This window comes from Ailuropoda melanoleuca, chromosome 14 (genome assembly GCF_002007445.2).
Source record: "Ailuropoda melanoleuca isolate Jingjing chromosome 14, ASM200744v2, whole genome shotgun sequence".
Taxonomy (NCBI): domain Eukaryota; kingdom Metazoa; phylum Chordata; class Mammalia; order Carnivora; family Ursidae; genus Ailuropoda; species Ailuropoda melanoleuca.
Genome location: NC_048231.1, coordinates 5,644,922 through 5,789,100, shown reverse-complemented (window position 1 = coordinate 5,789,100; position 144,179 = coordinate 5,644,922). Strand labels below are relative to the sequence as shown.

General features: G+C 42.4%; 2 protein-coding genes and 1 long non-coding RNA gene across 3 annotated transcripts; 2 read left to right on the top strand and 1 right to left on the bottom strand.

The window, feature by feature from the left end:
* The first annotated feature begins 15,208 nt into the window (after nucleotides 1-15,208).
* GPHB5 (glycoprotein hormone subunit beta 5) lies at nucleotides 15,209-30,576 on the top strand. Its single transcript, XM_002914149.4, has 4 exons — nucleotides 15,209-15,391; nucleotides 22,703-22,805; nucleotides 25,466-25,676; nucleotides 30,364-30,576. The coding sequence occupies exons 3-4, from the start codon at nucleotides 25,473-25,475 to the stop codon at nucleotides 30,550-30,552; spliced, it is 393 nt and encodes a 130-aa protein (XP_002914195.1). The 5' UTR covers nucleotides 15,209-15,391; nucleotides 22,703-22,805; nucleotides 25,466-25,472; the 3' UTR covers nucleotides 30,553-30,576.
* A 12,216-nt stretch (nucleotides 30,577-42,792) lies between these two features.
* RHOJ (ras homolog family member J) lies at nucleotides 42,793-123,466 on the bottom strand. The gene is made up of 5 exons (XM_002914165.4): nucleotides 122,808-123,466; nucleotides 65,455-65,513; nucleotides 54,990-55,154; nucleotides 52,988-53,083; nucleotides 42,793-44,773 (listed from the first exon to the last, which is right to left on the bottom strand). The coding sequence occupies exons 1-5, from the start codon at nucleotides 123,049-123,051 to the stop codon at nucleotides 44,627-44,629; spliced, it is 711 nt and encodes a 236-aa protein (XP_002914211.2). The 5' UTR covers nucleotides 123,052-123,466; the 3' UTR covers nucleotides 42,793-44,626.
* LOC109488732 lies at nucleotides 80,370-125,627 on the top strand. The gene is made up of 3 exons (XR_002141634.2): nucleotides 80,370-80,447; nucleotides 124,789-124,896; nucleotides 125,457-125,627. It is a non-coding gene; the product is annotated as an uncharacterized LOC109488732 (long non-coding RNA).
* Nucleotides 125,628-144,179: the final 18,552 nt, after the last annotated feature.

The following is a 144,179-nucleotide window of genomic DNA, read 5'->3' as shown; positions in this document are numbered from 1 at the left end:
TATTGCTGGAATGAGGCTTAGATTTTCTCTCTGTTTCCATCAATCTCTCCCGAGTTATCTGGTCAGAAATATTATCAACAATGCATTCAAGCGGTGCCTGGGTGGCTCAGTTGTTAAGCATATGCCTTTGGCTCAGGTCATGATCCCAGGGTCCTGGCATCGAGCCCTGCGTCGGGCTCCCTGTTCAGCGGGAAGCCTGCTTGTCCCTCTCCCACTCCCCCTGTTTGTGTTCCCTCTCTCGCTGCCTCTCCCTCTGTCAAATAAATAAATAAAATCTTTAAGAAAAAAACAAACAGGGGCGCCTGGGTGGCACAGCGGTTGGGCGTCTGCCTTCGGCTCAGGGCGTGATCCCGGCGTTACGGGATCGAGCCCCACGTCAGGCTCCTCCGCTATGAGCCTGCTTCTTCCTTTCCCACTCCCCCTGCTTGTGTTCCCTCTCTCGCTGGCTGTCTCTATCTCTGTCAAATAAATAAATAAAATCTTAAAAAAAAAAAAACCCACAATGTATTCAAGAACCCACTCAAGTAATGGTGCTTCTGAACTTCCTGATCTAAATGCATGAATATTTCAATTTAAGTGAATTCAATGCTACCTCCCCACCATGACAGGCTTTTGTGTTTTACAGCCTGAAGGTGAGGGATTCTACTCTGTTGGTCTCATTGTATGTATCAGGTGGGATGGAGCTGCAACTAACAAAAACCAGACTAACAGTGGCTTAAATAATGAAAATATTTATAAATTGACATCATTAGAAGTCTGAAGATTGGTTAGTTTAGTGGAACAATGGGCCCCAGGGACTTCCATCTTATCGCTCTGCTGTCCTCATCACATTGGCTTTGGTTCTCAGGCTTGTCTCCTGATTGCTAGATGGCTGCCACAGCCTAAATAATTAATCTTGTACTTTCTATGGAAATGGTGTGGGGCTATCGTCGACTACATCACATACTTAGTAAGGAGTGATGGGAGAAAGTTCTCTCATATCTCAGAACCAGCAATAGCTATGATTTTTTTTTTATTATTACGTTCAGTTAGCCACTGGATAGCACATCATTAGTTTGTGATGTAGTGTTCAATGATTCATCAGTTACGTACAACACCCAGTGCTCATCACAACACGTGCCCTCCTTAATACCCATCACCCTGTTACCCTCTCCCCTCTGAAACCCCCAGTCTGTTTCCCTGGGTCCATAGTCTCTCATGGTTTGTCTCCCTCTCTGATTTCTCCCCCTTCAGATTTCCCTCCCCTCCCCTATGGTCTTCTGTGCTATTGCTTATGTTCCACATATGAGTAAAACCGTATGATAATTGTCTTTCTCTGCTTGACTTACTTCACTTAGCATAATCCCCTCCAGTTCCATTCATGTCAGTACAAATGGGGGGTATTCATCCTTTCTGATGGCTGAGTAATATTCCATTGTATATGTGGACCACATCTTCTTTATCCATTCATCTGTTGAAGAGCATCTCGGCTCCTTCCACAGTTTGGCTATTGTGGACTTTGCTGCTATAAACATTGGGGTGCATGTGCCCCTTCTTTTCACTACATCTGTATCTTTGGGGTAAATACCTAGTAGTGCAATTGCTTGGGTTGTAGGGTAACTCTATTTTTAACATCTTGAGGAAACTCCATAATGTTTTCCAGAGTGGATGTACCAGCTTGCATTCCCACCAACAGTGTAAGAGGGTTCCCCTTTCTCCACATCCTCGCCAACATTTTTGTTTCCTGTTTTGTTAATTTTTGCCATTCTAATCGCTGTAAAGTCATATCTCATTGTGGTTTTGATTTGTATTTCCCTGAGGGCTAGTGATGTTGAGCATTTTTTCATGTGTCTGTTAGCCATTTGTATGTCTTCTTTGGAGAAGTGTCTGTTCATGTCTTCTGCCCATTTTTTGACTCGGTTATTTGTTTTTTGACTTGAGTTTGAGAAGTTCTTTATATATCTTGGATATCAGCCCTTTATCTGTAATGTCATTTGCAAATATCTTCTCCCATTCCGTGGACTGCCTCTTAGTTTTGTTGACTGTTTCCTTTGCTGTGCAGAAGCTTTTTATCTCGATGAAGTCCCAAAAGTTTATTTTTGCTTTTGTTTCACTTGCCTTTGGAGACGTGTCTTGAAAGAACTTACTGTGGCCAATGTTGAAGAGGTCATTACCTATGTTCTCCTCTAGGATTCTGATGGATTCCTGTCTCACATTGAAGTCTTTCACCCATTTTGAGTTTATCTTTGTGTATGCTGTGATTCTTTCAAGAAACTTAAAAACATTTTTTTAAAGATTATTTATTTTAGAGGGAGAGAGCGAGAGAGAGAACACGTGAGTGGAGGTGGGGGCAGAGGGAGAGAGAGAATCCTCAAGCAGACTCCCCGCTGAGCAGAGAGCCTGACACAACGCTTGATCCCAGGACCCCTGGGATCCATGAGATCATGACCTGAGCCAAAATCAAGAGTCAGCTGCTCAAATGGCTGAGCCACCCAGGAGTCCCTCCAAAAATATTTTTTATCTGAATATAGTTGACACACAATGTTGCCATAGTTTCAGGTGTACAGCATAGTGATTAAACTTCTTTATAGGTTATACTGTGGTCATCACAAATATGGCTGCCATCTGTCACCATACAACATGATTATAGTATTTTTGACTATATTCTCATTTGAGCAGCTTTGTTTTGGGTATGTCTATGTATATCCTTATGGATGTGCACGTATAGGTTCTTATGGATATTTAAATCTTCACTAGACTTTTGTTTTGGATGAAAGAAAATGCAGAGCTGAATTTGTGCTTTGCTATTGCACATGACCAGGAGCTTACTGTTTGTAAAGCAAGACGCACCAGAAAGGGACCTGGCTGCCTGGCTGAGGGGGAGTCTTTCTACGGTAGGAGCACTGTTGGAGCAGAGGAGCCCTGGGTCGGGGAGCAGTCATCCTAGAGTCTGCTTTTAGCTCTGTCACTTGCTGGTTGTGTGTTCTGGGGTAACTTGTATATACTTTCCTGGCCATTAATGTAACATTGTACATCTTTAAATCTTGTAAATTTTCCTTTCATTCATTGCAAAATCTGTAGATGTTTTTCATGAAAGAACTTATAAATGCTGGATAATGTTAGGGCTCATGTCATGTGAGTAAACAGAAACCCTTTTGAAGAAGACACCGTTTCGGGACAATTAGAAAGAAGCAAGAAAGTCTTGTCTTTTCCATGTTAGAAACAAAATACTTGTCTTTGTTATGCGTTGTTTGCAGCCTTGAGCATTGGGAGTGGGGGAAGGAGGCCAATTTATAATAGTATTGTTGGATCTAATGTTGAGAAAACAGCATTTTCAAGGCATGTGAAATAGTCACCCCCCAGTTTTTTGGTAGAGTAACGAACAACCCAATAGGTAATTAAAAAGAAAATAATTATATGGGATGTAAAGCTTCTACACTGGGAAGGAGTCACAGTGTAAAAAAATGATCGAATATCTTTCAGGGGTGATCTATTAGAAGTTAGTTTGTGCTTTTGCAGTAGGTGAAATAGGATATTGTAATATTGTTCAAAGGACAGACAATACTTTAGTATTGTCCAGTGATTTCCAATGTCTCCTTGCAGCTCTATTCCCTAGTAAATCACCCAGATGCAAGAGCTGTGCCCTGAACAACTTTGTAGTCAAACTATTTGATGACCAGTTCACAATATCAGGCTAGTGATATGTTCTCAGTAATTTATAGCATTGCTCCTTTTGAAGACAAAATATTTTCTCCTGTGCTGAATTGCTGTCTCTATTCATGTTCCCTAAATATAAATTAAATGACCTTTAATTTCTGTGGACAAATATTGTGTTTTGTATATGCTACATATTTTGATACCTATTTGCAAGAAATGCTTCCCCTGTGAAATGTTTTGCACTGCTGTTCCCATCTCCTTTTCTTTCCCATGAAAGGGATGTATTTGGTTCTCTTTCTCCCAGTGTTCAGGTTCTTCTGGGAGGAAAACTTTTGAGGCAGCTCCCTGATCTAAGAATGCTATTTAACTCAAGAAATATCCCAAGGAAATGATTGTGTTTCAAGATCCCAAGAGACCAATTACTCTGGAAAGGTTTCCAGGGGCTTGAGGAGTTCCCCTGAAGTCAGAGATTGTAGTGATCCCGGCTGATTGTCTATCTAGGGCAAGCATCCATCCACACCTTCCTCATGCCCATGGGAGGCAGTGGAGGCTGACTCCAACTCTTCTCCAGTGGTGGGTCCTAATTCACGTGAGCCAACCTTGGAGTTCAAGCCTCCTTTTCAGGGACTGGGTTGGGGTGGGCACGTCAACTAAAGAGGCTCAATCAGACTGAAGGGAATGGCTTTTATTCTATGATGGGGGTGTAATGGTTAATTTTATGTGTCATCTTGAGATAATTCTGGCGAACACAGGGGAGAGAGCCTCGTTCTCTCTCAAATGGACGTGAGCGAGAAAGCACATTGCTCCGGTTACTGCTGCAGCCATCTTGTGACCATGAGGGCAGCCTCAGAATGAGGACAAGGCTGACAGTCAAAAGACGGGAGAGCCCAGAGAACAGAAGAGAGAGAAAAAGCCTTGGGGATTCAGCCTTGTGAGATAACAAATTCCCTAATTGCTTAAATCTGTATGAGTCCATTTCTCTTGCTCTAGCAACATACCTACCCTATTTTGACTTAACAATTACCACATGCCAGGCACTGTCCTAGGTACTGGCCGCATAGCCGTGAACGATCTGGTCAAAGTGCCTTCCCTCATGAAACGTCCTTTCTGGTAGCAGAGAAAACAATACCATGTGAATATGTAATGTGATGTCAGGTAATCAAGCAGAGTGTGAGATAGGGAGTGTTGTTGGGTAGTCATGGGTCTGAGAGGCATGCTATTTGGCCAGGGAAGTGAATAACGTGAGGGAGCCAGCCATTCAAACATCTGAGGAAAGAACTTTCCAGGCAGAGGGAGTTGCACGTTCAAAGGTCCCGAGGCAGGAAAGTGCTTGGTGTGCTTTAGAAAAAACCGGGAGGTTGGTACGGCTGAGTGCGGTGGAGCTTGGTGGTAAGAGGGAGACTGGGTTCCTAGAGGCTGCAGGAGGGACCTGGAATTGCCTGTCTACGTGATGGGAAGCTATTGGGGAATAAAGAAAAAGGGGGTTATTTGCAGCTCAAAGCATCCTAATGGTTACAGGAGTAAAGTCACTTGGACCTGAAGAAGCAATTCACAAAGCCCCCCCCCCCCGACCCCGCCCGCACTGTGACACCAGGGCTTGTTTTTGAGCCTTTGAAATGTCATTGCACCCACTGAATCTTCAAGGAACTCATCAGATCAAATAATTGTTGCTGCATCTCTTTTCTTTCTTTCTTTCTAAAGTCAGCTCCATGCCCAGCATGGAGCCCAGTGCAGGGCTTGAACTCACGACCCTGAGATCAAGACCTGAGCTGAGATGGAGAATTGGACACTTAACTTACTGAGCCACACAGGGGTCCCTGTTGCTGCATTTTTATGGTTCTGAATGACCCATAACTATATACATATGGGAAAAACTACACATGGAAATATACATATGATATTGAGAAAGTGCCCATTTTCCTATTTTACTAAGAATTAAAATATTATTTTATTTTTTATTTTTTAAAGATTTAAAAGAAATTCATGTGAGATAGAGAGCGAGAGTGAACAAGAGCACAAGCAGGGAGGAAGGTCACAGGGAGAGGGAGAAGTGGACTCCTTGCTGAGAGGGGAGGCTGACATGGGGATCGATCCCAGGACCATGACCCGAGCCAAAGGCGGATGCCCAATTGACTGAGCCACCAGGCACTCTTATTTAAGTTTTAAATCAGGAATAACTCTCATGTTTATTTTATCACATGCTTTGGCAGCCTCCCTTGAGATGATATCATGTGCTTTTCCTCATTTGACCTATTAATATGGAGAATTACATGAACAGATTTCCTGTTACTGAATCATCCTTGCATTTCGGGAATTGACCCAAGTTGGCTGTAGTATTTGCTTAATATATTGCTGGATTTAATTTGCTAATATTTTATTTATCATTTTTACATCAGTGTTCATAAGAGAAATAAGATTAGCTTTCTTTTCTAGCGCTCTCTTGTTCTGGTTTTAGTATTAGTGCTTTTGTAAAGAGAATTGGGATGTTTTTCTTCTCTCTGGGATTGTTTAAGTGGTGTCAGAATTTTCTTTCTTTGAAGCTTTGGAATCATTCAGGTTTTTTTTTTTTAAATTTTTTTTTAAAGATTTTCTTTATTTATTCGACAGAGATAGAGACAGCCAGTGAGAGAGGGAACACAAGCAGGGGGAGTGGGAGAGGAAGAAGCAGGCTCATAGCGGAGGAGCCTGATGTGGGGCTCGATCCCATAACGCTGGGATCACGCCCTGAGCCGAAGGCAGACGCTTAACCGCTGTGCCACCCAGGCGCCCCAGGTTTTTTTTTGTTTTTTTTAAGAATTTATTTATTTATTTGAAAGAGAGAGAACGAGAGAGGGGAGAGTCAAAAGGAGTAGCAGTCTCCCCGCTGAGTGGGGAGCCCCATGCGGCCTCAGTCCTGGGACTCTGGGATCATGACCTGAGCCGAAGGCAGACGCTTAACTGACTGAGTCATCCAGGTGCCCCTGAAATCATTCAGTTTTTACAATGAACACAATCTACTCATCTTACTAAATTATCTTTCATATGATGATCCAATTTTTATCTATAGGCTTGCGTAATTGTTTAACAGATGTAGTCATACCATATATTTTTGTATTCTGATTTTTCTCCTTAACCATATTTCAAATGCTTTTCTACATGCTACAGCATGTATAATAATTGTAATTGGTAAATATCATTCCATTGTGTGGATGGACCATAATTTAATACCTCACTGTCCTTGTGTGAGTAGGATAGCTCTTGTTGCTATTTTTGTAAAATAATGCTGCAATAAATGCATTTTACATAAGTTTTATTCTCATTTTAGATTTTTTTTTTCCTTAGGACAAATTCCCAGGAACAGAAGAGTAGAAAACTTTCTATGACTTTGAGACCTACGGACAGACTGTTTTCCGAAAGGTTTGTATGAATTTATGAGGTCTCCAGAATCTTGGTGTGTTATTCGCACAGCATCCTTGCCGGGATTGGGTGCTATTTATATAGCTATTTTTCTGCTATTAGGTATGAGATGGCACCATCAGCATCTAGACTCTGGTCTTAGAGGCGGGAGAATGAGGAGAACACTTTCCAGTAAAAGTTGACACTGAGATTCCAGAGTTGATTTAGTTGCTGATGTTTCCCAGGTGCAGATTCCCAGGTGCAGTTAGTCCTCAGCTTTGTCTCGACCCCTGGACCCCGACTTTTGTCTACATTGGGCTAACTGAAGCCAAGGCCCAGAACTCAAACCTTGTCACCTAACCTGGTCACCTTTTTGTTTTTTGTTTGCTTGTTTTGGTTTATAATATGCCAGGCACAAAGGCTTAACTTGCATTTGCTTAGTTAGTTACAATCAGGACACAGTGGTTGGGGGACACGAAGACTTCCACAGGCAGATGGAGCAGGAGCCTGCCTCTGGTGGCCTCTTCTCAAAGACAAAATGCCTTCTATCTTTTCTGTCTTTCAAACTCACTAATTTAGCAACTATAAATACAACTCCTTATCTTCTGAATAGGCTGGGAGCTGGCTCAGGGAGGGGAGAGAAATCTTGGCTCTTTGACACTGAACTTGTGGTTCTTCTCTAGTTAATCCGGATAAACCAAAACACTACTTGCCACCTTAGCAAAGAAGACCTCTTATTTTTGTGAAATCAAAGTACTTTGTAACCATGACGAATTTCCAATGTCGGTAAACTGTCCCAGAGAGAGGTTTTGATTATAAAAGCCTCACACAGAATGATCATGCTAGCTTTTTCTCGAGCTGGAATTGTCACATACGTAGTGTCTCCAGGAGGAAGGCTGATCTCACCCTGCCCACCAGGGGCTCAGAGGATGATTAACGGAGAGCAGAAGCCAATCAAGACTATTTGTATGGTTTTTAAATTTAGTTTTAAAAGTGAACTAAGGCAAGCCAGAAAAATAAAATACTCCTGTTTTCATGGCGAGGAAAGGAAGCAAATGGTAGAGTTTAGAAACCACGTTTCTGTTCTTGAGTAAAGAGAACGAGGGGGCAGAGAGAAGATGTGTGTTGTTAGATTACAATTCATCTTGAGTGACGTGCTACGCCTCATGCTTTCCTGAATTTGAAGCACATCAGACTTGCTGTTTTTGTCTCTTCCATAAACTCAATGAGTATAGAATCATGTTTAATAAATATTTATTGAACATATAGAACATTCTTAGTTGTGTACTTGATCCCAAGGATACTAAATCAAATCAGATTTTGTCCCTACTTTCAAGTGCATTGTGTCTAATGCAGAGAAAAAAGGACATGGCTATAAAAATGATGGAGGTTAGATCAAGGTGTGAGAATCCTGAGGAGATAAGCACTTTGGTCCAAATGAGCTGAGTATTAAGCTATGAGCTTCCTTATTTGCTTTGTGTCCCTTTTCTTTACTACACATCTTTCCTGGGAAATCTCATTCATCCCCACGGGCTTCCACCACTCCTGTGTATAGTTGACTCAGTTGTTTTCTCTTACTTGGACCTTTCTTTGGACTGCAGACCTACGTGTTTACCTGTGAGGAGACATCTCCACTCGAATGTCTGGCAAGCATTTTAAAATCAACACAAAGAGAACTCACCTGACCCCAAACCTACTCCAGCAGAGTCCCCTGCTCAACAAATCCAGGTGCTTGTGCCATCTGAGGTGCCTCCCCTCCTTCATCCTTTATAGCTAGATCTGGTTGGGTTAACCTTCCAGATAGATTTCAGTTGCCCTCTCTTCTCTTTTATCCACACTTCCATTGTCTTCGTCCACACTCTCAGGATTTCTCTCCTTGGTACCTTAATGGTCTCACGTCTGCTCAGAGTCTCCTTTCCCCAGTCTCTCCCTCCACCTCTTACAACACGCACACTCGAGTCCTCTGGTCAGCAGGATCTGTTAGAAACTCATATCGAATCACATCACTGAATAAAATCCTTCAATGTCTGCCCAGCAGAACGTGCCCTTGCTTTTCTCTGAATGGGCCCTCCATCTCCTTCCTATGCCCAAATGACTTTTGATTCCCTGACCCTTCCGAGATCTCTCTAACTTCTGAGATTTTTGTGCTCGTTCCTCTACCCAGAATGCCCTTTTCCTTTCTCTCAACACGTTCATTCCTAAGTCCTTCATGTGCTTAAAAGATGCCTCATCCCAGGAAGCCTTTCCTTCCTCCTCCGGGCTGCCTCAAGTGCCCTTCCTAACCCATAGTCTCCATGCGTATCTCTCTCATAACTCATAACCACTGATGAAATTATTGACTTAATTTTCAGCCTATTGCTCTAGACTAAGAGTTCCTCAATGGCAATAAGGATTACTACATTTCTCGTTCCACCCCCCATACCTTGAGTGGTGCTCAATAGATGACTGCAGGGTGAATGTTGTTGAAGAGGCAACTGAGATGCCCCCACATTCAAAAATGTGGTCAAGCATTTAGGATTGAGCAAATAACATTCTCATCAGTCTTATAGAACTGACACTAGAACCATTATTAGTTAATTTTTGGAAGTATGGAGGGCAGCAAGAGAGCCAAGAAATGGACAAATGTTGCCTAATTTTTTTTAAAAAAGATGAATAATTGAAATTACACAGGAAAGTTTGATAGGTGTACAAACCCTTAGGAAGCCAATACTTATGGGGATCAACACGAACTCATGTTCATGTCATGTCAAACTAAAAAAATTTTAAGAGGTTTATGAAGCCAGAAAATGAAGACAATGTAGAGCATACTGATTTCAGAAAAAAATGCCTAAAATGTCTTATTTGACCTTTTTTTGGCAAGATGGAGGATAGGCCCAACATAGGTGGTGGCCACTGGTGATATTCCGGGGGCTCTGTTCATGGTCCCATCTGTTGTTTCCAGTCATTTCCCCTCTTTCCTTGAACTATTCATGAAGGTGGGGCCATCGACCAGTATTTTTTTATAATAATTTTTTATTATGTTATGTTAGTCACCATACAGTATATCCTTAGTTTTTGATGCAATGTTCCATGATTCATTATTTGCATATAACACCCAGTGCACCATGCAATACGTGCCCTCCTTAATACCCATCACTAGTCTATCCCAATCCCCCACCCCCCTCCCCCCTGAAGCCCTCAGTTTGTTTCCCAGAGTCCACAGTCTCTCATGGTTCATTGGCCAGTATTTTTAAAAAGAATTGGATGAAAGAGAAAATACTCTGCTTGGGGTTTAAAGAAGGTGTCCTATCTGTGCACATTTGCCCTGTCCTTTTATTCCCTCCTTGGCATACTGAGGCCATCATAGGGTCTTTGGTGGGATCTTTGGATAGGACGAAGGAGCAGATTATGAAAACCTCTTTCTCCTTCTTCTCTTTATTTAAAAAGTATGCAGGGGCGCCTGGGTGGCACAGCGGTTAAGCGTCTGCCTTCGGCTCAGGGCGTGATCCCGGTGTTATGGGATCGAGCCCCACATCAGGCTCCTCTGCTAGGAGCCTGCTTCTTCCTTTCCCACTCCCCCTGCTTGTGTTCCCTCTCTAGCTGGCTGTCTCTAATAAATAAATAAAATCTTTAAAAAAAATAAAAATAAAAAGTATGCAAAATTTTTGGCAAAGAAATGGTTAAAAACTCAAATATTCTACCAAGAGCTATCATGAAAAATGGCATTCTCTTGTGGTATCCCACCTTACCTCCCAGTTCAGTATCCTGGAACAACCACTTGAGCTGTTTCTTTTGTAATCTACTCCTTTTCCAAGTAATATGTCTATACTACTATTTCTAGATTTATAACTTTTAGATATTATCTGTTGACTGCATACTACAGCCGATGAGGGAGCAGGATAAACCAGGGCATGGTGGTATAACAGAGCACACTCATCTCACCAGCTCCCTTCCCTTTTCCACATTCTTTGAATGCAGGTACTTATCCTTTTTTGCTCCATTGTGTTGCTCTCTAGGTCTTCTATGATTTCTGGACTTCAATTCTCTCCTGCATTGGATCCTTGATTCCTGGATTTGATGTTCTCTTCTTCCTTTATTTTCTTCCTTGTTTACATTCTTTGGTAGCTTCCTGAGAAAGGGGACACAAGGTGTACATACTTTCTGCAATCTTGCATGTCTGAATATTTCTTTATTGTACTTTTATTCTTGATTGAAAATTGGTTTGGGTATAGAATTTCCTAAGATAAGAATAATTTTCATTAGCATTTTGAAGCCATTTTTCGATATCACTGTGAAGAAGCTGTGGTGAGAGCAATATCACGTACTCACCAAATCTCTTTCCTCGTCCTTTTTGGCACACAGAACAATCTTGCTCCTCAGAGTTATTTAGAGTTAGGTCATGGCCCTACGACTGAGTTATGACCAATGGTTGTAGATAAGAGTGGTGCACCTGCTTCAGGTTCACACAGTCCTGCAGGCTCTCTCTTCCCCTTGCAGGGTGTTCTCTAAGCCACATCTTGAAGATGGTGGTATCACAAGATGGGTCTTCTGTCCCTTAATGATTGAAGAACCCTGCCCTCTGCTTCTGCTGACTGTGATTTGCTGATTGATTGATTGAAGTATAGTTGACCTATAATGTTATATTAGTTTCAGGTGTACAACATAGTGATTTAACAGTTCTGTATAGACATTATTCAACGCTCACCACAATAAGTATAGTCACCAACTGTCATCAAACGTTATTACAATATTCCTGGCTATATTCCCTTTGCTGTACTTTTCATCTCTGTGACTTCTTTATTTTTTAACTGGAAATTTGCCCCTCATTCTATTGTGAGTAATTGAGATTCGGCAGCTGTCGTTAGTTGACCCTGATTAATAAGTAAATCATATGCCATTCTGATTCTAGTTCCTTCTTATGTGACTTGTTTTCCATGTGACCTATTTTTCTCTTTGGAAGATGGTGGGGAAGAACGGAGCAAGGATATGACATTTAAACCCGTTCCTGAAGGAAGAGTAGGAGTCTGCTGGATAGAAGGAGAAGTATAAGCTATAACATGGGGGTGTAATAGAGTAGAGTGTGTTTGCAGAAGACTGAAAAGTCTGCAAAGGAAGTCATTCATTCATGCATGCATTCTTTAAATATTTATGGGTGTGTCTACTAGTTGTCAGATACAAAACTAGGGGATGAAGAGAAAATACCCCTTATGTGTTAGTGGTAGAAATAGAAATGGGAGCACCTGGGTGGCTCAGTCAGTTGAGCTTCCAGCTCTTGATTTCAGCTCAGGTCATGATCTCAGGGTCGTGAGATCCAGCCCTTTGTCAGACTCAGTGCTGAGCATGGATTGCTTAAGATTCTCTCTCTTTGTCTCTCCCTGCCTCTCCCCCACTGTTTGCATGCTCTCTCTCTCTCAAAAAAAAAAAAAAAAAAAGAAAGAAAGAAAGAGAAAGAAAAGAAATGTAAACAACTTAAAAAATATTTAAATATTGTCAGAGATAAATAACATAGTGGTTCAGGGCATGGGCTCTGGGCATAGTCTGCCTAAATTTGAATTCTGGCTCTACCACCTGTAACTATGTGGCCTTGAGCAAATTACTTAATTCCAGTTTAGTCATATGTAAAATGAAGATGATATATTATAACAATATTCTTATTGTAAGGGTTAAAAGAAACAATGAAATGTAAAGTGCTTCATATGTATTGGGCACAGAGTAAGACTTTAAAAATATTAGCTGTTATTATTAGTGTGCTCAATGTGTGGATGTAGGATGATCATAGGCAGGGAAGGACCTTTCATAAATTACGTTAAGGTTTTTGGACTGTACCCTGTAGACATTAGAGGTTATTTCAATACGGAGATGAAGGAGAGATCCATTTTTAGTGCCTTGTCATTCTGCTAGCCTTATGAGACTCAATCTCAAGGGAACAGCGATTTTCCTAAACTCTTGTAAGCCCATTACATGGCTACTCTCACTCACATGCCTGGGGCGTGGTCACAAGTTCCTCGTCTTATTAAACTGACACTGGCTTCAAAGTTCATCATTTTATTCACTAGTTTTGATTCCCCAAGGCTAATGCGAGTCAATGTGAGTCAAATTTCTTCCTCTTATAACATTTCTTAGGCTACTCGTGATTTGATTCACTGCTTGGAGACATTTGAATGCACAGTCAGGGAACCAGAGCCTGTCAGGGCTGGAAGGGGCTTTGGAGATGCACTCATCCAAATTCTTTGCTTTCCTGATAAAGAAGCTGAGATCCAAAGAGGTGGCGGTGGTTAATTTTCCTGGAGTCAACAATGTGCCTGGCAGTAATTATTAGCATTTGGGGGTGATAAGTAATCATGACCCTCTCCTTGCTCTGAGCTTGGCACTAATAGAAAAATAAGACATAGGGATCTGACAGGAGGAGGTAAAAATATTGGCTTTCTTACTGAATGAATTTAAATTAGAGAGTACAACTTGATATGTAGTCAAATGGCCTTAGCTCTGAATATCAATACATTTGACAGGCGCTGGTGGTTGTTTACTCTACAGATATTCTTTGCCCTTCTCCCTTGCCAGCAGAGCTGGTCTTCCACATAGATGCTGAAAGTACTTCTATTCCAAGACTTCCTTATAGCTAGGAAATGATTATGGGGCCTGATTCTGGAAACTTCTGTGTGACCTTTCTTCTCTTAAAGAGAAATGCTTGTGACAGGTGCTTTCCTCTCCTTATTCCCTTTCTTCTTCTCCTCCTTCTCCTCCTTCTCAGCCTTCTCCTTTTTCTCTTCCTCCTTCTCCTCCTCCTCCTCCTTCTCCTTCTCCTTCTTCTTCTTCTTTTGTTTTTGGACATTGTTGCTGGAGGGCACTCATTTTGGAGCTGGAGCCCGTCATGAAGGGAGGCATGTCAACATGCTCAGATAGCAGATCAGAAAAATGCAAAACACCAGGGTCCTTGATGACATTGCCGAGCAGCCACACCAAGGCCCATGTCCTTGATTCTGGACTTCTCCCTACTTAAACTTACACAGTGCTTTGTACTTGGTACTTGCAGCCAGCACCAGCCTCACTGCTAAGTCTACCTGAACTCTGACTCTCCAGGATGTTGAGTCCCCACGTTTGTTTATTCCCCAGTCTCACCAAATGACCAGGTAAGAGACTCATGGTGGGAGTGTTGAGGAGAGAGACAGAAGCCTGAAGTGTTCTATGCACACTCTTCTTTCTTGCCCACTATGGAAAGTGGGAATGGGAGATAAGCACCCCCTCTTCCCCACCAACCCTAATCAGTACATTGGAAGAAAAAGATTAGACTGGAGTCTAAAAATAAAAGGTCTTGTCATTCTTTAAATTGAAGAATTAGACCCATAATTTTAGGTGACAAACGGAGTTGAACTGAGTGTGTGTATGCATGTGTGGACTCTGATGGTTCTTCTAAAGCTTCATTCTTCTGGCTCTGTCTGCTTCAGGCCTCATCAACCTTCAGGGCAGCTCCTAGAGCAGAGCATTAACGACAGTGTTGGACATGCCTGAAATATGCATCTTGTTTCCAGAGTGCTGGACATGAACAATGCAAAGAGGGTGAATCTGGTGACTACATCTTTGAGGCACAGTAATTCCATTGTGAAATTTTTTTCTTTAATTTTGCCTAGAAGAGGAGAGGATTATTAAAATTATGTCATTGCCCATCAGGCTGTCAGAAAAACCTGAAATCTTTTTTTTGAGAGCTACAGAACAGAAGTGATGGAAGCAAAGAGCTGGCTGCCAATCAAATCCAATTTCCATACTCTCCGCATTTCTTTGATGAGATATTACAAGCTGCAAAAAGGGAAATTGTTTTTCTGCTTCCAAGAAATTGAAGTTAGTCATGAAACCCAACCAAACAGACCAAGGTGCCAAGCAGTGCCAAGAAGCATATGTATGCCCTGCCTGACCACTCACATGGAGGGATCTATTAAGACTGGGAGAGGGGCGGAGTGGAAGCCACCAGGTTCAGTGTCCTGCGGTCAGAAAGATGATAGCGTGGGAGGTGGGCACAGACTCTGCTCCCTGGGCCCAATGCTTCCAAGATTGCTTGTTGCCCGGGTAAGTCCACACCCTCACGTGTGGGCCTCATACTGCACTAACGTGAAGCTGTGCCTTTCATGATGAACACCTGCACTGACCCACTGGATTCTTAATCAGATATGAGAGACAACTCTTGTTGGATTGACTATTTGCTGTCCTGGAAATACTTGCCAAACTTTAACGAAGACTGAGTTGGGGGAAAGGGGGCATAAGTGATATTTGGTATTCCCCACAGTCATTCAATCATTTACTCGTTTACTTGTTTATTGCCTACTATGTGCAAGCATTGGGAGTGTAAGTGTGAACAAGAGAGTCATAGAGCAGCTACTTGGAGCTGAGGATCTAGCAGGGGTTGGAGGTGAGTTAACAGTACTGATGGAATTCTGGGGGTACGTGTGCTGGGGAGTGGGAGGGTTTGGGACAGGGAGGTGCCTAGAATTAATCTCAAGGGGTTTCATTTGCAGAGATGGGAAATGCCAGATGAAGGAGAGGGAAGGAGCCTGGAGAGAGAGAGAGATAAAACGACTTTGGGACATCATGAGGTTGGGGTATTTCTGTGACATCCAAATAAAGAGGTCATGTAGATAGCGAGGAAATCAACCAATAGTATTAAATGTTTATGTACATATTCAGCCAGTTTCAACTTTATGTTCTGGGACTAGTTTGTTTCTATCTATGGCTTGTTAACTCAGAATCACGGATTTGAGACTTTTACTTTGCTCGGTTCTTCAAGGCTCAAACTACATGGTGGTCAAACTACATACTACTAATCCTGGCCTAACATTTTGCCAAGGTGGGTTACTGGTACCAAGAGACACCCAGGACCCAGGGGCCATGGTTACAGAGAGAAATGGGTCTTTGGTCAGCCTTAAAAATATTGCTGCTCACTGTAACCGCAGCTGTCGTGGCTTTGAGATCTTATATGGTCTTTCTTCCCCTCAGCCTTTGCTTGTCCAGCTAACCTATAGGCTGATGATTCCACCCCAGCCCCCCTTGCCCCAAGCCTATCCTTTACTATGAAATTCCTCCATCTCCTTGATTATTTTAGTTTCCCTTCTCTGAACCTGATCACCACTGTCTTCATCATTCAATAAATGTCAGGGTGGGCCATCTGCACTTAGGAGAGAATTCTCGCCGTAATTTATTTTGAGGTAGGCTCTTCAGTAATGTTAGATAAGAAAAGGATTGAGTCTTTCAGATCATGTAATCAGGCTCAGCAGATCAGAAATCTGAAAAAATAAACATTGTGATAAATTTCACTCCCCATCATGTTTTTAATAAACTCCTCACTGCTCTAAGCTTTGGAAGTTCACATGCATCACCTGCACAGGCTCAGCTGGCAAGGACTCAGATATTCCCAGAAGATTGAGCTTGTGAGGCCCTCACTGTAGTTCGAGGTAGCTCCCTGGAACAGCATAACTCCGTGGCTACAGCAGCCGGATGTAGTAAAAATCAGTCAAAGCTGAATTTGAATCTTAGCTCCGTCATTGAGTACCTGGAAAGCCATGGTCAATTTAACTTCTTTTGACCTCAGTTTCTTCATCAGAAAAGGTAGATAATAATACTTCATAGGATTATTGTTGTGAGAATTAATAGATATGACATATGAAAAGAGTCTAACAGCTCAAATAAATACTCCTTGCCAGCGTGCAGCACGTCTATGGGTCTGACCGAGGCTGTGCAATATGGTGGCCACTCCACGGAGCTCCTGAGCACCTGAAATGTGGCAGATTTGAATTGAGATGTGCTGTCAATTGGTATCAATACAAATCAGAGTCCAAAGTCTTCCTATAAGAAAAAGATGCAAAAAGAGTGTGACATACTTAATTAACAATGGTTTTTATCTATTACATGTTGAAATGTAGACATTTTGGATGATATTGGGTTAAATACAATCTTATTTCTTGCACTTAACATTGTGGGATTAATCACTAAAATTAATTTCACCTTTTTTCTTTTCTTTTCTTTATATGGCTACCAGAAAATTAAAAATTGCGTCCGTGTCTTGAAGTCTATTTTTAGCAGACACCTCTGCTTTGGGCATAGGACTTACCCTGAAGGACTTCCAACGTTTGAGGTTGTGAGCAGAATAGTCACCTGGGTTACCACGGCATCCTCCCCAGCCGGCATCCTAACTTCAACCTATCTCCTCACTGTGCCCACAGGATCTTTCTAAAACACAAACTTGTCTCCTATTTTATGTTGGAATGAAGGTTGAGTGCTTCAGAGGACCTGGCCCGGAGCCCATATGCTGCTACCGTCCTCATCCCTGTCTCTCTTCACGAACACACTTCTGTGCTCAACTGTGATGACTCCTTATACCTTTTCACACTCACCATACCCTCCTCCAAGCTTCAGTTATTCACTCAACAGTTTTTGATAATTAACTGTGAGCCTGGCAGTATTGTAGGCATTGAGGAAGTATGGTGAGCAAGACAGACAGACATTCTGCTCTCAATTTCAGTGGTGGAGTCAATGTCTCTGCCTGGGATGTATTTTCTCTTTACTCACTGGAGTCACCACTCTAGGAAGTCTCTCTTGGCAATATCCCGTAGTCCAAGCTCTCATAGCTTTCCAACTCCATTTTTATCATAGCATTTATCCCATTTAATGATATGTTGATTGATTTATTTTTTAAGCAACTAGTTGTTTTAATTCAAATTCTTAACAGTACTACTTAAAAATGAACAACTTTGTTGTGCTATTTTTAATGCAGTGTCATTACTTTTTCTTTAAAAAATTGAGATGTAGGGGTGCCTGGGTAGCGCAGTCGTTAGGTGTCTGCCTTCGGCTCAGGGCGTGATCCCTGTGTTACGGGATCGAGTCCCACATCGGGCTTCTCCGCTATGAGCCTGCTTCTTCCTCTCCCACTCCCCCTGCTTGTGTTCCCTCTCTCGCTGGCTGTCTATCTCTGTCAAATAAATAAATAAAAAATCTTAAAAAAAATTGAGATGTAATTGGCACATAACACTGTCCTAGTTTTAAGTATACAACCTAATGATTTTATATATGTATGTGTTGCGAAATAACTACCACATTAAATTTTGTTAACATCCATCACCACACATAGTTACACATTTTTTCTTATGATGAGACCTGTTAAGGTCAGATCTCTTAGCAACTTCCAAATATACAATACAGTATTGTTAACGATTGTGACTATGCTGTAGAGTCCATTCCCAGGACTGACTTATCTTATAACTGGAAGTTTGTACTTGTTGACCACCCGTTTTGCCCAGCCCCTAAATAACATGTTGATTTATTTTTCGATTTTGAGATAATTGTAGATTCACATGCAGTTGTAAGAAAATTTAATACAGAGAAATCCTGTGCACCTTCTATTGTTTTCCACAATGTATTTTATACTTAAAACACAACAGTACGATATCAGGGCCTGGGTATTGACATTGGTAGAGTCACCCGCCCTGCTTCGATTTACCCAGTTGTACTTATTTTGTGAATGTGTGTGTATATTTAGTTCTTTTTTTTTTTTTAAGATTTTATTTATTTATTTGACAGAGATAGAGACAGCCAGTGAGAGAGGGAACACAAGCAGGAGGAGTGGGAGAGGAAGAAGCAGGCTCATAGCGGAGGAGCCTGATGCGGGGCTGGACCACGCCCTGAGCCGAAGGCAGATGCTTAACAACTTAGGGCACCCAGGCGCCCTGTGTATATTTAGTTCTAAGCAATTTTGTTACATGTTTTGTTCTTGTATCCACCACCCCAGTCAAGAGACAGAACATTTCCATCATCAGAAAAATCCTACATGTTGACCCTTTATAACCACACCCACTTCCCTCCTTCCCCGAGTCTCCTTGACCCCTGGCAGCCACTAGCCTGTTCACCATCTCTATTATTTTGTCATTTCTAGAATGTTATGTAAATGGAATTATACAGTACAGAAATTTTCACGATTGGCTTTTTTCAGCCAGTGTGATTTTCCAGAGTTCCACGCCAGTCGTTACGTGGTGGTTCCCTGTAGCGTTGAGGGGTACTCTGTGCTAGGGCTGTGCCGCAGTTTAAATAAACCTTCCCCTGGTGAAGGACACCTGAGTTCTTTCCGATTTGGAGCTATTGTGAATAAAGCGGCCGTGAACATCGGTGTACAGGTTTTTGTGTGAAGACACGTTGCCATTTCCCTGGGATGAACGCCCAAGGGGGCGATTTCTGGCTCACATGCACGTTGGCTTATTTATCATCTTCACTAGACCGTTGGCTGAGGACAGGTGCGTGGGTCCATTCATATTTGCCTCAGGTGCACTCAGCATGTGTGCGACACATGGTCATCCGCTCTAACACCGGAAGGCCAGAAAGGAGGAAAGAAAAGATAAAGTAAGGGAAGCAGGAGGGAAAGCTCTCATTACCTTCAGCTGTCCGCTATTCCTCCATGTCTCCCTACATCAGCATTTTGTTTTTTTAATGAACCCAGTGACTGCAGGGCCGGGCAGGGGCTGGCACAGAGTAGCTGCTTACTATGTGCTCTGTTATGCAGTGAATTCTCTCTAGAGTAGAGCGGCCCTCCTCCTCTCTTTCCCCAGCCCCCCTTCACTCCAGCCTCAGCCCCGGCTCACAAAGACACATGCGCGCACTCTGGAGCCGGGATCCTCGGAATCTTTTTCTGGGCTAAAGCCAGCAGCGAACAAATGAGGCGCTGTGGCTTCGAAGCTTAGCTAACAGCAACTTTGGCCTTGTCCGTGCAACTGCCTAGGGAATTGCAAATGCGGGATTTGGGGACCCAGCAGCTTTGTGGACTCGTTCCAGTGAGAATACAGGATGCACTTGAAATAAAGAATGCTTCTTCGTGACTCATTAAGCTCCTCTCGTTCCTCTCTATTAGGCATGTGTCTGCCCTGCCAGGCAAAGCTACGACCTTCAAAAGTGGAAGAGTCAGGCGGAAATAAAAACATTCCACTTCAGCGCCTAAACCATGTGCCCCTTAATCTGAAATAAATCTGTGACAACTGACAGATACTTCTTTCAGACAGTTGTGGAGAAAGGCTTGACTCGTCCTAGTAAATCAGACACAGGCTTCATTATTTTTAGTCTCGTTAAAAAAAAAGTTCCCATAGCAACCACACCATCATCTAGGGCAAATATTATCTCTTTAAGTCAATAAAATGAGGCGCGGTCCCACAAATACCCAGTGCTTTGAAAGGAAGAAATGTCTTTTCAGTAAAATTAATTTCTTCCAAGACTTCACCGTTTGCCTTCATTTGTAAACCCAGATTTTGTTTTCCCCTGTAAATAAGGGATATTCAAAGCAACATACAGCTTTGTACAGTCTAAGACTGACCTTCCTTGGATCTGTTTGCAGAAAATCACTGATTCTATTAATTCCTTGAAACACAAAGCTTCATTTGTGGCTTTTTTGTTCACCCACAGGAGGCATGATGCTAATTAATTGGACCCTTGGAGAGAACACTGTGTATTCTGAGAGGACAATGGGGAAAAACGTCTCAGAGCATGCACGTTTCTTCTCAGCTCTTACGAGATCATCGTTTAAGTTACAGAGCAAACAGCTTTGCTCCTGTGGGCCCTCAGTTACACCCGTAGAAAGAGTGGGTTACTCGCTACGCGTTGCTTGGGTCAGTTAATTTGACTCTGTTCTTGGTCAGCGCTGAAATTGTTTGAGGTATTCATGAAGATTTATTCATGTACTGAATTTTGGAATCACGATAAAGTGTATACCCCCAAAGTGTGAGATTTGGATCTTCAAAACTAAATCTCACACTCCAGACCTTCTTCATACTGAAAAATGTGTTGTTAATTTTAGCATCAGGTCAAAACCCCACAGGCTGGCTGGGGAAGCAAGCTTGGGGCCACCCCACGTCTCCTGGTTTCAGGATGCTGGTAGGGTCTCATAGTCCCCAAAGACTACTTCCTCTATTCTCAGGCTCACATTCCCCCCCACGTTTAGTACCTTTGAAATCAGGGTATGTCTAACAATTAATGGTGTGCCATAACTTCTTATCGACAGCTTTTTATTTCTTAGATGTACACGATGACGATGGGAAAGAAAGAGAAGCGACATTTGTTGCCCGCTTATCATGTATCAAGCATTAAGATAAGCAATTTATAGATGTTACTATTTTTAAAAAGATTTTATTTATTTATTTGAGAGAGAGAGAGTGCGCACAAGAGAAAGTGAGCACAAGCGGGTGGGGGGCGGGTAGGGGCAGAGGGAAAAGGAGAAGCGGGCTCCCTACTGAGCAGGGAGCCAGACACAGGACTTGATCCCAGGACCCCGGGATCATGACCTCAGCTGAAGGCAGCCCCTAACCGACAGAGCCACTCAGGCGCCCCTATAGATGTTACTTTGTAGGCTCCTCACACGAACCCTGAGAAGGGGGCATTTTTAGTTTTGCGGAAGGCTGAGACCCAGGGGGTTACGAGACTCATCCAAGTTCACAAGGTGGCACGTGTCAGAGTCGAGAATTGAACACTAATCTGGAAGACTTTATTGTAATATGAACCTTTGGATTCTCCATCTGACCTGCCCTCAGCTGGTTCTGTTCATAAAAGAGTTGCCAACCTTTAAATTCTGGTGCGAGGAAGGGCCTTGTGAGTCATAGGGTACGACCCCACCATGTTACAGATGACGAATCGAGGCTGAGGGAAGTGACCTGCCCGAGTCGGTCACAGAGGAAGCTGTGTCACTGACAGTGTGGCTGAACCAGGGAAGGAGTTGCCGGCTCCTGAGATGCCTTCCTCGCCTGCACACGTCGCCCGCCCCCGGGCCCTCCCTGCCCCGGGCCTCAGTCGCTCAGGCTCCTCTTCAAGGCACCCACCCTCGGCTCCTTCCTTCTCTGTCGTCACGCTCCCCCAGACGTCTCTCTGCCCCTCTCCCCTGTCCTTCCTTAGCCCTAGTGAAGCCGTGTCTTGTGACTTCTCCTCCAAGGTGACAGCGAATCCATACGAGTATGAAAATAGAGCAAGATGAGGGAAGAGTCTCCAGGGCCTGCACTTGGAGAGACATCACCCACAGCTTTGTTTGCTACCTCAGGAGAGTGACTTCAGTGGTGGGAACGTCCACGGAGACGGAAGGGAAGGTGGCAGAGGCACGGCCTTCGGTAGCCGTTGAAATCCCACGGCAACTCTCGCTCTGCATGGAGAGAGGCAAGTGGCAGCGCATAGGGCAAGGATGGCAAAAAAGTGGCATCTCTACATCATTTCCCTTTCCCACACCCATGATGAAGCCGAGGAGCTACTGTGCCCACCCACGCTCTGCACTGTGCCCACTCAGAGGTCCTCCGAACGCGGTGTCCCAGACAGCACCTTCCAACGCTTGGTTGTAGAGAAGAAACCAACTTACTTACCATCCCCAGTACTGTTGAAGGCTTTGGAGGGGGGCAGATTGCAAAATAACCGAGCCTCTATTTCTCCCAATGGAAAAAGGAGAAAAAATCATTGATTTACAGACGGGGCGTAAGATTGGGAGAGAACATATGTGAGAAGGAAGCAGATTCCGTGCGGCCTCACACACTGTAGGTGCTCCGTGACGATAAATTGTCACTGGTCAATGATGTCACCAGGTTAATGATGATGGGGGTAGGCGTGAAGCTCGTCTCCGTGGTAGAAGGACATTGGCGATTGTAAAAGAAAAGCAGCTTTGGCTTCTCCTTGTTGTCTTTATCTTGTGACATTACAGACACAAGTATGTATGTTTCAGGTCTAATGCAAAACGGCTGAAGAGTTCTCTTCAGAAACACAGCTCAGGATGGCAGCTTACCACTAACCAGCGAACTCCAAGCAAGTTATGGAGATCACACCAGGTAAGCAGTCTGTCCTGCGGGAGCCCCATTCCGGTGATGCTACTCCCAGGCTCAGGGCTGGAGAAAGTCCTTTATTCTGAGCTCCCTTAAATTTTCTATAAAACACATATCATCCCTGAATCTAGAGGTGGGTATACTGATGGTCTAGTGATGGATTCACTGAGGGTTGTTACCCGTTTTGAAAAAACCAAGCCCTGAACGAGTAGCACACTATTTAAAGAATACTTCTCTTTGCAGGAAACAGGAAGGTTTTAACTTCTTTATGTAGTTTTTTTTGTGTAATGTGCATCTTAAATGTCTTGGGCTATGTCGTTATATGCTGTGATATGTAAACTCCTAAGGGCAGGGATGATGTCTGCTTCATTTATTTTTTAGAGCACCCGGAATAATGCCGTGACCAACGAAGTCTTAAATCCGTTTGTATGCTACTGTTGTAGATTGGAATATAAACTCTGTCCCACGCTCATAAAGAATACTATTGCATTCTTAGTTTAGACTTTCCAAGAACCTGAAGTCTAATGAGACATTTCTGTTAGAACAGCATTGAATATCATTATGTGCAGCACCAATGTATACTTATTAGTTTATTTTAATTCTTAAAGTGTCAATATCAATTGATTTTCTGTTCTAAAAGCCTGCCCAATGTAGGAAATGTGAAAACTGCTGAAAAACATACAGAAGAAATAAAAAGTCCCCTTTAATTCCCATGCCAGAAGAGAATCTCTTTGAACATCTTGGTGTTTGTTATTTTTTTTTCCTGTAAAACTCATTTTAAAGTGTTATTAATATTAGCTAATCCTTAACTAATTTTAAGACTTTCAAAAGGTTTCTTCTTACTGGGAGTTCCATCCTTTTAGTTTGTGATCCTGGGTCCTTTCCAGAAAGAATTATTACTGTTTTGTTATTTTCAATGTATTGAAACGTGTTGTGAGTTAAGGGAAAGAGTTTGCTGTGAGCTGCTAGTGACTGATGCCTTTTTTGAAGGAAAGCTGTGGTTACCATGAAGCAAAATTAATCCATCTTGCCCCAGTGCATTTGTTCCCAGGTGAACTACTTTTGACTGTTTCCCTAGGATTATGTCACCCACCAAGGTAACTTTCTGTTTCAGTAGGTGATGTTAAGAAACAAAACAACACCCTTTCAGTTAATCAGTTTTGGAAAAGAGAGGCTGGCTTTATATCCCAAGGCTTTGATGTGTTTAGTGGTTCCTGTACGGATCTGCCTCTCTTTTGTTTTGATTGACAAGACCCTTATATATATTTGAGCAGTCAAACAGCCCAGTAACGGAGGGTAGAGACATTTACCCAGAGCAAACTTCTATCACTCATTGTGATTTTCTCACATCTTGGGTGCAAGTGTGAGCTCTAAAAGGAGTTAGCCCCAGCAAGATCAGGTAAGTGCTTCTCCATATTTGTACCTTCATTCACTGGAAGGGAAGTCCAAAGAGCCCTGCTAAGGTGACAGATCAGAGGTAGATCAGAAGTAGATGAGACCGAGAGATCTGATTTGAAAAGAAATAATTTTGCAGCAATAATGAATCATTTGAAGCAATAATGAATGGAGGGCATTCCATAAATGCAGTGTCCGCTCTCACTTTAACATTCAGGTATGTTCTGTCCCCTGGGCCAAGGGTGCAGGGAATGATTCTGGCTCCCGGAAAAGCACAGAAAATGACCATGACCCAGATAGAATAGACCTGACAGTAGATTGGGGTTAGGTTTTAAATACTTCCAATGCTTTCCAATATGTGGATTTAAATGGAATCACAACCAGGTGCCTATTGCAGCAGAGGCCTAGAGAAGAGGCAGTTTGTGGTGAATAGGACACATTGTTATGAATGCTACCAAGTCAGGCGCCAGGATTCATAATATCTTATGCATATCCGTGTTTTGTGGTGGGCTGTGTTAGAAATGATACATCTGGGCATAGAGTTTTTATTTACTGATATCCCTCCCATTCCCCATCCATGACACTGAAAACATAATTTTGAGCAGGCGGGGAACCCATATAGCACCAAATACCCTAGATCTGAACAAAAATAATTTGGGTGTGTTCATGGAGTATGTTAGGATATGCATTACTTTTGGTGTGACTCATACTTTGTATTTATTTTGGAGAGGCCATTGGAACAAACCTCTCTAATATGTGAGTCAAGTCCAGTAGTTGGGTAGCAATAAGGAAAACCCGAGGATGCCCTGGGAGAGTTAAGTGTCTAGTGAGTACGATAGGTCCATTGAAACCATGCTGGAGTCAGAGGAAAATTTGGGCACCTATGTTGGTGTTTGTGGGCATTTACACTTTCTTGACTCATTTCTTTTGACATGCTAAGAGCAAAATGCCTTTGATGGTGATCATTATATCATTGGTCACCCCCTGGAAGGAAGCTGGCTCTCTTTTCAAATTTTTAAAAAATTTTTAAAAAGATTTATTTATTTATTTCAGAAAGAGGGAGAGTGAGCCCAAGTAGAGGGGCAGAGGGGAGAGATTCTTAAGCAGACTCTGTGCTGAGCATGGAGCCCAATGCGGGGGCCCCCAATCTCATGACCCTGAGATCACGACCTGAGCTGAAACCAAGAGTCCGTCGTCTGACTGACTGAGCCACCAGGTGCCCTGGGAAGCTGGCTCCCTCAATAAACTGTCTTTCCTTTCCCTCTCTGGAGGAACACCATGAAGCTGGCATACCTTTTCCTTGGTCCCATGGCCCTCTTCTTCCTGGCCGGCTGCAGCTGTGTCCTCAGCACCTCCGGTGGGGACCTGCTCACCTTTGTGGGCTGTGCCGTGAGGGAGTTTACTTTCCTGGCCAAAAAGCCGGGCTGCAGGGGTCTTCGGATCACTACGGATGCCTGCTGGGGCCGCTGTGAAACCTGGGAGGTGAGTCTCAAGGCAGGTGCAGGTGGCAAAGCCTTCGGGGCCAGCCACCTAGGTTGATTCCTGTGTTCACTTTTTAAATAAAATGAGGGAGAGTGGGGCATTCTTGTGGATTTTTTTTAATGACAATTACTTGGCCTTCTCCAAAAATAATGTGAAAGAAGCATGATCCTAACCTTCTAACAAAGCGTTGATAAAATTAATGTTTGTACTTACGTAGTGTCTGTATATTTGGGAATCATCTCTGGGAGGTTAAGATGTGCTATTGTCCACCCAATTTACAGATGACATGGAGGAATTCAAGGAGTGAGTTATGTAGACAGTTATGTAGACAGTCAGTAGAAAGTTGGGAATAAATTGTTGGTTCAAGCATGTCACCAAAATTGCTCTATATTCCTCTCCCTGTGATATAGCCAGCCGATTAACACGTGATAGGCTTTAAACTGTCTAGCAGGGGAGGGTGGGTCCTCAGTTCTTCCCTCAATGGCTCAGGCACAGCTTTGCCCTGCCCCAGCTCCCCACTGCAATTTGTGAGGCCCTCAGGGATTGCCACAGACATATCCATAAAGTCCCTTTGCATTCTATGATACCCAGCCTTTCAAGAAGCATCACATTTAATATGATGTTAGACATCTCAGACAAAGTTAGAACCCTGCCGGGCTGAGGTCAGGAGATGTTTGCAAGGTGAGAAGAAAAGAGGCACATTCAGCATAGAGCGTCCCATCACCCCGTGGAGTGACCGTTGACTCTTTGTACTGAGGCCCGAGTTGGTTACTAATGAAACTCCAGCTCTGATTTGTCACCTGGGTTCAAAAACCTTTAGTGAGCACCCACTATTGCAAATTCCAAAGCCAACGTCCAAGGTCCTTAGCAACGTGAAGTTTGCCTGTTTTCCCAATGTCTACCCATATCCCGAGCTCTGGTCTTGTCAGACTGATTTTGAAAAGTTTTATTAAACACCCCTCATGAAATCTCCCATTTGGTCTTTTTCTCATATGGTTTCTCATTTCCATCTGTCATTATTAAATATATTCTTTGATGTTTGTGTCCAGAGCCAGCTCCTTCCCTAGAGGTTTTCTGCCTCCCTGGTCAGCCCTAACTCTAGATTATCTTTTGTCTTACTTTTCCCCACCACACAACACTAGATTCTAATTTTTTTTAGGAGAGGAGTTTCATTCTTGTGCCTTCGATAGCTTTGTTGAAGTGTCATGTATGAACGAGACATTCAATAAATATTTGTTGAGTTGTATGGGATGGACCTCTATCTGGAGTCATACATCTTTTAGTCTAATTGATGCCAACTTAGAAGTCCATGAGCACCACAAGAGGATGCTGTCATCAGAAAAAATAGCCGTCTATTCAGGGATTCAGGGAGCAACCTGCCATCACTTAGATAAAATTATGGCCCCATGAATGGGTTGGATTATGGTGGTGAAATCTCCAAGTTAAATAAAACTACTCTACCTAATCGCTGTATTTTTGGCACCATCCAGGGGCGTAAGACCTAATAGTCAAATGAAAATTTAGCTGCTAAGGATACCATGGCTGTGACTTGACATCAAACTTACTTGGGGAACTTTGGCATCTTCTCGTCTTCGGGTCTTGGCCTGGCCGTGCCTACCCCTACTCAAAGTTCATCTCTCAGCTCTTTGGAGCTCTTTCTGGGCCCGGATTTCAAACTGTGTTTCCTTCAATTCAGCTCATTTTCCTCTTCTCTTTAAAAATTGATGAATATCTCTAACTGGATCTTGGTCACCCACAGGAGATCGGGGAATATGTTCCCACTGGAGAAATGGAAGCACCAAGACTATAAGAGAACAAGGGTCCCCTTCATGTTAGCCAGCTTTTATTTACGCCTCTACTGTACTATCTGTACAGGGAGCTTACTTACAGAAAATAAATAAAAGAATGAGATTTATTTCCCCAGTAATCTGAAAGTTTCCGAGATACAAAGCACTTATTTTGGGGAACTTAACTGGAGAGCATGTCTAGAATGAGGACGTCTGCGACAACAAAACAGTTGGATTTACTTCAAAGGTGGAACCATTGCTGAAAATAGCCTTTGGTCATGGCCTGGGTTTAGGGTTGCCAGATTTATTCAAACAAAACAAAACAAAACAAAACAAAATAAAACAACAGAAACCCCCCCCCCCCAGCAAATCAGACCATGATGCCAGTCAAATGTGAATGAGAGATAAACAACAATTATTTTTTTGGTGAAGTCTGCCCCATGCAATATTTGGGACATACTTGGCACTAAAAAATTTTGCTGTTTATTTGACATTCAAATATTAGTGAGTGTCTTAGATTTTGTTGGCAGCTCTGCTTGAGATTCTGGATTACTGAGGGTAAGAGGACATGAAGCAAACTGAGGCGGGTGCAGTGCTGCCTGAAACGGAGGAGGAAGCAGTGATATTAAGTCGAGCTCTTCCATGTAGTCCTTATCCAAGGCAAAGCCATCATCTTCCTGATGTTCATGGAAGAACTTCACCCTGGGCCTCCATTACACATACTTTATGCTCCCAATACAAGTGAAGGTGTGGACTTTATTTTTTTTTTTTTAAAGATTTTATTTATTTATTCGACAGAGATAGAGACAGCCAGCGAGAGAGGGAACACAAGCCAGGGGGAGTGGGAGAGGAAGAAGCACGCTCATAGCGGAGGAGCCTGATGTGGGGCTCGATCCCATAACGCCGGGATCACGCCCTGAGTCGAAGGCAGAGCTTAACCGCTGTGCCACCCAGGCGCCCCAGGGCGTGGACTTTTGAAAGCTTGGAAGTTGCTACTTTTATTATTACTTCCTTACTCTGACTACAGCTGTGATAAGAACAAGAGATGACATTTACCGGACACTTACTTGGCACTGGGCGTCGCGCATTACATATGTCATCTACCTTAGCTCCACAACGAGGCTGTGAGGTGGAGATTTTGTTTTAGAGATGAGGAATCCGAGGCTTCGAGAAGCCAAGTGGACTTTCCAAAATCTTCAGCCAGTGGCACTACAGGAGCCCGAGGTTAAGGGTCTGACTCCAGGATTTGAGATTTTTTTACACAGTCTTGCAGTCTTTCATTTTTTTTACACTTATCCTGCCATGATTTCATAGGGAATGGGTTCCAGCAGCTCAGGCTCCTTTCTCTGGTTCTCCCAAAGTGTGCTTCTCCGGGTGGAACAGGCTGGCACTTCAGTTCATTTCTCTTTGGCTTCCTTCTTTTCTGATCATTTTCCTTCACATGCTTCAGGAAGCTGTCTAGGCTCTTTGAGCGCTTAACCCGCTCAGTATGTACATTCATTCTCTTGGCAAGAATCTTGCGCTTAACCTGTTTGTTTATAACAAAGGCAACAGCAAGCTGGGTACCACTGTAGACTCTTTCAGATTTGCCATGCTAACATTTGGGGGGGCATTCCTTTTTGAACAGTGCCCAGTCCCTGGTGGTCTGCGGGATCACCTTTCTTGTGGATTTGCCAGTATGTGACCAAGGGAACAACTCCATGTTTTCTGAAAGGCCTAGAGAACATAGAACGAGTGCCTCTCATTTGTGTTGTTCATTTTGGCGAATTACCGGAAGATGGGGGTTCCACTCCAGGGCTTGAGATTTTAACTACTATTTTGTGCTGATTTCCTGATCTCTATGCTCTTTATAAAATTATCTATGAGGTTAAAGATTTATAAAAGGTGAAGGCAGGAAGTGAATCCTTTGGCTATCAGAACAGCGCTCAGGTCATTCTGGAACCTGCCTTGCTCTGTTTTCTGTCATTGATTCAACTATAGCGATTGAGAACCTCCTGGGTGACAGGGTCTACTCCAGGTAAAAGAAGCGCAGCAGTGAGTAAAATGGGCAAAAATCCCTGTCCTAACGGAGGCTCCTTTCTAGAGTGGGAGAAACACGGCACAAATAAATACAATATATAATGTGTCACATGGTCCTGACAAGTGCTATGGAGAAAAGGATAAAGCAGGAAGAGGGCCGGGACGTGGTAGGGTGTGGAGGTGGGATGTCGCAATTTTAAAGAAGAGGGTCAGGAAAGGTTTCTGTGAGAAGGTGATGTTTGAACAAAATGGCAGGCTGGCGAAAGAGTTAGTCATACGGGAGAATGTTCTGGGCACTGGGATTAACAGGGCAAGGACTCCGGAGTGGGACTGTTCATGGTGAGTTTGAGGAACAATCAGGAGACTACTGTGGCCAGAGCAGAGTGAGGAAACCAGCAAGAAAGGGGGCCGGAGACACAGCAGACGGTGCGGGTGCAGGGAAGATGATGGAGGGTCTCAACGGTGAACGTCTTTGACGTATACTCTGAGTGAGATGGGAAATCACTGGGGCTTTGAGCAGAGAAGAGATAGGATCTGACTTAATTTTAGGAGAATCACTTGGGGCTGCTGTGTTGTAAAGAGACAGTAGGGGGTGATGGTAGAAGAGAGACCAGTTAGAAGACTTTTTCAAAGATCAGGATTATTCATTTGCTAAATATTTATTGAGCACTTGCTATGTGCCATGGGCTCTTGTGGGAGCTCAGGATATGGTACTGAAAGCGGGTAGCTGCTTTCAGGAATTTGTCTTCTACTGGGAGGAGAGAGATTTACAAGTAAACAAATGACTAGTGAATTAATTTCTGATAGTGATAATAGTACCGAGAACAAGAAACAAGATGGTATGTTCTAATGGGTTCCCTGTTTTCTACTTGTGGGGACAGAAGCCCATTCTGGAACCCCCCTACATTGAAGCCCATCATCGAGTCTGTACCTACAACGAGACCAGACAAGTGACGGTCAAGCTGCCCAACTGTGCACCTGGAGTGGACCCCTTCTACACCTACCCCGTGGCTGTCCGCTGTGACTGCGGGGCCTGCTCCACGGCCACCACGGAGTGCGAGACCATCTGAACCTGGTGTGGCCGGCAGAACACCACTGGTGGCCTTGAGCTTCACGGACGCACCCTCACGGACAGCACGAGCAGCTCAACCCCTGGATTCGAGGACTGTCTACTTTAGGCCAGCCCTGTGGAGGAGACTACCTGTCTCCGTCAGGTCCAACTCAGGCACAAGGCCCAGAGGCAGCCTACCCATGCTAAAAATGCGAAACAGTATCTGTGTTTTCACCGCAATAAATTTCTCTTCACACACTTGCAAATCATTTTGTCTTTACCTTGAATCTCAGAACATAATTTGCATATATCACAATCCTCCTCCAATTTGCGTTTATAATATGCCAGTGGTTTAAACGCAGTGGGCATAATTAGGAAATGGGTCTAGAAAGTCTTTACATTCTCATGTCTTATTTAACAGTTGGTCTCCGACTAGATGTATGATCAAAGGGCCAGCAATTAATAAAACCAATGCTTAGTCCTCACACTCCCAAAGAAAACCCAATTGCAAGCTCCCTTCTCATTTAACTGAGCACTTACCTACACAGGAAACAGAGCCGGCTCAGATTGAAAAGGGAGGACGATGGTCGCTGAAATCGAGAAACGTCTGGCTCTGGGTGATTCTTTTCCCAAGCAAAGTTCTCAGAGTCCTCCTGAATAAAGAGGCCCCTTTGTGATTAAACAAAACAAAACAAAACAACCCCAGAAAAAATCTGTAACTAAAGCCATCATTTAGGTTTAAAGATGTTGCAGCTAAACTCTGGTTTTAGACTCATGTGCTGCTCTCCCGAAGCTAGGCCCAACATGGTTAATCACAAATATTCTTCTCCATTTAGCATATTTTAAATTCAAGTTGTGATTTTTTAAACTGGGAAGTTTTGCACGTTTGCCGCGGTAAGGCTGCACTGCTGGATCAGGGGAAGTCTGTGATGCTCTAGGTCTTGCGCTCTCTAAAATCTTACAGCAGCTGATTCTCTGTGACTTTTTTTTAACTCTGGTATCATGCAAGTGTCTTTAATTCCAACATTTTGGGGTTGAAATGAACCTTGTTCCTTTTTCATGATATGCCAAGAAAATCTGTATTAATGCCAATAAAGCATGTCCTCTGTCTTTTGAATTCATGAAAACTTTCCAAAAAAAGTCTTTTTAGTCTTTAATATACTTGGAAGAACGATAGCAAGTACCCACAAAATGAACTTCAAAGTTACTTTTACTTACACATTAATGTAGAATGTCACGTTTAGGAAGGGACACAGACAAGTGACAGGGTATCCTGAGTCCCAAAGGTGGCTCAGTCGGGACTCAGACCCCTGCCATATCTCATCTGGGAGCCGGGAGCCCTCCTTGAATGAGGAATGAATAAGCCCTCATGAAAATAGTAAAGCGAATGTTAGGATTGATGGTCAAGGACCGGGATGCAGAGGCGGACCTCTGGGAACAAAGAATGTGAGCAAAATCCATCCCAGTCTTTAGTGCAGATCTGTTGGTAGGCAGGAAAGTCCTTCTCACATAGAACGCAGTCAAGTACCTGGGACCTCTACCGGCCAGTGGGTGGTGATTAGGGACAACACGGGGTGACACCTCTCAAGTGTTTTCAGCCCATCCTTAAGAACTTCCCTCAGAATTTTTTGAAAGAAAGGGCTGCTTCTTAAAGAAACTTAGGGAAGAAAAGCAGAAGCAATAAGGGCTTGCCACAATTTGAGAGAAGGTGACTACAGCAGCCGTTGGGGGCCCAGGGGGAAACAAGGGGCACACTGCGGCCAGATATTGAGCACAGTTCAGGGAAGATGCTGTTTATAAATGTGTGGGCAGAGTTAAGAAAACCGACAAGGGGTGATAAAACCCTCCGACTACTTGTTTAGAAGCAATGAACATCCCTAGGCTGAAGGAGAAGGACAGGAAGTGATTATCAGACCCCAGAGAGAGCGGAAGAGGAATGCCTGATGGGAACTGCGATCTTTCTTAGGATGACCCAGCCAGCTCCAAATCAAGGCCTGGTGGGGAGGGAGGTGGGGGAGAAAGTACCCCAATCTCACTCTGTTCCACACCCTGATCTTTGGCGGTTGAATAAGAGCCGAGTGTGGATCTAGGGGGGTGAACGGATCAAGTCCAGCCTAGCTATCTCCTGGGAGGCTTAGCTGAAATGCCATGCGCAGTGATGTCGGCTGTGAGAGCCATGGGGCATCCATAGCATCACAATGACCAGGAGTTCCCGGGGATGGGAAACGTACAGAAAACCACGTTCTGGCTAATCAATACCGATGACATCTGAGAGATGCGGGAACAATGGGAACTGTCAAGACCGTGGGATTAGTTGGTTGTTAAATACAGTCCGAGCATTCAGGGCATGGTGTGAACGCCCTCAGCAGGAGACACTGCATGAGCTGAAGATGCCCTCTGCTCCTGGAGCTGGAGGCCACGCTGTGCTGAACACCAGGCCTCAGACGCAAGTGGGAGAGCAGCTGAATTACTAAAAAGGCTGAATCCACTACCCCAGCAGTCTCCTAAACTTAGGTCAAGGTCCTCCTAGGGAAGGAGTGGGACACGGAGGCCTGGAATGGGGACAATCGGTGGATGAGATTGAGGTTCCCTTGCAGAAGGGGCCTCCTTGTTAGAGATCAGCCTCCCCTTGCTGAAACCAGGCCAAGGCCCCAGCCAAGGAGGATGCTTCCCATGATAATACTTGCCCTCTTCACAGACTGCCCAGAACCTCTCATGGGTAATTAAGGTCAAGTCTGAGGATAACCCAATTGGAGAAGGACTCTCTGAGTGATGGGAGAACAAGAGCTTCCACTGAAGCTGCCTGAGGACTTGATGAACAGAAACGGGGGTGGTTAGAATGCATGTGAGAATGGACCTGGAGGGTGTGGGGCTCTCATCTCAATGGTTGCGGGGGAAGGTGTCAGAATATAGGGCTGGATAAGAGTTTTTTTAATGGGCGCATTCTCTCATGAATCAGAATTTAACATCCTTACTAGGGCACCTGGATCTGATCCCACTGAGCTGTTGGGATGGCTCTTTAAAGCTTGGGGAAAATGGTGGCTTCTATTAATGGAGAGAAGATGCCGGAATGGTCCTGGAAGAATATTTGAGGATAAAAGGCTCAGGGAAGTGGTCCTGCTGGAATGGACTTATTCCGTAAAACCCAAGAACTCACCAGCTCACTCTGTTCACCTGGAGGTTCAGCGGACACTCCCTTCATTGAAGTGCTAAGGAATGTTCTAGTGACAGGCACCTGCCTCCTGGACCAGCTCCATAGTGGCTGTCCTTTGTAGGCTGGGGTTGATGGCAGGAGGAACTGCCGTGGACCTGGGCTTCCCGGGGTGAGCAGAGATGAGAGGGTGTGGAATAGCAGAGCCCAGGTGATGACCTGTAGCTGTAAGAGGGAAGGTGAACATAACAGGCTATCATGGGCAGCGAAACCCCAACAGCAGTCGGGAGACTCGGGTCTGCAGGGTCTATGGTGCTGGCTAACATTCCATGGTGTTCCCGGTCCATGGTATTAAAGAAACTACAGGGGCGCCTGGGTGGCTCAGTAGGTGAAGCAGCTGCCTTCTGATCAGGTCATGATCTCAGGGTCCTGGGATCAAGCCCCACATGGAGCTGCCTGCTGAGCAGGGAGCCTGCTTCTCCCTCTCCTCCCCGCTTATGCTCTCTCTCGCTATCTCTCTCTCTCAAATAAATAAGATCTTTAAAAAAATAAGAAACTACAATAAATATATAATCAAAAAGTTATTAATTAAAAAGCATGAAATACCTCTCTCCATGCTAACCTTGAATCTTTTCAAAGCTCTTTCTTCCTTCTTCCTTCCTCCCTCTCTCCCCTTTTCTCCCTCCCTCCCTCCCTCCCTCACTTCCACGAATATTTATCATCCCTAATTTTGTGCAAGGCACTGTGTTTGGGAAATGAAAATATAAATATTGCTACCATTGATCTATGTTTTTTACTCTAAGCAGGATCCTTTCTATTAATTCTTCCTAATTCTTACATCAACCATGTTCCTAGGCACTGTAATTGCCATTTTACCATTGCCATTATGTAGATGATGAAAGCAAAGCTCAGGGAAGTCAAGTAACTTGCCCAAGATCCGACAGCTGACAGGCAGCACATTCCAGGTTTCTCCGACCTAGAATCAACCTCTTTCCATTGGAGCGGGATGCCTTTTTGGAGTGTTCCTTATTGCTTGGGGAAGTCTTTGAAGTTCTGGAGGTTAGACTATCCTCACCCCTGATCAGCATGTTTGCAGTCTCTCCTGGGGGTGGCTTGGTGCCAACTTGGGTTGTTCTACAGAGATTGCGATTTTTTCTACTTTCCTGTGTAACCTTTAGGAAGATAATGCTTTGCTGCAGCTCCAGTCAAAGCTTACAGCAGGAGAGACTGAGGGAGAAAAGGAGCAGAGCCTCAAAGGGAAATTCAAAGACACCTGCTGTGGAAATGAAGGTTGTGTGCTCTCAACTGATTGCCAGGCACTGTGAGCATTGGGTGTGGGGGAAAGATGGTCCAGTGCCTTGAGGTGAGCTCTAGATAAACTCTCAGCAACTCCTTGCTCCCAGAAATGTGTCTATTTTGCAATTAACGAAAGGTAAGGAGAAGAGCAATTTCCTGAAATTTTTTTTCTATGGGAGCGTTTTTGAATGAAATGTACAAATTCTCACAGCTCATTCTACTTCTAGGTTCATTAGCTCCACTGATTGATGCGGTAATTCATGCTTCCCTTTCATTGATTGGGAAATGAAAGAGCCACCAGGAGAGAACCAAATTTTGCTTCAGTGACCCAATTCACTCTTCAAATTATTTAGGTTTTAAATGTAATAGAAAGCATTTCTGGGACCATAAGTGAGTTGTATCTCTAACTGAAAATAATGCAGCATTGATGAAAATGTTCATTTTGTAAAGTCTCCCCAGAGGACTGCTTGTCTTCTTCACCCAGGAGATGTTTTCTATAAAATAATGTGCACCTTATCTTTTTTAGTTTTCTTCAAAACATTAAAGCAAATTATGAAGAAGTAACTTTGAAACCATTCACTAGCAAATTCTGCAAATTTTATTTTCTGTTGAAAATTTCTACTACTGAAAGTTTACTTGGAGTAGAAGAATTTTGGTCATTCTTTGCTAGATGAATCTTCTGGTATTTCTTTTACAATGAGTTCCCTTTGTTTTAATGAATGAGATTGTTCGGAATTGTGTGCAGGGAGATCCAGAAGGCTTAGTGGCTGGCTGTCGTGATCCTGGCATATCTGAAGGGTGCTGAAGACCTCAGAAGAGGTGATATCTAACAACAAGAAAAAGAAATAGGGATGGGGCACCTGGGTAGCGCAGTCGTTTAGTGTCTGCCTTCGGCTCAGGACGTGATCCCGGCGTTCCGGGATGGAGTCCCACATCAGGCTTCTCGGCTGGGAGCCTGCTTCTTCCTCTCCCTCTCCCCTGCTGTGTTCCCTCTCTCGCTGGCTGTCTCTCTGTCACATAAATAAATAAAATCTTAAAAAAAAAAAGAAAAAGAAATAGGGAAAGGATGAGAAAAGAAGGAGCAGGTGCAAAGCACTGTAATTGGTAGTGTATGGCAGAGACTTGCCTCCAATGTCAAGGAATTTAGAGGGATTACTCTATCCTCTGTTCCAGGTCCTCATTATCAGAAGTAAAGTAAACATTTCTAAGCTCTTTTGCTTTATAATTAGCTCTAAGTTCCCTTGACTGTACGATTTCATTAGCATACTGAATAATTGAGGTTGTTTTTTTTTAAAGGCTTCCCAATATACAGGATCATATATACTTTTGATCCTGATTGTGGGACACTGGGGCTTCAGGAAAAATCACTCAAACCCCAAATACAACCCCTCCCCAACAAACAAACAAACAAACATACATTCCCCAAAGAGAAGCTATTTTAATTTAACATAGAATATCAATATTACCACGATGAGAATGGTAATATTCTTTTGGTGATGTTGAAGATGCAATTACCAGCAAGAAATACAGATATCCCCGAGTCACAAATAATGTACAACTTAAAATTATTTAAAAGAGCATTTATTCACTTAAAATAAATTTAAACTATGCATACACAAAAAGGGCTATGATGAATTATGAATTGTCATTATCTCGAGGAAGGATACTTGCAGACTATGTACTTAAAACAGAAATTTAATCCTGTTACTTTGCAGGTTCTTTCTACAGCTAATGTATGAACAGATCATGCTCGCTTGGCCTCTCTGTGTTGCTCCCGCAGAGATTTCTAAGTGTCTACGGCATGGCGAGGTACGCCATCTAAGGGAGGCGATCTAAGATTCTAGGCTGTTCTGAACCTCCATCTTCTGTCTCCCTCTTGAAATCTGCCTATCAACATTAAAATATTTGGAGGGGTGAGTAGCCAATTTTACTGAGTGAATTTAAGACATCAGCATTTTAAAATAGGTTGGAAATAAGAGGAAGATTTTGTTCGGCTTTTAGCTCCCGCTTGAGCCACCTCAGGAAGCTAATGCTGAAACATTTCCCTATTGAAACATAAACACCAGTTAATGACAAATAAAGTCCAATTGAAATGGGATGCAAATTTCAGCCTTAACGAAATCTGAGCCAACCTCAGGACAAAGCCAAAAGGAACTAATGGGTTCACTCATGCCAAGCGCTGTGCTGTGTGCTGCAGACTAGGGAAGGAGCAGAAGCAAGTGGGCTCTGATGGGGGAGGGGGGTTCTCTTCTTCAGCACTTGATTATTTCAATGTGCTTAATTTAGTAGAAATGCTTTTTATTCAAAAAAGGGAGGCTCTCAGATATCTTGGACTGGGATTTTCTATTAGTTGCCACAAAGAGACTGGAAATCAAACATTTAAAAATTACAAGTAAATGGATTCTTGAAGAGAGATTGATTGTTGATGCCAATTTTCTTGCTCTATTAGTTTCTTGTGAAGAGAGAAAACAGGCTCTATCGTGTGGCCTGGGGAAGGCGGTGAAGGGTGGGTGTGGAGGGCGGTGGCAGTCCCTGGTGTAAGAAGCACTTTTTGGCGGCTTGTACCGGTGGTTAAGAGCAAGAAATCAGGGATACATTTGCAATAGTGAAACTAATCTTTGGGATTAGTTTCTAAGATTCTGTTTTGGGATTTGACTAAACCCTTCCAAGAATGCTGGCCGCTTTGGGTAGCCAAACTGCTCCCAGGTGTAAAAGCTGTTCCAGTTTATAGCCATTTTAAGGTCAAAGGTATCTCGGGACACCAGCGGGTTCAAGCGTGAAGGAGGACACGTGGTTTTGAGTACCGAGGTCAGAACTCTGGCAACCGTGTGCAGGCAAGCCTGCTGCGGGAAGGGGAAGGTGGTCCTTCACAGAGGAGGTGGTCCCCGAATGATTGTATTTGCACAATGACCCCAGGCCCTTATTCTGGGATGGACTCGCTGATCTCCTAGCCGGGTAACTAGTAGCCATTTGCAGGTACAAAGGAAGTGGTAAGTAACCTTTGTGCTCCTTCTCCATTTGTTTGAGGGTAGGTATGATTTGCCTTCAGGACTTCTTCAGCAACAGTGGGATTTGAATAAGACGCTACACTTCCATGTGCGTGTATTTGCGTGTGGGCCTGCGTGCCATTTTTAAAGGGCTCTTGTGCGTGGGGGAGGGGGAGTGTGTGTGGGGGGAGGGGCGGGGGAGGGAACCGAGTATGGCTCCCAGCGATGTCTTGTAAAAAGACATTGAATAAGTGAATACAACCCTGGTCTGTGCGTAGGACAATAAGGATAGAAATCTGTGGAAGGCCCCGTTAGAGGACATGTTAGTGGTCGACCCTTACTTTGGCATCTAGAGCACGTCTTAAGCAATGCAGACGGACGCTTCATCAAAAGTTTTATGCTTCAGAAATTTGTTTTATCTTCATTTTGTAAGTTTATAACTTCCTGTGATATGAATCTTTCTTGTTTCTTCATGGAAAATCGTTTTGGAGGGCATTTTTTTTTCTCTCTCTTATAAACACCAAAAAACCTTGAAGAACAGAAGTACTTCCGATTTAGCAGATCTTTCAAACCAGATGCTGCTTTTTCTGCTTTTAATTCCAGAATAGGCTTATTGTTTTACTACAACTGGGCAGCACATGACAGGCTTCTGAAAGCCTTTTTATTCATTCCATAAATGTGAACAACTCAAATATTAGCCTAACAAATACCCAAGGGGTAGGACCAGAGGGACAAACAAAGCTGATGGTTTCTTCATCAGGCAGCCACACGTTTGGATGTAACAACGGATAGTAAACTTGGTCGTCTCATCGATCAGTACCTCTCAAACTTTAATGTGCAGATGACCTGGGGGTCTTATTAAATGCAGATTTGGATTCAGGAGGTCTGGGCTGGGCCTGGGTTTCTGTAATGCTAACTAGCTCTTCCGCAGCGATGGCAGGCTATGGGTCCCCAGGACGCACGTGGAGTAGAAAATTTCCCATTCTAACAGAGGGCTAGACAATTTCCCATTCTAACGGAGGCCTGGGGAAGGCGGTTTACTCAAGAGGTTGATGAAGACACCCTCACATAACTCAGAAATGAGAGCAGGAGAGAAGACTATTTAATGACTTTAAAGTCAGAGCAAGGCACAAAGCAAGCCGCAAGGTTAAAGAGAATTTGAAATAATATTCCATTAATTACGAAAGTGTACACAGAATAGCCATTACATGAGAATCAGGTTGTAAGAAAGGCAAAGTCCTTCCCTTGTCTATCATTTCCCCCGTAGTGATCACATGGGGAGCAACGTGGACTGTTGTAGTTGGGATAAAATTCTGCTGAGATGTGCTTAAACAGTAATTACTGTTTACTCAGGACCAAAAAAAAAAAAATTTAAGGCAGGTGATGCAAAGAATGTAGAATTCATTAACCTTCCTGCCCATGGCTCCTCTAGGAGAACAAGACCAATTGCTTAAAAAAAATTGACTTAAAAAATGGCAGGTGGTGGTAATTTGAGGTATGTATTTACAAAGCTGTCCCAAACATACCATCCTGCCATGAAAGTCTTCCTATTTTTTCCTGCAAAGAACTAACATAAACTCAAAAGACGGGCATGTGCAGCGTTACTGGGAAGTTCGGGAAGCTAATATGGCTTGTAGGCGAGATCAGTTCTGTGCCTTCAGGACCCTCTCCTCATATTGTCCCTAAAACACCGATCAGACCCCATTTGTCAAAGATAACTGCATATACTGAGAGGCTTGGAGGACATGGCTGAAAACACCACAAAATCACTCTGGCTACAGCGGCAAGAAGCTTCTGCGCCACTGCAGAACTCAGGACACAACGAAATGACGAGGGCGGAACATGTTTAGACACACACGCACGAAACGACTCTGGATTTTGACATAATATTCTCTAAGGACGAAAAAAAAATAGATTGTGACTGAGACTAATCATGCAGCTTTTACTCTAATTTCCTGTCCTGGAAGTTAAAAGCCAAGAACTGTTGTTGAACTTGCATCCCTGAATTCACAGATGAGCCAAAACCTCCTTGACTCATTCCTCCCCTAACCCCCGGAGATCTCCAATGAGCACCGCCCAGCCTCGGAAGCCCGAAGCGCCTCCACGTGGAGCTCGGCGTTTTCATCTCCTTTCTGGGCTTTGTGGACACTGAAGCACCAGGCGTTGTTGCTTTAGTTCATCTTTTGCGTTCGGGGATTGTTGTTGTGGATGCTAAAGGCCATCGTTCTGTTTGGAGATACTCCACTGAACATGAATGCATATCTCTCACACAAGTAATCGTCTTTCCAGATGTCTCAAAGTCATCCTTTTCAGATTTGAAGTCATGCTAGTGCTTAAAAAACTTCCAAGACAATTGATTCACTCCTACTCCTCGGTAAATTCCCCCGACCATCTGCTCCGTATTAGCAAAGAAGGTGTGAGCATGGTGGTCCGCCCACATTGCTACTGAAGACCCAAAGGGCACTGTCCAGAATTTCATCATCTTTAAGGAATGGTGAGGTGGAATTATCTAGAATTATCATATGATGAGCCCTCTAGGCTGACTCTGGAACGCTCTTCTCATGAATGGTCCTCCTTTCTTCCCTAGGGCTCTGGAGGCTAGGCAGAACTTAGCCACTGCCTAGGAGAATTGTCAGTTGTGTGTGTTTTGCCTTGTGTTTCATTTTTGTTTTCTCTCCATTCTCTAAATGGTTCCTTTCTAAAAGTACCTAACTTCCTTTGGAAGAAACTCGGTTTCCCCCATCTTCTTTTTCCCTTTCTGTTCCTAATGGTTCTTGAAATGAAAATATTCTGTTGAGTTTCCTTATGTGTACTTGGCAGCCTACTCAATGACTTGTAGAGAGTAGCTGGTGCCCTGTGGCTCTCACAGTTGAAAGAGAAGGCACATTTTGCGTCCTGGCATCCAGACATAGAGGCTGAAGGCATAAAGGGTTAGATAATCATCTCCAACATGGTGCCAAACATTCCTTTAAAGCAAAACCTCAATTTCTAATCTTCCATCACTTTGGTCTCATGGATGAGTTTGCCTTTGCGAATGCAATACTACCTCTTTAAAGGCTTACCTCAGGTCAAGGATTTATTTTTGAACACTCTACTTGGCGAGTTTATTAACTGCTTACAAGAACCTATGCTCCACATAACGTACATTTTTGTTGGCCTCAAGTTTGGGGTTTAACTTTCTTTAATTTCCCTTTAAATTGTGAGCATGGTTGTGATTTCTCCTTTACTACCATTTAAATATTATTTCCTCATTGATGGTTCTCTGCAAATTGTGTCTGGTTATATCCACTGCATCTGGTACTTCTTTTATGGACCAGAAATCTTCCAAATGGTTCTTTGCGTATCATGATCAGACATATTGTTATTGGAGTCTCAGGACAAAAACTTCCTTCTTGTTCCATGTGCGTGACTTATTTTTTTCATTTTCCAGTTTACTGCTTCCTGGTTTAGACTTGCTGTAGTATTGCATTCAGTAATTGTTCTTTGAGTATAACTTTTCTTGGCAGAAATCAACCCAGATTACTTACCGTGACATGGCTTTGACTCTTGTGGTAGTCTTTTGTGTTTGCAAAATAGCCCAGGGAATCCATTAATTCTACCAAATAACCAACCATTTGATCAAAAAAACAAAGTTGTCAAACTAGCTACTTGATTAAACCATTAGATTGGGATTAAATTGCTGTATCCTATGCCATTAGATTGGGATTACAGTACATTGTATGTTGTGGATTCCAAGCATATTGCAGATCAAATTCTTGTCTCTAGATTATTACTAGTGTGATGGATTATCTAATTTATAGTGGCCTAAGTCATGTATTTGATCTGTAGGACAAACAAATGCAACTCCAATAATACACCTGCAGAACTACGACTCAGTACGTGTGGTCATGAATAGATTACAGTGCGGAGTTGAGGGTGCAGGATGGGAAGGAGAATGCTGAGGTCTATTCCAGCTCTGCCACAACACATTTCTTTTGACCCATCTGGACTTGAGTTTCCTCATTTATAGAATGAGGGAGTTGGACTATATTTTCTGGGGCCTCTTCTAGCTCTGAAAAGTGAAGACTCTACCCTCCAATGGAGATTGGCTGCCCCTTCGTGACTTTGGAAAATAGTCAAGGGTCAAGGATCCTTCTTCAGATCCTTCTTTTGGATCTCTTCTGATCTTTGGCTTCAGAATATAGTTTTGTTTAATCTTATGGCAGGAAACACTTTTTAGTGAAATGAACTACCTCTTGCCATGAAACAGGGAATACATGGTTAATTTGGTGGCATGACATTAACTCATTTAGGTTGTTTTATTCTTCATTATTTTACTTAATAATGAGCTCCTATGACCTTGAGGTAATGAGTCTCTCCACCTAGACACTAACAGTCTCTCTCCAGGTTCTGGTTCTAGGTGAGAGGGTGATCTTTTCACTGTGAACAAGTTAATCCCTGTGGTCCAGTAGGGAGGTGATGGCCTGGGGAACCATTTGCTTGTTGGATGCACACATCTGGAAAATTCTCCTTGGTGGAGCAAACATACAACACTGACTTTTTCATCCATATCAATGAGAAGTGAGGAATGGCCCTTTAGTAAGATGTAACTATGCAATAATACAACAAAACTGGCTAACAGTATTTCATTTATTACAGGGCTAAATGCTCATTATTGTCTGTAAAGAATGAATCCGTAACTTCTGCAGAGTTATAGTTTATGCACAGTTGATTTCCATTTACAGGGGAAGAAAGTCCTAGTTGTCTCTAAATGTCAAGCTTTGACTTACAAAACTCTCGTTTTCTTTTAGTTTGGAGGGTGTGTCTGTGTCTGTGTGTGCGTGTGTGTGTGTGTGTGTGTGCATGTTTAAGAAAATGTTTAGTGACTAGATGGGAGAGCGGGGAAATAGGACTTGCAACATGGAAGAAGGGAAAACACATTCCAGAAATTCTAAACAAACAAACAAAACCCAAACAACTGAGGGGATGTCATGGAAGGTCTTAACAGAAGAGACCCACATCATATGTTTCTCTTTTATGGACTTTCTCCAGGAGCAGAAGGGACTAGAAAGATTGGATTTTTCCAACAGGAGTGTGAATCCGGAAATTTTTATGCTAAGATAGGTGTAATTTGGTGCTGCGAAGAGGCACTTTGCTTATGCAATTGAAATAAAAAGTAAAGTGCCTACCTGGGTTTTTCCAGGGTAATTGTAAGCAAATAAGACCAATTAGGAGACTTTATCCTCTCTAATTAAAAGCTAGGAAATAATTCACTCTGTGATAACAAGAATCCCTGGCTCTTTGGAAGGGGCATATAAAAAGGGCACATCATTCTTTACTGGGGGCTTTTACTTTCCAAGACAGAGGGTCCTGTTCTACAGAGCACAGCATTTTGGAAGCAGGGGATAAACAGATTCAGAGCTTGGTACCTGCAGATCCATCCCCTAAATACACGTTTGGGACAATGAGTGTAGGAAATAGGCAGAGGCAATATGTTAGTACCAGCTGTACTTGGAAAATGTCATTTAAACAGAACGGGGAGCGGATGTGGGCCAACCTGAGAATCCCTTCAGGTTGAAGCAAGTGGAAAAATGGAAGCACTTTGCTTAACCTTTGGGGACTTTTAAACATTTACTTTTTCATGCCCATGGCCAGGTCTTTCTTTTAGATCTGGTTATTATTGGGCAAGGGAGAAAGTGAAATTAAGGGAGGAAAAGGGCATGCGCCCGGAAAGGGAGGGAGCAGGAAAGTTAAATTTGCTGAATAAAGAATATTTTAAAACCTAGGTCTGCCATATTCTCCCCCAATCAGTTTGATTAAAAAGCAGAAATACTACTTTTTGAACACAGTTCATTTGTAATTTGCCATGACAATATAAATATGGAAGAAAAATAAGGCTACCCATAAGCAATAGCACTTCCAGGGTGAATCTTTGGCAGAAACATGGACCCCACAACATTCAGGTGCTGCTTTTCCTTCAACCAGGTTCAAAAATCTTGGCTTTGTAAATTTCCAAAAGTTGTAACATTTTCTTGTTTTCTTCTTACAGTCAGGCATTCCTCTAGAGGTTGGTTCTGATAGCTTGGTTGGTTCTGTTTCTACAGACTGAAAATGGAAATGAATATAAAATACTTTGTCTTTAGGCTAATTTGGTATGGACTTGTAAGGCCTGAGGAAATTGGTAAGTTAGTACATTTCTTAAAATAATACAAATAAATGCAAGACACATAGGTCGAACAACAGATTCGGAAAACAAGGTTAGTAGAGTATTCCTGTGTTTTGTAGAAGACATGGGGGTAAGGCCACCAATACAGGAACCGACTTCCTCTTCCGGTTTCTGGGTGATGATTTCCCATCAGCTTCACGTTCGTGGAGGCGAAACGCAAAACGCAACATGGTCTTTGCCTTCGTTTGCAGCACACGGTCAGCCGGCGGTGGCTGACGTCCGGCGGGCTCAGCCTTCTCCTGGAGTGTGCAATGCGGGCGCTTCGGGCTGGTAAGGGGGACGTGGCAGTTGGTGTGCTGTGCTTGCGGGGGGGGGGGGCTCCCAGGGTAGGAGCAAGGCTCCGTGCAAAGGGACTTCCTCTCTGGTCGCGCCCTCCGTCATGGCTTGAGCTTGGCCTCAGATGTCGGCGCCACTCTCACCCTTACATGGGGTGGAAGCCGGTCCCCCAGCAGCCTCAGATAATTGAACAGCAGCTGTGACACTCAGAGCAGCGTTTCTTCTTTTTCTTGGGGTGGAAAATGGTGAGGATCGCCTCGTCAAAAACCGCTTTGAGACCTTTCTGAGTTAGGGCCGAGCATTCCAAGTAGCACTGTGCTCCGATCTTCAACACAAAAGGGAGAGAGAGAGGCGTGAGAGGGAAAGAGAAGAGAAAAGCAGAGTGGTATCAGCCCCCTGCCCAGCCAAGTGCTACGTCTGCTTGTCCCACAAACAGCCCTGGGGTTGGTTTGGATTGTTGTTGTTGTTGTTGTTGTTGTTGTTTTGTTTTTGTTTTTTTCTTTTGCATTTCCATTTGCATCTACTATCCTAATTTTTATATTTTTTACTTTTGATATGAGCAATAAATGGTTGTGGATTGCCTTTGGTTAAGCAGTAAGTTCTGAAAGTGAGCTATAGCCGCCCCTTCCTAATATAAGAATATAACAATGTAAAAATTGAGAGAGGATTCAAAAGCAGTGATTTGGTTTAAATATACTTTGCGAACAACAGGGCTACATGATGTTGTTTTTAGCACCCTTTCATATGCATGCGGAATGTGTAAATCTGGTACAAGTGAAGTGTATCTCCTTCTGTGTGCGGAAAGGGAAAGTGTCAACTTGGTTGGTAAAGCTTAGAGAAAGGGAGTGGGTGATACGGTTTGATAGGTCATTCTTCACTAAAATGCACATCTGGTGAAGTCTCTCTCGGCAAGGTAATATCCAATTGGTATTATTATTTGGTTTTAACATACTCTGAAAGGCATATTTGTACGGAGTTGAAAAACCCAAAGCATGTAAAATAAAAATCATAAAATACGTTTACTGATGGAGACACCCTCCTTGTTAGTATACGTTCTAAGTGTACTTAAATGATGAAAATATTTTGTTCTTGCTTAGGGCTTCATCTCAAAGCTTTTGATGATTTCATACAATGGTATATTTGATAATGACAAAAATCCCTTTGAGGAATATAGGAATTCAGTCCAGAACTATAGCTTCTCATTTAAAAAATAGCAAACCAGAGCAGACCATGTTTGGCAGTCAAATCCATGAGATTGTTCGCGTGAGGGAGACTCAGAGTTTTAATTGCTCATAAGCTTGGTATGAGCAAATGATATGATGTGGGCCTTTTAGTATTAGGGACATCTGGAGAAATGCTTTTATTATATACTTCACATTATAGGAATAACTGAAAAAGTAAAGCAGATTCACAAGAGGGTAGCTGGATGGTGAGGCCTTGGAAGGCACAGCAGAACACGACTAAAGCAGGGTAGCAAAATCAAAATCACTTGCCTATTCCAGTAGCTTCTGTTAATGAGGAAAGCAGCGCGGGTGCCAGACAGGAGGGACAGGTGGAAACTATGGCAGACATGAAGCACACATCCCCTCTAGGGCTGGCAGTCTTACTCTGCTGTGGACCATCGTTCCCATGCTTCGTTCTTGCCCATCTTTGTACAGTTGGACTTTCAGATTTTTAGTTAATAATTACCAATTTAAAAAATACTCTGTGGGCCAACCAAGACACTAATGTGTGATTTCTTTGTCAGCGACCAGCCAGTTTGCAGTGCGTGGACTAAAGGAATTTGTAGTTTAGCTTAGGGTAGAGTGAGAACAGCCCCAGAAGGTAAAATGTTTTATTGAAGGGCACCCAACCAGAAAGTGAAAGAAACAGACCAGAATCTGGGTCTCTTGGCATGTGTTCTTTTCTTTGTTCCTCCACAGTTACCCTTATCACTCTACTCTGCGTGGGGCACCTGGGGGGCTCAGTCGATTAAGCATCTGCCTTCCGCTCAGCCTGGGATCGAGCCCCACATGGGCTTCTCCCTCTTCTCCTTCTCCCTCTGCAGCTCCCCCTGCTTGTGCTCTCTCGCATTCTCTCTCAAATCAATCGATCAATCAATCAATCAAATCTTAAAAAAAAAAGAAGCTGATCAAAAATTAAGCATGAAATAAAGTTTTTCTGGTTGGGTCCAGATATTATGCACCTTTTTTTCCCTATAAAGAATAGATACTGTATGAGCTAAAGGAAAATACCCACGGAAAAGATGTTGGATATTAAAAAACTATCTTATGGTTTCATTTTAACCACGGTTTGGCCTTTGGATTAAAAAATGGCTTTTTTATATGCAACTGATGAATCACTAAACTCTACCACTGAAACAAACAAACAAAAATTGACTTTTTTAAATGATTAAAAACAGTTGGATGCAAAAGACAGATAAAAAATAGAGAAAGTTTTCCTAATAATGTCATGAAATGTCATCGATTACATTTTGGGATTGTAGCCAATGCTTGCTATGAACATGTGAAACGCACATCACTAGAGAAGAAAGATGTCAACTGAACAACTGCTTGTAATGTCCTGCCTCTTCTCTGTCATCCTGAAAAAATACCCAGAGAGTGCTGTGCGGCCGTTCTATCTGGAATGCCTCCCCACTAAGATCACAAGCCTCCCTCCCTCAATTCTGGAGATTACAGGAGAGCTGGGCTCAGTTCACACGTGGGGCTCTGGGCCATCTGATCCTGCAAGATGGGCGGGGGTATGGTGTCGTCCCCCCTCCAGAGTGCCGTGAGCAGCATGGCAGGGCTTGCTTCCTGGAGGTGGAGGAGGAGCCCACCTGTGTCTGTCCCCATTCGGATATTTCTGAAGATAACAGTGGATCAAGGCATTATTGTATAACTGGGTTAATAGAACATTGTTTCGGACTGATAGTTCCAGGAAAAGTAGCAAACAGATTTGGGGTGTGATTTGGGAAATATGTGTGAGAAACAGAACCCAGTTAGAAAGTGACTATTTTGTTAACCATGTATCAAGGGCTCTGAGGGTCAGAGAGAAGACTTCATTCACCCGGGTTCAGGGAAAAGGCACAGCCATGTTATAGACACAGCTAAAAAGAAACCACCTCATTTACGACCTCAATGGTGTGAAATGGAAAACCGTCTCAAGGAAACATGGCTCTCCCTACAGCTTCCTCTGCCTCTTGGAGCAAAGGGACCTACATAGCCAAATATTTAGAATGATCCGTAAGAGCCCAGGATTTGTGGATGCTAGTTTAGATACACATGTTAGCAATCTGTGACATGCTTTGCCAAAATGATTTATTTTCCAGAAAAAAAAATAGAGATCGAGGAATGTAACACTGAGAGAACACTTTTGTCATAGCTTTTTAATAGCTGGAATTTATCACCCCAAAGCTGGGCAATTTATCAGACATGTACCGAACGTACAAGAGTCTGACAAGAAGAAATTAAGCAAACAAACAAATGGACAAATAAAACCCACAGTGACCAATCGAGTGAAAGAAAACCTCCTACTTCTTCCAGGTTGTCCTTGCAGAGGTGGGACAAGTTATAGAATAAAACAGAGCATAACTGGAAGGAATAAAGGCAAAGAGGTCTTCCCAGCCATAGATGCTTCCGAGAGGCATGTGAATGTAATGACAACTATAGTTTGCTGAGCTGGACCTCACATTTCATTGGGTCACTTAATCACTGTAAGGACTTTGTGAGGTAAGTCTGTCACCATCCTCCTTTGGAGCTCAGCAAACTGACGCTAGAGAGAAGAGGTTACCTCTGGAACGGCACACGATGAAAACAATGTCAGAGGTTTGAATCTGTCTGTCCTGTGAGCCAGAGTCTTAACCACTCTGTGGGGCTGCCTTTAGCACAGGAAAAGAAATGTGGCCGAAAGAGCAAAACTAACGAACAAATGGAGACGTTGTTTTGGATGTAGTGAGGGTGATGAGGGAGGATGGGGCCAAAGAGTGAGGCATATCCTATACATGGAGAGAAGAGAAAATATTAGTGGAATAAACAGAGGAAGCTGGTATCTAAACAACCAGTGAATAACCGAGAAGATTTTTCTCTCTTGTTAAGAATTAGGAAAGGTTCAGGCAACTTGAAAGCCAAGAAAAGGAAAAGGAACCCAACAGCTGTGCGATAAATTTCATCATAACAAATTGCTCAAAGAGGAAAAATGTTTCTAGGCTGGATGGATTTGCAGCTGATTTTTTGTAAGATTATAAAGCAGAGATTGCCAGCTCAGGGGTGGGTAGATCATGTGAGTGCCCTGCTCAAGTGTAGGTTAATGTGGGGTGGTGGGGATTGTGGCACACTGAAGGGTATGTACCTTGTCTAAAAGACTGTTGAAGGGTTAGGGTTGCAGTTGATAAGGAAATGCTGGCCTAGCGTTGCCAGACCTTCTGATTTTTTTTTTAAGAAGCCAGAAATGTGTATGTATCTTCATGAGAACTTTCCATTGTTCAGTGTTGGCCACTAAATCACATTAAAAATACATGTGTGGACTGATGAAAGCATTTGTGGGTGGAATTTTGCTCATCACTTCCCACTGTACTCCCTGTGCTTTAAAGGATGCCTTTACATGTACTGGTCTCTCTATTTCGAATTTTTTTCTCCCTAGTCCCCAGTTGTCCATCTGACAAACTGGTCCTTATTCTTCAAACCTGGCTCAGATGTCACCTGCTCTGAGAAATTGTCTTGGAATCCTCCTTTCCCGAATGTGTCCATCACTCCCCTTTCTCTGCTACCCCAGTACTAAGTATTCATTCAGGGGACAGGCTTTTGTTTGCTGGTCACCCTCCTCTTCTGGCCTATGGGCCTCTTGACGGAAGGGGCTTCATTTTGGCAACCCAGACCCCAGCAGTGAAGTAACCAGTTTTCAATGACCATGAGAGAAAGAAGAAATGGCTGGCACATAAAACAAGGCGGGTAACAGTGAGTTTTGCAGTCATTAGGTGGGAATTATGATTATTTAAGATTTTGTTTGTTTATTTAACAGAGAGAGAGAGAAGGAGAAAGCAGGAGCCAGGGGGAGAAGCAGAGGGAGAAGCGGGGGGGGGGGGAGAAAACTCCTTGCTGAGCAGGAAACCTGATGCAGGACTCAATCCAGGAACCCTGTGATCATGACCTGAGCCAAAGGTAGACGCTTAACCAACTGAGCCACCCAGGTGCCCCAGTAGGTGGGTATTAAAGACCCCGGTTGATTAAGATGATTAAATATTGAGTAACGCCTGGGTGACTCAGTCAGTTTGACTCAGTCAGGTGACTCTTGGTGTCAGCTCAGGTCATGATCTCAAGGTCGTGGGATCGAGCCCTGTGTCGGGCTCTGTGCTCAGCGCAGTCTGCTTCAGATTTTCTCTCCCTCTTCCTCCTGCTCTCTCTCAAATAAATAAATAAATAAATAAAGTCTTAAAATAAATAAATTAAGTCTTAAAAAAAAGGATGATTGAACATTGATTACAGGATTTCTGCAGCAATTTTGCTGTTTTAAACCCACTGGTTTAAGCAGACTTGTTCCAAAGCCAACGGGAAACAGGTACCAAGACAAAGAGTGAGAACAGCAGTAAGAAAGGCACAGGGTGAAGGGGATAGCAGGAGAGGGCAGAAAGAGGCCGGAGGCTGAACAAAGGAAAACGTTTTGTCAAGGAATACCTCAGGAAGTCTGAAGTCAGAAAATACAGGTTTAGGTTGTGTCAAATGGACTTGGGAAAGAGAATGCACAGAGAACTAGAATCTTGGAGCTACGGTGTAGCAAGGCGCCCAGCACACGCCGGGTGTTCGGTCAGTTACTGACAAAAGTAAACCCAGTGATAGTAAGGACATGCGCAAATGAGGAAAGCTGGCTGGAGATTAAGAAATGCAATAATGACAAGAAGAGGGAGGATCAAACAAGTAGAAGGACAAAAATGAATATTTATCATCAATTGGTACAAAATATTTATGCAGACGTGGTTGATGTTTGACAAGTGTAAAGAATTGTAAATATGTATGATATGAAAATATCCTTTAAAAATAAAATGCCCTTTGAGACTAAAGAGAGATTGATGGATGAAAAATGCTTTCGACGTTGAAAAGTACTGAACAAAAGGAATCGAATATGAAAAATCTGAACTTGCAAAGCATTTAAACTATGGGGAGAATATGCACGTTAAAATACAGGGCTTCAGTGTATGAAAAAGAAGCCCCAAACCTAAGGTTTTTTTCAGAACAGAGGCGGGAAGCAGAGGAGCATGGGGTTAGAGCAGTTTCATAGCCCAGCTCTGCCGCTTTCTGGCGGTGCAGCCTTCGCCTCTCCGAGCCTCAGTTTCCTCTAGGAAAGTGGAGCTAGTAATACACACACCTCGGGGTCGCTGTGAGGATTAATTACGACAAGGCATGCAGGGCGCTTGGCATAAAGCCCAGCACACGGCAAACCCTCCGTAGATGCTTGCTGTTATTATGAGCTACTTGACGGGAAAGTCAGGGAGCAGAGAAACTTAAAGCATCTCGATAATTACACGCATTGTGATGAAACAAGTTAAACTCTTGCTTGGATTTCTTCTAAATTGGATTTCGTAAGCTAAACATGATTCGCTCCGTTTCTGAGAGCAGTTGCTAGGAGAAACTGGCAAAAGGCAATAGAGTGGTGAGCTCAGCCATTGTTCCCAAAATAAGTATGAAACGAGATGGGAGGCTGTGGAGTGGCTTCTTTTCAGAGGGAAAAACAACTTCCTAAATGAGAAGTCAGGCCAGGACGCCGACAACATGCTGTTGGAGATAGGACAGAAGCAAGGGACACAGAGACCGAGCTCCTGCAAAACGCACCAGCTGATTCTCTGGGGGGACCTCCTGGTTGTGAAAAATGTGTAGCTGGGACACACATACAATTGTCTGTGGAGCCAAACGTCTGTGTGCCTTAGTGAGGGAAGTTAGGTTGGATGTGTGAGGAGGAGGCAGAAGATCCTATAGGCCTGTACCCATTTTACAGGAGGCAGAGTAAATGGTTGGAGGAGACAGTTTACACCGTGGTCAGGGGCACAGGGGTGACCGCCACAGATCCGGATTAAAGTTGCTCCTGTGGTTATCAGCTGTGTGAACCCAACATGGTCATCTCCCTAAGACTCTGTTTCCTCACCTGCAAGGGGAGACAAACACTGTCTGCTTCAGAGGGTGACCAAGAGGCTGAAATGAGACAGAGCCTGTGAAGTGCTTAGTATCGCGAGAACTCAATGAATGGCTCGTACCGGTAGTCCTGACATGATATTCACAGAAGTAGGAAGTGTTGTCTCAAGTATGTATGAGACATTCTCATGTATTGTGTCCATAAAACAATAGTTCTATTTAATTCATTTCTATTTGAGTGTATCGCTTAGTCTTGGTGCCTAGAAGAACATTTTAAGAAGAGAAATGCATACATTTTTATTCATGAAGAATTTGTAGGTAATATCTTTCCTGACCGGTTTAAAAGGGTGACTCCTTCTCTGCTCAGGGCATGCATTTTGCAGGGTTACTTTAGAAACTTTAGTTACTTAAAGATTTTATTGATCTATTTATTTGGGAGAGAGAGAGAGCACGAGCACGAGTGTGTTGGGTGGGGGCAGAGAGAGCATCTCCAGCAGACTCCCCGCTGAGCTCAGAGCCCGACTTGGGGCTCGATCTCATGACCACGAGATCATGACCTGAGCTGAAACCAAGAGTCAGATGTTCAGATGACTGACCCACCCAGGCACCCCCAGAAGCTTTAGTTCTTTAGAAAAAGAGCAATTTCTGAAACCTCTAGCCTGGGCCTAGGGGTTTGTGACTAAATCAGGAAATATGATTGAAAAGCCTCCTCTTGCATAAAACACTTCCTCCTCTTGTGTCCATTTTGGTGTCTGCTTTTGCACACATCTGGGTGGTGACTGGGAGACGAAGATTTGGTCTAAATAATTTTCCCGTCAGAATCACCATTCATGTGACGCTCTCAAGATCGGAGAAAGGTCGGTGAAAACAGTCCCAGCTGTGAGCTCGTTGTGACTATCTGTCAGCAGCTGGTTACCTTCTGGTCTGTGCTGCTCTTCTAGACGTTGTTTGCGGCACAATCCAGCCTCTCAGAGTGGCTGTTCATTAGATAGTGAACAAATACAACCCTACCAGATGCTAATCTAAGTTTTTCCCAAGGAAATCACAAAGTGCCTTTTATGAGGTCATTTCAATGAATTGCATTGATAACAAGCAGTGAGATGTACAAATATATATCTAATGACTCCCCTTATTCACACTATAAATACAGCCACTGGATATTCGAAAGGTTGCTAAATCAAATGATAAGTGCTTCAGTGGTTTAAATTCACCAAGTTTCTTTCCTAACAAGGAACAGACAATGGTGGCTGGGAAGAATGCTAACCACCAAATGGTCCCTTCCAGCCTACCTAGAACAGAGGGGACAGCGTGAAGCAGGCGGAAGATCCTTGAACACGGTGCACTTTACAGCAAAAGCCTACGCGGCTCACCCCTTCCAAATCACACACCAAATTCTTGTCTCAGCATATATTTAAAATGAAATTCAAATCTGACCGTACCGCTTTTGCAAGCTTCACACCATGCTCGTAAGTGAGAGGTTTCTCTTTCATATACAGCAAACGGGCCAAGGTTTTGGGGTCATCGCGGAGATCAATCTGGCAAAAAAAAAAAACACAACAAAAAAACCCCACATGTGATAAACTCACTTATTTTTTTCAGACCTAACCAGCGATTTTAACTGCGATTTTAAACCGTGACATGGTAGAGATCCCACCCCCCCCTTACGATCTATGAAGTTGCTTACTTTTCTTTAAGGAGGCACACACACGCCCATGTTACATCTAAAAAAGTAAAGCAATTTCTTTGTAAATGTAAACATCAGGCTGTCCATGTACTTTCTTCTTCAAAAGCTGAGGACTTACTCCAAGTATCCCGTGGTTGTCTCAGGCATTTCTGAAATTTCCTATTTATTTTTAGATCGCACTTATAGGAGATGCACAATGATCGATCAGTCTTATTTCCTTACAGTGATGCCTCATTTCATCCCAAATTGTATTACTTATTTCTTAATTGTCTATTTCCTGGCTCTGAAAACATCTTTGTCTTCACCCTCACTGGGATAAAGATTTGCTTCCTGTGAGGATATTCTAAGGAATGTCACTGCAGGCTCTGAAGGCACGTCCTAAAGAGGAACTCCCAAAGGCTCTGCTCAAAGAATAAGCATTCATCTTTTCAAAGGCAAGACTACTTTGAAAATGGCATATAGGTTTGGATTAGTTTTGATAATTTAATTAAATATTTTAGTTGCTTTAAAATCTCACTGTGTGTGTGAACCTAGGCATACATGAATGGGTGTAAATGTGGGCTTGAATTTTAAAGAAAAGCCAATATATTCATATCTTAGAGGTCCATTTATAAGCACATTGCTCAGGTTTACTAACTTGTGGGTTTTTTTCTTTTTTGGTCTTGATTGTTCAATGTAGTGCCCACCAATGGTAAAATCAGCTCAAATTGCACAGAGATATTTATGTCCCGTTACATATTTTGGCAGCAGGGATCCAGGCTCCATCAATATGGCCAAACATTATCATCTGGAGTTAAGGTAAAAGATTGCATTTAAACAATTATCTTTCAGAGTTGAAGCATTAACTATACTCTGACTTTTGGATGTGTTAATTATCTGTCCATATCTTCTCTGGGAAGTCCTTTTATTATTTTTAAAAGTTTCTCTCTGTTAAACAATGTAAAATGAGAAATAGAAAGCAGGAGCATATGAAACAGATGACAATAAAAATGTATAAAAAACAATAAAAATGTATTATTACATTTCTGTGTCTTTGGATAGTTAAATTACTATTTAACGTAGCAAAGAACACAATTCTTTCAAAACTATAAAAAGTAGGAACAGTCTCGAACACATTTGTGCAATTGGCTTATGTTGGAAATTCAAATTATAGAACTTTATTAGCTTTCGAAACTCTTCAAAGCCTGTGACAATCACAGGTTTATCTGGTACATCTGTTTTTAACTTCTTTCCTAAGATCTGGAAGACCAAGAGGTTTCAAGGGAACAGAGAAGAATGAATTTCTGTCTTCCTTTTCCAGGGGTGGTAAGACGTTCCTGTCATAATGTGCCCATTCGGACTGCTGGGGTCATTTTGACATTCACACCTATTTTGTGTCTTCCAAACAATTGTAGATTTCAGATTAAAAAAAATAGGCAGTAAGTGTGATTGACATCTCACCTCATTCCTCCCACTCAGGGCTGGAGAAGGGTGTTTACTTCAAAAAGTACTTCGTTATTTAAAAATAAAAAGCAGAGAGATTAATTTTTAAAGACCACATCAAAACCTCCTGCTTCACATTAAATAGCTCTATTGTTTTTTTGACCACAGGCTAAATAATCATGCAGATCTTAAGAAAGGCTGTTTTTGGATTGATGTATCTGAGATACTCTTCTCTTGTGTTGGCGAAATAAGATGGTCAGGAGACACCTAAATTGTCTTTCCTTTTTTGCTGCCCTCCTGCCCTGCAGACCCCACCCGCCATTGCCGCCTCTCACCTGGGTCCCTATGAGGACATAAGGCACATGAGGCATGCAGTCCTTCAGCTCTGGGACCCATTCCTCCTGGACATTGTGGTAAGAGGCAGGATTCACGACGGAGAAACAGATCAAAAACACATCGGTGTTGGGGTAGGAGAGTGGCCTCAGCTGGTTGTAATCCTCCTGCAGGAAGAGGAGCAAAGGTTTGTACAGCTTAGGAAAAGGCGGGTCCCTGTGGTTCAGTGTCCCGGGCAAGACTCCACTGCAGTGCCTTGTGGCCTGGTTCCTTCCCAGCCCTGGGATCTGGTGGTTCCCTCCAGGTATTACTAGAAATAAGGGAGCCGTAAGTCAGGAAAACACCTTTTTCTTGTGGATAGAGATTGTAAATTGCTCCCTTTTAAAGAAGAACTTGAAAATAATTTTTTTTAGTAGCGTTAATGAAATAATTTACATACTATAAATATAAAGTTCACCTGTTTAATGTATATAATTCAACAAGGATTATGGCAATTCCCTGTCGCATTGGAATTATGTCGTATTGAATATGATTTAAATTAGTATGCCATTGGTCAAAGCACAGCAATTCTCTTCTTTTACAATCTTTAAAAATTGCAAGCAAATTTAATTTAGAATAAGCTAGCTATAAATATAAAGCAAAGAGTGGTTGCCATATTGGACACCACAATTTTGTAGAAATAATATCGTGTGGGGGTTTAGAGTTCAGCATTTGGGATTTCCTTCTAAGTCTACCTAGAGGTCATAGTGTGGCCCAGTAAATAAAATACCAGATTAATTATTTTTTCCCCCAAACACTTTTCAGATCAGAATATGCTCTGGTTGAAGAGTTCCTGGTTACGTAAGATGTTTATGTATATGCTGTTTTAGTGGAAGGTGATAAAGACAAAGCAAAACATCGGATCATCTCAACTTTGGGAGAATGTCAGCAAGTACCTTTTGTATGTGAAGTGTTTTAGGAGATTCTATGGTAAATCTGCTTTTTCAATATAACATTTTATATTTTCATACACTTTAGTAACACGTAAGCCAAAAGTAATTTCATGTGTGTGTATACTTACACTATATAAGTATATACTACGAATACGTTCATGTCTGCACACCCCACAGTTGACATACTGGTCACACACACCATGCATGCTTCATGTATGTGTACCCACCGTGTACATACACACCCTAGACAGACACAGGGCAATGAAACCTGTATGTTCACACTTATCACATGCACAGACATGGGCAACATAGCCATTCATTTATTAGGGTCCTGACTACTCTTCCTCACATTTTAAAAAAATGATAAAACCCATATATGTTCATTGCAAAAATCCAAACATTACCTAGAGTAATATAGAGAGTAGAACTGAAAGCTTGTTTTCACCCTGTACGTGATCTCTACTAGTTTTTCCTCTCTTCCCAGAGGGAGCCATGATTTAACAGTATCCTTCTGAATTTTATATATTTACTTATTTAGTTTAAAAAAGATAAATTGATTGCATAGTTCAATTGTTGTGCCACGTGATTTTTTAAACTTGATATGTGATGGATATTTAAAAATATCCACCTTGCTATCTTTCTGTTGACTCTCAGGATGTCTCTATGAAAAAGGAGTAGTATGTACGTACATGAACACGTGCGACTGGAAGGAAGTCCCTGGTGGGTGGGCACACACTGAGCGACTGTTGAGCTACTCCAAGTACCCAGCCCGCAGGGACTCAGCACACAAGGCTGCAGCTATTACCACTGCTAATCCTACTACAATCTAAGCACAGGTTTTTAATTACCTAAACAAAATCGGTGTAAGATGGCAAGGACGCTGAAAAATCCTAAGCCCTGAAAAGTGAACTAAAAGAATAGAGAAAATCAGTTATAGTGGCTCATTGATCACATTTCTATTAAGCAAATCATGAGTTGGGTGCACTGCTGAATAAACACTGGTCATACTGGGCTGTTGGGCAGGGCCTGCCGGTTGCATATCAGTTAAATTGTTTGTGTGTGTGTGTGTGTGTGTGTGTGTGTGTGTGTGTGTGTGTTGGTGGTGGCAAGGCAGTGGGGAAGTGGACAGCTCATTTCTTGTCACTATCCCCTCCTCTTTATATGAGAGCTCTGTAACCAAACCTTCTTGCCCATGGTCTCTGCACTGCTCTCCTTTCCCTCTGGGGCTTTCCCTTAGGGAGCAGCTGTGAGGCTTCTGGTTCTTTCCAGGCCATAAATTACAGATGTTCATGATACCACCTGCCCTCTGCCACTTCATTCTCCCACCTGGATTGTGATAAATGGATCAGGGACCATGCTGTTTTTTTCTCATGCCCGACTTATACCCTGTCCACAGCACACATTCCGTAAATGCCGCTTGCGGAGTGGTGCAGTGACCTGCAAACGAACACATGGCCTTCTGTCGGTCATTTATAGCAGAGTTTTCACTAGAATCACCTGGGGAACTTTAATAATATCCCGACACCCTGCTAGCCAACTACCTGCCTCTCTCCCCACACTTCAGGACTGATTGAATCACAGTTTTCGGAGAGCAGGCTGGGGTATCCGGGCCTTCTGGTGTCATCGGTTTGGAATAGACGTGGAATTGAGAATAACTGATTTGCATCATCCTTATCTTTATCATTGCTGAGGTTGAGTTAAGGGCTTGGCAAGAAGCGCCAGGCATTGTTTCAGGCACTTACACGCAATACCTTGTTGAATCTTCACAATAGCACTGGAGAGATGGCAGCTCCACATCTGTATTTCATCGAAGAGGAAGTTAAGTTTTAGAGAAGATTGGTAATGAGCTAATGTCTTAGAACTATTAAAAGAGGGGTGGGCTATTTAGCCTGAATCCAGCTTCAGCTCTTAATGGTGACCACATTATTTGTTTCAGCTCAGAACTTTAAGTGACAGTGTAAGCATTTTTTTTTTTTTTAAATTCAGTTATCTGGGAATCTTAATACAGACTCATGCTTTACCCAGGAATCTAAGAAATGTTGGACTTTGCAGGTTTAGTATTTCATGGCCTGCAGTTGCTAGTAAAGACCACCAGATGGCAGCAGACACTGTATATTTAAAAAATCAAAGCCCAAAACCAAGACCTGCACAGCCGTGTCCCAACGAGATAAGGTGGGAGTAGGTATCTAGTGGTCTGAAAGGATCATGTTTATTTGATTCTACACCCAGAAGCTATCAAAGCAATTCTGCTTCCGTTCTGGAAGAGCTAAGAAGACCATGGGTTGCTGCGGGGCCTGTAGGTGGGAGTGTGAGAGGAGGTTGGGGTTTTGATCATTTACCCCTGGCAGGGTAGCCAGGGCCCTGCAGCTGAGCGACTTCCGACTTTGTCCTTCGTGGGGCTTTATCTTGCTCTGTATTCTGGGTATCTCTTCCGTAGAAGCCTTAGTTCTACTGTGTAAGTCCATTCAAAAAGATGGATTAATTGTCTCCTGCACTGTTAAAGATGCTTTATGAAGCCTAGAAGGTGAATAAGAATTGACTCTCCACTTGGGGGAAAGAAAACGAAAATATAGAAGCAACTCAGTTTATTTGGAAGTGAGGCTGGCCAAATTTCTCTTACTCTTTGCTAGCTCTGTGATAATAAAATAATGTAGAATATTTATTTGACTGGATCAGAGCACGACGGAAAGAGGTTTTAGAGCTTGGTTTGTGCAGGGGCTCCTCAAGTGTGACTCCTGCCTGGCAGCCTTGGCCTGGGAGTGTGTAAGGAATGCACATCCTCAGGCCCTGCCCAGCCCTCCTGAGGCTGTGACCCCCCCCTGCCCCCCCCCCCCGCCGCGGGGGCACCATCTGTGTTGCAAGCTCTCTAGGTGACCTTGTTGCAATTCAAACGTCACAACTCCAGGTTACTGTACTTCCGGGTCCCCTCAGCTGATTTCATAGTTGAAGAAGCCAGACTCTAGACAGACTGAGTGATTTATTCAGCACCACAGAGCAAACACGTCTGTAAAGGAGGCTCACACATTGGGCTGGCAGGGCTCCTGTCGCCCCCACTAGCCACAGGCTGCAATGATGACTGTGGCGGGGGCCTCAGAATGTAAAAAGGGAAGCGTCGTCTGGAGAGTGAGGGCTGGGCGGGGGGAAGTTGGGGGTTTGAATTTGTACCAGCCGATATGTTTTCCGCAACAGGGCACATTTGGAGCCTAGCTTGGACGACTGCATGTGGAGATGCTGTAAAGGAGCTATGAGAAATGGAGACGTGGTCTAGCTGGTAGTTGAGGCCCCTTGCAATGTTGAGACTGAGAATGGAGACTGCGGCGTGAATGTTTCTAGAGGAGACAGTGTATCAGTCTAAAATTACGGCTTGAGTGGGACTTTGGAGGGCTAAAATGGATAAGGAGCTGGGGTGTTTGGGGGGAGTTCAGGGGATAGGGAGAGGTCTGGGGCAAGGTAGGCTTGTGAGTACTTTCCACTATCTACCCCGAAGGTGGGAGACTGGTTTGAAGACAGATCCGGTGCTCTAGGAAGACTGTGGTCCACCATGAAGAAAGAGCAGTTCAGGGGCAGCCTCGGCAGATGGCCACATGCCTTCCACATATGTCTGGAACAGCCAGAGCATCATGGTCCAGGTGGCGAGGAAGGGAAACAGTTCGACCAATCCTTCTCAGACTTTAGGCACTCTCGAGTCTTATTAATGTGCGGCTACTCGTTCAGCAGCAGATCGGGGATGAAGCCTGAGAATTTATTTTAACAGGTTTGCTGGTGGTGCTGATGCCGCCGGTCCAGGGACCACACTTTGAGTGACAAGGAGAGTTGCGCTGAGACCCCCACCAACCCCAAGCCCACCCCATCCTCTACTCACATTCAATTGGAAATAGAATTCTGCTTCCAAGTCCTCTTGGGTTAGTGACATTTATCCCAGATTGTAGCATAAACCTCATTTTTATCTTCTCCCATAAGTACACTCAGATCTGTTAGGGTTGGTTTGGAAAATGTGAGCAACATCCAGAGGGGGGAGTGTAGCAGAGTGCTTAAAAGCATGGGCCAGGGAGACACTTTCTCTGGGTTCACATCCCAGCACTGCCGGTGACTACTCTGTGACATCGGGTAAGTTCTCTCGGCCTCAGTGTCTTCACCTGTAGAATGGGGTTGACAACAGTGCTTGCTCCATAGGGTTGTTTGAGAATAAAAATGCATTAGTGTGTGTCAACCACTTAGAAGCACTGTCTTGAACTAATAAGTCCTGTGAACAACAGCTGCGGTGGCCCTGCCCTCTGTGGGTACCAGAGCTGAATCTGAACTTCACTTTCTCGAAACTGAATAGTAACAAGACCCACATGCCTGCATACTCTAATTGTATGTGAATCCATGTTCCTACAGCTCCATTTTCTAAATTTTTTTTTATTATATTATGTTAGTCACCATACAGTACATCCCTGGTTTCTGATGTAAAGTTCGATGATTCATTAGTTGCATATAACACCCAGTGCACCATGCAATACGTGCCCTCCTTACTACCCATCACCAGCCTATCCCATTCCCCCACCCCCCTCCCCTCTGAAGCCCTCAGTTTGTTTCCCAGAGTCCATAGTACAGCTCCATTTTTAAAAAAATAATTTGAGAAGTAAGATTGTGTCCTACGGTTACTTTTACTGATAACTTGTCATGTTAGCAAACTCCTTCCTGATCTGCAAATTGCACACTTCTAAAACCACATTAAGATGCATAGGAGCAGGGGCTCAGTCATTAAGCATCTGCCATCAGCTCAGTTCATGATCCCAGCGCTCTGGGAGCGCTGGGATCAAGCCCCACATCGAGCCCCACATCAGGCTCCCTGCTCAGCGGGAGGCCTGCTTCTTCCTCTCCCACTCCCCCTGCTTGTGTTCCCTCTCTCGCTGCCTCTCTTTGTGTCAAAAAAAAAAAAAATGCATACGAGCAGGAAAAGTTGTGTTTTGAGGCATTAGGCAAACTTTCCGTGGAGTGTTGATGCCAGATTCCGTGCTCCAGATGGCCCCTTGCTGGTCAGCCAATGGCAATAGGGAAGGCTCATGTCCTTCCAAGCGGACCCTGGGTTGCCATGAATGAACCCCAGCTGTACTTGCCTCCCATGCCTCGTCAAGCTCTTGGGGGCAGAGGCGGTTCAGGAATCGGGACAGGTGAAGACATGCGGGGTGCAGTCCTGGCTGAGGGAGGTGTGTGGCTGATGGCCTTTCTCCTCTCACACTTCTCTGGTCACTGGTGACAGCTGAGGTGCTGGGGGCTGTGGCTTCTCCATGACAGACATCATTCCATGCTTGCCAACATATAGACAGCCCCCCCCATCCAGTGGGGCTTGTGTGCAGAGAACCTGGGGGTTCACCCTGCTGAGAAACCCAGCTCCTGACACCAGGAGAGTCCCATTCTTCCCTGGCAGTGCCACCAATGCCACGTTTGCAAATGCGGCCTTTGAGATGTGTCTACCCTGGGGTTAGGCCTGAGGGGCCACAATCCAGGTGGGGCTTTGCCCACACGACTTGTGTTAGCCAAGGGCCCACTGATGGAGGAGGCAGATGCTTCCTGCCTTGGCAGGCTCCGTTTAGGTGGCTGGGAGCAGGACCAGAGGATGTTTGGCTCTGAGCCATGACCTGGGACAGACCGGGCCCCCAGTTTGGCATTCCTCGGTTGGCAAATGCCCAGGCTTCACTGTAGTGTCCCCACCCCAGCATCCTGTTCTCTGCTTGGTCTCTAATGACGCACTCGAAACATGCTGGCCTGCGAGTACGTCATGGAAAAGTCGCCTCTGGGGCTGTTTGTAGCCGAGCCAAAGTTCTGAACTCTAGAAACCCCTTTCAGAGAAACTTTCAGTACTGCGCTACCAGGGGCCTGTGCTGTACGGCATGACTTGGCATGACCTCAATTGATTTGGCATCGAGGCCCGGCCTTACTGCCTCTCCAGCGTGAGCTGAGGGGTAACGTGCGGAGTCAGCCTGTGAAAAATCCCTCACCTCATTGCCTTAACTGAATGTTTGGAATTCTACCTCACAGATGAACCAGCGTTCCCAAGACTCTTTGTTTTGAAAGGATTCTACTCAAAGTCCAAATACTCGTTTGTTTCAGGGACTTAGGGAGGGAGTTCACGTTTAATAGCAGCTGCTGGGTGCTGGAAGTGTATGCGTGTGACTTCTTTATCAACTGTCTTTAGCAAATGCTTTGTGGGCCTCTGAAGGGCCAGGAGCTTGTCTCAGGGGCACCTGCTGGGGCCTGGTGGGGTGTCCAAGGTAGACTCGGTATGACCAGGTGGACGGAGCTGGGTTAAAGCATTTTGTCTAACACTGACTTTGAGGGTAGAAATACCGAGTTCCGATCACTTTACTTTTCAGAACGTGTATCTCTTGAGGTGGTTTTCGTCCACTCTGACCCGCAGGTAGCGAGACAAAGATGAGGGACACTACTTCCTGGTTTGTTCATGTAAGAAAATCTAATGATTCACAGCAAGATGGCATTCTAGAGTTGGTTTCACAGACTTATTTCTTTTTTGCGGTTCAGGGATTAATCAGTTGGTTTTGAGATCACCTCTCTTTCTTTCTTAGTAACTCTGGCCATATGAGTATTTTTGAATTAGTTGAATTGTTCGTTAACCTTGTGACCTCAGTGATGTTTGCTGGAATATAACTGAGGAAGTGGATGATCCTGCCTGAGGCTGGCGATGGGAATTTTGGGATCACGAGTCTAAGTTAAATGCGTCGCAAAGCCTTATTGGCCATGGTGTAGAGCCAGGGGAATCAACTCAGGTAAGGGGTATTTTCCGCTGCGTCCTCCTAATGTGAGAGCCATGCTTGGATCCCCAAAGACTTCTAGAGTAGAGCTTCGCATATGGATCATGTGGGGATCTTCCTAAAACGAATGTTCAGATGCAGTAGGCTGGGGCTGGGGCCTGAGAATCTGCATTCCTGACAAGCTCCCCAGTGATGTTGATGCTGCTGGTGGACCACCACTTTGAGTGGCAAGGTTCCAGAACAGTGATTCTTCTTCCCCCCACCCCCAACGCCGGGCTTGAACTCATGACCTTAAGATCAAGACTGGAGCTGAGACCAAGAGCCAGATGCTTAACCGACTGAGCCACCCAGACGCCCCCAGAAGTGTTTCTTAAAATATGGTGTACAGACCAGCAGCCATAGCACCAAGAAGCCTGTTAGAAATGCAAATTCTTGGCACCCCCCTCCAGACCGACAGAATCAGAAATTCTGAAAGTGGGGCCTAGGGGCTGGGTTTTAACAGAAGCTGCACGTGATTCTGGTATCTTCTCAAGTTTGAGAACCTCCACTATTGTACAAAATGAATTACATGTCACCCTTTAGTGTAACACACTCCAATATTTAATAATCCTTTGCTGCTGGGAGGTCTCCCTTGGGTCTAGCCTCAAATCATTTTGCTTAATTACTCCAGGTATTTTGGGCCTTCTTGAAGTAGTCTGTTAAAAGTCCTCATCATAGAATTTTAGGCCTAGAAGGAACTCTAGGACGTGTTCTGATTCCTTTTCCCCAAGCTGCATGCTCCGCTATGAACCTTGTCCACCTTTGAGCTTTCAAAGGAGCTGGTGGAAAACATTAGAGTACAAGTTAAGTTGAAGAAATATCTGTAATCCACTTGTGATATTTTATCAGTGCCCATAACTTCTGTGTCAGAGGTTTGGATCATTCTATTTTCTTCAGTTTGGAGTGTAAGGATATTTTTATACTGCTTGAGAGCTTCAAGTTCTATACTAGTGTCATTTAAAATTTTTCCTAAAAAGGACAGCAGTGGGAGAGAATAATTAAACTCTATAGGAACTTTTAAAGAGTTTTATTGGATTTGAGATTAAACAGAGGCTTGGGGAGGTGGTTCTAAGGACAACGAATGTGTAGGAGCTAACAACTGTCATGGATTGCTATGGAAGAAGGGAGCACTGGATGGGTGTGAGGGCCACAGGGAGCTTTTCAGAAGGCGAAGGACACAGAGAGGTTTCAGAGCCAGGCAATATTCCTTGCTGTATTGAACTTTTCATAATAGATTATATTCATAAACTCTGACTATGGGGATGAAGGGTGTAAACTCCTCTCTCTTCCAGGCTGTGAGTTTCTGATGAATGGGGACACCCTAATGACTATATGACTGAATGAAAGTAGGCAAATTCAGTCCAAAAAGCGGTGTACCTTTATTGCTGGAAGGCTTTCTGGCAGAGGGGCAGTCAAGCAGCAGGTGCACCAAGGCCTTTGTACCTTAACTCAGGGGAGCCAAACCACATTTCCCATTTAGGCATTTGGAGCATCTTTTCCTAGTTGTGTGTCTAGATATGGGTGCGAGAAGTCTCCTCCACTCCCCAGTCCCTGAAAGCAGCTGGCTAAAACAACCATCTGCAAATGAAGGGTAACTTATGAACTCTTAGAAGTCCTGAGTCTGGTGCAAGATTTTCCAACTTCCCCACTGTCAGGGCCTACCTGACATTAACATCTGATGTTCCACAGGTATTTGTACGTGGTCCTTGCGAATACACATGGAAATCCCTCAAAGAATGCCATTTTTATTATTTTTCCTAGTACAGAGTTTTCAAATTGAGCAAAAAGACATATCTCCAGATAATTGTGAAAAAAGGCCCAGACAAATGCATAACTACAAAGAATAATGACCAGGAAAATCACAGTGGGAAGGAGCATGGTCAATGTTAGCTCCAAAAGACTTAAGATTTATGCGTTTGGACAGACTGAACAACCCGCTGATTTTGACCTAAGTCAATGACCCAATGGTAACAAAAGCTCTATCAAAGAAATTGGGCCACAGCCATCAGTTGCTTAACTCATGAATGCGTAACATTAGAAACTTTCCATGGAGTGTGGGGTGCAAGGAAAGAAAGATGAGGTGGCATTTTTATCCAAGTAGGTCATGTGCTAACTGCTAAATGTTGAGGGTTCTTTCTAGTCTATGGCCGTACATTACTGGTTGGCCACGTTCTCCAACTTGAAGAAGCTTAGAGAATTTAGAGTCAACTCCAGTTATTCAGGGCTCGACCCTCACATTTGGAAACCAGTCAGGATCCTTGCTTTTCTTCTTTCCAACACTTAATCCCTCTCCCTCCCCCACCCCCCTAACCCTCATCTCTTTTTGAACCTTCCCATGCTCATTAGACAATTTAAATAAAGGCTGGGCAAAGAATATAACATGAAAAAAAATAATGGGTGAAACTAAAATTTATAAAATTGATCATTAATCCTGAATTTGGAATTGATGTGGGTAGGAAGAAATTGAGGCCCTTGGCCAAATATGTTATTTGTTTATTGATAGTCATCAACCAATGAATGAATTGTTATTTGCCCATCAACACCTTGAGTAATGTAATGATTTGGTTCTTTGTAATGATAAACGTCATTAAGATATTAAGAATGTGCCATTGGTTGTCATTTAGATAGAAAATAAATTTGTCCCAAGTGCAGAAGTGTCCCAAGTGTTCCCATATGCCTAGCCACATGGATCATTCTCCCCACTCCCAAACCCTTAATGAATCAAAATAGCAAAACTGTACCTGTCCTGCGGTGTCATACAGCCCGAGCAAGTGTTGCTTGCCTCCCACTGTCACAGTAACTAGGGGAGAAGAGAAGAGAAGAGTCCATAAATGCAGGCTTTCATCAGGAGGCTTCACATTTCTCCATGCCAGCGTCTTCCTGGGCAGTAAGGAGAAGCATATGCCTCACACGTGTATATTCTAAACCAAGCTGACAGCATGATTTCCAAATGAAAGGTAACCTTGGCCTGCAGTGAGAGCAGATGGGCTCAGCCAAGTCCAAATTTCTCAACCGAGTTGAATATTATTGGAGCCACAAGGGCACTCTGTGGGCTACTCATGGATCCCTATTAGGCCCTTGAATATCAAGCTCTTAAAAAGGATGCCGGACCCTTTCTTGGTTCGGTTATTTTTTCTTTTGTTTCATTTGAGCCACCTTTCAGGGTACAGAACTGTGTGAACAACTTCTGTGTTCGATATCTCTCTGTTTTGGTCTGTCTCTGAAATGTCAATAAAATCATGAAAACCAAGAATAGTAACCCGGCTACATATTTTATAGTCTATAAGGCAAAGCTAATGATGAAACGAGAAGGGCTTCACATTAATTTTTTTAAAAGCTTTTTTTTTTTTAGATTAAATAGTCTGGTGTTTTAGCGCACCTGATTCGTTACAATATTGAAAGTTAGGGGCAGGAAGATGTTGCCTGGGTTTGCTTTCATAGACCTGAAGGGTGTACACAGAGCAGAAAGTGGACAGTTTGATTTACCCAGCAGGCTTACTGCCTTGCCAAGCAACCGTGTCCAAAATGGAGAAGTAATAGAGGGATACCGACCACTCTGTACATGTCTGGAGATGAAATAAAGTCTCAACATGAAACTAAACTGAGATGGAACACATGGAATGCAAAAGGAATACAACCTCATGGTGAATGGAAAGAGGGAATTTAAATTCTCCCCTCCCCCCATTTAATCTCTTTAGAAAAAGGAAGTAAAGTGTGAGGGAGAATATGATTTTTTTCCCCCTACTTGATCAAAAAATGTGCAAATGCCGTGTAAAGACCAGTTTTGGTTCCTCTGAGCTTTAGCTGTGCAGGAAAGAAAGTTCTGCGTAGTAGCCTGTATGGCCGCTCCCCGCACACCCCGCCACCCCGTTCTCCGTCGCTCAGACTTGCTGATTCAGGACCCACTGGACTTTTGTTTTCAGGTTCCTGGGCTACCTGGATGCCAGGTCGCCCTCAATGGCTCGTTCTCTGAAAAGCGCTTGTTTAAAAGCGCTGCCTCCCTAGACACCAGGGACGATTTTTCTCGTCTGCCCAGATCCACGTGTGTTCAGCTCGCTCACGAGGCTGCCGTCGCTCCCTCGACGGCGCTTTCAAGTGTGTCTGCGGGCGGGGTGAACCAGCTCCATGCTGACAGAAGAGGGGCTTCCAAACCCTGTGAGGTCCTTTCCCGTCAGGCAAGCCGTGGGAGCGGAGGGGAGACCCAGCAGCCGAGATCGTCCTACCTAGTCATGGGTCAGGAATGAAGGGAAGAGAGCCAACCATGACAACATGGAATTTCCTGCCTCTGCTGAGCCCAGGCCGGGCGGGTCAGGGGCGGCTGTTCTGGAGACCCTCCTGGAGCATCCCCCGACCTACAGGCCCAGGGCCCTCTGTGCAGGGACCGCCAGATGCCTGTCACCCTCCGGCCCCTGTGGGCCCTGCAGAGGTTCCCCAGCAGTGGCTCTGACCATTGTCATAGGAGCCCTGTCGGCTCTATGGCCCAGGGCCCTCTGGCCCACCCTTTGCTCCGGCCACAGCTTTGGCTACAGGGAATTGCACCAGCCCGAGGGAGTGCCAGCCCAGGGACGCAACGCTGGGGGAGGAGACGGTGGGCAGACACTTCCCTTCTGTCTGTCCTTCCCTGACTCCAGGGTTGATCGGGCTCCTGGACCGCGCTCAGTGTTGGGAGGAGAAAGACCAGCTAGAATTTCTCCTGTCCTGGAGGGTGGGGGAGGGGATCGCGGGCAAGGTCTGGGCACCATGCCACGTGGTAAATACCACGCTGGGGCGGCGTGGAGGGCTGTGGGAGCACACAGTAGGGCCACTGCTGTATTACTGTGTGTGTGTGCATGTGTGCGGGTGCTGGTAGGGGTGGGAACATGCAGGGCATACACACACACACACACACACACTCGCACACACACAGGCTCTGCTGAGCTTCATCAGAGGAGGCTTGCTGGAGGACAGGTCTAAGCTGCGTCCCAGGGACGGCTGCAAGTCACTCAGGGCCCACTGGGGGAGGGACAGGGGGTGGTTCACCAGCTACCCCGGATTTACTGGGGGAGGTGAGCAGGCAGGGTCTGGCTGTCCTGACTCACTAATTTAGATTCTTTTCTGAAGGTTTTGTGAAGCTACGGAAGTCCGGAATTCTTTTTCCAAAGAAAGGGAAAGAGAAGGAATTGAAATAATTTCCTCGTACTAAGGAAAAATGGTGGGAGGAGCGGGGAGGGCATTTTTCAGGTGGAAGTCTTGTTGGCTTTCAGCTTTGCTGGCTAGTGGCTGTCTACTCTGTGTATTTGGTCAGCCCTAGTGGAAGAATCCTAAAGGAAGGGGCAGAGCTTGTGCCTCTAGCCCTGACAATCACTGTTATTCTCTCTTTTCTGCCCTGTCAGTCTCCCATTTTATTGGGAGGGAGATAAGGAGATCCCACAGATGATGCTAGGGAACACGAAGGGACAGATCCAACCAAGCATTCCCCATGCCGTCGAGAGTGCCCATGGCTTTGCAAGTCCTTATCTTAAGGGAGCAGTGGATGCCTTACTGCTTGCCAAGCTGTATCCTACAAAGTTCCTCAATCTGGAACCCGATGAGTCACGACTGCACGGAAGGAAGGTAGGCCCTACAATGCTACACATGAATGTGGTGAGGTTGAACGAGCAGGATCTTCTAAGATCGTTCTGTGTTTGATACCTAGCTTTGCTCTTCACCATCTGAGTGGCCTTGGGAAAGTCACCTAACATCTCTGAGCCCCTCCTTTCTTATTTGTTAAAAATGGGGGATAATATCACCTACCAAAGAGAACACCTGTAAAGAGCATATTAAATGAGAAAATGCCTGGCACACAGCCTGGTCCATAGTAAGCGCTGAGCAATTATTACCTCCCCTCCTTCCACAAATGCTTCCTGAACCTTTCGTAAGAACAGGGGTCTGCCTGTCTTGTGCCCTACTGAATCCCCAGTGCTCATTAACTGGCACAAAAATTCATAATATTTGTGAATTACTGGTCACTTTTTAAAAGAGATTTTATTTATTTATTTGAGAGAGAGAGTGAGAGCCAGAGAGATCACAGAGGGAGAGGCAGAGGGAGAAGCAGACTCCCCACTGAGCAGGGAGCCTGACATGGGGCTCGATCCCAGGACCCTGAGATCATGACCTGAGCTGAAGGCAGACGCTTAACCGACTGAGCCACCCAGGCCACCCCTACTGGTCACTTCCTACCCTAAATGATACCTATTTAGATCTATGTCTTGTATCTCCCACTGGATGGGAAGACCCTTGAGGACAAACTGCCCATGCTTCCTATCCTGCATGGTACACAGCACAGTTCCTTGTGTACACGGCTGAGGCTGAGCACATGGTTCAGAAATGGACCACCAGGGGCAAATCACATGGAAGAAAGTCCTTCAAAATGCTCTGAGCTGCGGCTTGGAGCTCCCTGGCAAGACACTGCTGGGAAGCACCTGCAGCCAGCAAATCTGCCTGGCAGACGGTGGTCAGGCTACAATCCCAGATCCCCGGGGCTATTCTTGGAGCTATGAGAGTTGTTTACTGAGTTTAGAGAGCTTTGAAAGACAGTGGGTCAAATGACTTGCTAATGGCTCCATTGGTTCTCTAGATAAAGTATGAAAAGTTGTCAGTGACCTGTTAAGATGTAAAATGAAGGCCTTCTTCTCCAAATCCATTAAACGCTTTGCTTCCTTGTGCCTCTTTGCACAGATGGGAGTGGTTCCTTTTGTGAGCTGGACAAGGCACTACTGAAGTCTAAGTCAGGGGTTGCTCTCTTGAGGACCAGTTAGTTTCACCCAGAAAGAAAATGTCCCAGGCGGGCTCTGAGCCTGCTCCCCTCGGCATTTCAGTCACCTCGTGTCTGGCCCTGCCTGTCATTTGCAAACCTGGATGAGGAAGTGTTGGTCGTTCCTGTAAGCCAGCTCAGACCCTCAGCCCAGCTCATCAGCAGCACGAGAAACCTGATCCAGAGTCCCTCCCTTGCTAGGTGGTGGGCTGGCCAGCTCATCGGCCAAGAGCAGACTTTTGAAGTCAGCATGATGCCTAGATGATGGCTCAAAGAACTGGAATGGTGGAGATGCCAGGTCGGCTGGGAGGAAGCCACCCTTTCATTCCCAGCACCTAGCCGGCTGTCTGCATGGCTCATGTTGAGTGAATCTGTTTGGAAGGGAGGATGGGCAGACCCGACGAGGTGTGTGCATGTAAAACCATAAAGGTGCTATTTTGGAGGAAGAAACACTAGATGAGATACAAAGCAGGAAATAGAATTTTAAGAAAGTTAAAAATGTGTCTCTCATGTAAATTGAGAGTGAAGAGATGTCAAGGATTTATTAACCCATTGATGAGAGAACCAGTAAGATGACAATCTTACACAAGGAGCTGACATTTATAGATACTTAAATAGAAGGTCAAGATGAAGTGACTTGGTTCAATGGGAAACGTGTTGTTGTCCTATGGAAAAGATAACCTTCCATGTTGTCTTTTCTACTGAACAGGAATTCTGTGCGTGTCTACCTGAGAAGATTTACAAGTTAACATGCACTTTCAGAAAGTCTAAGCTTTTAGTTAGCAGAATCACACAAAAGTACATCCCCCTAGATTATTAATCCCCGGGGGAGGGTGCCCCAGCATGACAGCGAAAGGACAGTTTTGTGCTCTTGGCTTCATATCCAAGTTCTGATTATTTTTGTTCATGTCTGAATCCAAGTCCATGCTTTGTGACTCATTTAGTGAGATGTTGGGTAAGCCAGTAGGTCTCTCTCACCTGGAAAATGAACAAATCATGTTTACCCTAAGGGGGCATAAAAACTCTTTCTGAGCTGTTCAAAAGCCAGGGGTAATCATCACAACCATCTGTCCATGTCTAGGGGGCTGTAAGAAATGGAGAGGTTAAATGAAAATTCTCGATTCTGACCCTCCTCATGCTTAGCTGACTGGACATCTCCAGGAGCAGCCTGACCTTTCCCCTCTCTGAACTGACCCTCATCCCCCACTCTTCTCCCTTTCTGCAAGAGCCCACTGTCTGGGGCAGTGACCTTCCTAGCTCCCCTGGCCACTCCTAGGAGCTGCTTGTCCGTGTTTGTGACCTGGTTGAAGCCTCACAATGGGCATGTTTGTTTTATAAGGGACCAACTCAGAAACAGCTGAGATTTTCTTCAAATTAAAGTAAGTTAGAAAACAGTATGAAACTAGAAATAATATATTTTCCTAAATATGAGTGGTGGTGAATTCCTTTCTGGTCGGTTCCAAACTTCCAACATACAAGATCCTCTTCACGCGGCTTGAAACCTTTCTCACTCATCTACACCGGACCACCCTGGCCAGCTCCTTCCCCTTCTTTGCAAAGAATGCTTCTTGTTTGCTGAGCAACAGACTCTCCCTCTCCCTTCATCCTCCCCACCCCAAATAAGAGCTGCCTGGGGAAGTCTCTTATTCGATGTGCGGGCATGAGGTCTTGTTTCTGCAGAACATAGACCAAGGAGAAGACCCAACAGGCTACCTGAGAATCTGTTAGGACTCTAATTCGAGGGCTTGTTGTTGTTGTTAGGGCTGTATATGTGTCCTGCAACAATGAGAATCCCATGTGAACAGGGTACCACCTTATCTGCGTACATATTCCACCCCTGGTCACGTTTCTTTCTCCTTTAGGCATTTAGGTATTATGACGGGATTGGGTTTGTAGTTATTACAAGTGGTCACCTCCCTGGATTTTAAGGCAGAAGAACTGGTTGGAACCATGGATTCACTGCAAATGAACTCTGGGAGCTTGAGCAAGCCACGGCTTCCCTAAGTCTTGATTTTCTTATGGGAGGTTTGGGGAGCAAAAGAGAGCATGAGTATGACGATTTTGTACAGTCAAGCTCACACAAATGAAAGGTGGCATCACTGAACAAATGGCTTCTTAAAGAACAGCACTTTTGAGGACAGAGCTTGTGGGAATGAAGTCACCTTGGTTCTGGGGGTGGGGTACGCCTTCAGGAAAGCTCTGCCCTTGCCGTACTTGTCTGATGATGGAAGAGAAGAAGGGGGGGCAGGGCTTGTTTAGTTCTAGGACTCTTGGAGCCAAATGGGAATGAACACACTAACAGTGTGTTCCTGTCAAGGGTTTTCAAGGAATTTCAAAAAGCCATGATTCTATGACGTCCACATTCTGGAATTTCAGAGTTCTGCTTGGCCTCACTTTTCCTTCCACAACATTCATTTGGTCTCCATATCCTGCCAATTCTACCTGCTCGGCAGCTCGGGACTCTGAGCCCTCTTTACCAGCCTTGTAGCTGTCCCTGTGCGGCCCCTACCTCCCAGCCTTGTCAGTTGCCAAGGCCTCTTTCCTAATCCACATCCGGTCCCCAGGCTCAGCTGCTGCCCTTGCCTTTCTGCCACCAGCGTTCATGCAGCTGTGGCTCCCGAGCATCTCCAAGATAAACTTCAAATACCTTCCAAGAGTATACAGAGGCCTTGTAATCCGGCCCTGGCTTACCCTTCCACCTCTTTTATTTTTTTTACCCTCCAGCGATCCAAACTTCTTGCAATCTATTATCCTCATGATGCCTTTGCTGAAGCTGTTCCCTCTGGAATTCTGGAAAAAGAAATTCTGGAATGCTTTCTCTGCACTTGTCAGTCTGGAAAACTCCCACAACCATAAAACTCCCTTCCACAACTTTTTCTTGATTCCCTCCAAATATTAAGCCTCTCTCCGTGCCTCCTTGCTCACTGGGCCATGCAGCGCTGTGCAGTAGTAGTAATATTCTCACGTCTCAGAGTTCGGCATGGGCCCGCCCTGTAACTCCACAAATACTGGTTGAGTGACTGAAAAGGGCATTAAACTCTACCCAGACTGAAGGTTTTCTGTGAGACATTTATTTTCTGTAGACGAGTCTTTGGCATTTCCCAAAGGGTCACCATGAGCTTTTCTGTACAGTAACCGGCAGGATGGGGTCACCAGCAATGGCGTCCGTGGCTGGAGCTGGCAGACCTGCTGTGAGAGGGTCCCCTGGCAGTGGGCGCTGCTGGGTGGGATCTGTGCTTGGAGCCCTCTGCCACTTTTCCAGGCAACTCTCACCAGCCATGGGGCTGCCGGATTCTAGGCCAGTAGGGCAGGACCACTGCCAAGGTGTCCTGAGGTTCACTGGGGCCGTGGAAGCCATAGTAGCCAGGTAGCTTGGCATAAGCCACAGAATACAGGGGAGCTGTCTTTTAATTAAGACTCTGGAAAGAAGTGACTGAATGATAAGTGAAGCCTGCTCACAGAGGCTTATTGTGGCAAACCAGAGCATGCTCTTTGCAGGATCCCCTGCAAAAAGAGATACTTAAAAAAATACCAGCTTCTTCATAAATTGCTTTAAAAAACCTCACAAGTATTGGGCTTGCATTGAGGTATGGTGGAATAGATGCCTAAGGTGGAGGCAGAAACGTGCAATTTTAGCCTTTGGACTCCGTGAGCGAAATGTTTCATGGCAGCCACCAGGGGGAGCTACTTAAAAACACGGATTCCCTGGTTTCACACCCCGCCCCTAGGATTTTGAGGAAATAGGTGTGGGATGGGACCCACACGTCTGCACTTTAATCAAGCTCTTCAGGAGACTGATTCAGATCTGAACCTCTGTTTCCTCATCTTTAAGATGAGACTAATGACAAATCGATGACTCTAGAGTATCCCGTTCACTTTAGACAGGTGTTGCGAATATTAGATGAGGTAATATGTGGGAAAATCGTAAAGTTTACAGAATGCTACACAGATATTATCTTTTTGGCCACGTCTGACCTACAATACGGGAACGAGGCACTGTGGGTTTAAGGGCGCTGTCCCCTCCGTGTCTAGAAATAGTCACTGTGGAAACGCGAACACCTGGGTGGTGATGAAAGCGGAATAGTGTGTTTCTGTGAAGAATTTTCAAAGAATTATTGGGCCATAAAAATTCTATCAGGTACCAGCTATAACTAGTTAGAAAATGTGATGGAAAGTATCCTTTTCACAATGACAACAAAAACTGTAAAGTGTCTAGTAATGTGCGTGACCTTTCTGGAAAAAGCTCTCTGTGGAACGACGTAAAAGAGGGACATGGAGAAACGTGGATTTGGGTGGGAAGCTCCGTATTAAGAAAATGTTAGGATCTTTGAACTGGGAACACAACAGGGTGATTACAGTCTTTCTATGGAAAATGATATTGGTGAGAAGAGCTAATAATTTAAAAAATGACAGGATAACTGGGTTAATATATATTAACATGGATTATAAAGTTATACTAATTATAGAAGCATAGCACCAGCACGAGAATCAATCAAGCAGGAATCTCAGCCACAGAGCTGGTGCTTCCTGTGTAAGGATTTAGTATACAAGTGGCAGTGGGCAAAGACAAAGTAGTCAATATATTGTATTTCAACAGTCGGTTACTATTTGGAAATAAACAGCAGGTGAAGAACACCATAAAGAAAATGATCGATGTATTTGATTTTAAAAAAAGAAAGAAAGGTAAATGTACTGGGAAAAATTGGTCACGCTGTACGAAGGTTAAAGAAGGTTATCTTTGATACATAGGGTGTATTCTAATCAATAAGAATAGTAATTAATCCAAAGAAAAGAAATAAAGAATATGTACAATTTACAAATAAATTAAGGGTCCATGAATATTGGAATGAAAATATTCAAGTTAAACAAGATGCCATCTCTGGCCTATCACATGGACAAAGAGGAAGAGAACGGGACCCAGTGTTGGTGAATTCATGAAGGTGTGGGTGCTGTTGCTCTGATGGAGGAATTATAAATTGGTTCAAGTTTTCTTGCAAGCCATATGTCAGAATAGATCAAACACCTAAACATGGGTCTGTCTCTGACTCAGCAATTTCTGTTTCTACTGTGCATTCCCAGGAAGAATCCTACATGTGCACAACAATATAAATATATATGACAATTTATCACCAAAGTATTTATAATTGCTGACAGTGGGAAAAAACCTAAAAGTTCAATAATCAGGGATGGGTCCTCTTGAGTTATGCAGCAACCTTACAATGTGAACTTTTATTTTATTTTACATTTTTAAAAGATTTATTTATTTATCCTAGAGGGAGAAAGAGATTGGGGGCAGGCGCAGAGGGAGAGAGAGAATTTCAAGCAGACTCCATGCTGAGCACGGAGCCCGACACGGGGCTCGATCTCATGACACTGAGATCAGACCTGAGCTGAAACCAAGAGTCTGACGCTCAACTGACTGTGTCACTCAGGTGCCCCAAACTGTAGCCTTTTAAAGAATACTGAGAAGCGAGGTAAAATAGTGAGGATATAATATCTGATAGGAGATAAAATTCTACATTGCACATGTAAAAATATTTATAGAAAATACTTTTTATTTTTTCCATACTTTGTTACCTTGAGCACAGAAGTCAGAAAAAAAATGGTATTTGGAAGCTCGCCAGTTGTGGTTATCGTGTTCTGATTATCACTGCTCTATACGGGTTAGATTGAAAGTCATCTGGCTTGTCTCCCGTCATTTACATTCTCCCATTGCTTCTAGGTTTTGTCTTAGGCTCCTGCAGATTTATTTGAGGCTGTAGGACCAAGCTTCCATTTTTATGAGGAGGCACATGCGATGCTTGCTGCAGCGGAGAGTCAGAAACTCTCTTCCGGAGCAGCTCATCTTCTCCAGAGGATTATGATGAGCCCCTAAGCTCTACCTATACTTGCATTTCAAAGGTACGGAGAAAATATTGTGCCTTTGAGGATGCTGGCATCTGCCGAAATGTATTACTAGTAAACCAAAACACGTGTACGGGCTGTAAAGACAAAAGCAGTAAGTTGGCCCCAGATACCGCCCCTTATCGACAAGGTCTAGGCCTAGTGAAATCCACCGGCCCAGCGGAGAGTTAGAGGATGTGTTCTGCTCCCACTAACCTCTCTACCAAAGGATTGCAAGGTAGTTTGGAGAACATTAAACAATTTTTCTCTGTTTTATACTTTTGTGCGAGGTGGTTGTCCTAGATTATGTTTACTCATCCGCCTCTTTGTTATTCAGAAGCCTAGAATTTTAAGTACTCTTGTTTTTTTTCCTTTATTTATTGCATTTATTGTAGTCTAGTATCCCCAACAAAATAGCGGTTCTTCATAGTTTTATTTTTTGCTTCTTTTTTTAAAAAGATTATTTATTTATTTATTTGAGAGAGAGCGCATGCGTGTGTGCCCATGCACACACACACACACACAAACACACACTCATCCATGCACTAGTGGGGGGAGGGGCCAGAGAGAGAGAGGGAGAAGCAGGCTCCCCTGCTGAGCAGGAAGCCTGATGTGGGACTCTATCCCAGGACCCTGAGATCATGGCCTGAGCCAAAGGCGGACACCTAACCGCCTGAGCCACCCAGGCACTGTTTTTTTACTTCTGAACAACTGTCCAGAAGTAATTAATATTTTCTGGTTAATTATGATCAATTAATTAATTTACAATTAATTAATTTGTATGACAGTGTGAGATAAAGCAGTTCTTGGAGCCTTTCTGCAATAAATATCGGTGAGACCACCTTTTAACTTCATTGTTTTTTCTCAATTTGTATAAGGTAATGTCTGCCACTTTTATGTCCCTGTTCACATGCTTTTCCCCAACTATTTCTCCTCAAACCATCTAAAAATAAAGCTAGAGTTTTGGGAATGCTTATCAGCAACGCACAGTTCTGTTAAGGACAGGTCCATCGACAGTAGAGGGATGTGCTGAACGGAGGCTGTCATTAGGATTTGTGACATGCACAGTCACTCAAAGCTAGAAAGAAGCTTCGTGTAACGCTTGATGCCTCAGGTCAACTGGGTCAGAGGCTTTGAATTCTTATTCTCGGTTTTGCCGCTGCTTTTCTTGTCAACCATTCTGACCATAAGTGAAAGATAAAGACACCAAAGGGGGATTCAAATCCTAAACCGTAGCACGGGTCCTTAAATTCATCTTCTCTGTATTTTTCAGAGCCTACCAACAGGCTTGAAGCTTTGCCCTATCTTCCACTCTTCACCAGCGCACCTTCCGTGAATATTTTAGTCTTCTTTCTGCCAACACAAGGGAGCCCAAGGCTTGTGCGGTGCTCTCCATTGGGCTTTGGAGGGGAGGGACGCTGACTAGTCAAAGGTATTTTCTCTCTTCCATAGGAGTGGGGGTGGGAGCAGGAAGAGGGGGAAGGAGAGATAATGCACATTTATAATTTAATATCCTTTCTTGTATCCCTGATGCATTTCTAATGCAGCCGTTTGTTTTATAGGTCGGGCGGGGGGTCACCTGCCGAACTCTAGAGTGATACTAACATCATGTCTTTCTCTTGGAACGTATAGATACTCAGGAGTTTAAACTACCACATTGTCAAGGACACCAGGGGTAGCTGGAATGGCAATTTCTACCAGACCAGAAGGTTAAAGGCTCAAGGGCTGAAAGGGGAATTAGAGATAAGATGATGGCCCTCTTCAGTCATCATGAATCGGTCAGGAGCAAAGTGATGTTATGCCAGTGGGAGTCATGAGGACACAAGATCAGGCGGTTGACAGATACCTATGAATGGGGAAGGGTACTCTACCACAGAAATGCAGGAGGGAGCCGGGTCCAGCAGCTGGAGGGCTCAGTCTCACCTGCCCGCTCACTGGTCCTCAAGAATTAAGGGGCTGGGGGCGTAAGCACATTGCTTAGCGGGGTCCTGCCAAGAGTGCAGACTCTGGTGATGGTTGCTGCTTTCCTTGGTGGGAATTTGAGGCTTGGAAGGAACTGGTGCCAAAAATGAGGACCGTAAAAAGAGGAAATTATAAACAAGTAATCTTGAGGCTTGGAAAATGTTGTCTCATTCCCCTGGGTCATCACTGAGGGGAAATTGACCTCCAAATGCAAGAGCATGAGTAAAGGGAGGGAGGCAAGTGATTTGGGCAAGTGAGACTATGAAAAGGGCTGATTTGCTCAGTAATTTATTTCAACATTTCAGTAGATTGTACCCTGGCAGCTTGGAGCATAATGAAAACCAGTGTGTTTTCTTGGATGTGGGGATTTCTGAGTGTCTTTTTTTTTTTTTTTTTTTAAAGAAACAGACTCTTTTTTTTTTTTTATTTGACAGAGATAGAGACAGGCAGCGAGAGAGGGAACACAAGCAGGGGGAGTGGGAGAGGAAGAAGCAGGCTCATAGCAGAAGAGCCATGTGGGGCTGGATCCCAGAACGCTGGGATCACGCCCTGAGCCGAAGGCAGACGCTTAACCGCTGTGCCACCCAGGTGCCCCTTCTGAGTGTCTTTTTGAAGTTCTGTGACCTATTTTAAAATGTATGCTTCTGGACGTGTGGCCGTGTCTACTATTGCTGTCCGTCTGTCTGTCCAGCGTAAGGGCCTGTGCAGTCCTGACTTTTGGAGCAGCTGGTGAAGTCAGACACGTTTCGTTTGTCTGGATGAGCTCCCTTCACCCCATGCTCCCCCGTCTGGCTCAGTAACTGTTGTCCTTCTTTCCCGCTGCCTTATCAACATCTATCGCCCTCTTTCCCACCCCCTTATCAACATCTATCGTCCTCTGTTCCCCCACACATCGAAGTTCTACAAATGATTAATAACTGACTAGACTGTGAATTCCTTATAGGCAAAGACAAACTTCTAGGATCTAGCAGTAATGGGTATTCAATAAATGGGTATTTGTTGAATGAATGGATAGCCTAAAATCCACCTCCACAGCCCCCAAGGAGAGCATACATTTTAAAGACGATCACGCCAAACTGATAAATCTCTAATAGGGATTTCAGGAGCATCTGATAGGTTGGAGGAAAGTCTGTGCAGACTTGCAGCTTTCCTCACACTCAGGAAATCACAACAGAGTGTCCTGGTGATACTTTCTGGTGTAGATGACAGGAGACACAATTGTGGAATTGAAACTGATCAATTCTAGAAAACAAGGAAAGCTATTGAGCCCAAGGCTTGGGCCCACTCCAAGATAGACAGTGATGGCGTGTGTGGCTAGTTCCCAGCACTGACTGTTGAGACTACACTGATCTGGTCTTGTGTGACATAAGGCAGCCCTTGAGGTGTCAGTTTCAGGGCCTGGGGGAGCAGCCCAAGCCCTTAACCTCAACCTCTGCCAGGGACTGGCTCCACCATCACTCCAACCACCATGCTGGGAGCCCTGTGGGGACAGTGCCGGCACCGCAGACCCTGCATACAGATCTGACTCCGCAGCCAAGAAGGAGAGAGAAAAAAATAACTAAACACATCTGTTAATTATGTTCCAGATAGTTTTTTGAAAATATAGGATTAGTGAGGGATAAATGAGCATTAACCATACCTCTCAAGACAAATTCACATTTTCTTTCTTTTTAAAAAATCATCACACTGGCTGATGTCAGCAAACAGTCGGCAAAGTTTTCTCTTTTAGACTTTGGTCTAAAGTGTAAAGGTCCGGTCTTCTGGCTGTCTGTGAGGTATAGCATTTGTGACTGGTTGTTGTTATATGATCCCAGGAAGAGTGAGAAGAGCTCAGCCTTACAAACAAGTAAGTGCTGACCCACCTAAAAATAGAAATGGCTGGAGGAAAGCAGAGATAGGCAAGAAGGGGGCAGTGGTCTAAACCAGTGAAAGAAAATACTAAAGAAATGATTTATGATGTTATCTAAAACCTTTGTGCTTTTGAAGTATTCAGGTGAGTGTATTTTTAGCTGGTAAGGGAATTAGGAATTGGCGTTTGCAGACCAATGACAGCCTGCTGTGCTCTTGATTAACAAACAATTATCGATTGAATGACCCTTTGCAGGTCACCACCCTGAATCCTGAAGGGTTTTCACCTTGAGAATTACAGAGGCTTTGACCTTTTGTTCAAGAGTAAGGAAAGGCAAGAGAATAAACAATATACACAAAAACCCCTGAGCCAGCAGCAGGGCTAGAAAAATTATCTAAAAATACAGTCAAATTCTTCTTAAAGAGTTGTGGGAATTTCCTAATTTCTCTGTCAAAGATCTCATGTTCTCTTTCCTGTTCTTAGGAAATGCTTCTTACTTCATCTTCATGTCCCTGTTCTGATGCTGTTGCCTTTCTGGGAATAGGACTGCTGGAGTGATCGTAGGGCAGGAAATCCTAGGAGTGGGGGTGGAAGGGGTGGGAGGGTCTGGAGGACTGCAGAGATGGGTGAGAGTTCCAGGCAGTGGGTGCGGAGGTGGGGAAGTTGGGGGGCAGAATAACAATATAGTTCTTTCATCACAGCTGCATGCTGGAGGGCTATTGATTAGGAGGAAGCGATGTTTTCATGAGGGTTAAAATCAGCTTTAGAAGTGTTCCTGGACTACTTTTCCAGGGCCAAAAAGTATTTTTTATATCATGTCTTTTGACTTAACTGTTATAATAAAGGAGTTGGTTTGAGTGGATGGTTCCAGATACTGGAGACAGTTCTTTGATATTGTTTTAATCATATCCCAAATTCATACCTCGGCATATCCACAGATGCCTAATTTAGTGTAACAGTGGTAAAGCAGAATAACGACCTCCCAAAGGTAGCCACCTCCTAATTCCCCAAACCTGTCAATAGGTTACCTTATGCAGCAAAGGACTTTGTTAATGTGATTAAATTAAGGATCTTAGGTTGGGGAGATTTTCCTGGATTACGTGGTGGGCTCAATGTAGTCACACGTGTCCTTATAAGGGAAAGAGGGAGGCGGAGCGAGGGAGTCAGAGTCAAAGTCAAACAGGTCAGGACGGGAGCAGAGGTTGGAGTGATACAAAGGGCTCCACAGAAGCTGGAAAAGGCCGAGAACAGACTTTACCCTAGAGCCGGTAGGGAAGGTGTCTGCTGACACCTTGATCATATTCTTCTGAGATACATTTTGGACCTTCAGAAATGTAAGATGATGGGCTTGTAATTTGTTATGGCAGCAATAGAAAACGAACACAGTAAACTTTATATTGTAAAGTATCTACTAGTTAAATCTTTGCAAGTCAGTGATGTTTGGGGAGGGGGGACGTTCTTTCCCTTGACTTAAAGTTTCCATGTGAAGGGTATCAATTAGTGTTAACACTCTTGGCCTGACCTCCCCCAGGAGAGTGGAGAGAATGGGAATGGTGTGACTGGTAAGCGTGGGAGCAACACCCGGGCATGCCTTGCTTAGCCCTCCCTCTTCCCCTTTGGGAAACATCTGCCCAGAAAAGTAAAAGTTCTGTTCTCTCTTTGGATGCAGAAGTTATTGTTTTCCAATGCTTGTCTGTGATGGATTAAGAAGCCCACTGTTACCCATGTGCCTAACCCCATTCTAGTCTTTTTCTGTTGGATTCTTCTTTCTCCCTCTCGAGCAGGGAAAAGAGGTCTTATTTACTGAATCTGCTGAAACACAACTCATCACATAGATATGCTTTCTCTTTTTCCTTGAATAACTTATTTGTCATTATTTAATTTATTTATTATGTCTTGCTTAGTTCCAGACAGTATTTAAGATGGCTTATAAATACATTATAATTAAAAAAGAGGAGCAGAGGGACAATGAAGGAAGGATTGATGAGATGAAAGTAGACTGGGGTGAGAATCACGAGCGTCTCCTCCAGTGCTGGGAGGGGTTGAGGTTGGGGAAGTTCACAGATCTGACCCTGAACTTCTTATCCATCAAAGCGAAGAGGAAAGCCTAATTGGTGACTGATTTATAGAATCACTGTGGAATCAAGATCGAATGGTTTATGGGATATGATAGCAAAACACCAACAGGTCACTCAAGAGAAACATAACTCTACCTAAAACTGGGACTGTGGACAACTTCTCCTGGGTCTTCCTAAAGGGAATGCTTATAGGAATGTAGTGAACGGGATTCTAAACACTGTTGAGTAAACATAGCCATGATCTATTTCTTACAATATCCCTCAGTGTAAGTAAATGGCACCGTAAAACACACTTCTTTTATTTACGTTGAATATTTACTGAGCATCTACTATGGGTCAGAGAAAGTGGTGCTGGGTGGGTGACCAAAACAGAATTGTCCTTGTCTTCAGGGAGCCTGTGGTCTAGAGGGGGAGCCAGATAACGTAAAAATAACCCCACACTGGAAAGATATAAAATCAGGCACTCAGAGAGTGTAAAACATGGGACTCGCTTTAGATTAGGGGTCAGGGACAACCTCTTTGAGGAAGTGACTTTAAGCTGAGATTACAGCAATAAGTAAAGTGAGCAAGGCAAAGAATGTGTGTGTAGTGGGAAGAGATCAGGGGTGTGTGTGTGTGTGTGTGTGTGTGTGTGTGTGTGTGTGTGTTTAAGGGAGCGAGAACAACACACACAGAAGCCCTGAGATGGAAAAGATGTGGAGGAAATGAAAGGTCAAGGTGGTCAGCATGTAGTAAATGAGGGGTGTGAGCAGACAATGGCCTGGAGAGCTTGTGTGTTTTGTAGCATGAGCAGTGGGAAGCCTTTGAAGGTTTTTGAGGAAGGAAGTGACATGTTCTTATTTATATTTTAAGAAGCTCACCCCGGCTGCTTTGTGACAGCAGGCAAGACAGAATTGGGAGCCTGTTCAAGTGGCCCAGGAAGACGGCCGTGACTTAGCCCGGGTGATGGCAGCAGAGATGTGATGGGTCTACGGTGGCGGGGGCAAAAGCACACACAGATAGGTGGCTTGCTGTTGATCTAGAGACCATTTCTACCTGTTTCTGAACTTGACTTAACCCTAAATCAATGTTAACTGTTTCTTAACTCATTGACTGTAGCATTTAAGTTAGTTACATGTGCAAATTGTACACGTTTCCTAGGAGACACTTCATCTCTAACAAGGTTGTACTTAGAGCAGAGGTTCTCAACGTTGCCTGCGCCCTGGACCAATGCTAACAGGATCTCTGGGGCTGAGACCTCGCATCGATATATCCGAAACCTCCCCAAGCGATCACACTGTGTGGCCGAGATTAAGAACCTCTTGACTTAAAGCATTAGATTGATGATGAGGTATAACATGTTGGGTGAGAGTTAAATCCAATATATAATGTTGTAAACAAGGTGGAGAACGAATATTTCTACTAATGTGAGGTTTGGATGGAATCAACTATTTGCAGTTTTCTCTAACCAGCTCTACATGAGGAAAATTAAATCGTGATCAACTGAGGAAACTAACATCCTTGCAAACACTTCAACTTTCAGTAGCTCTTGTCAAATTCATCTGAAGCCTTGAACTTATATATAAAGGTGAATTCTTAGGCACTGCCTGAATCTAAGTGTAGGCTAATTGGACATGAAAGGTTTTACTTCTAAATCACTGCCAGAGGCCAGCAATTTTGAGCATATGACAGCTGCCCGGTGGTGGTTTTTAACAGAAAAGTCAGCCTGAATTCTATTGCTAGGGGAAAATTTCCAGGGCGTCACACTTGTTAGCCCTCATGTATCAGAAATGATTCATGCATGCACTGAGTTGTGAGTTCCCATCCTCCTGCCAATTCTTCGGAGGCTATTAGCTCTGTGGGGACAGGGAGTGGAGTGGATGTATCTTGTTTCCTCCAGCACCAATTTCATACCTTCCTCCGTTTCCTTAAAGTGCCCTGAGCTGCTCAGCATTATGCAGAGGGCTCTGACTGGTTGCAAAAGTGAGCTGTGATTACTATAAGCCTGTCGCATAGTCTGTATCCCTTATTTTGTTGACTGGTTGGGAATTAGCACATGACTCCAGTCAGACTAATTGGGACCAACAAGACTCAATTCCAGGGTCCTTTACTTGAGCTATAGGAGAATGGACCTTCTTCTGGGAAAAGGGAGTGAGTAAGGAGATAGCTCCAGGAGCTACTGGTAGCCATTTGGAACTAGGAAAACAACTCTGACAGTGGAACCAGTGTTGATAAGGCAGGGCCGAAAGATGTTATTTGAGTCATGTGTCAAGTTTTTTCTAAAGCTAGGACTTGGGGCGCCTGGGTGGCTCGGTCGGTTAAGCCTCTGCCTTTGGCTCAGGTCATGATCCCAGGAATCTGGGATTGAGTCCTGCATCGGGCTCTCTGCTCAGCAGGGGAGTCGGCTTCCCTTTTCACTCTCCCTCCGTGCTCTCTCTCTCTCAAATAAATAAATAAAATCCTTAAAACAAAATAAAGCTAAGTCTCCCCCGTAACTTACAATGATGCAGGCATGCACTGTGTCCCTCCTTCACTCTGGCTTCAACAGGACAATAAATGTTTGTTGAGTGAATGAGCGGTAAGCAGAGGAAAGAGAGCAATATTAGGAGAGAAATCAGTATGGAATTTATGTAATTACAGAAGAAAAGGTCATTTTCAAAGATACCAAATCCCATCATTTTTCTGATTCTGAAATCTCAAATTAGCAAAGTACGGAATTTCCTTCTGATTACCTTACAATGACAAAGTGAGCAAAAATGGAAAAGAGCAGTAATAAATAATAATCTGGCCATGAGGTGGATGGGAGGGAGCAAATCATTTTTCCATAACACTAGTATCAAGGGGAATCTGACTCAGATTTAAAGCATGTAAGTCAATAAGTTCCTAAGCTGAAGTATTTTATCATTTCCTTAGCTTTACAAATGGTTCACTTCGTTTAATCGCATTTGCCATGACATAAATTATCAAAATTTTGTCCATGTATGAATTTATAGAGTCACTATATCGTGAAAGAAAATGTATTCACCTGTTTCAATACACTAATCAGAAGATAAACATACTTAGTCAATGATCCACATCATAATTTTTTTACCTTATTGGGAGCTATAAGAATACTTTATATAAGGAAACTATCTCATTTCACCTATAACACGTGGGTGAGAAGGAGGCAAAGGAAAAAGATCTCTGTGATGACCAGTGATCAGACCAGTGACCTCTATGATAATTTTTACCCAAGGACGTATTCAAGTATGAGAAAGAGACAATTCACTTTTATAAATGAGAAAAAAAGATAGCTTTGCATTTGCCAATAGAAGCTTATATATAGTGTCTTCCAGAACACTATGCAATGAAAATTTTCATCATTTCTTCCCTTCTTGATTTTTTTTCTCTACTTTTTTCCACTATTCACTAGAGAAATCTAGTTTCTGGGCCTATAGGAAAGGGGGAGTAGACAGAGAAAACGATAAACAGAGGGTAAGATCTGCAAGGGTTTTACTTTCAAACCTCATGCTTTGGAAACCCAGATACACTTGGTGTGCAGGTGCCTGCCCCCGGGAATACCGCTGTAGAACTAGGTACCCGTTGTAGGATGGATCCTTCCAAGTCTCCTGCTGAAGAGACTTGTTGAGGGTCTAAGGAGCCACTATAACCCTGAGTGTCTACACTGAGAAAACCTCAGTGTATCATTCCACCACGATCTACATGAACTTATTCTTTGATCTCTCTACTCCATTCTTCACTTCTTCTAACAATAAGGGCCAAGACCCATCTGTTCCTTGGGAACCTCCCTGATCGGCTCTACTTTCTGATCTCAGCCTTGTTCTGTATCCTCTTCTAAGTCTGTCTCCAGACCTGTGACGTGGAGCTGGGTAGGAACACATGGAATAGTTAAAGGGAATGAATGGGCCTATTTCCACTGAAGGGCTGACTCTAAGGTCTCTTATAAGTCGGTAAACAGATTTGTGATCTGAAGTCTGTGCAGGTGAATTTGCAACTTGGAATATAGCCTCCCCACCCCCTCAATGTTTAGGTTTCTAGGCTAGCCCACAATAGCACAATGCTACAGCTGACTTGTATAAATGTATATGAAAACAGTAGTAGGAAGTATTCTTACTCCACACACTGTCAAGCAGAAAAAAATGGTTAGAACTGTATTCGAATCTTAGTGGTCAAAGGAAAGCTAGGTGCAAGAAACAGGAGGAGGGTGCTAACAGGATTAAATAGCTGACAATCACTGCTTACTTGCCATGTGGGCACTGTGCTAAGTGCTCTATGTGAATCATCTCATTTAATTTCTCACTTTAACAGTTAAGAGGAAAAAAAGTCTCAGGTTATATGATTTCCCCAAGAACACACTAGTAGTAAGAGTCAGTAGGCTTGTCTGATTTCAAAGCCCAGGCTTTATCTATTCTGTGGTTTGGGTAGACATTCTGAAGAAAACTTTTGGAAACTTACCAGGCTCTTGATGTCACTGGCTTATTATTAAGGCCAATTTTCTTAAACACTCAGGACTCTTGACTTTTTTATTGCATGTCATCCTTTTAGCTTACACATGAAATGAGAGAGGAGAGCCTGAAAGAGAAAGATTTTGAAGCCCAAGGTGAAAGACAGGGGTTGAGATGACTAGAGGGAAGCAAGGACATGAGGAGAAGGTTGGGGGAATGGGTGCTGGAGAAGGTGATGGGAAACAGGCATGGCATTGAGCCCAGTTGCCTTGGTTGTGGTCAGGAGAGAGCTGCAGCTACGGGAGGGAAGGGTGAGACACTCCTAAACTGGGTCTTTGAAACATTGGGAGACCTTGCCCTAACTATGGAACCTCCTCCAGGGTTAGGAAAAGGTCATCAATCATCTAATAGTAACACCAGCTGCATGGCTAAGAGGTGTCAAAATGAGAATTAGAATCCAAGCCTGTTTGAATTCAAAGCCTGGGCTCTAACCGCTCCTTTTTTTTTTTTTTTTAAGATTTTATTTATTTATTTGACAGAGAGAGAGAGAGAGACAGCCAGTGAGAGAGGGAACACAAGCAGGGGGAGGGAGCAAGGAGCCCGATGCGGGGCTCGATCCCAGGACCCTGGGATCAGGCCCTGAGATGAAGGCAGACACTTAACGACTGAGCCACCCAGGCGCCCCCCAACCACTTCTTCCTTTTGACATCTTGGATGGTCTGAGCTACTCTGTGTGGCTGTGGATGTCTTCTTCGACGTCCCTGCCATTGGTGGTTATGGCTTTTAGAAGTTTGCCAGACCCTTTAGTTTCCAAGCATTTGACCACAAAGAGATCATAGTCCCAGATTTATACACTGGTCTACACTCAGGTCAGATTTGGATAGCTTAAAAAATATATATTTTTCTAAATATACCCTGTGTATTAATGCAGTCAATTGAATATCTACCTTTCTTCTCAATGAAGCAAAACAATCTTGTACTTATTCCCATTATTGAGTTTACACTGTGATGACTCAAACGTAAGACAAAGTAAGGCTGAGGAACACCACTGAAAGAGCTGCTTTACTACCGTAATGCATCCAGAGTTCTTTAGCACCAGACGGAAACACCTCGGGTTTAATATTTCCATAGATGTGATTGAGGACATGTTTGATTTTTTAGTTATTCAGTACTTGGTATTACTGGATCAATTATCAATAATTGATAAATTATTCAATTTTCTTCTTTATGCATTCAATATGATACTTTTCCAGAAACGGTTTAAAGGGGCTTACTAAAACAAATACAAGATTTTCGTCAAGTACAGAAATCAGGGTGAAAAAAATTAATGCAGGAAAAATTAAGTGAAGACAAAGAAGATGTTATTATACAAAATAATAGTCTAAGCTGTACACAGACTTGCAAGAAGTAGAACATGAATTTGGTCCTGCTATTTCTGCAGCCAATGAGAGGAGGGTCAAGGGATGACTCATGATGTCCACGTGAGTCCATTCTGTAGTTAAGGACACTGATGTGCAGAGAGGGTCACCCAGCCAGAAAACCCTGGGTTTGTACTTAAATTCATGTCTGTCTGGCTCTCAGCTCATGCTGTTTTCAGTAAGCCGTGCTGCTTTTGGGGACGCAAATAGCCATGTGTGAGTGGACTCAATCAGAGACGAGTGTAATGACATCAAAGCTAAACCTTTGCTTACTTGAAAACTCCCTTATTTGTTGAAAATTAAATTTATGTAGTTTTATGACCTTGGGAAAATTAATTAATGGATTTGAGTCTCAGTTTCCTTGTTTTTGAAACTGAGATCTAAACACTTAAGGTATTGTTGTAAGGATTAGAGATAATGTGTAGACATCCCACTAATATAACACTGAGATTTGGCAGGTGTTCAAAATGGTGGCCGTTATCAATTTCCAAAGCTGCTCATTTTTGACCAGGCATTTCCTCAGTTTGATAATGTCCCTCATAGCGTCACAAACTAGAAAGCTAATGTTGCTTTTCTTCTTGAATGTGTGAACTGTCAAGCACTTTTTCTGAGCACGTTGTCTCTCACATATTCCTCCCCAAGAGCCTCCGAGGTCAGAGCTCTCTCGTCCCCATCTTTGAGATGATGAGACTGAAGATGAGAAGTCAATAGAACCCTCTGTTTCAGAAATGAATGTGGTACATGTTGTGGGCAGGCCCAGGCGCTGTTGACCAATCTGTATTAGTGAGGTCATCTATAGAATATGCTAGTCACGGAGCCAGCCCTCGAGCAGCAGAGCAGAGATGGAGCCTATTGTGTAACTGTGCCAATGACTGCTGTTCGTCTCGGAAGTTGATGACTCTGACAGCCTCATTCAGAAGAAGATTCCACCGCTCCAGAGTAGTTACTGTTGTGTTTCCCATATCACGTCTGAAGGGGTCAAGAGTGAGGTCTTCCTTAATGGCTGAGGAGTTATCTTATGGCAATATTTTCCAGGCTATTCTGGCCATTTAGGCAAAATATGGTGGGTGGGTCACTGTGTGGGTCATTGGGTCAAATCCTTTGCCGGTGCATTAGAAATACCAAGTTTTAGGCAAGCATGTGACTCCAAAGAGCAGGAGAATAAAAGGAGCTAGTTTTGGGGCCATGGGTGGGTCGCTGTAATTGAGAGACCAGTTAATGATGCCACCGTTACCGAGAGACAAATAGGGGGAGAGATACTTTTCTCTCTATGGCTTTTAGAAGGCCTTGTTCGGATTGGAAGTGGGGAGAGTCTAAAGGCATATTTTATCACTTTTTTCCCCTGAGAGTTTTTCTTCAATTAGTTTTTAGTTTAAATTAAAACAATAATGAGAAGGTGCAAGTATCACAGTTCTCCACTTGGCCACCCTATCATTTTGAATACTTCTCTGCCCACAGTATATATTCTGATGCCCCTGGAATCTGGTGGGTTCCTTGTATTTGATGATATGGGTAACACAGCATATACTCTCTATTGTGAACTGCAAAACTCAATAGGACACGAGTGAAATTCAGATGAGTTTGAATTATTTGCCAGAGATTTTTTTAAAAAAAGATTTTATTTATCTCTTTGTCAGAAAGGGGGGGGGTCCTAGCACAAGCAGGGGGAGCAGCAGGCAGAGGGAGAAGAAGGCTTCCCACGAAGCAGGGAGGCTGGTGCAGGACTGGATCCCAGGTCTCTGGAATCATGACCTGAGCTGAAGGCAGAGGCTTAACTGACTGAGTCACCCAGGCATCCCTACCAGAGATTTTATTTCTATAAAAATATTGCATGTAGCAAATAATTGTGGCCATTTAATTTTAAATCTCTGAGTTGCCTCTCTTGTATAACGATAAAACATAACTGCTTGTATAGGTCTGTTGACAGTTGCATTTGGTTTGGATAAGAGCTTATGGATTTTTCTCTCAAAATGGCAGTGGAGAATGGCTTATTTAAGGAGAGTTATGGCAAAGAAACTTATGGTGGTTACTAATGTGTGCCTTTTCATCAGCACCCAGCTTCTTAAAGTGGGTTTGAATGACAAGGCAGAGAGAGCAAAGGGGTGCTTCCTCCTGCAACATCAACTCCCAATAAAACAGCCGAATGACAGCACTTCATTTTCACATTAAACCAAAGAAAGATACATGATGGGACAGAATGCCAGATTCATAAGGATAGTAAAGGCAAAACATGGAGCTCTAAAGAAATGTTCTACTTGTCACTGCTAGGTATGCCCCCCCATCCCTCCCTGCCTCCTGCTCCCGCTATTTCCAAGTTGCTCCCTTTCCTTTGGGCTTACCACCAAAGGATTTACTCTGCAGTCATTTCTACCAAAAGACTGCGTTTGGTAGAAACCTTTGAGAAGAACTGGTGATTCCACTAGGACCTTTGAATTCACAAGAGGGTAAAGTGGTCTTCAAAGTGGAATCGTTATACCATTTATTCATTTATCTTCCTAACGTGGGATCTCCTGACCTGAATGTAAATTAGCTGGACATTTAGCTACTGGATTAACCAGCCCTGGAAGGGGCGCTGTTTCTGCAGACACCCCCGTGGGCCTCCGGCTGGCTTCGCAGTGGGCCCTGGGTGCCAGCTTCCACTTTCTTCTCTTAGTTCTTAACAACGTAACTAACTGCTCTGCAAAGTTAACTGGATATTGATGTCCTTGTCATCTGCAAAGCTGCAGAAAACACATAAAGGTAGTTAATGTGACTGTCTTTTGCTTGTACTTGCTTTTCTTTACATCAATAAATCCTAAACCTTCCCTTGAAGTCACCAAAAACTATGGCAAGTCATTCCTCTAAATGTGTGCCCAGAGACAAGGGGAATAAGTATTTGTTTAAAATATAAAAATTAAGCCTGCAAGTTGGCGATGGGGCTAGAAATCCCTTCCTTTCTTCCTCTTTCTCTCTCATGATTATGGCTGTAGCAAAGACTTGGGAGGATACAAACAATTTTTTGGGACTTGTTTCCCAGAAAGCTTAGAGGATGGATGATTAATACTATTAGGTTGGCATTGCATTTTTGACTTGCTGTTTATTTATCGATTGATTTTTTGAGAGATTTTATTTATTTATTTGACAGAGACAGCCAGTGAGAGAGGGAACACAAGCAGGGGGAGTGGGAGAGGAAGAAGGAGCCTTCCAGCAGAGCAGGGAGCCCGATGCGGGGCTGGATCCCAGGATCCTGGGATCACACCCTGAGCCAAAGGCAGACGCTTAATGACTGAACCACCCAGGCGCCCCGAACTGCTGTTTAAAATTAACATTTTTTTTTTTTTAAATGTGGACCTCCAGTGACTATGGAATGAATGCATGTATGGTGTGACCTTCCAAAATGCAAGAGCTGTCCTCCCCTGAGGAGCATTTGTGAGCCACTCTAGGGAACTGATAATAACTTCAAAGGAACTTTCCTGTGCAGTCTTTGATATCTGGAATTTATATTAAGCATTACTTCTCATGAGTGCTCTGGGAAGAAAGCAAGTGAAATATTGACAGAGGACTTGCCATGTGTTGAATTTGAAATCGAAAGCTTTCACAAACGGGAAAACAAATACATTGGAATCCTGTTATAAATGTCTTCGATGACCTATGGGTTTTTGTGTTGCTGTTGTTTTGTTTTGTTTGTTTTTAATTAAACTCTGCCCCCAACTTGGGGCTCGAACTTGGGGCTGGGAGATCAAGAGTCACATACTCTACCAACCGAGCCAGCCAGGCGCCCCTTAAATATCTGACTTACATTAACTAAGTTGGATAATTTTATTTCAAAAATCTAATTTCAGGAGCACGTGGGTGGCTCAGTTGTTAAGCGTCTGCCTTCAGCTCAGGTCATGATCCCAGGTTCCTAGGATTGAGCCCCACATCTGGCTGCTTGCTCAGTGAGGAGCCTGCTTCTCCCTCTCCCTCTGCTGCTCCCCCTGCTTGTTCTCTCTCTGTCAAATGAATAAATAAAAAATCTTAAAAAAATCCAATTTCATGAAAATCCTGATATAACTTGATTTCATTATGTTCTTACTTGTTCCGTGAAGCCAGTAAGTATTTATGCAATATTATACTGTGAGACTTAATAACAAGATTATAAGGTGGTCCTATAGTTTGTGGGCTTGGTTGTTTTTCTTGACATCTTGAGCTGGGCATTTTTCATCTCCTCCCTTCCTTATTGCTTCTGCCATGTATTCAATGTAAATATTCCAGTATCTTTCTAATTACTCACTATTTCTCTTCGGCTGCCCAGAGCCCTCCACATCTTTAGTCATATTATTTTTTCCCTCTGAGATCAATCAACCAGTAAGTATTTTAGATTGTTGCTGTAACAGGCTTTGCAGGAATTAAACTATAATTCCTAAAGGAATGGGGAAGATTTCTGTCCAAACTGCTCCGTATAACAACTAATAGAGTAATATTTCATGCCAAAAAGTACTTAATGGTTTTGATGACAATAATAAATAAATACATTAGAAAAGAATGGGATCTTTACTTTCTTTCTTTTAAACACAAGAAAACTTAGACTATTCCAGAAAGAAAGCATAGTCACATACTCTTATTATTAAGACTTTTTATGTTTTTGTTTGAGCATGAGTCACCTCCCAGCCTTTGCTTCTTTCTATGAACCAAATCCAACTCCTTTAGGGTTTTCTCATGGGCCTTATTTTCAATATTATAAATTATTCAATTTATCATCGACCATAACCACAGAGTATTTACCATACAGAATAAAATATAAAATGCCATGACACTTTATAGCAGTAATGAAGGTCAGGGCCATTACCCCTGAGGATTGGAAGTAGTGGGATTCAGAGAGCCACAGAGGTTTCTATTTTAGGTTTCAGAATTTCACCTCTGGTCTTTTAGCCTAGAGCTGACTTGCATGATGACCGTTTCCACTGCCCTTAAGTCCAGAAAATATCACACACGGATCGGTAAAGAACCTTCGGTTTCTCTTCCTCTACTCATCTTGAGAGAAGTCTGCTTTCGTGTATTTCTGTCCTGCAGGTAGACAGCTGTGACCATCGCAAAATTATAGCCCAGGGATCCTGACCTGACTCTCTTAACCCCTGAAATGCAGAAGAAGCTCTTGACAAGGGCAGTAGGTCAGTCATGTCAGGGTCTGACAACTAAATGAGTGGTTCTGGTCAAAGCAACTTTCAGGCGCAACTTGAGGCCATTTTAATTTCCCAAAGGTATCAGTAAACGTATTTGGACTGATGATTTCTAATGTTCTAGAATGACATAGGACCACAAAGAGTCTATGAGGCTCCCCTGAAGTCTCTCTGGTATTATGGGTCGAATTTGTTGGACGAACTTTCATTTCAATTTCCACTTTAAAATGATTTGTTGTTTATTCGCCTAAGTTGTGTTTAGCAGTGTGTAATGAGCTAGAAAGACCACAGGCTGGGTTTGGACCCTCATTCACCCAGCACCCAGCCTAAGGTGTGATAAGGCAGTGCGGTTCTATGGTTATGAGCACGGGTATGGGATGTCAGCTCTGCTCACTGGCTCATATATGATACAACCGGGCACATTTCTAAATTGTCTTGCATTGTTCCCATCTCCAGAAATGCAGAAATCACAGTCACCTCCCAGGATCACCACGAACATGTACTGATAAATACAAAAGTTCTCCTCACAGTTGCTAAGGCATGAATGGCATGCTGTAAATTCCACGCTGACTCTGTTATTGTACTAAGCATGACGAAGAGTACACAGCTCGAGACTTTCCGTGACCCCGATTTTTGGAAAGCTCACTTTAATACCATGCTGATGACGGCTGTTGCTTTAACTATTTCTACACCTTCCTAAACACAGCCTAGTCTGAACTCTGTTTTTTTCCTATGTCTGAGCGAAACAAAGATACAAACAAACAAGCAAGCAAAATATTGGAGTTACCTTTAATACTTCTAAGCTGACTCTGAATTCAGCTTTCTGAATATACCTGAACTCTACATTCCTCCCCAACCCCCACCCCTCAGTTAGGAGTTATCAGGAAAAAATTTTTCCATCAAGTATTTGCTATATTAGGCCATGATCTGCTGGTAGAAACCAAGGCCAAGAGGAGAACCCATTATAGGGACTCTAAAGTGTGTTGAATATTGTCTGAATATTGCCAATGCTTGGCAGCAGGGCAAAGCAGGGTGGGAGAACAGCCAGGCTTAGGTGGCAAGGAAGATGCCTCTGACATCTAAGTTGTACTTGCTACAGAATGAGAAGCATGTGAGAGATCCCTTGATCTCACTGTGCTGAGCTAACAAGAGCAGGTGTGGCCGAGACGGTCCGATGATACACAACAATTAACTCAGCCTCACCTTCAAATACGGTCGAACTTCATGATACAATCTGACTTACAACATGAACACCTAAATTTTCATCAGCATTTCTCAATTATAACTCTTGTGTCTTTTCTATACTATTTGGAAAACTGAACAAGAAATTACCCTTTGAAGCCATAATGAAACAAGCATAACAAGAGTGTAATTGGCGTTTTTGACTAATAGCTGACAGAATGCCGTGTCACACACCACTCTCCTGCTATTGGCCTAAGGGAGACCAGGAGGATTTCAGGAATCATACTGACTGTCAAGAGCAGATGTGTTTTAGTATTTAAAATTAAGTTTTTCCAGGGATTGGTATTGATCTGACTGGTATTGAATACCAGGAGGTGGTATTGAAACTTTCATACTGTTTCAAGTGCCGTGTAGAGCACTTGGAAATGAAAGACAATTATCTTTTTATATTTGGAAGTTTTTTCTCATGAGATAAACTGAGCTGGTTAATGTTTTGTCAAATCATGCTTTCTAGGCTATGTCATCTTGTTTCCTGCTAGCGTCTAGCTCTTTTTTAACAATAGAGAAACTCTGATTTTTTTTCTCTTGCTCTTTTCTCTTATTACCATAGGCAAACTGTATCTCATGAAATACCCTCTTTTGTCAACTCAAGGCCCATTGACATAACGTTTCCCATAGTATATATACTGTGTGTGTGTGTGTGTGTGTGTGTGTGTGTGTGTGTGCGTGTTTCAGACTAATTTTTACAAAGAGAGAATTTTGGAGACTTCAGTACTTTTTTGGCCCCGAGAAAACATTCCATGCCACATATAGACATTGGAAAGAATATCCCAAAAGGCATTCAACTGGGTCATTTACCATCTTGGTTCACATAGCAGGTTTTGTGACAAGGCTTTGTTCAAAACAAAGGGACTATGCCAAGTGATTCACGACCCTTGTAGCCTCTCTTAGAACCTGCAGCCTTTCTTGGAACTTGCTAGCTATTTAAGAGACTTTCTGGAGTCACAGTAAGAAGAATGGATGTAGAAGGGGAGATGTGATATATGTAGAAAAATGCAGAAACAACTTCAGGTCTTTGTGAGAACTGCATTTAGTTTTCAGAACATTGAAATAATGAAATGTGTTTATGAAGGAGAATTTCTTTCACGTGTCCCTCATGACATTTTTTTCCTGGGGAAATATTTAGCCAAGCAAAAAAAAAAAAAATTTGTTAAAGACAGTAATGAATTTACATTTTGGTATTTATTCCCTGGGAGAAATAATACTAATTCCAGGTCTTTTGGAAGGTTCCAGAGTAGGATTAGCAAATTGAATCCTCTGATTTAAACATAGTTTCAGAGTTAATCAGAAACATCTGATTTCATCTCTGTATCAGTTCCAATAGCCGACCTATGTTTAACATGAACTTGCCATCTCAATTTGAAAAAATGCATGTGGCAGCACAGAGCACGACTATGATTAAAAAAAAACAAAACTTTCTTCAAAGAGGATTTTATCCTGATTTTTTGTTTTGAAAATTTGGAAACATACTGAAAAGTTGAAAGAACGATAAGAACCCTCTCTACCCCCCATCCTAGATTCAATAATGTGGACGTTTTACCACATATGCTTTCTATCTCCATATCTATGATGCATACGGTTTTTCCCCCAGGACCCCCTGAATTGCAGACATACGGGTGACATTTTACCCATAAGCACTTTAGCAAAAATAAGGACATTTCCTCCCAAAGCACAATACTATTATTACATGATAGAAAACCTTAATTTCATAATTAATCTAAATTATTGCATATTAAAATGTCCTTCATTGCCCACAACATGTCTTCAGTATTTTTTTTTTTTAAGTCAGGATCCAATCAGTGTTTAATCAAGTGTGGTCTCTTTACTTTTTCCCCTCCCTATATTGCTTTTATTTATTTTTTTGAAGAGTCCAGACCAATTTTCCTGTGGAATGTTTCGTATTTGAAACTACTAATAGATTTGTTATGCCTTCTTATCATTTAGAATCATAAAAGAAGCAGCCTAAGGACGTGGTTTAACGTGTTGGTAAACAGAGAGTTACCGAACTGGCAAATGCTTTTATATTAGTATAGAAGCCTCAGGAGATTTAGATGAGATGAAGTAAATTTGGCAGGAAACAAAATAGTATTTTGGGATCACAATGTTTCCAAGCTGACTGGTTTTTAAATATCCTAAAGTCAAAAGAGAGGGAAATGATTTCTTTAGCGGGCCATCATTCTTCAGTGGATATGTTTAGCAAATGGCCGGGAATGGCGGTTTGCAGCTCACGGGAGAAACTGCAGTTAAAGAAAACAAAGTTGTTTGTGTCACAGTGTGGATTGGGAACTGTGGGGAGAGGAGACTTCAACTTTCTTTCCACATGTACAATTTTACATATGTTTTTTAAACAAGATAAATGTGGAAAGTGATATGTGAAAAAAACCATCTTTTTATGGTTTGTCTCCTCACATATGAAAGTATATATAATTCTATGTGTGTATACGCATTGTGTATCTATATTGTTTAGATCTGAACAACCAGAAAACAGCATTACTGTTACTAATACCAATAAGCCTATCTCTTTGGTATCAAGTATTTTATATTGAAGTGAAAGGGGGGTTTGTAAGTAATGTTGGCAATGTTCAAATAATCTCTGTAGTTTCCTTTTTTCATTTACCGATGGAATTATTAAGCACTTCCAATGTACCAGGCGGTATACTTGAGGCAGGCATGTAAAGATGAGCAAAAGAACGTGATTCCTCTCCTTGAGGGCTCACAGTCTATGGGGAGGAGGCAGAAATGTACTACGGTATAGCTGTATGAGACTTGGTATAACAAAGGGACATATAAGGTGCTGTGTGCTTGACCCACAGCAGACACTCAAAAAATATTTTTTTTTGAATAAATGGATGAATGAAGTGATCATAGAGTAGGAATCATCTAGTGACTCCTAGAACTGGAGAAATAAAAGATAGTAAGAAGGAGGTAAAATTAAACTATGTCTTAAAGGATGTACAGGAGTTTTCCAAGTGGACAAGGATGGTTGAACATACCAGGTGGTTTGTACAAACATGGAAGCAAGAGTATGAAGAACACACATAGTTCAGTTGGCCCAATGTCAAGGTTCACATGGAGTGGTGGTGGTGGGGATGTGGTTGAAAAGAGGAGTCAGAGCACAGACAATGAAGGACAGACAACTCTATTCTGGAAATGGTTGGGGGCCAGTGAAGTATATTGAGTAGAAAATTGATGTGCTTGGATTTTTTTTTTTTTTTTTTGAAAATCTTTCTGATGGTAGAAGAGAATGAACTGAAGGAGGGAAGACATGCTGATTAAGAAGCTCTTATAATAACCCACAGAAGAGACAATGAATAAATCAGTGACAGGAGGAATAGAGATGAGGACAGATTGAAGAGTAATTTGGCCTAGTAGTCAGTTGTTACTGTAGTTTTTAGATAGAATGTTGTATATGCATTTAGGAACTGAGAACTTTGATACATTTTTAGAAGGGTTAGAAATGAAAATGTCCCTCATGTTATTTCATTCCTTAGCTACTATCTAGTTTCTGTTTAACTTTTATAAGCAACGAGATCACATTACTATCTTCACTTTTTTTCCGGTCCCGATTATCTTCAAAGATTTAAAATTGAGATATAATTCATACACCACAGAATTCATCCATTCAAAGTGTACAATTCTATGGTTTTTTAAGTATAATCACAGAGTTGTGCAACCATCACCACAATCAATTTAGACGATTTTCATCACTCGCAAAAGAAACCTTGTACCCGTTAGCAGTCACTTCCCATTCACTCATTTCTCTAGTCCCTGGAAAGCACTAATTTACTTTCTGTCCCTATGGATTTGCCTACACTGGGCACTCCATAAAACGAAATCCTACAATATGTTCTCTTTTGTGATTGGCTACTACCTTCACTTTTGCTCACCATTAGAGCGGGGAAATTGGGAAGGGACTAAAAAATGGGAAGGGACTAAAAAATCCTTAGAGAATCTGCCCCTTTCCTCCAAGGACTATAGAGTCCAGAGAAGGTACAGTTAGTTGCTTAGAGCTCTATAAGAGGCCAGATAGAGAGAAAAAATATTTTTTTCAGTAATGATGCTACTTCTAAATTATCATAAAAATATATAATAATATTTCCATGCATTAAATGCTTATTAGATGCTTTATGTACACTAGCTCATTTATTCCTTACAACATACTTATTAGGTAGGTATTTTCACTTTTTTACAGGTGAGGAAAATGAAGATCAGGCAGGTTACTTATTTCATATCTCACTTTGTATGCGCTCAAAAAGCCCTGCTCTTCATTACTGTTTGAGAACACGAAGCACCTATTTTTTTTTTAACTCGCAGGTAACTTTCCATTTCTTTTTTATATACCACTTTTCATGATCTTCACATTTTCCTCAACTTGGAGTAGCTCACCTATACTTCGGCTACTGGCCTCACCTTTTGAAGCATTAGGAAAACTCATGATAGATGAATGAATAATGAAGGGGTTGTGGCATATATATGCAATGGAATAGGACTCAGTCATAACAAAGAATATCTTGCCATTTGTGACAACATGGGTGGACGTAGAGGGTATTATGTTAAGTGAAATAAGTCAGACAGAGAAAGACAAACACAACATGATTTCACTTATATGTGGAATCTAATAAACAAGACAAATGAACAAACAAACAGTGGGAGGTGCAGGTGTCTAGTTATGGAAAGAATAAGTCACAGGGATAAAAGGTACAGCGTAAGGAATATAGTCGATGGTATTGTGGTAGCGTAGGGTGGCGGATGGTGGCCGCACTTGTGGTGAGCACAGCAGACCATAGAGATCTGTCAAATCACTGTGGTATACGCCTTAAAGTAATGTAACACCGTATGTCAGCTACACTTCCATTAAAAAAGAAAATAATAGCAACAAAGATATTATCCAAATTTTTAAAAATAAACACGATGGGCATAGTGTACCACAGAAGCATAAACCCTCAATAGAGGATTATGGAATAACTACTGCAACAAACAAGAGAAAAGAAAACACAGAAAAACATGTCTTTCTTAAGAGATGGTAGGACTAAGACTCTCCCTGTTTCCCCATCCTCAGGTGGGGTTGGGGGAAATCTCCACTGTGAAAGTGGGTCGGGGTGATTCCTGTTTAATCAGCTAGCGAAATGGGTAAGACTCACTACTTGAAAAATACAGGCATTTATATAATAATTATGATTACAGAAATCACATTTTATTTATTATTTCTTGTCAATGGTTTATGAGAAACATGATAACCTGATTTAGTGTTAAACCAGCTCGGTTTGTTGTTTGGATATGGACTGAGCCGTGAAGAGCTGACTGCGGGGTCAGCTATGCACTAGCTGTCTGCTCTATATTCTAGCAAACTTCCTTGAAGGAAGTGGCTCTAAGAAATAGCTTGTGTTTATTTTCCTTCTTTCCCACTCCCCAGGTGCACTAATTTACCTTTCTCCCTTGTGCTGTTGTCTAAATCTTCCTTGAGATTATTGTATCATCAAAGTGTGGTTTTGGGAGGTGAGATGGCTTTTCCTATCTTGAATTTAAATTTAACAAGCACTTGTGAAAATTAAGCTTTTCAAGTATCAGAAGGGAAGAGAGTATGTGTGGATGCCCGAGAATGTAGGAATTTACATGAGGTTGTCACTTATGATTCTCTAGTTGAAGATGATTTGATGAAACCCACAGGATGGGGAAGGCTTAACCAAGAAAAATAAAATGCAGGTTTTGGAGGGATCCCAGAGAGTTGTTTCATGGGATCCACTGCCTCAGGCATATCAGTGTCCTAAGCACCCAAGTACCATGAGTCTGTTCTCTTTATGAGGAGATCTTCATATACGTAACTTCATAACGCCCGTCCTCATTTCAGTGTCTTATGAACAAATCAGAGTATATTGAGTTAGACTCTGGACACTTTGTGTTGTTTACGCTTTCCTAAATGTTGGAAACTGACCATAGTCAGAGAAAATACAGTCTATGAGGTCAGAGGTTATGGAAAGACAAAGAAGTTGGATCAAGTATCTCTCCCACATCAACAAAAACAACAATAGCATTTATTCGACGCTGATAAATATACTGACACATTGGTTCAATTCATCTTCATTTATCCTAGATGAAGTAAGTCCCATTATATCTTCATTTAACACATAAAGAAACTACAGATTAAAGAATTAAATGACTTGGCCAAAATCAAAATGATCACAGAATGATAGAGCTGTGTGTCTAATTTAGGTATGTTGGATTGAAAGCACGTCGTCTTTTATTTTTAAAGAATTTACTTTTAAGGAACCTCTATACCCAACATGGGGCACAACCCTGAGATCAAGAGTCGCATGCTGCCCCGACTGAGCCAGCCAGGCATCCTGAAAGCACATCTTCTAGACTATTCTACATGTATATGCATCCATTCCTAACATGGCTGTGCAACATAATTATATGATAAAATTTTGCAACAGCTTGGCAGTTCTTTGTCCACATAACCAGAAAGAATGATAGTTCGAGCATGATATGTTATAAAGAAAGTAATTTTTAAAAAATATTGTATTTATTTTATTTTGAGAGAGAGCACGTGATTTGGGGGGCAGGGCAGAGGGAGAGAGAGAGAGAATCTCCAGCAGACTGCACTGAGCGTGGACCCCGACTTGGGGCTTGATCCTACGACCCTGAGATCATGACCTGAGCTAAAATCAAGAGTCAGATGCTCAACTGACTGAGCCACCCAGGTACCCCTAAAGAAAGTAATTTTGGTTTATTTGACTAGCTGCTAATGTCACCCAGCAAGATGGTTGGGTTCATTGAATTATGGAACTGGTCAACTTCTCTGTGTTTTTCATAAGTATGCTCTAATATCCACTATAAAGGACTCATAAAATCACAGGGGAAAGGTAGAGATGGATACAAATAATTGTTGGAATTAAGGAAGAATCAACAAATACAAATAATTAGAAAGCATTATTGTAACCTTGTAAATGTTCATTCACTCATTCAGAAGATATCTATTGAGTGCCAAGCATTCTTCTAAATGCTAGAGACATGGCTCCCCATCCCTATCTCATTAGACAAATGATAAAGGAATGTGGTGTGTGAGTGCACACATATGTGTGTGCAATATTTTTAGGTGGTTATAAATTCTGTAGAAAAATAATGCGAGATAAATGGAGAATAATTCATTATTATATAGTGTGATTGAGGAAGATGTTGCAGAGAAAGTGACATTTGAGTGGATCCTTGAAGGAAGTGAGCAAGCAGTCACATGACTATGGGTGCAGGGGGGACAGCAGGAGCAAAATCTCCAAAGGGGAAATTTGCCTTCAAAAACAGCAAAGAGAAGAGGATGGATGGAGATGAGAGTAACTCTTTAAGAAATTCCTCTAATATTTTTCTCTTATCCAAGTGCATTATCTTGTACCTCCCATAAAATATTAAATAATAATGGTAATATGGGAATGTTTGTCTTATTCCTAACTTTAGTGGAAATATTTTTAGCCTTTCCCTATTAAGCATGATGTTGGCTTTTAGACTGACATAGATAATATAAACAAAACCTTCACGTGTTTAAGTTGCCTATGGCAGTGTAAGAAGCCACACCACAATGTAGAGACTTTAGATAATAATCACTTTATTATTTTCTGTTTCTCTGGGTTCACTGGACTCGGCTGATCAGTTTTTCTGCTTAATCATTCTTCAGCCTGGGTTGTAGTTGCCTGGAGGCTTGGCTAGGTTGAAGCTACCAGGATGGTTCACTCGTGTGTGGCAGTTGCTGCTACATTGAATGGGAGCTGAGCTGGAGCTCTTCACCACAGTACCTGAGTTCTTACTTTGTTTGGTCTTTCCATATGGCTTGGGCTTCATCACATTGACAACTGGGTTCTAAGAGGAAGGAAATCCTGGGCTCCAATGTACTAGAAAATCAAGTTCTCTTCATCCTCTTGGGCAAAACAGTCACAGGACCAGCTGAGATCTGAGGGTTGGGGAATAAACTCTGCCTCATGATGGTGGAGTGACATATTTATAGAAGGAGGGGAGGAATTGACAATGATTATCTTTGGAGGCTAGCATACCATCAGTTCCCTGTTTTGCTGTTGTTATTATTAAATCAAATTTTGTTATTAATTTTTATAATGCTTTGTCAGTCTCCATGAAGATGACCATAATATTTTTCTCCTTAGACCTATTGATATGATGAATTTTATGTTTTTTAAAAAGATTTCATATATTTATTTGTCAGAGAGAGGAGAGAAAGAGTGCACACACACACAGGGGGAACAACAGGCAGAGGGAGAAGCAGACCTCCCACTGAGCAAGGAGTCTGATGCAGGACTTCATCTCAGGATCCTGGGATCGTGACCTGAGCCAAAGGCAGATGCTTAACCGGCTAAGCCTCTCAGGTGTCCCTGATGAATTTTATGAATAGATTTTCTAATATTGACCTATGCTTAAATACGTGGAATGAATCTCTCTTGCACATGGCTTTATCTGTATGATTCTTCATGAGCTCCTTAGCTACTGTGATCTGAACCAGGTCTATGGAGACTTGTAAAACCCTCAGATTATTCTCTTTTTTTCACTTCTTTATATACATGGGATGTAATTTTTCCTCTTCTTGATGTGTCCCTCACCTTACAAAGTATATTTTTGTTTGCAGTTTTGAGACCTGTTACCACGGGGCTCTGTCTCCTCAGCTTCCTTCTAATTCTTCCCTTTTTTTCTTCAATGAATTCTGCTGTTTTGGGCATCCTTTTAAAAATATTTTGGAATTTATGTCCTCGTTTTACTGGAAACAGTTTCTATTTTTGTTTCCCATTTTTTCTTTTCGATGGTTTTCAGGAAGAGGAGAAAACTGAAATCATGGTCATATCAGAAGCCCCAACACGTAAATATAAAATTTTTATAGAAGTAAATACACAAGTGTTAAACTGTTTTTCACAAGCTCTCAGTAGGCATTTTAGAGTTGAAATTGAGAAGTGAAAGATTTCATTATTTATGAAAATAGGGATGAGATTATTACAAGTTACTTTTTTATGTTCTTTTCTTTGGTAGCAAATACAGCCCTCTCATGGAAAGCTTGGGGCAATTTATATTGCTCTTGGGGAAAATTTTTCTCCTCCATCAACTCCCAACTGTATCTTAAAAATGTATAAATTATAGGTGTTTAACTGATAAGGATTGTTTAAGTATAGTTGGATGCAATTGGGGGAAATGCTTTTCCTTGAAGATTGACCTCAATCATTTCCCAAATTGTGATGGGTTGAGGGTCTGGAGAACAAGCCCGAGAGTTAGCAAGAGGCCCCCAGGGTGGGGGTATGGGAAAAGGAAATGTAAAAAGTTAACTTTAGAAGTCAGAGAATGCTAGGGAAATCAAGATGGAAACAAACGCAACCTTCCAAACCACCAACTTTTGGGTCCGTGCTGGTGGGGACTAATTGCACTTATTAGCTATTCTGTGAATTTGGTAGCGTAGGCCTGGATTTTTCACTAGGCAATAGATTGTTTGAGGTCTATTATCAACAGTAAACAGTACATTTACAATTAAGTCTTTAGAATAGAGTGTTTTAATATCCAAATGTTCTTGTTGTGAGTCTTTTTAAGGTCGTAAAAATGGATTTACTTTCCTGATTAGAAACAATTCTTCTGGTCCTGCAGCTGGGTGATCTGGGCCGTGGAGACCCTCTCCCAGCCCCCCCTCACACCTGCTGCTGAGATAATGCCCACAGTTCTGAGGTGTTTCCACCCCTAAGAGGAACAAGCAGGCTGTATGTACAAGTTACAGTATAGGAAGCAGTACGTCCGGTTCTGAGCCTATTTCGAGCATTCACATATCCACTCAGCGAATGAATGTGCAAAGGGACAATCAGGATTAACTGCATTCTTAGAGATGCAGTCCTGGGGAAAGAGGATATATGTGCTTTTACGCTTTTGCTGTACTTTGTGGCTAATTATATCTTATGTCATTCTACACTTGTGGCGCATTTAATAAATAGATTTATTTCTAGTAGGAAACAATAACATTTGATAGTGTTTTCCAGCACACAAAATGCTTTCATGTACATTATACAATTTGTGATTTCTTGGGAATGTTTGGCTAATACAGATTAGTTGCTTGGGGACCCCTACAACACTGTGTTATCAAGAAGACAGGTTACTTCATAGCTACCTGGTTTCAATGCAAAATTACATGTTAGAGAGAGTTATGGTGGTAATAAATTTACTGAACAAGATATTTTTAGAGGCTCTCATGGTGGAGTGAAATTGGATGATGAAATGAGACTATAGACATTTCTAAAGAGCTTTTAACAATAATACCCTCTTTTTTTTTTATTAAGACTTTATTTATTTATTTGAGAGAGAGAGAGAGAGCAAACAAGGAGAGTGGCAGGCAGACGAAGAGGCAGAAACAGACTCCCCACTGAGCAAGGAGCCCGAAGCGGGTTCAATCCCAGGGCTCTGGGATCAGGACCTGAGCCAAAGGCAGATGCTTAACCAACTGAGCCACCCAGGTGCCCCTAATACCATCTTTTCTTAAAAACAGACAGACATGTTGAAGTTATCTTATAGGGATGAGATTGAACCCCAATCTGGAAAAGCACAGCTGTGTAAGGGGTACCTGAAGAGTATGTTAATAGATATCCTTCCTTCTTTTTTCTACCAAGAGAGTTAGGGTTTCTCTTTGTTTCTATTTGTCTCTGTCACTCACACACACACACACACACTGACTCAGTATCAGCAATGAGTTGGATTGCACTTATATTTCAGTCTTCCAGAGATGTCCGTGAAATTCAAGGTTGGAATGCCCATACTGAAAACACTGCTGCCAGCCTTGAGCTGATAAAATTGGTATGAAAGTTAGTTTCTGACTACTTCAAGACTTTCTCATGAAACTCTGCAGATAGTAGCCACCCAGTGAGGAAAACACAGACCCATGGGTGACAGAATGAGGCCTTTGGTCAATAATCAACTCACTAGACGTGCTCCCTCCCCCTGTGCACCTCTGTGGGTCACCTAGGATGATGGTAGAGCAGGCCAACTGATAAAAACGGCATGCATAAATACAGACCTTGGAAGGAAATGAGACAAAAAAACAAAAACACAATAGACCAATCTGTAACTCAAAGGAAGAGCATCTGTCAATGCTGGGAGTTCACTGCAGAGACATGCAATGGGGACCTAGAGACAGACGGACAGAACCACAGGACCTCTTTCTTAGACTAATAGGTCCTACTCTAGCAGTAGTCCCCATGGTTGATCATAACTTCCTCCTTTTCAACTCTACACAGCAGTGTGGGTAACACCTGGAGGAAGTGCCCCCAACATCTTCACAAGCGGCTTTCAATTTTTAATTTCATGAGAAACAAATTCAAGGTCCATCTCTCTGCCCATGAGCCCCAAATTCCGCTCTCACTCATTCGTAGCACTTGCCATCAACACTGCTAGGTGAGCTTAGAGCAGTAGGAGCGCCTCCGTGTCCTTCCTTCTCCCTCCTTAGCTCCTTTTTGTTCTTCAGATACACAGAGGTGAGGAGAGCAAGAAATAAAACCCGTTTTGAAGTTGCGTTCCTCTGCCTTTGTTCTCTTGGCATTCAGACTCAACACAATACCAGGCTGCTCCCATTATGAAGTGGGTCCATTCACACTGAAATCATCTCAGATTCTTTGAAGGCGGAGATGCTAAAACCATTTGGAAATTGTACAGCAATGTCGTATTTAAACCTTTTATAGTCTAAATCTCTCATTTTATGCTTTAAGACAATCGTATTGGGCGTCTATGATGATGAATGATGCACTTTTCATCACTTGGGGATCCATTGCGTTCCTGACCCCGGAAAAGGTGCTACATCATTTCTTTGGTGTTAGAAATATAATCAGCATTTATAATCCAGTGTCTACTATAAGCCCATGTATGATGGGGGGAAGAGCCTTGCCTTAGTAAGAGGGGCAGCCTGGCAGAAGGGAGAAAGGCAGTTATTTTAAGGGGGGTATTCACACCACCAAGGGACAGCAGAGAAGGAGGAGGAAAGCTTGGGGGATTTTATTGCCTCAAGAGACCAAGAATGACAATACAGACATTAGAGATAGGCATAATGCCAGAGTCTTTAGTAAAAAATTCCAATTCTGCCTTTTGAATTTCTATGTCTTTGGTCATCGAGCAACAGTGTGCATGAGGGGGAAGCAGTTAGGCAATCTTTTCTAACTCAGGCAACGCTTGGATGTTTTCTAAGAACTGCAGTTCTCACGTGACGTGCCTGCTCTGACTTAATGGAGAACTCCAGGCAGCCCCTGCCTTCCAACAGCACCTTCCCTGGGGAGGGAAATGGAGTTACCCAGTCAGGGAGTCCAGGGACCAGGCATTCCTGTGCTTGTCTTCATCCTTAGAATACAAGAAACTTCCGTTTCTGAGACTTGATGTTAAAATGAGGAAAGAGCACTTGGGACGTCTGGGTGTCTCCATCGGTTGGTCATCCAACTCTTGATTTCAACTCAGGTCATAATCTCAGGTTGTGAGATCAAGCCCTGCATTGGGATCTGTGCTAGGTGTGGGGTCTGCTTTAGGGTCTCTCTCTCCAGGGAGACGAACCGTGAGAGACTATGGACCACGGGAAACAAACTGAAGGTTTCAGTGGGGAGGGGGGTTGGGGGGAGGGGGAAACAGTGATGGGTATGGAGGAGGGGACATGTGGTGATGAGCACTGAGTGTTATATGTTACTAATGAATCATTGAACACCACGTCAAAAACTAATGGTACGGTGGCTAACTGAACATAAAAAAAAAAAAAAAAGATTCTCTCTCTCCCTCTCCTTCTGCCCCTTTCCCCTACCCCCTCTCAAAAAATGAGAAAAGAGCACAATTTGGGGAGTAACAGAGAGGAGAATCGCCCTCGGTACTGAGGAAAGGATCCTAGTGGGTCTTAGTGGAAAAAGTCCACAGAGTCTGGGGCTGAAAGAACCCTGTCCTTGAAGAATTATGGAGAAGAATTTTACTTAATTTTCTCCTTCCATAGATTGGATAGACATTGCTCAGGGGTAGACTTGCATTATTCCTTCCGAATCGCTGATTAATTCACCACGGCAGAGACGTGCAGTCCTTTCTGACTTCTTTTACATCACAGAATCATTTCCATAACTGAATTTCTATGATTCGCATATATACCATTAAAATATTTCTGAAGTATTTTTTTTCCCTAATAGAGGACAAAATTTAAATAGTATTAGCATGAAATTTGGCTGATCAGTAACTGCTTGTCAAGTTAATATACCACACGGCCTTTCTCCTAAAAGATGTACATTCCCTTTCATGTAGAATTCACCAGATGAAGGTACTGCAGAGGGGGAGGGAAACTCTTAATGTACATACCACAGAAAGTTTGGGATCCTTTAAGAAAGAAAGTAGGAGAACATGGAAAGACTAAATAAGAACAAAAACAATTTTTATGAGGCTCTTTCTTGAGTATGCCATGTATCTTTCAATGGCAGATTATTGATTTTAAGAACCATGAAAAGAAAAAAATGTGCATTAAATCCTCGGAAGTTTCCATTTTCAGATACTTTGTTTAAAGATTGTTGGTGTCCATTTACAAAGAAATAGAAAAATGGCAACAACTTTTAATGGACAAATAGATCATTCTGCGGGCTGATCTTTCTCACCCTCAAAATGCTTTACTTGGTGCTTTTTCTCTGGGCTCTGAGTTAATTGCAAGGTTTGTGGGAATAACCAGACATTGGCTGTAAAGCCAGAGCTAAGTGTCTCTGTCAGTCGAATAGAAATTCTTTTCCTCACTTCACAGGGAGCAGACTTCTAAACTGTTCATGAGGGGGTGAAAGATGGGGAGGCTGAGGCAGTGATGCAATCAGAAAGAAAATCTATGGGGGGCGTTTTCCTAGCTCCTTGTGACATTGAAGGCAAATAAAACATGTTTTCCCAAATGTTCTGTGGATGCTTTGAAAATTCTGTTAATCTATATTCCTGACCCCCTTCCTCTCCTTCCCTATCACTGTAAGCTCTAACTTGAAACTTTGGAACTCATTTGAGGACCCACGTATCAAACTAGGCATAATGTGAAGTAATTTCTTTTACTGCGTAAGTTACTATACTTAAGGTTAGTTGATGACGTAGTAGGGCTCAAAATAACTCATGATCTCTTGTACATACCCCAGAACTCTTATAGCTTAGAGCCTAAGATTCTCCTTGTATCCAGGAAAATCTGAGCTCTAGACTACCTTGGAATAAGATGTCTTTTGTGAGACTGACATTCAATCTGTGGTAATTTGTGAGGTTGCCAAATAGGATGTCTGGCTAAATCAACTTTTAATGTGTTAATGGGCAGAAAGTAAATGAAGCATAAAAGTCATTCAGGATGATTTGTAGTCTCCTGGGTACCAAATCCTAGTAAGACTAGCATATCCGTTACAATGATTGGGTATTCAGTATTATAAAACACAGCGATCTATGGTAACCACAGGGACCAAAATGTCTCCTAGAATACCAAAAATGTGTCACCCTACTGAGCCAAGATTAATTCTGGGATTTGAAGAAATGCCATGTTTTGAAAGCCTTAACATGATATTGGATTGTAGATAAATCCGGGAATCACTTAACAGAGACGTATTCAAATGCTGGGGGAGAAATGTAGCCCTCTTCTGTTGGGGACTTCAGTCCTTCACACTAGTCAGATTGACCTAACTTAACTTAAATAACAAGCGAAAAAGAAAACAAAAGACAAAAGTGCTTGAAAAGATTACTTAGTGTAGATATTTACATCCTGTTAATGACTGTACCTATTTTGACAAGATGTCCGATTATACGGAAACATTTCCAAAGCTACCGTGTGCCAGCTATGGAGTTGAAATGCAAGCTGTTCACGATTTACTGAAACTGAATTTGTGAGAAGCAACCCGTTAAAAATGGGGAAGTACAAGGTCAGATTTCTATGAAAGGAGCTGGAAAGATCTGGGTGTATTGTCTGAAGACAAGGAGGAAAATTTCCTCAGTCTTCAAACACATTAAGAGTCATCATTCCGAGGATGATAATAAGTTCTCTGTTTTTGCTGAGCTTGAGGGAGAGGAAATAGCTCAGATCTGGGGCCTCATGGATTCCGTTTATCTAAAATGAAGGACTTGATAAGAAGAATTAGTAAGAGGGTAAATGAATGGAATGAATAGAATAAAACCTCTATAGCAAAGTTTGTACCTAATATTGACACTTAAGATTTAACATTCATTCTCTCTTTTGAAACATTTGGTTAAAAACATGTCTACTATAGAAAATTCTTAAGGCTCTTATTTACCAGCTCAAACTATGGCAAATGTCATGTGAAATTCGTTTTAGTTGAGGGAAGAAACATTTAGGGCTCATAGTGCAAGCTTATCCAATATGAGCAGAAAGGAGTCTTGAGAGAGAGAGAGAGAGAAACCAGCTTCCTTCTCATATCTCTTTAACAAGTATAAAATGTCTCATTGTTAATGTATATGAACATGTTCACTGCATTTCTTGCAAATAGACCAGCTGAAAATTAGTACACTTTCTAGCTAATGAGTGCTTGTGTTTTATAAATATCATTCATAATTCCTAGGAGTTTTATACCTGTTATACATTAAAGAGATCATTGACTTACTCTCTTTCCTCATAATTAATCTCATTATCTGGAAGAAAAGTGACATGGCACATACTTTAAGGAATTAAGCTTTTCTTCTTGTCTCTATATATAACATCCAAAAAGCAGAGATAAAACACAACTCCTTTATATAATTAGGAAAACAACTTTTGCCTGGTTAAATCACTCAGAACTCACAAGTTTGAAATTTGACTGGAACAAAATGTTTTGGAATTTTTTTCCTAGAAAAATAAAATTGTTTTGCAAGTTCTAAACCAAACCAATACAATAGTTTGGAATGAATGTAAACATGATGCTTAGGATTTATTCTTTTAAGATGTGGGAGGATCAAATTTCAACATAGAAAACTATCCTGACGATTCATATAGAATGCTAACTTCAGTGTAAGTGCAGTGGTTAATACTGTGAGACTCTTGGATCTCGTTTGTTCATTCATTCATTCATTCATTCAGTAGACATTTCTGAGTGTATGTTGTATCATAGGCTCATCTCCAGGCATTGGGACATAAGAGAAAACAAGACAGAAAGAAGCTTGCCTTTATGAAGTGCACATTCTAGAGGGAAGCAAGAAGTGAACAATTAAGTAAACAAATAAGATGGTAATTACAGAGAAAATAAATAGGTCTTGAAAGGAAGCTTTATTTAATCCAAGTGGTCTGGCCTCACTGAGTAGATAACATTTGAGCTGATAGATTTGAATCCTTTCTGCCACTTCCAGCCTTGTGATGTTGGACAGGTGACTTCTGAGTTTCAGTTTCCTCATCCATGAAATGAAGATGCTTACTACCTAGAGAAATTGTGGGGCTCAGAAAAGTAAGCAAAAGTAACACATGGTTTGACACATATTAAATTCTTAGCTAAATAGTATTAGTGAATTATGATTATTATTTTTTTAAAGTAGGCTCCGTGCTAACCATGGAGCCCAACAAGGGGCTTGAACTTACCCCCTGAGATGAAGACCTGAGCTAAGATCAAGAGTCAGAGGCTTAACTGACTGAGCCACCCAGGCACCCTGCAAGTTATTATTTTTACTAATCAACTGTAGATATTCCTGCAAAAGGAACAGGCAGCAATTTTGTCCACTATGTTGCATTCTGCTCAGGCCACACAGAGCACTGTTTCTCCCCTGTTGGCCAGCGGAATCACATTCTGAGGCCTGATTTGCTAATTTGTATTAAAACAGCTGAAGAAACTCCAAAGGAAGCCTCGGCGCCCCTGGCAGGACTGTTTGTCAACTGGTTGACCGGGTAAGGGTGCCTGAGTCTCAGTTCTGAGATTTCTGCCTCCCCCAGAACTGACACACTATCTCTTTCAGGAACCAGACTCTAGCCCGAGGAGAAGGCTTTCTGGACGCTCAGTAACTGCATTTTTAAGAGGTTTTCCATTTTTGTTTTTCCCAAATGTAGGTCAAAGCGTGAAGAGCAGAAGGATTGGCCGAGGAGAAACAGATGTTTGTGTTCATTTCATAATCGTAGGGCTGGGTGGATGTGGGAAAACAGAGCATCCAAGACGTCCAGAGCTACACCAAAACCACCCCAAGGGTCCCCAGCTCCTTCCTGTTTTTTTAAGACTCCTTTGCTTCTTCCCCTGAGAGGAGGCGTTCTCTAATTTCCCTCAGCGAGCCCACGACAGTCTCCCAGTGAGGCCGATGATCGTTTTCCACACAGCAGGGTCCGTGAAGAGAGAGATTCACAGTTGTGGGACTTCGTTAGTCACAGCCGAGGCTTTTCTCCCAGCAGCTGGTGCTTGGGGCACCCCAGTTTGCTTAGTTAGCCCCCTTCCTGCTGTCTTACGATTCCTACTCATCTCTGTTCTGAGCTCCGAGGCTTCCCTGCCCTCCCCACCCCAGCTCTCCCCCAAAACTTTCTGAGTTTCAGCTTCGTGCCTTCTCCTTCTTCCAGGATCTCTCTACGCCCAGCCTGGTCACCAGATCTTTGACGAGAGCACGCTGGTCCTCATTTAGGAATTTGCTAGTTGTTTCTGAGAGGTTCTGAAAGCCTTTTCTGTTTGATACAACTTTCCTTGTCAGAAACTCCCAAGTCAAGAAATTATATATGTATATATTTATGGATATGTATTTTTAAGCTGCTTTTTACTGATTGATATTTTATCCTAGAACTGTCTCTCTTGGCTTGATTTATAGGCCCCTTATAGTATAAAGAAAGGTTTTCTGAACTTGCTAAATGACATTAGATGGAACTATATGACCTTATGATGTCCAAAACATGTTGAAGTGTAAAATGGCAGTTTCATGGGTTCCATCTACTAAGCAACGCTTGTTGAAATTTATATTTATCGCTCCTTCTCTCAGTGGGCTTGATATAGCAGACTAAGGCTATAGCACGGGCTAAAGAATCTGCATTTTCAACAAGCCTGTTTTTCTGATGAGCAGGCAAGTTTAGGAAATACAGGTATGTCATTTGTAGCGGAATAAACACCTCATTCAATATGACGTGTAGGGCAGTTTCTATCCTTTATGTGGGGCCATTGTATTTGGCCTAAGAAATTTCAACTTAGTGATTATGGTAAAGATTACTAAGAGTCTGTTAAAATCTGTTCGCCTTTTCTTCGAGCGTAAAGCTAGCCTCTGTCACAATCACGTGGGGCCCAGGGTCTAACTTCTCCATAATGAAGTGTGAACAGAAGGGATGCACACCCCTTGTGGATCTGGCCCACACCACCGTGCCTTGCCGTCGCTCCTCCCTACTCTTTTATCTTCCACCATCTCAACACAGGCACTACAGAGTCCCAGGTAACCGCAGAGTCACAAAATGGATAAAAGTCAATCCTTGCATAGCCACATGGAGCAGAAACATCTCATCAACATGAACACTTGCCCAGTCTGTTATCTGAGCAAGAAATAGAATTCTAATAGTTTGAATCAGTATATGCTCGAGTCTATCTGTTACAGCGTCCTAGTCTATTGAGTGTGGTGTCATTACAAGAACCTAAAAAAAACCCAAACTGTGCTGTTGGCTTAGCTGTTCAGTGGCAAGAAAACAGAACAGTCTGGAAAGATCAAGAAAAGACAGTCTCTTTCAATAAATGGTGCTGGGAAAATTGGACAGCTACATGCAAAAGAATGAAACTTGACCACTCTCTCACACCATACACAAAGATAAACTCCAAATGGATGAAAGACCTTGATATGAGACAGGAATCCATCAAAATCCTAGAGGAGAACATAGGCAACAACCTCTACGACATCGGCCAAAGCAACCTTTTTCATGACACATCTCCAAAGGCAAGAGAAACAAAAGATAAAATGAACTTGTGGGACTTCATCAAGATAAAAAGCTTCTGCACAGCCAAGGAAACAGTCAAAAAAACTAAGAGGCAGCCCACGGAATGGGAGAATATATTTGCAAAGGACACCACAGATAAAGGACTGGTATCCAAGATCTACAAAGAACTTCTCAAACTCAATACACGAGAAACAAATAAACAAATCATAAAATGGGCAGAAGATATGAACAGACACTTTTCCAATGAAGACATACAAATGGCTAACAGACACATGAAAAAATGTTCAAAATCATTAGCCATCAGGGAAATTCAAATCAAAACCACACTGAGATACCACCTTACGCCAGTTAGAATGGCAAAGATAGACAAGGCAAGAAACAACAATTGTTGGAGAGGATGTGGAGAAAGGGGATCCCTCCTACATTGTTGGTGGGAATGCAAGTTGGTACAGCCACTCTGGAAAACAGTGTGGAGGTCCCTTAAAAAGTTAAAAATTGAACTACCCTATGACCCAGCCATTGCACTACTGGGTGTTTACCCCAAAGATACAGACGTAGTAAAGAGAAGGGCCATATGCACCCCAATGTTCATAGCTGCATTGTCCACAATAGCCAAATCATGGAAGGAGCCGAGATGCCCTTCAACAGATGACTGGATTAAGAAGCTGTGGTCCATATATACAATGGAATATTACTCAGCTATCAGAAAGAACGAATTCTCAACATTTGCTGCAACATGGACGGCACTGGAGGAGATAATGCTAAGTGAAATAAGTCAAGCAGAGAAAGACAATTATCATATGATTTCTCTCATCTATGGAACATAAGAACTAGGATGATCGGTAGGGGAAGAAAGGGATAAAGAAAGGGGGGGTAATCAGAAGGGGGAATGAAGCATGAGAGACTATGGACTCTGGGAAACAAACTGAGGGCTTCAGAGGGGAGGGGGTGGGGGAATGGGATAGGCTGGTGTTGGGTAGTAAGGAGGGCACGTATTGCATGGTGTACTGGGTGTTATACACAACTAATGAATCATCGAACTTTACATCAGAAACCAGGGATGTACTGTATGTTGACTTACATAATATAATAAAAAAACATTAAAAAAAAAAGATCTATGCTGTCCTGTGGCAAGACTGTAGTTTTGCAAAACTATTGTCTGTGAAACCTGCAAGGTAAACTGAGTTCCTATAGAGTCTATAGCACTCAAAGGAAAGATTGGGGAAAACCGGAATGTTATTGTATGTTAACTGTCACATATTGTATTTAGCAAGGTGTTCTAAGAAAGAAAAGAGCTGAATTGGTTGTTTTTTTAATCAGAGATTGCTAGAACACAGGTAAAATTGATTATTTTTGGATTCCACAAATAGAAGATACAATTAAAAAAGGATTTGAGCCACAAATGTCCATTTCTCTGTTTAAGCAGGAGAATCAGCTTTGTTTCAAAGATAAGATCCCTTGCATCTAAGCTTACTGCTTTGTACAGACTTTTGGTAGCTATTGTTAATTTGAGAGAAAAAAAAAAAGACATTGGCTGCAGGATGCAGACAAAGCATGTTTAAGAAGTGTGTCTAAGAAAGACATACTTTGGTCTTGGATGTGGTTACTGGTCCATGGAATTTACCAGAAACCTTGTAAGATTTTGAGACTTGTGTTTCCAAAGAAACGCCGAACTTGGACTGAATATGCTTATAGCTGTAAAACATCACTGAGCCCCCCAAATTGTACAAACAAGAAGCAGGCTGTGAAAGTGTTGTAGTCCCTGAGAAAAACGTGCTTCCCAAGGCCTAATTGAGATGTGTGTCATGGAGGACAATGGATGAAGAAGAAGCTCCTAGACCTGAGCCAGGAAAAGTCAAGACTAATGGAGGTGAAGTCAAGACTAAAGGAAGCCTGAATTCCTCCTCCCAGAGAATAGCATCAGGGTCAATTCAAGAAACTTCTTCCATTGACAGCACAGAGGGTCTTCCCAATGTTTGCTGTCAGGATTCTGTTAATTGCTATGTGTCTCCCATTCTTTCCTTTTCTGACAGGGTTTTGAATATTTTGGCTATTCTATCCCTGTTCTACCATTGTTTAAGGAGTGTATAAATGGGGCAGATGATCAATCTCCTATTGGACCACAAGGAGCCATGTCTCCATCAGATGGAAACACCTGTGTATCACCTGCAAACACCAGACTCTGATTTGTTGTGGTGACAGAATGGGACTCTGGGAGGTCCCTCTGTGGGAAAGGGCAAGTTGGTTTTACATGGGGGAAAAAGTGTGAAAGGATATTTAGTAGCTGAAGAGTCTGATACAAGCAGAGATGCCTGGTCTCCACTGAAATCTATTCTTCCCTCTCTTGGGCATGTAGGTGGGCTTCCTATCCCAGGCTCTCTTAAACTGAGGTGTGGCCTTGGGACTCATTTACAAGTCCTCTGGAGTGTGACTGGAAATAATGTCTGTCACTTCCAGGCTTGGCCCATAAAACTTTCCATTTGAGTTTGTCCATGTTCTTTCTCATTAGGCTGGTTGGATGCAGATAACTATGAGATCCCAGAGGATGGCAAGGTCACAAAATGGAAAGAGCCCAGTGTCTAAATGACTAAATGGAGGGAAGCGGCCCCACTGACTTGAATACTTGCCCAGGACCATAACATCAGCAAGGAACACCCTGCCAGGGTGTTGATCCCTTACATGTTTGGGTTAGGTTAGCATACCCTAACTAACAGTGGCTTTTTGATTAATGTTAATAGATAAAACTCTACACTCCTTATGTTATTTGTTTACTGCTTCATGGCCTCCATTTACTCCTTTACAAGTCATTTAACCTTGGGCATATTGGTTAATATTTTTGCGCCTTGATTTCCTCATCAGTGAAACTGGGAAAAGAATACACCTCATAAGATCATTGTGAAGAGGCTGTGAATTGATGTATGAAAATATCGCAGATATGCCTGAATCATAGCCAAGACTCTGGAAGCGTACAGTGACTGTTATTGCTGTTAATACATGTACTAGTAACACGCAAGTTTCAGAATTAACACTACCACACCGCTTGTTGGAACACACATGGCTGTAATGAGACTCATGCTAACACCGGAAATGAAGAGCACCGGAAATAAAATCTGTACTTCACAACCAAGACAAAACAGGTGGATACACATGAATCAGGTCCTTTTGTTTCATGAAAATTGGGCACATTCAAGAAGTCGGTGGACTTTAGAACTTTCAGGAACAATGCCAGGACACTCTCTGACTCACAGTTGGTCTCTATTGAATTCATGATGGAATTTATCCTGACTCTGTTACACCTGGAAAATGAACTGTTTGGATTCTGTTGACTATCCCAGCAGGTGGCATGGATTTTTGTATGTGGGAAGGTGAATTTTCAGCATCATATCAGCACATGCGTCCGTACACAGGGGGTAGGGCCTCGATCATAGGCCCTTGCAATCCTGTGCTCTGGATGGATGAGGGAGAGCATTTCTCTTGAGTTTTCTTACCCATCCTCTCCTGGGAGTTCTGAGTTTGTTGTCCGTCTTCATGCTGCCTTTGTAAAACAGGCAAACTGTACCCAAAACATAAATGTCCATGTGCTGGGCCGTCCCTGAGCCAAATTTGCTACTTGTCTCACACTAAGAGGGAAAAATGGCAGATTTTGAAAAAAGCTATTTCAGAAATAAAATACTGTTTCCGTGAAGCCCAACCTCCATGGGCAGGTTGGTAGTAAAATTTAAGAAGGATGTCTTAGGCTGGACGTGAAGGGAGTCAGGCCACGTGGGACTAAGTGTCTTGGTCACAGGGAGCCTGTCCACTGAAGCCTGAACTGGTCTCGCTCCTTGGTTTCTTGCCAGCTAAAACTGGAATGCAGGATGGCTGGGAACTGCAGATGCTCTTTCCAATCCTGGGAGCATGGTTGTTTTTGGGTCACAGATACTTAATTTTCTTTATCCCTCTGCTATTCTCCTTTCTTACTCCCAAGAGCTACAGCTCACAATTTACCATCTCCGCAGTTTGCTTTGGCTTTCGGAGTATAATTTGCACCCTTGAAGCCTCTGAGTGCACTTGCTTTCAGAAGCATCACAGGGTGGAAGGAGCTGTCCGTGTAATTCCCACCACTGCACCTTTGGTGTGGCCTCCAAGGGTCCAGAAAAAGCATCAGCCACACATTACGCCCCCTCGAAAGGAGATATTGGGGGGTGGGATACCTACAAGATTTTATGTTTTTGAGCATCATTGCATTTAGATGGAACAGAGTGAGCGAATCCACGGGTCCATTCTTGTCTCCTCTTACACAAACTTCTTTTATATTTTCGTCTAAGGTTAAAATCTGGTGAATTAGTTCATAGTCCCATGAGAGTTGTTTCAGGTTTCCTTTTGGCTTACAGAAAATGAACTCATCCATTCTCTAGAGACTCTCAGGTGTCTTCAGAAAGAGCAAAAGAGAAACTCCTGAGTAAATATTCCCGAATGGGTAGAACTATGTCACAAGTCTGTATAGGCCTGGGGTTTGGTTTTATTCACTTTCTATTATTTTGTGTTCCTCCCCCACCTCCCGCTCCCTGGTGGATTGGAGAGTTTCCCCTCCTGCTCTGGCCATCAAGGTTGTGATTGAGTCTGCCTTGCATGGATCACCATTTAATTAGGTGAAAAAGTTAGACTTGACTTTCAGCTCTCTGTGAAAATGACTTCCTTTTACATCTCACTCAGCTGATAGAGCAACTAGATTCCCACCCCCCCCCCCATGAATCATGTGAATTTCCTGCATAGGCAGCTGGATTTGCAAATAGTGACTTCAAAAATGAGTTTTGAAGCACAGGCCTTTTTTAAACAAATTCTAGGAGGGGTGGGTGATAGAAGAAAGAACCATAGACAAAATAGTTCTAAGACAGAGGCTGATGGAGATGGTGAAAGATGTACACCTGCACAGGCTCCAACGTGAACAGGAGTATTTGACACACCCATGTACGTGAACGTACAAACCATGAATAGAGTCTAACTTGACACACAATCTCACAAAACACAAAATGGAAGTGCTATCCTTATGTCTTATGTTATGTGAAACATCACTTGATAATATTTCATCACAAAACTCGAGGTTCAAGATAAGATAAAGATAGAAGAAGAAATGTGACTGTTTCATGGTAGGCTGTAAAAGCTCTAAAGGTTCTTAGGACATCTGGAGTCGTCCTAGAAGGGAGGAGGAAGCAGGGCCCAGAGATGTTTCTCAGGTTCACTTGTTGAAAGCATGAGTGGCCCGATCTATTTTCATCCCGCTGCCCCTAATTTTTAGTCCTAACCCTTGGTGGAACTTGGGGTCACTCTGAAACATGCTCTGTATATAAGAACTGTAAGTCTTTGAGGGGGGGGCCTATCAAAATTCAGGTAGGCTTTTGAATTTAAGCATATGGAGCAATTTGCAGCTCATCTGTTTCCAAATGAAATTTATGCATTGCAGTTACATCATTCAACAGATGTGACATTGGACGCTTGGGTCAAGAAAACTCAATGCTGTGTTACCATTCCAGTAGAGATAAAATGATACTTGCGAACAAAATAGTTCAAAAATAGAATAAATTTCTAAACACATTCATTCCGAAAGATCGGACCAGCAGTTTGTTCATTTATTCAGCAGTTTCAATGGACCAGAAATTCCATAAACACTGGAGGACAAAGATGATTAAGACATACCAATTCATTTATTCCATGACTATCTGTTGAGAATCTACTGTATGTTGGGGTCTTTTTTAAAAGCTGGAGATAGAGCAGTGAACAAGACAAAGTCCTTGTCCTCATGGAGTTCATATTCAAGTGTGGGATAAAAATGGTAAGCAAATAAATACAAGTATAATGCCAGTAGTGTGAAATGTTATAGGTATGTAGCAGGGTAAGTGGTTAAAGAGTGACTCTGTGTGTGTGTGTGAGTGTGTTTCTGTCAGTGGATGCGTTAAATCAGGTGGTCAATTGAAGCTGAAGAGGATAGAGGATCTGGGGGAATAGTGTCAGGCTGGGGGAAGGGCAAGTGTGAAGTCTTCAAGGAAAGTGGGATATCGGTGTGTTTGAGGCATACCAAGATGGTAGGTATGGCTAGAGCAGAAATACTGTAGAGGAGAGTTAGGAGATGGGGGTGGAGAGATGACAGGGACCAAGTCATGGCGTGCCTTGTAGACCATAATGAATGATGGGGTCTGAGTGTAAAGGGTTTGGAGGATTTGGGCTGTGAATAGCCCCCCTGCCAGCTGTGTGGAGAACTGACTAGAGCGGGGCAAGCTTGGAAGCAGGGAACTGAGACTTGATTACAGTAGTTTAGATGAGACATGACAGTGACTTGGACAACAGCAAAGCAATGTAGGTGGTGAGAAATGATGAGGTATTTTGAATGTTGCACTGATCAGTGGTAGGAAGGAATAATAATGAATGGTTTGAATGGAGAGGGTGGGGGGTAGTGTCATAGGAAGAAAGGAGTTAAGAATAATACTGAAGTTTTTGTTCTAAGCAACTGGATGCAAGACAGGGGTCATGTACTTGCATGGGGAAGTCCAAGGGAGGACTAGATTGGGGGAGTTAAAGAATTTTGTTTTAACAGGTTAAATTGGAGATGCCTATTAGATATTCAGAGGGACAGTTGGATATATGAGCCTGGGTCTCAGGGGAATATAGTGGGAACAGAGATATAAATGTGGGAGCCATGGTATATAAATAATAATTAAATCCATGAGACTAAACACAACCAACTTGGATATGATTGTAAAGGGAACCGAGGGACTGAACACTGAGTTTTGTGACATATACTGGTTGGGAAGAGAAAGAGTAGGCAACAGAGGAGATGCAGAGAGATTTCCCAGTAAAGGGAATAAAAGCCAGGAGAAATTGTTATCCCAGAAACCAGGCAAAGAAACAGTAATAAGCCATAAAAAAAGCCCCAAGCCATCCAGTAAGATGAGTGCTGAAACCTGACCATGGGATTTGGCAAGACACAACCTTCTCCCTCAGGAGCTCGGAGAATAGTGGGAGTTGGAAAAACAAGAAAACAGATAAATTGCTCTACGTGGTAGAAGCCATCTTCTAGAAATATAAAGAAATTTCTGGAGATGGGTTGAAGATGGAGCAAAGAACTCTCCTTTTGGAGTCAAGGGGATTTGGAGGAGAAGGATGCCTAGAGGAAAGATGCCTGCAGGAGATGTACTTTTGGGCAGAGGGAAAAGAACTAAGATTCATAAAATTTAAATATTTTTTCTAGCTGCTTGTTAATTTTTTTTTACAATCACTCATTCAAGACTGCTATTTCCCTTCCCAATTTAATATCCCACTACTATTACCCCATGCATATTTTGTCAATTATCAATACACATAATTACTATATTATAAGGACATTACATACATTTCATCACATCCTACTCCATTTGGAGGATACTTTAAGGATTGTATTTTTCTTTGTTGTAGTCTTTATCTTTTAATTTTAGAGTGGGGGAGGGACAGAGGGAATGGGAGAGAGAGAGAATATCAAATAGGGTCCATGCCCACCGTGGAGCCCAGTGCAGGGCTCGATCTCACAACCCTAAGATCATGACCTGAGCTGAAATCAAGAGTTGGTTGCTTGACTGACTGAGCCAATCAGATGCCTCTGTAGTCTTTATCTTTTAATAACATTTTAATTTCCTTTCATAACTGTGAGCAAGTGTAGAGAACTTAGTCTTAACAATAATAGCTGCTATGTACCTAACACTTGTCATGTGTGAGGCACTGTTCTAAGAACTTCACATGTATTTATTTATTTTGTTCTCACAAACACTCCTAATACTTCTATTGTCCTTTTTGTGTGTGTGTGTGTGATAACTGAGGGACAGAAAGGTTAAGTAACTTGCTCAAGGCCACACAGCAATGTCAGTGCCAGTATTAGATCTAAGCTCTGGCTTAAAAGCCCACCATCTTGAGCAGTATGCTTAAGTATGCTTCTATCCTTTTTATTGCTATAGCTCTGCTTTCCTGGGATGGGCAGCTGTTAGGGAAAAATCTCCAAGGGGTAGTCTCTCTTAGACTTAAGCTGCAATTTTCTAAAGACTCAGGATTTCAGTTGCTGCTTGTGATTTCAGAATGCGCCAGTAGGACCCAGACACTGGATACCAGATACTCGTCCACAAGGGGAAGAGAGCATTAGTGCTTTTACATTGCCTGCAGGTTTTCATGGAACTGTGTCAGGATTTACATTCAATCAGCTCAAAAATGGGGAGGGCTGTGGTAAAAGGAGCTTGTCTTTGTGATGGAGAAGATCTCTTTGCAAATGGAAAAGTTCATGTCATTCTGATCTTCGAAGTATGAGGCTCCTGTCTTCATTTCCTTTTGTAATGTAACTGAAAGCATAATGATGACTGTGTACTCAAAAAGGTACGGGGTGTAAATCAAAGCAATGGTGATTGGGAATGCCTACTATGGGCAAAGCATGGCCTTGGGGAAAGTGGCTGTGATTTCCTGAGAGGTAAAATCATAGAGTGGCCAAAATCCTTAAGGTGCTTTGATGCTCAAATAACAGTAAGTATATACACAATTGAAATATAACATAATTTCATCCTAGTGGACTCTAATGGTAGTTCAGCCTTTGTTTGATTGCTAAGGTATTTTTTATAGGCTGACTTGATCCCTAAAGATGGTATTATCCTCTTTCTTTCTTATACTAGACGGATAATTGGTTCAACCAATAGATGGGGATCGGGATACATCACTTTCAAAAGCACTTGAGGCTTCTTCCTTTAGTAAATTTGAGGGCCCACCTTTGATCTAAAAGTTTTTGAAATTAGGTATCAGCCAGTTTTCCTTTCCTGGCAGAAAGAGGGTGTGGAATAAATAATCTTTGCTAAGATGTTTCCATGTCAAGTATTTTAGTAATTTACTTAAATCCCGGACCTCTTAATCTTAGTAGTTTTTCTCCACCCCTCAGAGTGAAAGTCTGTTTTCCTTATTCTGTTCTCATTAAAACATTCTTTTCTGAGCACAGTCATTTTATTTTCAGAAAAGCTTACGGGAGCCAGACTTAAAATTTGCTCTTAATTTTTACAAATATTAAAAAAGCCTTCTGGGAAGTGGATACTATTTTCACTGTGGTCCTGTGGTACTCTCCCAATCTGCTATGTAATACTGTCGTAAATCATGTAACTGCAGGAGACGGAGGGGACTTGGGTGATTGTTTAGCTCTGGAAAAGAAGCTACTTCCTAACAGAGAGAGGATTTCAAATGGCCACATAGCAAAGCGAACATTCACACAGGTTTCCTGTGGGCCACTTCCCCTTTGCTGAACCTGACCCAAAGCCAAGGTGAAGGAAGGGAAAATTTTCTCTTGTGAAATCTCAAATCTCTGATAACTCACTCAGCTGATTACTCTGTTGAAAAAAGTTATAAAATTAGGCAACTATAAGCTTGAAGAATTTCATGAACTTTTTTTGAGGAACAATAAAATTTGTTTTGGAGATTAAGAGAAAAAGTAAAAATGAAAATGGAAAAATTGATGGGGCGCCTGGGTGGCTCAGTTGGTTACGCAGCTGCCTTCTGCTCAAGTCATGGTCTCAGGGTCTTGGGATCGAGCCCCGCATCAGCTCCCTGCTCAGTGGGGAGACTGCTTCTCCCTCTGCCCCCTCTCTGCTCGTGCTCTCCTTCCCTCACTCTCTCTCTCAAATAAATAAATAAAATCTTTAAAAAAATGGAAAAATTGAGATAAGCTATCACTGACAACTACACTCACAAACTTTAGAACACTCAGAAAACAAAAGTAACTAAAAGGGTTAAGTTTTGATTACTGTATTTTAACTGTCATGCCTTAAAATAGTTTATGTCCAATTTAATCCTTTCTGGACATATTTAAAAATGATTCAAATTTTATTTTTATCTTTATTTTTACCTTAAAAACTTATTAATTAAAAATATTTCTTTTAATTCAAGATAGGGACTGCCTAATAGATACTTAAAACCTTTTAGTACTCCCTCCTCCCATCTAGAGCCCCAGGAAAATAAAAGTACAATAGTACAGCCACTGATTGTTATAAAAAAAAATGAGTGTTCTAATGTTTGTTAATCTTACCGTTTCATTTATGAACGGCATGAGGTAAATATATGAAAAGTGGCAAAAATACTTCTTTCACTAGTTGTGTGGTTAGTGGTGATTTTTTTTTTTTTAAGGTTGTGTTGCAGTTACACTACATTTTAGAACGTTCCCATGAAAAGTTATGAATCTTCCCGAGAATGTTAGTGAAATCTCTGGCCCCGAAGCCTGGAGGGCCGTTCAGGGTATTTCCTCAGTGTTAGTCATTTGATTTAAGGGGGGAAAGTGTTAGGATACCAATCGACGGACGAACTGTCCTGAGTGCCAGCAGAGACCTTGGCTGTGCGAGTTGCTCCGGGGCTGCTGCCAGGCCCGCACCCGGCACCGACTGCCCCGAGAACGAAAGCAGGCCCCTCCGAAGTCGGGGTGTGGCCGCCCGCGCCTGCCCCCCGTGCGCAGGGACGGCTTCTCCACCTTTGCTTACCTGCATAGTGGTCAAACACGGTGGGCACGTACTCCTCCGGGAAGGCGTCGTTGGCGTAGCTCATCAGCAGGCAGGTCTTGCCCACGGCGCCGTCCCCCACCACCACACACTTCAGCATCTTCTTCTCCTCGGTGCCCCCGCAGCCGCAGCTGCTGTCACCTCCCTCCGTGCAGCTCATCCCCGCGGCTCCAGCTGCGGGCACCGCGCAGCTGCTGTGGCTTCTCCGGCTTCTCCCAAAGCCCATGGAGCGCGGGAAGCGAGCGAGCGGCAGGCTGGAGATCACTCTGCCTTACTCAGGGGGCCTGGGATCGCACGGACCTGTCCGAGGCAGCAGGCACGTGCCCTCGTGCTTACCATGCTGGCCAGGAGAGGTAGCCCACATCTGGGAGAATGATTAAAAGCATCTGTCCCTTTTCCCTCCAGTTTGAGTTAAGAAACTCTCAATTTTCTCTGAATTCTAGGGGCTTCCTGGCAGTCTAGAAATTTCAACAGCCCGAGGGTGTCCGCTGTGCTCTTCCCCTCTCCAGCCCAGCTGAAGACTCGGTGGAATTCTGCTAAATCTTCCCCTTTTTCCACTTCACATCTAACATGGAGGGAAGCTGGGCTTTTTAATGGAGTTTTCCCCTTACTTCCTCCAGCTTGCGAGTATCAGGAAATCATGGGTTTCCTGCTCATTCCATATTAGGATCAGTGGGCTGGGGAAGGCTGCAACAATGGGAGCTCTGTGTGTGTGTGTTTGTACTTGTGGGGAACGCTGCCAGGGCATGGAGTGGGAAAACACTAGGGGTCCCACTGCAGACTCAAGCTGTCAGACTTCCTGTTTCATCTGCCGCTGGGGAGGCTGTTTGCCTGGGGCTGGCTGGGAAGAAGCTGACGACAGGATGGAAACTGGGGAGTGCTGTCTGCCACAGAAACAGAGGGAATGGTTTAAGTGAGCGGAGAGAGCCACACCAGCCGTTGTAGGATAACATATGACATCATCCCTCACTGAGTCACCAGTGAAAAGCTCTGCAAAGTAAAAATGGACAGCTCTTCACATACTTAAATGAGAAACCTTAGGCAATTCATCCAGGCGGTAGAGAAGAAAACCTTCCAGAATGACACTGTTTCGAAGGGGAACATTCTTACAGATCAGGCTTATGAGCTGCCACATCGGAGCATGAGGCTCAGACGTGTATTCCAGACACAAACGTCTTTATGGCTGTAGCACATAAGAAATCAACCAGACGTGGAACGCTTGCGTCTTCTTATTAGTGAACAAGCACACATGCGCTTGGCTCACAGTCTTGGAAGTGAGAGTATGTGGGACGGCTTTATTGGTTTGCTGAAGGTCCCCAAATGTTGCTTTTGCTTGGCGTTCCCTTTGTGATTTACTCCTATCCCCTTGGGCCAGCCTGGTGCTCTGCCATTACAAAGGAGCCATTGGCAGCTAATTTATTTGTCTCTTGGGTTGCTCAAAATAAAGCTCCTTTGAAGCCCTGTGTTTGATTAATGTACTTGGTCTTAGAGAAGAAGTGGAACTCTGCAAATGATTTTGACACATGGATCAAGTACTTTTTTTGATGGGGGAGTCTCAGTTAATTTGAGGTTCGTGAGCACTTATTTTCAAGCATAGATTACACAATCGATTTGAGAAAGGTTTTTTTGTGTGTGGAGGACATGGGAGAGAAGTCTGTTTCAATAGCTGGCTAACAATAATCTAGGTAATATAATAATATACAATAATATAGAACTTTACTATTATACTATGTATATGTAAAATGATACATACACATATATACGCTACAGTGTAACAGAGCCGCAAATTTCTTCTGGTTTAGATTATAGTGACATTCGCCGTAGTGCTTAGTATCCCGATATTTTTTTCCTAGGCTGTGCTGCCCTAACAAACAGCTCCCAAAGCTCAATTATTGAAAGCTAACGGGTGTATTTCTTGCTCGCATTGTTACCCATTTTGCATATTTCTGTCACCCTCATTCAGGGATCTAGAATGGTGGAGCAGCCACATTGAGAACACGGATGATCACTGTGGAAGAGGAAGAAATTCACGTGGTCACATGGCATTGGCACCTAAAGCTTCCTTCTCAAGGTGATATTTCTGGATGCATTTATTGGCCAAAGCAAGTCACATACACATGCTAGTTTCAACAGGGGCAGAAGTATCATCCTACCATGTGTCAGGAAAGAGGGGACCAAATATGGATGAACAGCCTGAACAGTTTAGAGAAGTTCAGATCACACAGATAGTTTAGTCAGTTGAGATTACGGTAGCTGTACGCAAGTTGAATTCTTTTTTTTTTTTTTTTTTAAAGATTTTATTCATTTATTTGACAGAGATAGAGACAGCCAGCGAGAGAGGGAACACAAGCAGGGGGAGTGGGAGAGGAAGAAGCAGGCTCATAGCAGAGGAGCCTGATGTGGGGCTCGATCCCATAACGCCGGGATCACGCCCTGAGCCGAAGGCAGACGCTTAACCGCTGTGCCACCCAGGCGCCCCTGAATTCTTTTTGATTTGTGTCATTCGGGAGCATTCGAAGTCACCAGTGACTATATGTGATTTACATAATTTTATTTTCATTTAGTCTACTTGAAACATCAGGAATATGTGATAATAAAATTGCAACTTGAAAACTTATGTTTTTCTTCTAGAAAAAACCCTCACATGTGGAGGTGGCAGCCGAGCAAATCTGTGCAGGTAGAGTGGTTGACAGTGTCAGGAACCCCAAAGTGAAGATGAACGAGACCACGTTGAGCACAATGGGATGATATGTGTTTGGCAGAACTTTGAGGGGGTTCTGACTTTGACCTCGTCCCTGAGATCAGGCAGTAAGTATGGCATGGAGTAAATACCCCCTTCAAATACGGAGTTGTGGAGCAATGGCTGCATTCTTACACTACAAATATACTTGAGCCCTCTGAACTCAGCCTGAGGAAAAACTGAGAAATTGGATTGGGTGAAATTTAGCTATACCTGTGTCTATCCTAAATCTTGTGTCATCACACACAGATATTTAAGTCCATGCCAATTGATATGTGACTACAGATTAGGACTTCGAAGAAGAGACTGGAAGCATCCAGGTGTGGTCCTTGACCTCTAACTCAGGGGACTGGTACATCTGACAGATTGGATTGTATGCAAAGATGGGTCGTGGCTGTTGAGAATGTAAGCTGTATTTCTCAAAATTAACTTGTTTCATCACTGTTTACTGCCCCCCACCCCGACAGAATATTTACAAGAAAAAAAGTTTGAGACATCCTGTGGAAAATGGCAAAAAATTAAAATTATAATATGCCGGTTATATGGATCACATTGTCCATGTGAGAATAAATCTTTTTAAATATTAAAAGAGGGCTTGAGCCAGAGTAGCAGAATTTAAAGAAGGAAAAAAAAAAAAAAAAAAAAAAGGAAAGACAATCCAGCCTTGTTTTTATAGGTCCATGTGTCCATAGAATTGTGACTGCTATCTTGTTCAGATAGAATGGTCAAGAATATGCTTTAATTCCAAAGATTTATAGTTACAAATTTAGAAGTGGTATGAAATTTGCTGAAATATTCTCAACCAGATGCCTGTATTTTAGGGATCTTGGGCCATTTGAATGATCGAGCAGTGGTTTCATAGCCATTAATTATTGGTTTACCTCGAGCACCAAGCTTACACAAACTTACCAGTACGTGGTGAAATCTTGTTGGGTGATACTTCCTGCTTTTTTTCTGAGATCTCAATTCCTTGGCTTCCTTCTGTCCTTTGAGCTCTTGCTTCACCGAATTTTCCCAAATGCCAACAGAGCATTTTTGCATAAAACTCTGACTTCTCTGATTGCTTTCAGTTTTAGTATGACTTTAATAAAAGAGCCCAGATTTTCCTCCCCTGTCTGTTTTTTTTTTTTCCCTTTTGTGCTTGAAACTTGAAGTTGTACAGGGAAATAAGGCAAGTGGATCAGACACTCTGATTCTGGATCAGCCTCCTCATAGCAGAATGTTTTGACTCCAGTCTTAGGAATGTCGGATGTGCTGTGGTTACGGTGATTCCGAGATGTCCAGCCCAGTGACGAGTCACCCCCGTTCCACAGGAAGCTCTCTCTGGGGCTTACATGGAAGTCAGGCCTCTAGTGGTGGTAGGCAGGTGGGAGACAGAAAGGGGCAGCATAGTCTGGAGTTCTGACCCAAATTTCCCCCTGGACCTAAGCCTCAAGATCATTTGGGACATTGCTAAAACCTAACAGGCTGTCCTAGGACTGGCCTGGTCTGGAACGGCCGCTCCCCAAGAGGGATGAGTCATTATTATCAAGAACACTCACGTATCTGTGTTTTTTTAATCCGTCAGACCACCTGTACCCAGCCTCTGACTATTGCCCATGTTATCATCATATGTCATATGATATAAGATATCATAATCATTTATCAGCCACATTTTCTTAGATACAATCATTTTATAGTTCTTGAAATGGCTTCCTTTCTTCTTGGTTGGAGGATTTTTCTTTCTTTGCCGATAGAAGTAGTTACTTGTGAATCTCAGGCAGATGGAGTCTTCTTTCTGTCCTAGGGAAGAAGAGGCTGATTTGGCCAGTAATGGTACAGATGTGTGTTCTGTATTTCACTATTACATGCTTTAACTCTGAATACAATGCTTTTTCCCAGGCTTATGGATAATCTGACTATTAAATTTTTTTTCGTCTCCCTCCATAGAAACCCAGAGGTTAGGGATCTTTCAAATTCCCATTATCCAGAAAATGTGGAGATAGCTAACAGTTTGGAAAGAAATTTCCCATTGATTCCTGATTTTCCGGATTGAAGAGGTATGTTTTGGAAGGCAGACGAGTTTGAGGTTTAGGGGGTGCCGAGCTGTTTCTCCGTCAGGGCCACAGAGCAGGAATAGCTTTTAGAAACAGCTGTCTCGGAGTCAAACAAAGGTCTTTCAGGATTATTTCAACTTGTTAATGATACGGGTCCGAGATGCCTAAGGTCATTGGATTGGTCATTGTCTGAGTGGAAAAGCATCAGTATCACTGTCTCAGGCTGAACTTCTGTGGACTCAGGGCCCTGCCACACCTTATTGCCCTTTTTACATGTGGGATCTATTGGGGAATGTGAGAAAGATTGGTTAAATCTTCACCTCTGCTAGAAAAACAACTCCACGTCTGCCCTCTACTTAGGATGCATTGTTGTTACATGAAAAATTAATACAAAGACTGAGTTGAAGAGCAGGGGACATGGGAGTCTGCTGTATACAAGGAGGTATTTTGGTTGTTGTGAGCGGATTAAACCCGCAAACGAATCTCCCTGAGAGCCTGCAAGTTACAGACCAACTCCTTGTTGGTGAGACACTAAAAGCAGAGGGAAATGCAACTCTGTGGACTTAATGTGTCTGATCACACTTCCTGAACAGCCCATTTGCTAATTAATTTGTGTCTAGAAATCACCTGCATCAGGATAAAGAGAGACATAAAGACTGCTAATGCTTAAATGAGACCTCAGCTCCGATCTCAAATTTGGTGTTTGTGCATGACAGGGACTGAGGCGAAAGATCTGGAAACTAAATCCCAGGGGGATAAGTGGAAGAGAGAGGAGAAAGAAAACAGCTTCAATCAAATCTATTAAAACCCCCAGGACAAAGGGAGGAAGACAAAGTCTTCTGTGATTGTAACCCCAGCAACAAGGGACAGAAGGTAGGTGGAGTCATTCTGTGAAAGGACACATGGCTTTCAGGTTGAATGCCCTAGAAAAGACTCCTGTCTTATTGTCAACATGGAGAATTCTTGCAAAGTGTTTATTTTCCCTTCCATTTTTATGAAATTTTCTTTTTTGTGAATTTTTCTATTCACTATTGTGCTGACTTATTAAAAGTACTGTGGGTATTTCAACAATGTTAGCGATTTTTCATTTGCTTCTATTGTTTTTGATCCTATTATGTCTGGAAGTTATTTTGTATTTTACCTCACTTTTTGGAAAATTGAAGAAATTGTAATCGATTTTGTGAGATGTATGTATGTCTCTTTTGTCTACTCTGAAAGTCGGGAGATAAGCTCTTTATACAGTAATTTTGAATGATAAAATAATGTAATTTCTACTGACTTCATAATGAGAAAATTGGTAATATGCTTAAAATGGTTGTTTCTGTAAATTTTACATATGCGAGCTTTTATCCAAGCTTTATTTTGTTCTTTCACATTGAAAGGAAGGTGATCTTCCAACAATATGCACATCTCTGAAGTATTCATGGCTAATTCCAGTTACAGCAAACGCTCAGTACCATTATGTATTTGTTATCTCAAATGTGGAGACTTCATGATAATTGCTGCCCATTCTGTAGATGCCCAAAGGTTTATTTCTGTTGTATCTTTATTTTTTATTATGTCTCAAAATTTTTCCAAACCTCAATCTCATTGAGTCTGGGAGGGACTTTTTATAATTATCAAATCCAACTTTTCAAACAGTAAAGGAATTTTCTTTACAAACGAGGCTCTGAGGTTGTGCCCTTTCCATGAATACTGTTGTTCACTATGTAAACCGGCAACTACTATTATTTACCTTTTGAATAATCACCGTGTAGCTGGCTTTGTAGTGGACATTTGTTGCTTTTGCCAATTGAAGGTCTCCTTCCTCCATTGGTAACGGCCCTCCAATTTTCCTTCTACCTTCTACTTACAGTCCTGGTTATTCAGCTCAGGCTAATCCCACTCTCTATTGTAGGAGTGAGGACTTGATCCAGGTTTGGCAAATAAGAATGATCTCTGGGGCATTTGCTGATGCTCTCCGGAAATAGGTGCTCTTCTCCCCTGGAATTTCTCTCACTAAGGATCACATAAGGATCCCCGGGTGGCAAGATCCTACCTGATGCTGATAATAATGATGACAATAAAGTAGTTTTTTTTTTAAGTAGGTGCCGCACCCAGTGTGGAGCCCAACTTGGGGCTTGAACTCACAACCCTGAGATCAAGATCTGAGCTGAGATCAAGAGTTGGATGCTTAACTGACTGAGCCATGCAGGCGCTCCAAATAGCATATATTTTTAACCCATTTAATCCTCCCCCAAAACCTATGAGATGAGTATTATTATTTCCTCCATTTTTATGATTAAGAAAACTGAGGCTAAGTGAAATCAGGTGATTTGGTTAATGTCAAACAGCTAGGAAGTGGTGTATCGGGGGTTCTAAATCTGGCAGCCTGCTTCAAGAGCTCATGCTTTTCCCATTATACTACAGAAAAACATGGCTGTAAGAGAGAAAAAACGGATTCCTGATCACATAATTTGAGCTCTTGGATCAAGCTATTCCTAACATAGCTCTGGATTTCCCTTTTGAACGAACCATAACATTATCTTTTTGGTTTAAATTAATTTGGGATAGATTTCCATTATTTGTGCTTGGAAGAGCCCCAACCAGTGCCTGAGAGAGCAACGGGGAAATCTTGGCTGGATTGCCACATGTTATTTGAGACAATGCATGTAGAGATGACTTGTTTAACAAAGCTGTGAAATGCTGGAGTATCATTTCGGGCACGTGTGATTATAATCTGAGTTGAGTTGCTCTTCAAATTCAGGCTTTGGTGTTTACGTATTTACATTCAGTATGAACTGAATGTTTGTTCCCCCCAAATTCATGTGTAGAAACTCAATGTGATGATATTCGGAAGTGGGGCCTTTAAAAGGAGGTGATTAGGTCATGAGGGTGGAGCCCTCAGGAATGAGATTAGTGCCCTTATAGAAGAGCCCTCAGAGAGCTCCCTTGCCCTTTCTTTTTTTTTTTTTTTTAAAGATTTTTTATTTATTCGACAGAGATAGAGACAGCCAGCGAGAGAGGGAACACAAACAGGGGGAGTGGGAGAGAAAGAAGCAGGCTCATAGCAGAGGAGCCTGACGTGGGGCTCGATCCCATAACGCCGGGATCACGCCCTGAGCCGAAGGCAGACGCCTCAACCGCTGAGCCACCCAGGCGCCCCTCCCTTGCCCTTTCTGCCACGTGAGGACACAGAGAGAAGACAGCAATACTTGAACTAGGAAGCAGGTTTCTAGATACGAAATCTGCCAGCACCTTGATCTTGGACTTCCCAGCCTCCAGGAGTGTGAGCAATACATTTTTGTTGTTTATAACCTTTGTGATGTTCTGTTATAGTAGCCCAAATGGACTAAGATACATGGCTAAGAACTAGATGAAAGTCCCTTAAGCCCCCATTCGTGTAGACTCAGAGAATCCGCATCAAATAATAATTCTCTGCCTTTTAAATAAAAATACATTGATAACATCTCTATAAATGTAGTCATGAATATATAAAAGATCTAAGAAACAAAATTAGATCCAAATTAGCTTAAGCTAAAAGAGATTTATCACGGGGCGCCTGGGTGGCACAGCAGTTAAGCATCTGCCTTCAGCTCAGGGCGTGATCCCGGCGTTGTGGGATCGAGCCCCACATCAGGCTCCTCTGCTATGAGCCTGCTTCTTCCTCTCCCACTCCCCCTGCTTGTGTTCCCTCTCTCACTGGCTGTCTCTATCTCTGTCAAATAAATAAATAAAAAAAAATCTTAAAAAAAAAAAAGAGATTTATCATCATGTAACCAAATACTCCCGGGGAGCTGGTTTTGGGTTTGGCTGACCTCGGACTTAATGTGGCCACTAGGATTCATTCTTGGCCTCCTGCTTCTGGGTGGGCTCCATCCACGGCATCTCCAGGATACTCCACAGCGGCAAGGGAGGTGAGTTTCCCTTCCTCAGCTACCTAGCCCGATAGAGAGGAGAGTGTGTATCTCAGGATTTCCTGCACCAGGACCAGATCTTTCTAACTTGGCTTAAGTGAGATATGCTGATGGGTTTAGGCCAATCAGTCTCCACATCTGGTGCCCACCAGGCTGAAAATGGAAGATGGGGTTGAGAGAGGAAACTCCAGATATTGGTGTAGGAAGGGGAGTGAAAAATATAGTAATTATAATAGCACTACTTGTAGTTACAATGATAATAATCATGGCTAATAATAATCCAGTACATATTATATGTTGGCATTTATTAATATATCTAATCCTTACCACATCTGTATAAGTACCTTTACATTCTCATCTTCCAGAAAATATAAGGAAAGCTGTAAAAATACATATTCCTTAATTTTTAACCATGTGTCTAATTGATTGCCTTTTATTAATGATTGTGATTAATCACAACACTTGATAGTATATTTGTATGACTTCCTGAATGGGGAATGGGAAATAAAGGTTAGTATATAACCCAGGAGCCAAACTTAAGGATCCTCGAGAGTTAAATGAAGATGTATATTCATATTCCAAAATATCTAAATATTACAAATGTATCTTTTCCTTTTTTTAAGCCAAAAATATATTTTATTTGGATACCAGTACTCTTGCAATAATGTATTAATAATATATTGTGATAGTGAAGAAAAATTCTCATCTTACAGATGAGGTAACCAAGACCCAGAGAGAGGAATTTCACACAGCTAGGAAGTGGCAGAGCCGGGATTCACACAGGCGCTCTGACTACAGAACCCGCACTGTTTACCTGGCTATGTTAGGAATGGTTGGTGGTGAGTCACAAACAAGGAGTGTCCTACACTCAATGTCCACCCTCCAATTATAATCCTTGGCCTTTTAGTTAAGAGCTTATAAAGCTGTAGCAATGTTCAGTGCTGTGCCTTACAATCCAGGCCTCCTTTAGGCTGTTTGTGGTGATGCTGTAAGCCATGTGGGGTAGCCGGTCCGTTTCTGAACTCATTGTCAATACTCCTTTGTTCTTACTAATAAAGATATGGTGCTTGATAAAGCACCATACGTCTTCGTGAATCATCTCTGCAGCTGATTTCAATTATTCCCAAGTTCAAGGATGACTGTCAAATACCCTTCTCTCCTATTTGTCTTCATGGCTATCATTTGCATAATCACAACAGGATCAGGACTGTGGGTAAGGGTGAAACTGCTTGAATGTTGTGACAATATCTTTAGCTCCATGCTTCTTGATTTGATATAGAACTAAGAGCCATCTAGCCATTTGTTTGTTTAATTTTTGTTTTCTTTTTTTTCCAGTAGATAATTTGGCACATAATAGAAAACATTTTTTTCCTTCTACTCTTATGTACAAAAGCTTATTGTCAGATAAGTTGCTGCCTTTGATACCAACTAAAAAACAAAACAAAACAAAATAAGAACTAAATACCATTTTGCCCACTCTCTTCTTTCCTCCAAAATATATCTTGGCCATAACACATATTTTTAAAAATTTAGCTATCACATCTCTACGAAAATATAAGCTACTGTTACTAGGCCAAGTCAACTTGATGAATAATATAGCATCTTAGGAGAATAATTATATTCATGCCTAATGTTCTTTTCTTCAGTTAACATCTGTCTCTTGCACTTTTCTTAATATTTCTTACACCACTGGAATCAACAAAATGCTTAATCTTAAGTTATTCTGGATTGAAGATCTTTTAAAAAAATGTTGAAATTTTCTGTATGTCATTGGGAAAAGTCCCTTAGAGTAAATATGGGCCTTCAAAATCTGGTTGAGGAGATGGGATTTGTGAAGTCTGATTAGCTAAACTTCTGTGCTTTTAGACCCTGAGTATACTGAAATATACTGAAAGAGGTGGACTCCATAAAATGGAGTGACAGCTCAATTGTCTTGGTAAGTCTTTTGTAGAAATATAGATTTTCTGTTGTCTTTCCTTAAGCCTTTCCTTAACCTCAGAAATAATTCTACAATTAACGCTGGGTATAACATAGCTCCTCCCACAGTTATGCTAGAAAAATGCTAGCATTCTGAGAAATAGAGGGTTCTTCTGTGAGGCACTAGAGTAAACCATTAAAACCAGGATGGTAGATTCTGCTTAGATACCACCATTTCCCTCCCTCCCCCCAATTCCAAGCTAGATGTTATCATGGTGCAAGTTCTAGCTGAATCTGAACATGACCATCAAATCCTCTCAACCCAGTGCTCCAAGCATCTGCCACAAACCGATTAGTATGTAAAGTAAAATCCTTTTCCATCCCTGCTCAACCTTCACCAGAACGAGCAAGTTACTCTTCCCGGGATCAAGAAGAAAGGAGAAAAGGGAGATGGACCTTCTAACATTTAATGAACAACTGTAATGTTAGGAACCGTGCTGAGAAATTTTGCACACTAATCACATTTAATCCTTTTAAAAATCAGAGGTAGGTGACATGGTTTCCATTGTTATCAAATGGAAATGAAATCTTGGGCTCAAAGTCACAGAGCTGGTAGGTTAAGTGATACATCAGGGATTCAAGTCCAAGTCCAAATCTGAAGGCCTTATCACACTTGCTCTTCAAACAATTTTATTTTTTATTTTTTTATTATGTTCAATTAGCCAACATATAATACATAATTTGTTTTTGATGTAGTGTTCAGCGATTCATTAATTGCATATAACTCCTAGAGCTTATCACCACATGTGCCCTCCTTAATACCCAAAACCTGGTTGCCACATCCCCCTATCCCCCTCTCCCCTGTAACTCTCAGTTTGTTTCTTGGAGTCCAGAGTCTCTCATGGTTTGTCTTCCTCTCTGATTTCTTCCCATTTAGCTTCCTTTCCCTTCCCCTGTGGTCCTCCGTGCTATTCCTTACATTCCACATATGAGTGAAACCATATGACAATCTTCAGACTTTTTTAGAATCATTGTTAATAATCAATTGTTTATGTAATTTTAAATGTATAGTATTAGTTTGGGAAAATGGCTGGAAGTACAGTTTACCATGGATTTATTAATTTCAGCAACAGATATTCATGGAGCACCTACCAGGTGCTGGGAATATTATGGTGAACTAATCAGATTAAAACCATCATTACCCTTGTGGAGCTTACATTCCAGTGGGAGGAGGTAAATAACAAACAATGAACTTAGCAAATATGTAAATTACCTTGACAGGTGATAAGTGCTTTTGAAAAATAAGAAGACTATAGTAAGATAAGAATAATTGGTCAGAAGAGGAGTGAAGCAGAAAGTAGTTCTCAAAGACAGAATGTTTAACGGGGATAGGATATGTGAGGGAAGAATATTCTAGACAGAGGGATTAGTTAGCGCAAAGCCCCTAATGTTAGGGTATCCGTGGAATGTTTGAGCTCCAGTGTGCCTGGAACAGAAAGAGTGAGAAATAAAGCAATGGAGGGAGCAAAATGCCAGCTGTGGGGTCTTTTAGGTCCTGGTATGGACTTTGGCCAAGTGTGATGAGCCACTGAAGGGTTGGAACGGAGTAGTGCTGTGATTAGGTATATTTTAAAAGGATCGCTCTGGCTTCTGTGAGAAATATGGTCTGGGAGTTGGGGGAAGGATGGAAGCAAGGAGATCCATTGTAATAATTCAAATGAAATACTGGTGGCTTGGCCCAGAGCAGAAGTGGAGAGAAGAGGTCATATTCTGGGTGTACCAATGATCTGAAGGGTTGGATGTACATTATCAGAGAGTAAGAGGAATCAAAACCTGAAGGCTTTGTTCTGAGCAACTGGAAAGATGGAACTTCCATTAACTCAGACTGTGAGTGGAGAATCAAGGGTAGGGAAGATCAAGATTTCAGTTTTGAGGATGCTGTGTCTGTTAGACAAAGAGGACATACATGGTCCTGGATTTCAGGAGGAGCTAGGACTGGAGATGTGGATTTGCTTCCCTGGAAAAAGGAGAAACTTCTTGAGGTTAGAGGAGCAAAGGGATTGAGGAGGAGCAAAGAAAGTGCCTCAAGTAGGAAACTACGGGTGTGTGGTGTCCAGGAGACCAGGTGAGAAGGTGTTTCCTAGAGAAGGCAGTGATCAACAGTGCCAACTGCTGCTGATGTTCAGTAAGAGGAGGGCCGATAACTGACCGTGAAATTTTGCAATGTGAATGTCACTGGTGATCTTGATGAGGCTGGTTTTGGTGGAGCTGATGGGAACAAAAACCTGACTGGAGAGGTTTAAGAGAGGGATCAGAGAAATCAGAGATTTTTTCTTTGAAAAGAAGGAATAAGATCACAGTTTTTATGCTAATGGGAGTGACCTAATAAAAAGGAAAAAAATTGATATATGAGAGAGAGGGAGAATTGTTGGTGAGAGGAAAGGTGTTCACAAGCATTTGCAATGAGGGAAGAGATACAAATATTTCTTTATGATGATCTGATAATGACAGTTTTGTGTCATTGACATATGTTTTCAAGTGGTTTGCTCAAGTGGTGTATATTACTGATATCAGAATCTCAAACAGTTTGATTCATTATTTTTGGCATGTTGAGAATTTTAATGTGAGAGTAAAATGACAGAGTTTGTTTCTAAGACTGACCTACAGTGGAAAGAGTTCCATTGCTGAGAATTTCGGCTATTCTTTTCTTAGATCTCTTGTTGAGTTTGCAGGTGTTCAGAATGATTTGATAGCTATCTAGCTGAATTCCTGGGACCAGACGAAACTAAGGTCTCCTACTCCTCTGCCATCTTGGACTATCTCTATTCTCCCATAAATTCTTAATCCAGAATCACCAATTATTAATATTTTGCCACATTTGCTTTGTCATGCCTTCTCCCTTTATATATAGTCTTTCCTGGACCTTTGAGAATATGTTGCATGTGTCATATTCCTTTACTTCTAAATATTTAAACAAGTATTTCTTAAAAATGAGCTCATTCTCATCTATAGCCACAGTATAATTTTCAAATTCAGGAAATATAACATCTTTGTAATACCACTTTATAATTTGCAGTCCATATTCAAATTTCTTCATGGCAATTTTCCCTACAATAGAGGATCTAACCAAAGGTCGCGCATTTCATTTAGCCATCGTGTCTCCGTAAGTCTCTTTTAGTGTGGACAGATACTCAGCCTTTGTCTCTTAAGATGTAATTTTTGAAGAATATATAAACCGATGTTTTGTGAAATTCTCCTCACTTTGAATTAGTCTGATGTTTCCTCAGGATCAGATTCAGGTTAGGCATTGTTGGTGGGAATACAATAAAAGCTAAGGTGGTGTTCTTCTCAGTGTATCATGTCAGTAGGCAAATGATGCTGGTTTGCCTGGTTATTGGTGGTGTTAACTTTGGTCTCTTGGTTACAGTGGTATTTGTCAGGTTTCCTCATAATAAAATTATAATTTGTCCCTCTATAATATTAAGTAATGTGAAATAATTAAATTTTAAGGTAATAGCTACTACAACTCAAAACTTGGTTTTTTCATTGCCAGATCCCTAGGAGGAAGACGCATCAGGAATCTAGAGGTCAGCTAACAGAATCTGCCATGGAGACCCATGTTAATTTGCTCAGTTTTTAATATTCAGCTTCTAATTTTGTTTAAATATCTTAATCACACCATAGGGCGAAGTTGGAAAAGGGTGGGATGTGATCATATTGATGGAGATTCCAGCCCATTCTGGTAGATAGAAGAAAACTTCTGGTCTTTGTACCATCTCTACTTTCCCTTACAACCCAGTACTAAAGAAAGGTTGCCTGATGATTATTCAATATACATCCAAACTACTTTACATAAATTACCATTGGCTTATCTCCGCCCCCTCCCCTCCCCCCACCCGGCACAACAATTGTAATATTCCTAATATCCTGGAATTGGGTATTGTCTTTTTACCTTGTCTCATTCCCTATACTTATCAACCTTAGGATATCAAAATGAACCTTAAGAAACCCAGAACCTACTCATATAAATATGAAGAAATGAGTAACTATGTTTTTTCTTTTTATTCTTGAATTAAATGGTTATTCCTTCAGTAATCGTTTTAACCCAAATTCTGTAACAACCATGAAAACATGAAAAAACCACATACTCGTGTAAGTCTTTATGCATATTTTATCCATTTTTATTTTATAAACTTCTAGTGAGTCATCCAGTATGATTTTTGGCAGACTAGTGTAAAATAGTACAGTTCTGTGATTTTTCAGACCCTGGTAACAGTGGGTCGCATTTTGCCTTTGTTCTACATCTGCTCAAAGCTTGTAACAAATTTATCAAAATTTCTGCTGTATATGGCCTGTTCTAAATGAAAGAGATTTCAGAGAATAATTCTTTTGAAGCATGAATATTTAATTAAGACATTTGTCCTTAATATTTTCCCATGAAAATTGGCTTCTTAGCCCTGTTTCCAGTTATTTAATCCTCAAATGAATTCCACTGGATTAAAAACAATAAGAAAAATGTATTCCATTCAATCATGTCATCTCCATAACTGGCCCCCAAGGTAATGGTATGGACCACAAAATAGAAAGGAAAGCACATCTTATGCTGTTAAGTTGTGTGTCGAATCTGGTAAAAATCAATTGCCTCATTTACTACTAATAAATTTAAAACTATTGAATATCCAAGTTGAAATAGGAATCTCACTTCATTCGGTCAAGTATTGAGACTGGATACTTCAAAAATATACATTACTAAGATGAGCAACTCATCTTAGCCCAATAATAGGCTGAATATGATGAATGCCCTTAGAATACTTTTCAACTAATGTCAAAATTGCCAGAAATTTTTTTTGTAGCCTTACTACATTGTGCTTTATAATAAGTTATAAGACATTTTCTTGAACAGAATTTTTCAGACTGTCTTACAGTGTTCAATTGCAGCAAGGCACTTTTCCTGTAAAGGAATATTGAAAGACCCTGATAATTTTATTATGATGTCCCTATCACCTTTTTTTCATGGAAAGAATACCAAACAATTTCAAATTGACCTTAAGCATCATTTAAAGCTAAGGCACAGAGGGTATCTTAGGATAAAAGGTAAGAGGCTATAACAAAGAAAGTGAACAATACAGCAGCTTAAAGAGCACAGAAGCTTATTTCTCTTGTGCTATAGTCTAATGAGTCTAGGCTGGAGGGCAGTGGGCTCCATGGAGTCATTCAGGGGAACACATTCCTTTCATCTTGTTTCCCCACTATTTTCTCAGATGTTGTCTTTGTCTAGAAGTTGAAACTAGGTGGTGGGCTAGGTGACGAATCTAGGTTGCATTTAAAAAAAAAAAAGCTAGGTTGTATTTGGTTGAAGCTAGGTTGTGGGCACATGTATGTTTTGTTTTTTCAGAAAGGGAAGGGAGCATGAAGAAGTGCATGTCTAATGTTTTAAGATCCAGATCAAGAAATGATACACATTTATTCAGTTCATATTCCTTAGTCACGTGGTTACTAAATGTAAGGGAGTCTGGGAGAAGTAGTGTAGCTGAGCAGTCACGTACCCAGTGAATATTGTGTGACTATGGAAGAAGGGGTAGATATTAAACTCCAGAGAGGCTGGATAATTAGCCTAAGGCCGCATAGCTAGTAAGTGGAAGAGTAAGTAGGGTTCAGGCCCAGGCAATTTTGTTCTAGAAATATTGGCCTTAAATATTGTTTCAGTTTTTGTTGCTGTATATCAGCCATGCCCAAATGTAGCTATTTTTCATGCTTTTATGGGTTGGCTGTGTGGTTCTTTTGTTGCCTGGAGTCACTCATGTGGGTACATTCAGCTGGCAGATTGGTTTAAGAGTGGGTTCAACTGGAGCTGCAAGTGAGGCACCTTGATTCTCCTTTTTGTGGCTTCTCCACATGACTGGCTTGGGCTTCCATACAGTACTGCATTCTCAAGGCAGCATTCCAACAGGGAGTGTTCTAGGAGCATAGAAATAGAAGCTACAAGGTCCCAGAAAGCCGAGCCTGGAACCACACATCTTTACTTTTAATGCATTCTTTTGGTAAAATCAAGTCAGAATGCCGCACAGACTTAAGGAGAGCTTCTATAGCTTTATGAAAATAGTGGAAAACCCTAATTGCAAAGGGCTTAGGGGATGGGAACTGTTGTGTCCATCTTTCTAAACAATTTACTGCAAATATTAGGCAATTCTACTTCTGAAAATCTAGGATTGGAGAACACCTAGGAAATCTGCTCTGATCCAGGTCTGAAATACACGTAAGAGATATAGATATATGAAATCTGTGGTCTTCCCATTTTCATTCTGCCCTAAGGGACCATGAGGACAGGAAGCATACCAGGATGGAACTAAGAGACTGTGAAAGAAGGTCTGCTTCTGAGTGGGTGATACACACTATTGGCTTCCTATGGCATACTGTATTTACATTTTGGGGTGTGTTCAAGGAACTAGTAGGCTTGATGTGTGGATCCATGGTAGTTGTGTTCACCAGAGGGCACCTGAGGTTGGGAATGACTTCATCTGGGGTATAATCAGGAGGAGATGTTCTCCAAATAAAAAGACCTGGATCTTGGGGCCAGATTGCCTCTGAATTGAGAGGGACAGTCTGTGAGAAGCAGGGAATCTAAGCTCTATAGGGAAAGGTAGAGGGGTCAGTGTTGCTTCGAGTAGGAGTCAGGAATCTATAAGACAGTTGACAGTGGGAAATAAATTCACTGGGATGATGGGTGAGGGGACCAAATGGGATTGGGAGCACAGCAGAGGAGGATATGGAGAAGAACTAAAACTTCAGATGAAAACCTGAGATAATTAGTCCTGAAATCTTCAAGGGTAGTAAGCGCATCCCATTTACTCTCACATCCCTAGCGGGAGGTGGTGGTAAACATGTTCTAGATACTCATAAACGTATATTTAAATAAAATAATTTTGTACTGAACCAGAAGTGAGAAAATTCCTAACTGATAAAGGCAAGTCGTAGTGGGCGCTAACAAAAAGACTAGGAGGCTAGTTGGTAGCAGATGGTCAGAATTTGTGATTTTGAAAATCAAAATAGGCTTTGTTTCTGCCCATTTTGTGGGAAGAGGTGCTTAAAAGAGCCATGGTCCTTTTCTGTTATGGTCTCTGATTTGATGGGAAATACAATCTCAATATGCCTATAGTTGTAGGATATAATCTGACTTCCAACAAAACCTAAATTCATGAAACAGTAGAACATTTTAAAGAGGTTTTCCTAAATTGTACAGCTAAATTCCCAAATCTTGAAGATGGATGACCCCAGTTGTGCTGAATTATGGATTTTTCAACTAGCTCAACATTTTTAAGTCTCTTTCTATATGGCAATATTAAAAAGGCCTTTTCTTAACATTAATTCTGTAGTTTTTTCTGTCGTTAGTTTCAAACATGCAATCAAACCTAACTTTTAAATCTCTCTCTTTTTTTGGTCACTGAGGTTTATCATTCTAGGCAAAGTAAAAATTTCCATGGGTTTTAGTGAGTAGAACGGCCAGCAGCTGTTAGCTGTCTCTCAACTATACTGTCTAGTGTTCAAGGTTGGTTGATTATATCCAAAGTTTCTGTATGTTTGGGCTGAATTTGGACACATACCCAAGAACGGTGATACAGCTCCTGAGTTTTGTATAAAATATTTTTGGAGTTCCTATATGCTATCTTGCAAGAGTATATACCAAAGTAAGAGTAAAAAACTTTCTACTTTTGGTTACAATACAGAAGAATAGGAGAAATGTTTACTCTCCTGGTGCCAACAACTAAAAACTCAGATAAAATTAAAGTTATTCTTTTACGTGGGGCTAGGGAAGAAAGATGAACATAGGAAACCTCGAAGAACCAAATTCTAATTAAAAAGAAAAAGAGAGAGAGAAAGAAAGAACGAAATCAATCAATCAAGCAAGCTGCCTTTATGGATAATGGAGAAGTGTGGCAGCTTCCATACACAGGGCAGGTCACTCCAGGTTTGGGCAGATGGAGTTGCAAACCTGCCATAGATGGAGAAATCCTGTAGGATGAGGAGAAATCAGCTGAGCTGTGTGGGCTGCTGGGATGGACTGAAATCTGGAAGCGCACTGGAGACAAAAGCAAATTGCATGATCCCAAAATCCTCCCTTTCCCACTACGCTTGAAGATTTTCGAGAAAGCTACAGTGAATGAGGAGCTGGGAAGCAGAGAGAAATCATGTTGTTTCACATATTCTCATAGGAGTGAATTCTGTGGTTCTGCCAGAGTTAAATACAAAGATGAATTTTTAAGAAAATCTGTCTCCAAACCCTTCCCAGCTTAAATGCTGGTTGTCAAAGACTCTGAGGCTCTGAGATTTTAGCACACTTGCAAGGTTAGACTAATAGATTAGACTGCCACAGTTTCATGGATGCTGGGAGAAGACAAAAACCTCCCAGATCATAGATGAAGGATAGTTTATTAATTACAAAAATAGCAGTAGCCAGAGAATAAAAATATTTGCTTTGGTTCCCCAAGCTCCAATTCATATAGGGTGATGCAAAGCGGGTCTGATGACTCCTGAACATGCTGTGAGTTCTGTTACAGGAAAGTAAACCTGAGCTCAGGAAACCCAAATATTTTATAATGGGTTGTAAGCCTAACTTCTCCTTGTTGCCCTCCCTGTCTTCCAAGACTGTGTGCTCTACAAACACCCTTGAAAAGACAGTCTGGAAGACAACCAGTCTGGATGATAGTCAGTGCCTTTGCTTGTAAGATGTGAAGAAGTATTAGAGACACGTGAAAAGTGAAAAATTGTTTCCCCACACTCATGACCAAAAGGTGGAGGCTCACAGAGCAGTAGGGATTGGGGTTAATCCCAGGTGAACATAAACAAAAGAAGGCTGTAGCCTAGCTTCAGCTTGATTGAAGATAACTCCTCAATTCAACTGTCTGATAAAGGAGAGTTTTTACTTTCTGAAAAAATATTAAATTAAATCAGAACAAAAATGCTATACACAGTCATCACTGGTTTTTTGTTTGTTTTAAAGAGAGGGAGGAGGGAGAGCCAGATGGAGAAGGAGAGAGAGAATTTTTTTTTTAAAGATTTATTTATTTCTTTATTAGACAGAGACAGCCAGCGAGAGAGGGAACACAAGTAGGGGGAGTGGGAGAGGAAGAAGCAGACTCCTAGTGGAGGAGACTGATGTGGGGCTTGATCCCAGAACGCCGGGATCACGCCCTGAGCCGAAGGCAGACGCTTAACGACTGCGCCACCCAGGTGCCCCGGAGAGAATCTTAAGCAGGCCCCATGGCCAGTGTGAGCCTGATGTGGGGCTTGATCTCACCACCCTGAGATCATGACCTGAGCCGAAATCAAGAATTGGGTACTTGGGGCACCTGGGTGGCTCAGTCATTAAGTGTCTGCCTTTGGTTCAGGGCGTGATCCCGGATCCCTGGGATCGAGCCCCACATCAGGCTCCTCCACTGGGAGCCTGCTTCTTCCTCTCCCACTCCCCCTGCTTGTGTTCCCTCTCTCACTGACTGTCTCTCTCTCTAATAGATAAATAAAATCTTTAAAAAAAAAAAAAGAGTTGGATACTTAACTGACTGAGCCACCCAGGCACCCCAGTCATCACTGTTTTTTATGCATAATGTCTATAATATGATAAAAATTGAGGCAGGAAAAAAAGCTGAATATTCGACCAAGGATTAGAAGCAAACAGAACCGCTAGATGCAGACTTGTAGGTGACCCGGTTACTGAAATTAGCGGGCAAAGACATTAAAACATCATTAACATGTTCAAGTAATTTACGGGAAGGTTGGTTATAATGTGTGAAGAGATAGGCTATTTTAGGAGAAAAATAGAAGTTCTAGACAAGAACCAAATTAAAATTATCAAATTGAAAAATATAATTTCTGAAATAAGATCAAAACAATGTATGTACATCAACTAGATGGGGCACTGCAGAAGAAAAGATCAGTGCGCTTGAAACCATATCAATAAACAACATTAACTAAATGAAGTATAAAGCTTCAAAGTAAACTTTCTAGGAGATTGAAATGCTCCATTTCTTGATTGGGGTTAAATGGGCTTATATAGTTGTCAATATTCATCAAGCTTTATGCTTAGTATCTGTGCATTTCACTGTATATAAATGATAATTCAATTAAGAAAAACAGAATCATGACAAGGAATTGAATATTACAGAGAAAAATGAAACTGCCTTGCAGCCCGTGTTCTCTAATGCAATGGATAAAATTTCTTCAAAATTCACCTGGACTGGTAATTATTTCATTTAACAAAGCTGTATTGAGTACCTCCTGTGTATAAGGCATGTTCTAGGAATTGACGAATGAACAAAAATGAGCTCAGCTACATATGCTTTACATTTTAGGCAAGGTAAAAGGATGTGTTTATGTGTAGGGGGAGAGAAGCACACTATAAATAAATGACTTAATTCATAAAATTATTTGAGATATGGGCCATGAGGAAAACTGGCTGGAGAAGAGGTAAGAGGAGAAATATATTAGATCAGGCGATGAAGGAAGCCTTTTGAGTGGGTGATATTTGAGCTGAATCTTGAATGGTAAGAAGGAGCCAGTCATGTGAAGATCTATGGGAAAGCATTCTGGGCAGATGGAACAGCCAATACACAGGGTCCACAGTGGCAGTAAGTGTGGCATGTTGAAAGGACCAAAGTAAGCCTGTGTGTCAAGAACACAGTGGGGAAGGGAAAAAAGAGATGATAAGGGTTGCTTATGCTATGTGGATTCTCACTGATCGTTTTGAATGTAAATATTCCTGGTTAGAGTT

Bases quoted from the DNA above. Each gene is read 5' to 3' on its own strand.
- RHOJ (XM_002914165.4), bottom strand. From the start codon at position 123,051: ATGGGCTTTGGGAGAAGCCGGAGAAGCCACAGCAGCTGCGCGGTGCCC. The intron at 65,514-122,807 runs GTAAGCAAAGGT...CTTCTCCCCTAG, and splicing joins CGTGTTTGACCACTATGCAG to TTACTGTGACAGTGGGAGGC. The intron at 55,155-65,454 runs GTACAGTTTTGC...CTCTTCCTGCAG, and splicing joins TGTATGACACCGCAGGACAG to GAGGATTACAACCAGCTGAG.
- GPHB5 (XM_002914149.4), top strand. From the start codon at position 25,473: ATGAAGCTGGCATACCTTTTCCTTGGTCCCATGGCCCTCTTCTTCCTG. The intron at 25,677-30,363 runs GTGAGTCTCAAG...TTGTGGGGACAG, and splicing joins GCCGCTGTGAAACCTGGGAG to AAGCCCATTCTGGAACCCCC.